Here is a 144,179-nt window from a genome sequence, read left to right as displayed (position 1 = left end):
TGCCTTGGGCCCCCCAGCAAGGACAGGGCCCTGGACAGCTGCCCCGTTTGCCCCGCGTTAAAGACGGCCATGCTTCTGTGGACAGGTATCTTTTATACAGGTAACAAGCTGAGATTAGAAGCACTCCCTTTAAGAGACTGCTCCTAATCTCAGCTCGTTACCTGTACAAAAGAAACCTGGGAGCCAGAAATCTTGCTGGTTGATAGGGGATCAAATACTTATTTCACTCATTGACATGGAAATAATTGTATTACTTTTTTGACATGTGTTTTTCTGGATGTTTTTGTTGTTGTTGTTGTTCTGTCTCTCACTTTTAAAATACACCTACCATTAAAATCATAGACTGATCATTTCTTTGTCAGTGGGCAAACGTTCAAAATCAGCAGGAGATCAAGTACTTTTTCCCCAAACTGTATATGATATATACAGTATATTTATACAGTGGCCTCCACTGAATTTGGCACCCCTGGTCAGGGCCGGCGCTACCTGTTAGGCGGACTAGGCAGCCGCCTAGGGCGCCCCTTGGGAAGGGGCGCCGCCAGGAGCGCCGGCCCCCCTTTCATGCTGCAGCCGCTCGAGCGCTCTGTAGAGAGCCTCAGGCGGCTGCAGCTTTGCCCGAGCTGGTGCGTCCATGAGGGCGCATCGCCCGGGCGCAGCATGAGGAGAGGGGCTGACAGGAGGGAAGCACTCAGTGCTCCCTCCTGTCACTCCCTCACTGTAGCGTGGCCGAGCTCTGTATGGTCCGCGGGTTCAGGGAGCCTCTGTCTCCTGTACCCGGCCGGACTAACAGGAAGTGCACGTTGTACATCTCCATATGGCTAACTCCTTGTGTGCGCTACTAGTGTTTATAGACAAAAACTCTATTATGGTTTTATGAGACCATAGAACCCGATCCCATGTGAAATTGCAGTAGTGTCTGGCAATCTGAAGACACTTGAGTTTGTTTTTGGATGAGAGTAGAGGCAATTTTTCTTGAAACCCTTCTAAACAACTTTAGAAGTCTGAGACTTTCTGACCCCAAGACCAACCTCTGCAATTCTTGTTGAGACAATATAGACACACTTCCTCTTCCAGGTTAAAGGAGCACTTTAGGGTCAGGAACACAAATGTGTATTCCTGACCCTATAGGGTAAAAACCACCATATAGCTACCCTGGTCCCCTCATGCCTCCCTACATATAGTAAAATCTTACTTGTATTCAAGTCTGCAGCAGCTTACTATGTCCCTGTTTCCTTTTGACCTGCCCACTGCCTGCTGACATCAGCAGAAGTGGTAGCCTGATCCAATCACAATGCTTCCCCATAGGATTGGCTGAGACTGACAAAGAGGCAGATCAGGGGCAGAGCCAGCATGATTCAAACACAGCCCTGGCCAATCAGCATCTCCTCATAGAGATGAATTGAATCAATGAATCTCTATGAGGAAAGTTCAGTGTCTGCATGCAGTGGGAGGAGATACTGAATGTTTGGATGCATTTTAGGCAGCCATGACACAGGAAGGATCTCTAAGAGCTACCTGAGGAGTGGCCAGTGAAGTTATCACTAGGCTGTAATTTAAACACTGCATTTTCTCTGAAAATGCAGTGTTTACAGCAAAAAACCTTAATTATTGCCTGATGGTGGAAACTGGCATTTTCAGGATCCAACAGGATTCCCAGTTGGAGATACCACTGTGGGGAGATGTGCCCAGTATATTATTCCATCTTGTGACTTCTCTACCTACCTTCACCTTAACTATATTTTAGTTGTACAGCTGGATTCCTATATATAAAGCCCCAAGAGACAGCTATAGCTATTGTGTCACAACTAATATTGTAAAGCGCTACGGAATCTGTTGGCGCTATATAAATGGCGATAATAATAATAATAACTAAAATAATGCTAAACGTGAGAAAAAGGGGCAAAATTGATTTGAATAGTCAATTTTGAAGGTCGTACAATGTTTTTAACAACAACAACTGCGTGTACAATAATTGAATTTCTGACAATAATTGCAATAAATGTGCTAAGATCACTGCATCTTAAAGGTCAATTTGAAACCGTGCACATATTGTAAAAATGAAACATTACCATCTTTTTTTAAAAACATCAAATATTCACAAATAGAGAACTAAACTAAACAAGACAATTTATTTACGACTATTTATTTTATTGTGTTTCATATTCTTTACCATTCCTTTATGAAATCTAGCTAGCGGTTCTATGCATAAACCCTCTATGGTTTTTACTGCATCAAACGCAACTGCCCTTTTTTTTATCACGTCCTAATATAAAATTCATATCTAAGCACAGAAATGCATCAGCTGTCACTGCGTAAAGAATATGTTTTTTAATTCAGTTTACTTTACGCCTCACCCTAAAAATATTCGTGGAAAGAGAAAAAAAAAACCTTTATCATAAATCAGTTTTTCAATCTTCAACGTGGAGTTTTCCGCTGGTTTTACTGCCCAGCTGTGTGCAGACAATATTATTTTCATTAAATATTGATACCGAGAATTGTTTAACATTACAATGAATGTTACATCTCCTAAGACATTATCTATGGCGGCACGCAATGCGAGAAACATTGTTTCATGCATTATGAATGACTGGATATTGACAAAAGATTAAACTGTGTGTGTGTGTTTAAAGGCGAGGGGGAGGTGGGACAAAGTTGAGAGCGTGTATTAGTTATTGAATAAACTGAGGAGTGTGTCACTAGTTTAAAATATTAAAATAATTTAATAAGAAGTTACTGGGTCATTGTGCATCCTCGAAAATAGTTAATTAGAACACTGCAATATATCTCTTGCACTATTTTAATAAATCTTTTTTTTTTTTATTTAGCCAGAAGCAATATGGAACAAAACTAAACTTTACAAGGCTATCCAGCAGCGTAAGGGCCGAAGGTGTATTAAGCAGAGGGACACATTGGGTTTTTTGATGCTTTGTTTGATGAGAAGTCTTTTATACACTTAATCCTTGCTTCTCTGCGAGAATTCTCATCTTCTGCCTTGTTTGTGGTTTCTACCCTTTAGATCAAGGTCGCCCTTTGAAGCAGCGCCGGGCCCGAGCTAATTACAGCAGCTGGCAACTTGAAGAACTGGAGAAAGCCTTTCAGGCTACACACTATCCGGATATTTTTATGAGAGAGGCATTGTCGCTTCGTTTGGATCTTATAGAAGCAAGAGTGCAGGTAAAGTAGGGCTTAGAGTGGCTTTACTATAGCAGTACCTATCAAGCAAGAGGCATCCTACTCCATGGTTCCAAACCCGGGCAAGACAAACATAGGGGCTAGTGGAGCTGGAGCTCCATGCCAAAACCTTAAACAGGCCACTTACTCCACTGATACAAAATTAAATTAAATTGTATGCGGCAGAAAACCTAAAATACGCATATCTTTCTCAGGGTTTGTTTATGAATTATCAAAATAACACAGAAAAACTGCCCATAAATTGTGTTGTGTATATATATTTAAGGTAAATATATACAGCAACATTGTGTCTGTACCGGTTATAATATATGTTGCAAAGGTTTAATAGTATGCCTAGTGGGAAAAATGGGCTAATTAGATCTCGTGCTTTTTTTAAAATAATTTTATACTAATATAATAATATAATATAATATATAAAGAGAAACTGTCACTGCCAAGGATTTTAATGTGATGTTTACTTATCCCTATGTTATAAAGGTGTGAAAATTAAGTTGATGTAATGTAACTGGCCGTCTCCATCTTGGCTGCCTGTCAATCATTGTTATAAGCTCTGCCCTTTGCACCTGGCAGTCAGCATAGAGAAAGCTTACAGAGAAGAAGAGAAATTAAACAATGTTTCAATTCCTCCTCCTCCTCATTTGCAATGTTTGCCCTGGCTGTGCCTTGTCTGAACTGGATTATAATGTAATTTAATTTACTAAATATTTAATGCAAATATAAATGAGTACAGGGCATCTAATGAAAAATCTGTTAACACAGGTTATAGATAATTCTCTGTGTTTTATTCAATGGAGTAAATGTCAGGGAAGTGACATTTTACTAGGTATCAGTGGATGGAAAATAGCTATTATTCTAGAGGTCAAGATAATCACAGGCAATTTGGGATCATTTAATGGATTACGGTATGTGCTAAAAGTCAGAACATCTATGTGAATTATATATATATAAAAAAAAAAAAAATTGCCAAAATTAAATGGTTTCTATTCTTTTTAATAATTTTGTTGTTGCCTTCAGGTTTGGTTTCAGAACCGCAGAGCAAAACTGAGGAGGCAGATGAAAATGCAGGGTCATTTGGTCAGGTGTCCAGAGGAAAAGATCAGCTCAGAATGTGAGATAGGATCAGAAAGGAACACTTCAGAGAGCCAGTCACAACAGAAACATAGCAAGCAATTGAACAAAGTATCAGTGAGAAGATCGAACAAGGATACACGGAGGTCAAGCAGCATTGCCATACTGCGGGCAAAGGCACGAGAGCACGAGGCAGGAATACATAACTTAGCCGTGCAAAAAGAAAATGTAAAAGACTTGAACGTGGCAAAGCAGCAATCATTTGTTGCAATGAAACCAGATACAAAGCAGTGACAATAAAGACATCTTTCCTGAGCCAGCACCACAACGTCCTTGACTCACTTCCATGTGGATGATTGTCCCATACAGTTAATCTTCAAGTCACAGAGAGGTCTTAATAAAATCTTGTTAAATATAAAAGCTCAAATGTTCTGTGATAGGACTATAAAAATTAAATCAACATTTGTAGACTTATGCAAGAGACCCATCCATTGGCTTGTTATAAATACAAAAATAACAGGGAACCACCAATCAAAAACAAACAAACAAAAAAACATCATAGCGAACCAATTTCTCCTTCCCCCTCCTTTATTTATGGTCTAGCGTGAGATGTTTCTTAAAGTATTGCAAATCAGAAATGGAACCTTGATTTCTTAAAAGATCATCTAGCCTAGGGGTAGGCAACCTCCAGATGTAGTGGACTACATTTACCCTGATGCTTTGCCAACATTATTGCTGTAAGAGCATTATTGGAGATGTAGTTCAAGACATCTGAAGTGCCAAATGTTGCTTACCTCTGCTCTAGCCAATTCTGGTGTTTCTATGATTATCAACTCATGCTTGTTTATACATCACACACAAATCTAAAATGGCATTTCAGAACATTTTAAGACCTTAGGCCTAGATCTGCCAAATAACTATCAGCCTCCTTCACCCCCCGCCCCCCCACCAAATGTTTTTGAAGACCATTATTTGTTATATATAAAATATTTATGCTGGAAGAGTTGGGATTATGTTCGTACAAAAATGAATACCATAAACTATTCACCTTTTGGGTCCCTTGAGAGCTTGGCTCATAAACACTCCATTATTGATCCAATTTCCTGACACAGATGATTCTAAAGGGACCCTCAGAGTTTATTTACTCATGTATGATGAATTATATTTATAATTAATTAAAGTAATAAAACATATTGCATGTTCCTCGTGTCCTCGTGTACTAAGGTTTTGAACCACCTCTTTTTTTTTGTCTCACAGAAAGCAGGAACTATCGCAGATGTTTCATCCAATCCTTTGCCTTTCATAGTTTTCATTAGTATAATTAGTACGTGTGCAGTTGTGCATCACACCCTAACACCCTATGTGCCACTCACTATATCCTCAAAGAGACCACAAGAATTGGCATTTCCAAGAGGGGAATCCTGGCACGAGAGACAACTTATTCCTTGATAATACTGATAAAACCCACTATAACCAGTGAAAGGAAGCCACTGATAGCTTCAATTCCCTTCCACAAGTGGTGTCCATTCATCATTTTCAACAAATGAGTTGCTGCTTGTGGCAATATCTCCTTTCTTTCATGACTTTACCTTGAGGTCCAGTGACCTCTTCTCCTACATTAACCTCCTACCTGCCCTTAACCCAGTCTTACTCTACCTGTTGCCTCTTGCCCCTTTGGAATGAGATGAGATGGAATTAGGAGTTCCCTTAGTGTCTCTTTCATGCAGACCTTTAACAAAACAGGGATGACTTTTTATATGTTACATGTCCCTTGGACATGCATCACTTCACTCCCTTATACGAACAGGCAAGACACGATAAGTGTTGCCCTTCAGTAAGCATTATTCATGTGCAAAAGGAAGGGAATATTTGAATGACTCAAGGAGGGATCTCAAATGATCTGTATGGATCATTAACTATTTTTTTTTATCTTGCAGCAGTTTAATATTTTGTCCCACAGGAAGGAACATTTAATGCACTACCCAACAGCACAACAAACTGACACTTGTCCAAACAATCATTGATGATCTTTCAATATTAGGTACGAAGGTAAGGGGAAAAGGTATAGTGCCCGGAACTTTCTGCATAGATCAACGTTTCTTCCACTTCCGATATCCATTTGTATTGAAAGTGACCGAGCAAGTGGGCCAATAATACACAGTCTATATGTGTGAATTGAAATATATGGCTATTCAGGTACAAATTTGATTGAAAAAAAAGTGTGTGGGTGAGGAAATAGAAACAATATAATTAGGTCATTTTAAATGGCAGAAAGGATATTTTATTAAATGCCACAACCCAGTAACATAATATGTACTAAGATTTGTTCCCTTTAAGCCAACTGTTTATTCAAACAGCTCTTAAAACAGGGAATAAACTAGTTAAAGTTCCCCAAAACCATAAAGGACTGTCAAGAGAATGTTACATTTTACATCAGAAAAGCAAATCAGAAAATATAAGCTGATCTGAAGAATATTTATAGTTTTACCTTATAAATATAAAATGTGCAATTCTTTTATTATTTCTCCAAAATCCCCAATTTAGTATATAATAGACTTGTTGTCGCTATTTGACTGAACTTTGGGTAATCAGCAATTTGTCCAAATTCAACATCTCCTAAATGCCACATGGACACAGCACCAAACAAGCAAAAAAAATAAAAAAAATGGCAATGGGCGAGTCATTTAGTTTGTTTTGTAATTCAGAGTACCATCCATGGTAAAATATTTTTGTTATGTTTTTATTTTATTTTTTTAAGCCTAAGGAAGTCAATATGATGCCCATATTAGTATAATGGAGGATTAATAGCTACCTTATACACCCACCCACCACTCTGTAATAAACACCTAATCTACGACATATCTACTAAACATTGAGCACCATAATGAAAGGCAACAAGGCAACTATCTGTGCAGAATTAAAATACCATGTGGGTGGGACCTGTCACTGCCCCTATTCCCCATGCCCCACCCAATGCTCAAAATATCAATTAAATACTGAGGGGCAGAAAGACAACTGTCTTCCGCTCAAACCCCATCACCAGTGGGTGAGCCTCTGTTAAATAAAAACATGGTGGGGACTAGCTAAAGTCCCTAAACCTACAGGGTGGAGGCTCTTTAAAATATATAGAAGGAGCGGACATGTCTCCAAATTACTATATTAGTAATCACCACTGCAGCCTTATTATTTTACTAGCCCCCACCCGCCGGCCATGAATGTTTTATTATTTTTATTTAGGGTCCCACTTTTTTGAATGTGTAGTTTAAATTTAACTTTATTCGCTATTAATCTAATAAAATCGATTGAGCTATTATTTCTGTGTGCCTCCTAGTGCTTATTTCCCTTCTTCACTTACTTAAAACTAAACTAATAGCAGTTACAATCATCATATGGGATGAGTGGAACTACTGCTCGAAATAAGAGATTTTCCCATAAGCCTCTGCTGCACACCTTTTACTGGTTAAATAGTGTCAGAATTGTGTATACAATGACACATGCCAAGAACAAGGTAATCTCTCAGATAATACAGTTATAAAAAATCTGTAATTTAAAAAATTAATTTCTTTGCTTCCTCACACCTCTAGAGGGCGCACAAACGTTAACAATAAAATAAAATATTTATCCCAACACAGACTATACATATAGGACAGAACAATATGTAAATAGAGACACGTTCATAGAGAAATAACACATATTTGTAAAGATATTTTACCAACCCTACATCTATAAGTCATTCAAAGTAACATTTCTTATTGTTCAAAATTTTGACAACAAAAAAAATCTATTAATATATATTTTTTTCAAAGTATGAGAAATTTGGTTTTTATGCCTAATTGTGCCTAATTGATGTATAACATTAATATTCCTGTGGTTTAATATTAAAAATAAAATAAAAAACGATGCACTGGATTTCACAGTGATTAATTTGTTTGTTTAATTTGTTTGTCTGCAAACTTCAATTCACAAAACTGCTGGAAAATTTATTATAAAGAAAAAAAAAATAGTTCTTCTGTTTGAAGTAACAATGCATTGACTGTGTAACCAAATGATCATTTCATGCTAGGATAGAAGCTACTGTCAGAAAGGTCGCAGGTCATTGGTTGCAGTCATGGTAACAATGTTTCTTATCGCCATCATCATTCCCCCAAAGAGCTGACTCCTGACCTAGCCCTTGTTAATCTATGTCTTTCTATCTGGATGTTATACATGTGGTTGGAACATGCTAACAATTTATATCAGGCATAAAAAATATACTAAATAATTAAAAAATACTGTAACATAAAATATACTATTAAAAAATGTTGAGTTAATTTATCACATAAAAATATGATTTTTAATTCAGGATATTTTAGTAATTGTAGCATTACTAATATTTATATTGCACTTTTACTCTATTAATTTATATATTACTGGTATTTATAAAGCGCCAACAGATTGCGCAGCGCTGTACATGAAGACTTGGCGGCCTTGGTTTAATATTGTTGAATGCGCTTTCCAAATTATTTAACATTTTTGGGTAAATTTTTCTAATTATTTTTTAAAACATATTAAAATATCAAAAAATATATATCATTAAAAAAATGTCAATACATCTATCAATATAAAAATATTACAAAATAATTAAACATTTTTCATATTATAAAATAAATTTAAAAGATTTTTCAAAAGTATGAAATCATTTGGAAAAAATCATCCAACAATATTAAATAATGGCCAAAGTGGCTTAAAGTGTTTAGTGCACACCGCCTAGGAATTAACTGGCAGTTGGTTGATAGAATCTTTTATTGCCCGACTCAATGACATGTTTTAACCTCTGAAGAATATCTGGAAACCTTCTATGTTTTGTAAAGATATGCTAAGCAAGTTTATCTCCATGAATGTGCTAGGTTGTCAGTTTTTTGTAGTAACCAAATATTCCCGCGTAGGAGAAAATGTGGTTCCCTAGAAAGGCAAAGAACAAATAAAAGAGTCATATTTAAAAAAAAAAAAACAACAACATTGTCTCTGTGCTCATCTGGTCTAAGTGATACTTGCTACCCCTGGTAGTTCTTTGTGTCATTGTTCTGGTATAATTTGACTGTTGATCTTTTTTAATCTCTTCCTCCTCATTTCTCCTCCCAGTCGTTGCATTCAGTCTGATGCCTTTCCACCAGCTTGGACAAACTCTGCACGAAGTAGAAGAGTGTGGGGTTTGAATTCAAATATTTGCTGAGAATACCTAAGTTGGTATCAAAGTTCCACGAATTAACATGGCGGGATGTTAATTATGGTGGAAAGGTTAATATAATGGAAACCTGCGGGATGGCGAATTTCAGCTTGTAGTGGTGTACATTGTCGCCTGACATGGCCAAGTTTCACATTTAATTAATTCATGAATATTAATAAGAGTAATAAAATTAGTTAATTGTGATGACTGAAAATAAATTTAGTGCTACCAAGCCTCAGTACCCGTAGAGCCAATAGATGAACAAAAATGGAAAAATGGAGGAGAAAGGTTTACGTAACCAGGACAGATCTAATTTTGGAGGAATACAATAGTGAACCTTTTTCACTAATTTCCATAATTCTTGGGACACAAGGGAAATGTCATCAAAATGAGCCACATACGTTGCAATTAAACATACTTGTGATGGGGGACATTGCTAGGATTTCTCACCAAACCTTTACAGCAGTCTGTGCATGGACACATCTGATTGGCTGACTGAGCTGACACATCCCATACGGTGGCAATCTTGTATCTGCATGTCATTGATAGTGGGGACTGGTGAGGCTTCAAGGCGGTAGGGCACCAGACTTCACTCACAGAATTATCTCTGCCTACTGAACACCTAACGCAATGAGACACCATGTCCAATATCATAAACCTACAGATACATGTCAACTACCACTTTAAAAAGGGTTTGCCTCCATCCCATGATGCTGTTACCCACTCATGAACTTAGAAGACATAATAATATTCAGACGCGTATTTTAGGGCTTATAGGAGTTGTAAGTCCAATGCAAAACCAATGGTTGACATCAGCAATCATGTTAAATCAGTTAAGAATTTCTGAGGGGCCTATAGTTAGAAAATGGGCCATCAATAATGGTAGGACACAGCATATTTTTCCTAAAACACACACATCATTAGTCCTTATCATGCAAATAGATTTGATTATTTTTGCAGCAAAAAGAAATTGGAAGGGAGTATCACTGATCACCCTTGCCCCTGAGGATCAGCCTCATCTCTCATCACCGCATGAATCAATTTATATATATATATTTATTTATTTTTAATACTTAGAATTTAATTAAAAAAAAAAAACAGTCCGTTGAGCTGAAGGCACATGAAGAGTTACATTACAATTTGCTACTCGCTGAGTGTCAGGTATGCAATATCCATTACAAGAGATTTATAACAATGACTAAGATTTCTGGTGTTAGATTCAATTGACTCATCCTCCACCATCTGTTTAAGTAGTTGTTAGTTATTTGGGTATGATTAAGAGATTTTCCTTCTGTTCGGGCCAAACATTTACTCCACAGATGCACAAAACAAAACACGTGTATTCAGCAGACCAAAAAGAAACAAAATCCATCCCACGTACTATACACAATAATCTTTTATATCAATAATTATTGGTGATGTTTTACAAATTGTTTGTCATTTTGTGTCGCGTTTCCTGCGTTTTCCTGGTGTTTCCATTGAATTTCAACAGAAACCAATCCTCATTTCCTGAGAGGTGACCTGCCACCTACACATCGTTGTACATATATCAATTATTTCAGAGATATTTGTTTTATTAGTTAATGACTAATTTCCCTGGAAGGAAGTTTCCTCTGCATAGCTATTAGGCTTCCGGGACTGCATACTATGCTGGTAACACATTATTAAGGGAGGAACGTAGCACCAAAACACATTGTATCACAGGTTCCAGAATGTGGCCAAAGTCATGGCACTGACCGTAGGATCTTGGCATGGCTTTTGAATTGACATCTAGGAAGGTGTCGGTTTAGAAAACATGTGTTACTTGGCACATAGGGGTCCAGAGACTAGTTCAAAGAAAAAAGAGCATTCTTCCTCAGTGCTACCATTTAAGTGCTCTTTAATTGTGTAACACACATTCCTTAACCCCTTAAGGACACATGACATGTGTGACATGTCATGATTCCCTTTTATTCCAGAAGTTTGGTCCTTAAGGGGTTAAAGGACCACTATAGGCACCCAGACCACTTCAGCCCAATGAAGTGGTCTGGGTGCCAGGTCCCTCTAGTGTTAACCCTGCAGCTGAAAACATAGCAGTTTCAATGAAATGGCTATGTTTACACTGAGGGTTAATCCAGCCTCTAGTTGCTGTCTCACTGACAGCCACTAGAGGCCGCTTCCACGATTCTCACTGTAAAAATCACAGTGAGAAGACGCTGACGTCCATAGGAAAGCATTGAGTAATGCTTTCCTATGGGCGGTTTGAGTGCGCGGCTCTTGCCGCGCATGCGCATTTGGCGCTGATGTCGCCAGGAAGAGGAAGCCCGGCGCTGGAGAAAGGTAAGTGGCTGTTGGGGTTTTAAGGGTGGGGGGGACCTAAGGACTACATAGTGCCAGGAAAACGAGTTTGTTTTCCTGGCACTATAGTGGTCCTTTAAACTAAGTGCATGTGGATGTCCCAGTGTTGAAATTGTTCTTAATCTTTTTTATTTATTTTTTATTTTATTTTAATTGAATTTTTCAAGATATGTCACGATATAGAAAACATATAACCATAGATTAGAGTACTTTTAATTCCTGACAGTTCCCATGTTAGTGTATCTCACCCTGTTAATGTAATAAAGCATCATTTAGTACCATGATTCAATAGATGCATGCATGTTGTACATCTCTATAGAACATGTTGGCGCCATATAAAGAAAAAATGGAAATATTAACACCGCCAGCAGCGCACGTATTTAGAATCTTTCTTCTTCGATCATTAATAACATTACACTTTATTGAACCATCACAGTTAAAGCAGGCATTTTAAAGAATTCGAGATTCAAGGTTACATGTTCTCTGTCAGACGTACTCAGAAAAAAAATAAAAAATGACAAATCTGCGGCGGTTGCTTCAAGTCACTGAAGCTGAGAGGGAAGAACTGAATGCTGATAGGTTGCTAACATTTCAATATATACCGCTAACTAATCCCCGTCAATTCTACTTTCATAGGGCACAATCTTTGGGTTGGCAAAGTTACGTTTCACTTCGAGGATTTTAATGAAATCCTTTTGCGTTTTTGCTTGCATCCTTGCTCCCGAGAGATATCTCCCCACTCTTGGAATACAGTAGCTTTATTTTCCCTCTTACCCAATTATTTTTAGAAAATATAATCCAACCCAATTTTTGTAGCACACATCTTTAAATCATGCCCTTTTACCAAAGGCTAATGCTTCAGCTAATGAAACCTGGAGATTATACGAGAGAACGGCTGGAACTCTAAGCAACAATTAAGAATTTAATTAAAATACAATAAGATAGTTATTGCAGGGTAATTAAGATGTAATAATCGATAAGTGCCCTATTAGCATTTAATAATTACAAATATAAGTGATAACATTAAAGTGGGATGTATTTCTTTCTTTTTTTTTTTTTTTATAAAATATTTTTTAGTTACAGTAAAATCACCCAAAACTGAATTGCAAAAGTAATAGATGCCAACGAAGGACTTTGAAAATGCCCTTTAATTGCTTCTTTTGTAGCCTGCATGCTCTAAATATGAAACATTTGTCTTTAAGCTTTAAATTCAGAGCAAGGACAGTCATTGTCGCCTCTCCCTCCGCCCTATTAGCGATATTATACTAACCCTTTTATACTGCCTGCCTCTATTGGGATGTAAAAGATTCATTCCTCAAAGTTAAAGATTTCTGCAGTGCTGAATCCTTCAAGGACACCCTGTTAAGGAACAGAGAGAGGAAAAGTGACTGGTCTGATATCTCCGCTTGACATATAATTACCCAGAATCCTTGTCTGCGACATCACTGCTGTCTGATAAGGAGACTCTAGAAGGGCCACTGACCTGAATAAGACATGTGAATATATTAGTGGATTGTATAGGGTTTTTTATTATTTTTTTATTTTTACTAGATAGGATTGTGGTGAACTGATAAATGAATTTGAAATAACGGACTAAATTAGCCACGTTGTCACTATAGCTAAATTGGAGATTTTTTATTTATTTATTTATTTTTTGGTCCAAATGTTCAAATCTAGTTTTTAAAGGACCACTATAGGCACCCAGACCACTTCAGCTTAATGAAGTGGTCTGGGTGCCAGGTCCCTCTAGGATTAACCCTTTCTGCTGTATGTTTTCCTGGCACTATAGTGATCCTTTAATTCATCACATTTTCCTATTTTCTTTTTCTATATACATTGGTGCTACAAGCCGACACTCCAAGTCTAAAATAACTTGAAGGAGCACTAAAGCATTAGAAGAAAAAAAAGGATTTAAAAAAAAGATTTTACTTAGTTTTTTTCCCCCAATGTTGAGAATCCTTCAGTGCTGCTGCCTGCTCCGCCTTCTGCGACCTCATTGTGAAGGACGTGCATATCCAATCAAATGCTTCTCACAGAAGAGCATTGAATTTGATGCTTTCCTATGAGCTGCATTTGGTCACATGATTGAGGTTCACTCGTTTGTTGCAGAGCAAGCGCCTGTAGTGGCTGTCTGGTATACGTACAACCATTAGAGGTGTGTAAACATTGTAGTTTCTACAAAATGTCAGTTTTACATTGCAGGGTTAAAAATACTACAGGACCACTGTACAAACACAACTTTATTGACATGAAGTGTTTTGGGTGCATTTAGTGGCCCTCTAAAGAAACCGTGATAGCTTAAAAGCAGACAGCAAATTTTAGGATTTAATTTGCTGTCTGAAAAAAACAAAACCATTTCTAAGTTTATTGATAATGTAAAAAAAAATATTAACATTTGTTTATAAAATGCTGGTTTGGATAAAATCAAAGGGTGTACACTAAAGAGCTTAATGTCACATTGAAGGAAAATGGAATATGTATAAAACAGACTTAAAATAAATTAACATAATGGTTATCCTACTGCTGGAATGCAGAGCCAAACATAATCTAGGGTGCGAATATAAATTTCAGTCCAGTAGTAAAATAGTGGCCACAGAAAAATGACCCCCATATATGCTAACTGCAGACAAACACGTCATCTATATTGTATACAGTAACGCACATCAAAGTGTTCTGCTTAGAATGCCCATAAAGTAGCAGTGAAAGAATTCATCAGATAAAATGTAGGGACCATTAAAATGTAATTGCAAATCTAGACCTAAACAGGGGACTGGGAGATCAGTTTTGGTCTTGTATTCCTGTGTAACTGGAATCAAACTTACATAACTGGGATACTGTCACCATCAGCTGTAGGGATTTATATTAATAGGGAGGGAACACTCACTCCGAAATGACATCAGAATGAAATATTGAAAATCACATTTTCTTTCACGTGGTGCTATTTCTGTTTCTCCTCCTCTCTGTGCTGGTCCCACTCACAGAGCATGCAATATATATATTGTGACAGATGGAGGCACAGTATGCAGTGACATTCACAGAGATTTGGGTATACCTTTAACACACAAGCTCTGCTTCCTGTGACTCTATTGTCAGTCACCAACAACAATTGTCTCATCTCACCTTGTGGTGATCTGTCAACATGTCCAGGGACATAATCATACTATATTATAATCACCATACGCTAACAGCCGGGTACTGACCTCAGATACTACAGGCAACTGGGAAATCAGGATGGACATTCCACAGGGCTTTAAGCATGTTATTACTATAGAGTCCAACCTATACCCTTAGTATATATGCAGTCAATAAGGCCAAGCTTGGCTAAGTATTGTCTCCTGTCTAAACCTTGGATCATAGATAGTTGCCCTAAGGGTGATCTGGCTATGCCCAGTGGGCCACCACAAACCTGGAGAACAATGAGATGGTAAGCCTCCAGCCTATACGCAGTCTCATGTAGTGGCAGACTAGCAATGGCCCAGTACAATTCCTGCCTGCTGCCAGATTCCTGTAGGGCTCACTCGAAGGCATCTCTTGCTATTTCCTTCCTCAGACTTATCCTGCGAGACATATCATGTGAAGCTGCAACCACAACCACAACCACTGTATGCTAGTGACCAAACCTGACAGCAGCAATGGCTGCTTTCTACAATACAGACTGACAAAGATCCAAGATGGAGGCACTCTGTTCCAGGATACAGGATACAAAGCGGTGTGGATTTCAGCACTTAATTGTATTCCTCAGACCTCACAGAGACAAATTTGTTAAATATATGGGATAAGTAAACATAACATTGAACATCCTTGGTAGTGACAGTTCCCTTGGGACAAATCCAAGCACTATAACCACTACAGCACACCGTGATTCTGGTGCCAAGAGTTCCCTGGCATCTCCCCCATTGTAAGTAGTCAAAACATTTTAAAACGGTTTCATTTCTTACCTATGGTCTGCTGTTCTCTGTTCCCAAACTCCACTACAGGAGAGCTGGAAGCTCTCGATCAGATCTAAGCATGGTGGTGCAGAGCTTAGTTCATTAGTTGAGAGAGATCAGACCATGCTTTTATGATTTTTCACACCTATAGCGTCAGGAATACACATTCATATTAATGAGACTATAGTGTTCCTTTAAGTAGATCCACTCTTTATAATCCTGCAAATGAAGAATAAACATACGTGGAATCCAGCGCCAGTTGATGCTCCCTGAGCTGGTGTTTATGCCTTCATCTGTCCATGCTGCCCGCTGTGTGGACTTTTCTTTTCTACTGGTGCAGAGTTCTGGACTGCCCAAGTCACGTGTGCTGGAAAAGCAGCTAACCCCCCCGGGCACAAAAGTTCAGATAACTCTGTATGTGCAGTGTCTCAAGCAGAAACGCTTCAAACACAGACTCCTACCACAATGACCACTTCTGAAAGCAGAAGTGGTCATGGTGGTTGGAGTGTTCCTTTAAGGCCCTGTCTGCGGTGCAATCTGAAGGTTTGTATCCTTTAATACTCATGTCGAGCCATATTGTTATTGCATAACAGTTAATTAAATGGACCATCAATAGAATATTTAATCAATTCTAATGCAGTTTGTTTATCCTCCAAAGTTGCTCTTGCATCCCAGTTTATGAAACGTGAGAGATAAATTCTGTCCGTCGACGCAATCATCACCATGAAAACTACACTGAGCATAGGTCGCTAAGTTAGATAAGATAAAGGCTTTATTTACAGTAGTAACCACATGCAAGCCTGCTTTAGTTTCAGGATGAGATAATAGGCTTTATTCCTGAACGGCCAATTGTTGGGAGTCCATTTACATTGTTCTGATTCATTAGTTATGCTGCTCGTGGATAGGGGAACTGTTACTTAGTTTCTTGTAACACACACTGTAACAATATTCCAATGATGAAATGCATACACTCGGCTGCGGCTATCAATATCAGGATACTTGTATACGTTTACATGGGGAGGTGGAAGAGGCTTCTGCCTAAAACACTTGAAATACAATTGGCTTTGAGTTGGATGTGCAGTGGGTTCTGCTTAACCCCTTAAGGACCAAACTTCTGGAATAAAAGGGAATCATGACATGTCACACATGTCATGTGTCCTTAAGGGGTTAAAGGAACACTACACGCGTCACAACCACTACAGCATATGGTGCAACTTTGCTGTGAGTTCACTGCTCTAGAGCTCTGTGACACATTTATTGCTGTGGAGCTCTGTGATAATCTCATGCACACTGCACAATGCTGAGAGGTTTATTGCTGTGGAACTCTGAGATATGTCTCGGATACTGCACATTGTTTTATTGAGTTTTATTGTTTTGGAATTGTGTCATACCATTCTAAACATTGCACACTCTTTTGTCACTGTGAGGCTCTGATATTCACTCATTCACACTTCACCCAATTCACACAGACGTCATAACAATGAGTTTTATTGCTGTGGAACTCCGTCATGTGCACATATATCACATCGTTTTCTACTAGCTAGAATATCTGTGTGAGGTATGAAGTTAGTGTGGCGGAACCAACCTCGCCACTGTGAACTGGAGAAGCCTGGTTGCTAGCCTCCTGCCCTGCGACTATAGCCCTGGGGTGTATTAACCCTGTAAGAAGGGTATTTGGGCACAATGGATGTTTATATGCTGTTCCTGGCCCTTTAAATACTGTGGAGCAGTATTACAACTTTTAAACTGGCACTTCGGATGCAGTCGAAGTGCCGAAGTCGTCGAAGTGCCGAAGTCGTCGAAGTGGCCGCCATTACAGTCGAACACGTGGCGGCGGCCATTTTGATCCAGTCGAACGCGGTGAGCTGTACCTTCCCCTACCCTTCGACACTGCGGCTGGAGACTAAGTCCCGTTCGAAGATTCGAACACACGTTCGAACGGGACTTTGTCATTTCTGGGTGTAAAATAGACCTCTGGTAGACAATATAACACCACGCAAACAACCCCGGTTTCACTTCGACACTTTGACAGAAGTCGAAGTGCGTTCGACGATTCAAACGCCGCCTTCGGATGGGACTTTGTTATTTTCAGGGCAGAAATAGACCGACCGCACAGCCTGAATCTGTGGGACTGTTTTGGGCATGGAAATGTGCCTGCGGTCGGTCACAAAGGACTTCCGACTAACTTTTGAACTAATGGAAGGATTTGCATGTTTTTGAGTATGTTCATATTTCAAGTGTGCTGATTAATAATATGTGGATTTTATTAAGATTGAATGTATAGTTTTAAAGTTATAAAAATGTATAAAAATATATACGTTTTAGCTTGGAGATAATTGAGGAGATACAGTGAGAAACTCAATTATCTCCCAAGCAGAGGGGAGGGAATATGTGGGATGTAACCGATAGTTGATTGGTTAATGCCTAATTGTCTGTGGGCGTCTCCCTTGCAGGGGAGCACTGCATAAAAGCAGAGTACCTGCCATTAAACCTGAGTTCCTGTTTTAACCCTCAAAGTGAAGTGTCGTCTCATTCTTGGGGGAGGATTTATTGTATGCTGTTCCAGTTTGACTGCTAGGAGTGTAAACCTATTCGTATGGTTTCCTTGAGAGGATTTATATGCTTCTTCGGTTCGGTGATTGTGGTGTCTGCCAGAGTGCTTGGAGTCCTCAGGAAACCCTAGGAGCATCCTTGAACGGAGGTACCCAGTCGGGGTGTCAGGCGATCCGTTACAGTTAGGATGGATAGGCCAGTGATATGCATGCATTCTGGGCCAATACTCGAGTTTCCCAACCAATCAACCATGGCTACCATTAACAGAGCACTGTGGAAACACTCTTGTATTGACAGAAAAGTCCTACTGTGATTAACGCCACTCCAACTACAGTTGATATCTACCCTAACATGTTCCGAGTGGCAAACAAAAGACATAAGGACAAGAAGATCATACCATATGTGTGTGTGCATGTATGTATGTAAGTAGTTTAACAGCGTTGACCATAGGGAATGATGGGAACCATTAACCGCTAGTTAGCGATTGGCTTCAAGCAGCTGCAACCAAAAATCTGGGGCTTGAGCCTAAAGGAATGAACCTTTCTATTTTGTGTCTGCTCTTTTCTACCCATGGACATCATGTGCTACAAAAGGAGTATGCGGCAAACTGCTGCTCCTAAGCACCTACGTACCCTGGCGGAGCACCATACGGCTGATATTTCTGTTTATAACAGGTGGTTGCTTTGAGAAGTAGCTGCCTGATTAAAAATTAAAAAGAAAAAAAAGCACCTCCTGTCTCCTATGAACTGCTATGAACTGTAAAGTTCCGGGGCTAAAGAGACCCACATGCAGGCCTTTTGCCCCAAAGCCCCCACCCTAAGCAAGACCTATGCTGGCTGTTAATAAGTAGCAACAACATTGGAAAGAACCCCCGAGATTGTAATAATTACATTTGTTGTTTTAATGCCAATAATTTGCTTTTTAATTACATTGTTTAAACACAGGATAGTGGGACAGGAGGCCCAAAAAACTGTGACTGTCCCACGAAAATTTGAGACAGTTGGTAAGTGTGATATTAAAACATATAAGCCAGCCAGACCTTGACATGATGACAAACAACATCATCCAGTGGACTGGCTGCCTTTGATTGACAACTTTTCCCACTGGCTATTGTAAATGTGCCTTTCCTTTGTTTAATAACTGACTGAATGCATTTCCTAACATAATGTCAGTTTCCTTTTGTCCTCTAGTCAAGTCACAATGTATTGTGTGTCTGCTACACAGGACATTAGCAGTAGCCGATGCAGCCGCTGCTCCTGGGACGCTGTGCTCTCTCAGTACATGTTAGTACAGGTCATCGTTCTAAATGTTTACACATTCTATCAATAGAACACAGAACTCTTTGTTCGTGTACAATCAGAAATCTAATGCATTCCTGACTCTAGCACATCTTTACTGTCTATGGGATACCATATATGTGATCATATGGCAGATAATACAATACAAACAATAGCAAGTGAATAAAATGGCATTGTGAATATATTTAAAGGACCACTATAGGCACCCAGACCACTTCAGCTTAATGAAGTGGTCTGGGTGCCAGGTCCAGCTAGGATTAACCCTTTCTTCTATAAACATAGCAGTTTCAGAGAAACTGCTATGTTTACCTATGGGTTAATCCAGCCTCTAGTGGCTGTCTCATTGACAGCCGCTAAAGGCGCTTCCGTGCTTTTCATTGTGATTTTCACAGTGAGAAGACTCCAGCGTCCATAGGAAAGCATTCCTATGGACTGGCTGAATGCGCGCGCGGCTCGTACCACGCATGCGCATTCAGCTGATGACGATGAGAAGGAGGAGGAGAGCTCCCCGCCCGGCGCTGGAGAAAGAGGTAAATTTAACCCCTTCCACCCCCTAGAGCCCGGCGGAGGGGGGCCCTGAGGGTTTGGGCACCCTCAGGGCTCTATAGTGCCAGGAAAACAAGTATGTTTTCCTGGCACTATAGAGGTCCTTTAACGTAGCAGCAACCGGATTAGTGTAATAATGCAAAACAAGAAATAAATAGTATAAACTAAACCATAAAAGGTTTGCTGTGCCTTTAAATATAGGTGTGACTTTTAAAACCGTAAAAAGTTTATAATAAACTATTTAGTAAAACACTTATGATGATAAAGTGCTTTGTGCTAATGGGATCACCATAATTCTTTGTGTTTAACCCCTTAAGGACCAAACGTCTGGAATAAAAGGGAATCATGACATGTCACACATGTCATGTGTCCTTAAGGGGTTAAAAACCCACGTAAATAGTGGTCACCGTAATATTGCACATGAAACAAGGAAAAAAAAACATATACAGTGTAAAACCATAATACAATATTTCAATGCACTCACAAGTACAGAGCAGGTAAAGACTGCTCAAACGGCAAAAGCTCCAGATATACTACTCCAGGTTGGTGGTGCTCCATACAGTGTACACAGAAGATATCACTTGAAGTAAACTTTATTCATACACTGAACAAAATTATAAACGCAACACTTTTGTTTTTGCCCCCATTTTTCATGAGCTGAACTTAAAGATCTAAGACTTTTTCTATTGTTAACAAATATGTCTAAATCTGTGCCGAGATAATCCATCCACCTCACAGGTGTGGCATATCAAGATGCTGATTAGACAGCATGATTATTGCAAAGGTGTGCCTTAGGCTGGCCACAATAAAAGGCCACTTTAAAATGTGCAGTTTTATCACACAGCAAAATGCCACAGATGTTGCAAGTTTTGAGGGAGCGTGCAATTGGCATGCTGACTGCAGGAATGTCCACCAGAGCTGTTGCCCGTGAATTGAATGTTCATTTCTCTACCATAAGCCGCCTCCAAAGGTATTTTTAGAGAATTTGGCAGTACATCCAACTGGCCTCACAACCGCAGACCACGTGTAACCACACAAGCCCAGGACCTCCACATCCAGCATCTTCACCTCCAAGATCATCTGAGACCAGCCACCCAGACAGCTGCTGCAACAATCGGTTTGCATAACCAAAGATTTTCTACAAAAAGTGTCAGAAACAGTCTCAGGGAAGCTCATCTGCATGCTCGTCATCCTCATCGGGGTCTCGACCTGACTGCAGTTCGTCGTCGTAACCGACTTGAGTGGGCAAATGCTCACATTCAATGGTGTCTGACACTTTGAAAAGGTGTTCTCTTCACGGATGAATCCCCGTTTTCACTGTACAAGGCAGATGACAGACAGCGTGTATGGTGTTGTGTGGGTGAGTGGTTTGCTAATGTCAACGTTGTGGATCGTGTGGCCCATGGTGGAGGTGGGGTTATGGTACGGGCAGGCATGGGGTACGGACAACGAACACAGGTGCATTTTATGGCATTTTGAATGCACAGAGATACCGTCATTAGATCCTGAGGTCCAATGTCATTGCCATTCATTCTTGACCATCAACTCATGTTGCAGCATGATAATGCACAGCCCCATGTTGCAAGGATCTCTATACAATTCCTGGAAGCTGAAAACATCCCAGTTCTTGCATGGCCAGCATACTAACTGGACATGTCACCCATTGAGCATGTTTGGGATGCTTTGGATCGGTGTATAGGACAGCGTGTTCCAGGTCCTGCCAATATCCAGCAACTTGGCACAGCCATTGGAGAGGAGTGGACCAACATCCCACAGGCCACAATCAACAACCTGATCAATTCTATGCGAAGGAGATGTGTTGCACTGCGTGAGGCAAATGGTGGTCACACCAGATACTGACTGGTTTTGGGACCTTCTCAATACAGTAAAACTGCACACCTGTGCAATAATCATGCTGTCTAATCAGCATCTTGATATGCCACACCTGTCAGGTGGATTGATTATCTCGGCAAAGGAGAAGTGCTCACTAACACAGATTTAGACAGATTTGTGAACAATATTTGAGAGAAATAGGCCTTTTGTGTACATAGAAAAAGTCTTAGATCTTTGAGTACAGTTAATTAAAAAAATGGTGTTGGTTCTTGCGAATTTTCTCCAAATTTCAGTCAAATTTTCCATAGATTATTTTACCGAATCGAATGCTGTCTGACCTAATTTTCTCGGAATTTCTTGCTTCCTGGGCTAAGGGGTTGAGGCGTTCTGACGTGACCTTGATGTGAGGAAGCCGCAGTGATGATAAAACAGATCATCACGTAAACACACACATTAGAACCCCTCAACCCCCAACACCCTTCATAACAATATTTTCATAATTTCCCGAGTTGTGTAATGTGCAGGTTAATCTATAATCTGTGTCAATATATATGACTATGGTGTGTGTGTGTAAATATGTGACTGAATATGTACATGCAGTGTGGGTTTGTGTGACACTGCGTATGCATACTGAACGTCTGTGACTGCATGTGTATGTGCGATGAGCTTCATAAACTATGTGTGTTAAGTGAGTGTGTAATATGTATGCTGTATATGTATGTACATGTGTATGTGTTACTGGATATCTGTGTGACAGCATATTGATTTGTAAAATGTGTTCAAAGCTGCATATGTAATTGGTATATTTCATTGCGTGTAAAATATATGAGCATAAGTAATCTGTGTAGAATGTGTTTGTGATTGTTTAATATATGTGTGCAGTTTAATATTGTGTACATGTAACTGTTCAATGTATGTGACTATTTAATGCGTGTGTGATTATTTAATGTGTGTATGTGATTATTGAATGTGTGTATGTGATTGTTTAATATGTGTATGTTGTTTATGTGGTTGTTTAATGTGTTTGTGATTGCTTATTGCGTGTATAAGAATGTGTGCATATGTGAGTTTTCAATGTGACGTTGTTTGTGATTGTTTAATGTGTGTATATGACTATTTAATGTGTATATGTGATTGTTTAATGTGTGTATGTTGTTTATGTGGCTGTTTAATGTGTGTATGTTGTTTATGTGGCTATTTAATGTGTGTTTGTGAATGTTTAATGTGTGTATATGACTGTGTGTGTGTATTACTATTTAATGCATGTATTTGACAGTATAATGTGTGACAAGCTTCTATCCCCATTTCCATCCCTGTGATCATGCCTCTTTTTTCTTTTGGGCCTCTATGGCTCAGAAAGATCCATTTTACCAGCACCCGGACATCGTCTACTGGAATTGTTCACTAAATTCCAATTTGTAGCAAATTAAAAGATTAATGCCAACATGAAGATCAAAACATGCTGTGACTATAGCCAAATAAAATATATATTTTTTAAATTATTATTATTATTTTATTATTTATATAGCGCCATCAGATTCCGTAGCGCTGTACAATTAATCAACTATTATCACATACATTTTGCTGTTCAAATTTTTGTTCAGTATAATTTGGAGTCTAGTGAATAACCATGTGTGTGTGTGTATGTGTATATGGGGCCTAAATATCTTTTATAATACTATTTAGTGAATAAGCCCATATGGTGACCAAATATTCTCAAGTGAAGAGAGACAGTTCTAGAATAGAGATGGCAAAAATGCAATGTCATTTTTATATAACACTACAACTTCAATGGGATATTTTACCAACCTTTGGAAAGTATACTATCAAAAAAGGAGGAGGACAGCTTGACATGCATGTTATCTCGTTGGCCAAGCACGGCTGCCCATGCACAGAGCTTTACTGGCTCATAAATATACACTGGGGAATTCTTGCCTAGTGCAGCAGTACACTTGTATTCCCAAAAGCGGGATGTCAGACAAAATACCTGAGACATTGAGACAAATGTCCCAAATATGGGACTGTTCCTCTAAACTCGGGACTGTTGGCAAGTATGCCGGGGACACTTCCTCTAAAAGGGCATATCAAAATCATTGCTAATCTGCAGAGTGCATATTTTTATTAGCACAGAATACATGGCTAACACAGTTTCCCACACTGGTGACAGTTACTGTATACATTAACATTTACAAACAATGGTTCTTAGCCATGACTGGTGAGAGGCAAGGGTTAAGTAAAGCAGTGTGTTATGGTCACTAAATAGATTTTCAAGCGTTGCGAATTAATTGTAATTATGTCAAAGAGTATATTTTAGAAAATGGGAAAAACACACACCTTTTGCATAGCAAGGGTATGTAAGGGGGACGCTAAATTAATACATTCTGATCATTTATAATATGGATTTAATTTGTTCTGTCCTCAAATGAACAGGGGTGGGTTTGGGGACAAGCTTTATGCAGTTTGTCAATGTATAAAACTTAATAATTAATGAGGTATTTTAAAGGTTCTACCAGGAAAGGAGATTGCCTTTTGCAAATATGTTTGGGGAGAAATTCCGAGGGGATTTCCCCAAAAGTTATATTCAAATGCAAAACAGAACAGGGATTTAAAAAAACCAAACAAAAAAACCTCAACAATACTAAATAAAAGCTGATAGTGTTGCTTTCTTTAGAAGCTAATTACTGTGTACTTTAAAGGAAGATTCTAATCTCCATAGAATGAAACTCAATAGAAACTTTGCGGTTAACTGTGCTGTTTGATTACTTTCACGTAAAGCATCAGTTTAATGTTTTTGGATAATCTTTTCAAATGATTTAATATTTTTGAATTAACTTGTAAAATAATTTTATATTTTTAGAATTAACTTGTAAAATAATTTAATATTTTGAAAACAGTTTTAATATTTGATGATTTTTTTTACATACTAATTTTTTTTTATATACATGGTATATTTTTTATATTTTTGAAAAAGTAATTTTAAAAGTTTATCAAAAAATATTAAATCATTTGAAAAGGCCTAAAGGGCCAAAGCCGTTTTCCTGGCACTATAGATGTCTATGGTCCCCCCTGCCTTTGCACCCCTCTCCACCCTCAGCGCTGAAGGGGTTAAAACCCCTTGAGTCAATTACCTATGTCAGCCGGCGGGGGAGACCTAATGCGCATGCACGGCAATGGCCACGCTCGTATTAGGATTTCCCCAAAGAAAAGCATTCATCAATGTTTCCTAGGGGGAAAAATCTGACGCTGGAGGTCCTCATCCAGAGCGTGAGGCCGTCCAGAATCAGATAACAGAGCAAAGGTCCGTTTCGATTCCGGAAGCCCTCTAGTGGGTGTCTGTTAGACAGCCACAGAGGGCAGACTTAGAGCTGCAATGTAAACATTGCAGCACTAAGTGCAAAAGGGACACAGCACCCAGACCACTTCAATGAGCTGAAGTGGTCTGGGTGCCTGCAGTGTGTCTTTAATAAAAATGTTAAGTTGAGGCCCAAGTCTAAAACATTGGTGGCTTGCTCACATTTCATTGCAAATCGTAACGTTAACAAAAATCTGACAATATGGACGAGTGATGCTCAGACAGTCTTCTGACATGTTTGAGGACTTCATTTCCCAAGATGCTTATTCAGCAGTAATAATTATCCAAGAGCAGGTATTACTACTTTAGATAAGCTACCTATAACCATGATAACATGTTGAAAAATACTCTTATCCTTTGCTGATATTGGACATAGAATCAAGTAAAGGTATCAAGTAACACCTAAGCAGGACACATTTTAATCCCTTTATTTGTGGTTCAGCTGTACTTGTGTATTTTCAGTCTGGTAGTTGCACATTACCACATCTATGTATACAGACGCCTCAAGTACACGCTGTGATCATGTGACACAATCGTTGCAGCCAGTCCTCCAGACTAAGAGTGGCTCTGCCTCTTGGTGCCGGGGGGACTGCCGTAAAGTGTAGCATGAATGCATGCATGTATAAATGCAATCGCCCTCCACTTGTGATAAACCTCAAGGTATTTAGTCACATGCATTAATGCATTAGCTGAACTCAGCACATAGGCCGCCATGCAGGTCAGTCTCGCTGGACATCCTTGCATCCTGGACGGCATGCTACTAGTTGCATGCTTTATGCAAGTCCCACAATTGGGCCAATTTTGGTGGAACTATACCGAGGCTCTCATTCCACTGCTCGAATTTTGTTCCTTGGTGTGCCGGATCTGAAGACACCAGGGAACAGGTCCAAGCTAGCACAGCACATGTGCATCATTACTCACACATGTACAGTGCTGATGGTACTAACATCTTGCAAATAATGCGTCAGCTGTGCTCTCTGCATGGTCTGCACTGAGCATTGTGAACTGGAAGGAAGGCTGTCAGTCAGTCTTTCTTAGTAGGGCCACCCATTTTGGGCCTCATTAATAATACAAGTGACACCATTGGCATTGCCTTATGCCCACCTACCCCATCTGATTTCATATCTCCCAATGTTGAAAGTAATGATTTTTGGGCAGTTCCATCATCAATGCCTCAAAAGACTGTAAAGACACCGCTACTACTCAGGAATTTTCTGAGGATATTGTGAATTGGAGTACAACAACAGTTTGTCAAACTACACATTTACCAAAAATGAATGAAGCAAAATGAATTATTTAAACAAAAAATGATGGCGCTCATATTTACTAGTAGAGGAAAAAGACATATCTCTCAGATGGAGAGATTTTGGAGCCTCAAGAATGTGTAAAAAGACAATATGTATTAAAAACACATTCATTTCATTTCTTTACTAGTATACCATCTTTACTTAAAGAGGCACACAAGGGGTTATATTTGTTGTGATTAAATGATAGCCAAACCCAGTTATTCTTATTCTGGGTGTTATTCTTGTTAATCTCTTGTTTGCTGTGAGCATCCATATTGCTAATTCATGCCTACAGAATTAATTTCAGCACGTGACGAGTTTCAACTGTTCCTTTAACCCCTTAAGGACCAAACATCTGGAATAAAAGGGAATCATGACATGTCACACATGTCGTGTGTCCTTAAGGGGTTAAAGCTATAGACCACAAGGAAATGAGTCAGGATGTCTAAGCTGTTCACGATGACCCAGTGGCGGATCCAGAGCCTGATCTCGGGAGGGGCACTTGTAGATTATTTAAATAAATAATCCTGGCACAGCTTAGTGTAGTAGTTATGTTGCCAGTATGCCAGGATCCCACCCCAGAGTAAGTAGTCATACCGTTTAAGAACAGTTTGACAACTTACCTGGGGTCTGCTGGGATATAGGGCATGGGATAAGTGGTGTGTGTTAGGGGTGAAGTGTGTGTGAAAGGTGCATGTGTGTGTGAGCGGTGAAGTGTGTGTGAGTGTGAGTGCGTAAGGGCAGCAGTGTGTGTGCTAGGGGGCAGTGTGTGTGTGAGGGTGGCAGTGTGTGTATTGGGGGCACTGTATGTCTGTGTGGGGCAGTGTGTGTATGGGGGGGCAGTGTGTGTATGGGGGGGCACTGTATGTATGTGCTGGGCAGTGTGTGTATGGGGGGGCAGCAGTGTGTGTAGGGCACTGTATGTGTCTGTGTGTAGGTTTGCAGTGTGTGTATGGGTGTGCAGTGTGTGCGGGGCAGTATGTGTATGGGGGCAGTGTGTGTATGGGGGCAGTGTTTGTGGGGCAGTGTGTATATGGGTGTGCAGTGTGTGTATGGGGACAGTGTTTGTGGGGCAGTGTGTGTATGGGGGCAGTGTTTGTGGGGCAATGTGTGTATGGGGACAGTGTTTGTGGGGCAGTGTGTGTATGGGGGCAGTGTTTGTGGGGCAGTGTTTATGGGGACAGTGTGTGAGGCAGTGTTTGTGGGGCAGTGTGTGTATGGGGCAGTGTGTATGGGGCAGTGTTTGTGGGGCAGTGTGTGTATGGGGACAGTGTTTGTGGGACAGTGTGTGTCTGGGGCAGTGTTTGTGGGGCAGTGTGTGTACGGGGTCAGTGTGTGTATGGGGGAAGTGTGTGTAGTGTGTGTATGGGGGCAGTGTGTGTATGGGGGCAGTGTTTGTGGGGCAGTGTCTGTATGGGGACAGTGTTTGTGGGGCAGTGTGTGTATGGGGCAGTGTTTGTGGGGCAGTGTATGTATGGGGCAGTGTTTGTGGGGCAGTGTGTGTATGGGGGCAGTGTTTGTATGTGGGGGCAGTGTTTGTATGTGGTGGCAGTGTGTGTGTGGGGGCAGTGTTTGTATGTGGGGGCAGTGTGTGTATGGGGTCAGCGTGTGTATGGGGACAGTGTGTGTATGTGGGGCAGTGTTTGTGGGTCAGTGTGTGTATGGGGACAGTGTTTGTATGTGGGGCAGTGTGTGTATGGGGGGGGGGGGGGGGAGGAGGGAAGGGAGGCTTTTTAATAAAAAATAAATGTATTTAATAAATATGTTCCCCCTCCCTTCTTACCTTTATTGAGGCGGAGGGGGGACATTTCTGGATCCCTAGTGGTCCCAGTGGGGAATCCCTGGTGGTCCAGTGGTTACAGTGAACTCTAGCCCTTTGCTCCAGGGCTAGAGTTCACTCTTGCGAGATTTGGAGCGTTGCCGTGGTAACCGCGTAGATTTCGAAATGCAGGGCAGGTCAACAGACCTACTATTCCTGGGACTGTAACCCATGATGCAGGACTGTCCCGCCAAGTTCGGGACTGTTGGCACCTATGCTTTGGGTGGGAGTGTTCTCAGTTTATCATTGTGAACCAAAGATGGATTGAACAATTCAGAGATCTGCTAGGCAAGAGGCTGTGCTAAAAACACCACAGAAGCCCCAATTTTTGTCAAACAATTAAAAAATGATTTGACACATACTGAGGAGGTCTGCACCATAATCACTACTGTAAGTTAGTTGTTTGCACTGCGTAGAACGTAGCACCCAACTGCGGAATTCCACAAACTGCCCAAAGCGAGCGTTTGTGCCCGGAATGGGGACGGGTCAACTCTAGTTAACCGACACAAATAAATTCCAGACTGCATGGCTATCACTCAGGCTGGCCCACTGAGGGCAAACCCTGCAGTGAGTATGGTTTCAGTGCTCTCTTCATGGTCCTAGTGCCCGTGGTATTTTACGCATTTCATGGACAGTTATGACAAAAGAAGAACATAAGCCAAAAACATAGCAAGAAGCAAGGCTAAAAATAAACAAGAGTCTTTTTTTAATTTATTTTTTAGTGTTCCTACCTATGTTTTGGCCTAGATTCTTCTTTTGTGATATGTTTCGTGAATACCAAGGTGAGCCCCTATCTTAGGTGGAGGCTTTATCAACCATAAAGGTCACTTTTTTGTGACAATATTTTCTACTTTTGTGGACACCAGGGAACAAATCAGGGACGGCAGACAGGGCCCTAAAATTGGGGCAGATGGCCCCTTTAACAAACCTGCATATTTCATGAATAAACTATGTTTTATTCTAAATTAGATTTATTCTACAACTGGATCTCACTATTATCAGTGGGACACATACATACTTTGAAATTGGAAAATTTAGGAACAATTCATGCATTGAGCCTAATTATGTAACGTGGGTAGTCTTTAAAGGGAATTTAAATCCTACACACAACATCATTTTTAGGCAATTTCTGAGCCAGTTATTTTGATATTTGGATAATGTCAAGAGTACTAAGTGATCATTTTGTCCATTTTGGTGTTGTTACAATTTGGGAATATTTTGCTGCATTTGGGAGCCAGCTAAATGTAGTGTATTTCTTTGTCACTTCAAATTTATTCTTTTTAAATAAAGTTTGATTTCAGTACACATGTACTATATCATCAGGAACTATATTTTCAAGTTATAGATGGTATTCTATCACTGAATAATTTTAACTGATCACAGGAATACATGCTAAAGAGATCGCTGCAAGGCTTTCAGTCCGTCAACTCAATTTCTAAGATAAATGCAGAGACATCCAACAAACGTTTATGGGAAAAGTATAACTGAAAATGGTTTATTGATTTTTAAAAAAAATAATTTATAATCTAAATGCAGCCTTACTGCACCTGCTATCATGATGTAATACAAAGTCTGGTTGCAATGCTTTTTTTTTTTTTGTGAATATAATTTTTATTTATTCGTTTTGCTTGTATCAAGGTTCAATGAGACACGCAGGTCTCCACAGCATGGTATGACAAATAATATCGGGTCGGGCTCGCAGGCCCACATCATGGGAGGACTCGCAGGTCCCCATTTTCTGGTGTTATGCATTTCCCCTAATATTAGTTAGTTTACTTTTTATAAACAAGGTGAACTATATGCATGGCAACCGTCTTTAGTCTAGGTTAGTTAGCCTTTTACCAGGTGTCGGTGTTTGTGGAGTGAGCTCCGTTCTCTGTATCGTTTGTATGTGTAGGAACTTTGGTGTATTCGTTGTGTTCCATCTATCGTGTTCGAGTTCCGTCTATGTGTCGGTGTTCCCCTGCTATCTTGTCAGGTCGCACAATGTATTAGGGGTTCGTTCTATGTGTGAGCCTGGGTACGTAGGCCTCTCTTTTGGTTTCTGTCGTAGGGCCTCTCATAGAGTCCTGTGTCTCGAGTCGTGCGGTATTGTCCGTGTTGGATTTGTGTTTTCCCCACTGTTACCATCAGTGTTTCCTGTGTTTAAGAAGGAATATGGTGGTATTGTGGGCAAGAGGTACCCTTTTGCTGGGTGTGTGGTTGCGGCTTCAGTCGTGTCATTGCCGGGCCTGTCTGGGGTCATCACGGTCGTTCGTGTGATATGTCTTTGGGTTGTCATCCCTGACCGGTCTGAGAGTTTGTGCCATTTTGTGTATGTTTTCGTTCAGGGTGGTGTTATCCCTTGTTGCGGTAGGTGCGGTAAGGTTGATCCAGGCAATGGTAATACTCGAGTTATTTAGGGGAAGGGGGGGGGGGGGTGCATCAGGGCGGGAAGAAAGGGGAATGGTTTTGTTCAGATCGTCTGTCAGTCGTCTCGTGTCGTCTGGAGTGTGTGTTCTGCGTTCTATCTGTCTGTGTTGTGGTGTCCGTCGGTGTCAGGTCTAAGTTCTAATTGGAATTCCTCTTTTGCCGTCTCTAGAATCCAGTGCGTCCAAATGCTCATGTAGGTAGTGGGTGTAGTATTGGCCGTCATGGTCAGTTCCTCTATCGTCCTGAGTTCCTCCATTTGGCTAAACCAGGTCGAAAGCGGGGTGTCACTGTTTGTTTCCAGAATCGGGGGAGCACGCGTTTGGCCACATTACGTATTCTAATAGTCATGGACTTTTTGTATCTAGAGCGGGGAACTGTTGTGTGGAGTAGGAGCAGCGCTGCCGGTTCCGGGGGGGTGCATCCGTGAACTTCTCTAGCATTTTGTGTATCCTCTTCCAGTACGGTTGAATCAGCGCGCAATCCCACCAAATGTGTTTCGTGGTGCCTACCTCGTGTTCACATCTCCAGCATAGCCTGGAGTGGTCTGGGTTTACGTGGTGGAGGAGGTGTGGTGTCCTATACCAATGTATTAGAAGTTTGTAAGCCGTTTCCTGTGTTTTGCTGTGAGTGGAAGAGTGGTGTGTAAGGTAGCAGATGGATTCCCAGCAAAATACTGCGAGTTGTTGGTTCGGGATATGGGAGGCGCCCGTTGAAGTGTCCCATGATGGTTCTAATGCGACATTAAAGTCCCCCCCAATATGAGAGTCCCTTCTTTGAACTCCAGGAGTTTGTGAAGTGTTTCTTTGAGGAAGCGATAGTGTTGTGTGTTGGGGGTTGCGAACGTGTACTGACGGTCCGCTATTTTCCCTTTGAGGAATAGGTACCTGCTCTCATCGTCCGATAAGCAGCCCCCCTCCTGCAACGGCACCCTCTTATGGAAAAAGTATTGCTGTCCCCCTAGCCTTTCCCCCATGGTAGTTACTGTATAATCCTTGCGTGTAGTGTTGGTTAGTTAATTTGGGTCTGGCCCCCTTCTTAAAGTGCGTTTCCTGCAACATGACTATTGAGGCCTTTTGTTTATGGAAGTCTCTTAGTGCTCCTGATCTCTTCTCTGGTTTGTTCAGACCTTTGGTGTTGATCGTGATAATATGTAGAGGGGCGGGAGTCAGTGTCATGTCGTCTGGTCAGTTAGCTATTGGTAGGTCCTATATGGGTGTCGTTGTCCAATGTCTCTGCGGTATGCGTGTACTCGGTCTGTCCCGGTCGTCGCGGTCAATGTGAGGTCGGGGTGTCAGAGGTTAAGGTGGGGTAGGGGAAGGGGTAAGGTACCTCGGTAGTTGTGGAGGTTCCCTGTGACCTCCAGTGGTCGTGTTCCGGTCACGTGACCGCTAGGTGTAGACGTCGGGGAGCCTCAATCCAGTGGCACACATGGGCAACTCACCGTCTGGGTGACGTCTCTCCTACTGGGCAGTGGTTGGGTGTCTCAGTGCCGGTGTCTTCGCAATATGTCGGGTCCCATGTCGCCCCTGTATGGCTCCCAGGTGATGCCTCAGTGTGATGTGTTAGTCTTCCCCGCCTCGGGGTGTGTTGGCTCAAGAGCCGGTGTGTGTGTTGCATAACATGTTTAATCAAATTACTGTAGTAAGGCATGAACAGTAACAGTAACATTTAGATTAAATTCACAACAGGTGATAACAAGTAACTGGCATTTCTATCAGTGCGAGGCCGTACATCTACCTCTCCTACCCCCAGCCCCCCCCCCCCCCGCTGGTTTGCTTATCTAGCATGAGTGAACCTCGTCCCTTCGAGTTACCCGTCCTATCACTCTCTAGGTTCGGGGGTACACTTATCCGGGGTCAAGATGAAGGCACTCGTGTCCCATGATCGCCGGATTCGTTTTAGTCAATCTGGGTGTGCCCTCACGAGTGGCCTCTTACTTGTCTGTGCCCCCCTGTCCCGCACCTATAGTGTGTAAGTGCTCTACGGGTGGTTCTGGGCTGTGTGACCCGGTTGCAACTGTCTCTCCCCCCCCCTCTTTTTTCCTTTACCGATGCTCCCACCCCGGGTGTGCCCCGCCGGCGACACCCCCCACCTGCTCCCCGAGGCTCGTCACAGGGCAGGCGGGCGGCGGCTGGGCCCAGCCGGGGGGGGGGGGGGGAGACATAAATATGTGGACCAAATTTTGCTCGACTCTCATTCACCCCTTTCGTTATCATAAGAAGTTCATAATCAGTACAGTAGGCTACAGGGCTCCGCAGGGCCGGGCTCCTGCGCCTTTGGTGCTCCCCCCGGTGCTTCTCTGCTATTGTGACTGGGTGTGTCTCCCGTGGGAGGTATACTTGCGGTTCAGAGGGGTCAGCGCGGTGTGTCCATTGTCTCTGGTACCGATAGTCGGAGAGGGTAGTACGTATCTAGTTCACGGGTGGTTTGAGGCGGGACCCCGGGATGGTAGGTAGGCGGTGCACGGTCCTTTACATGTCGGCGCCCGTAGGGCGCGTGGTCTGTTGTCTTGTTCTTCTTGGTCTGGCAGGCTGCTGCGTCTGGCGGTGTGCTTCGGGTGAAAACTCGTAGAAGGCCAACGGGTCCGGCCATGTCAGCTGTATGTGCGGCGGTAGTTGTAGTTCCCGTACAATGTCTCTCACATCGCTGTCGTTCTTCACTGCGAAGGAGCCAGTGCTTGTGGTAATTTGTATACCAGTGGGGAAACTCCATCGATATCTGATCTTGTTGGTTTGTAGTATGTGTGTGAGAGGGCGCATGGCCCGGCGATATGCCAGTGTCGCTGGAGATAAGTCCGGATATAGTTGTATTTCCGCGCCGTTGTGGAGGATTTGTTTTTTTATCCCTAGCGCTTTTCAGGATGTCTTCCTTCACTTGAAAGTGCAGTAAACTGCACACCACGTCCCTTGGAGGGGACTCCGGTGGGCCTTTGGGTCTAACGAAGTCAATAGGCGTCATGTTCGTCCGCTGCAGGAGGGAATTGAAGATTTCCGTGAGGGAATCTCGTATTGGGGTGGTCTGGTCGAATTCCTCCGGCAGGCCCCGGATTCTGATATTCTGCCGCCTCCCCCTGTTGTCTAGGTCTTCCACATGGAGGGCCATTTGGCGCAATTGCACTTCTTGCCGCTGTATTACGTTTGCGGTGGCGTTTTGTGCCGATGTCACATGGTCACAGTCTGCCTCCAACTGTGCTAGCTTGTGTTGGATCCCCTGCATGTCCTCCCTTAAGGCATGGAGTTCCCCCGCTATGGACTTGTGGAGGGTGGCATTTGCCTCTTTAAGGTCTGCTTTCGTGGGTAGGTTGCTGAGTAGGGATGCCCAGTCTAGCTGGGATGGGGGTAAGTCAGGTGTGGATTGTACCTGCTCGTGGTGCCTGCCGCGTGGTGAGGCCGGGCGGGTCCTCAGAGTCACTGGAGGTCTGGGAAGCGTGGTCCGCCTGTGTCAGGAGGAATTGTCGCATGCCCGATGCTTGAGACCCCCTCGGGGTGTTGGCGGTCGCTGCTGCCTGCTGTGGCTTGTTGTTTTTGCCCATATTGTGCTGTATGGGGCTGGTGAGGCGGGTAATGGTGCAGAGCCTGCATGGAGCTCCTGGTTCACACCGCCATTCCGTCCGGCGTCCAAGCCACACCCCCCCTGCAATGCTTTTTGATTAACTGATCACCCATGTATGAGACTGACGCTCTGGCTCTTTATAGAGGCAAGAATAAATGCTATTTCAGTGTTTATAGGGAATAAAGCAGAAATAAGTAAAAAAAAAAAAGTTATCTTATATGCTTTTCAATATTGCTGGGACTATGCCCTCCCAGATGCCTCGGGTGTGCGAGAAATCCAATTTACAAAATTATATTAATACTCGGAGCACCATAACCACTACAGTCCTTTATAGTGGTTATGGTGCCAGATTTTCCTTTTTGCCTTCGTACAGTAATTTATTACACTGTTTTAGAACATTTTGATATTTTAACTAGTTCCCCCCAACACCCATGCCACATCCCGTCTTCTTCTGCAGAAAAAGCCAAATATCTTGACCAAGTTAGAGCACCCAGCTACACCTTTTGACCAATCAGCGTGGCCCTGCATGGCGCTCTTTGCTCAGAGGAGCTAGCTGCATTATCCTAGAAGAAAAATCCCGAAGCAGGGCTCTGGACGCAGGCGCCTGGCAGGATCTACGAAACGGTTTGACAAAGTATTGTGGGAGGAAACCACGGCTCTACTGACACCATAACCACCACAGCGGGCTGTAGTGGTTATGGTGCTTGAAATATTCCTTTATGACTAAAATAGCCAAGCTGTGTCTATAATTGAGTTAGAGAATTTCTTTACATTTTGTCATTTGGCTTTAAATTGGTTGTAGCTCAAAGTTTACAGCATCATTGAGTCAACGTAGTTTATTAACTAAACACCAATTTGTAGTGAACCAAAAAGAAAATGTAGTCACGCTGTGACTATAGTTTTTCTGGAAAACTACAATTCACAGCATGAAGCAATGTCTGGCACTGTAACTGCTGGGAAAATAAAATTTTTACTATTTTTTCCCCCCAATCACATAATATAAAAGATACCCAATGCTGAAGTATGTCATTATGTTCTTAAAATACATGGTGAGTATAGCTCACTTGTTACTCCAGTAATAAACTTATATACTGACCCCTAGATGGTCTCTGTTTGGGGGGAGTGGGAGTTTTAATAAATGAGCCAGCATTCTGGAAAGAGGTTGTGCAGAAGCTGGAGTTTCCCAGTTTGTTCTCGCCCCGCCTTCATAACAATACTCACCAGCACACCGTTCCATTCCCCCCGCCTCTATACAGCAAGCCCCGCCCCCGTTGTCAGTGTTGCTCCTGCACTGTGTTCTGAGCTCAGACAGCAGGATTGTAAGCTGGTGGTAGCCAGCTAGGGGCCCCTGGGAGCCGGCTTTACACACTGGGGCCTCACCTTGCCAGAAAGACTTCAGAGCCAAGTGAAGCCGAGATCCTGGAGCGTGTATCCTGGTGCTTCACAGTATAAAGGTACATTGCACTGCATGGGGACTGCTGGCTGCTAATCCCATAGTGTGTCAGTGTGTAATAACAGCTCCTGTGTGTAATAATGGGGTATCTGCTCAGAAATATACTGATATATAGGCTTACTGTCCCATTATTTGACAAGCACGTTATATCTGGATGCATATCAAATTATGTGTGTGTGTATATATAGTATGTCTTTTTCTCTCATTATAAAGGAAGTGATTATATATGTGTGTTTGATTCGTATTTTAATATTTGCATGTATATTTATGAACTGCCTTTGTTTATATAGTTGTTAGTGTATGTATATGTGTCTGTAAGTATAAATATATATGTTTGTATATAAATAGAATGTGAGCTCAGAAGGGAAGCTAGGTTTGTGTTATGTTCAGGGAAGAGAGCAAAGTCTGTTTTTATATCAAAGATTATTTGCACTCTGGGAATGTTTCCAGCCTTACAGTTACTTGTTCATTATACTTTTTGTTAATTCTCATTGCTTACTGTAGATACCAGATTGTCACTGTACCTACTAGCCATTTGCCTTTTATTACCCTAGCCATTGCCCATTCTCTAGGTTCCAGCCCTTCTAGCAATATACCACACCTGTAACAATGTAACTTGCTCTCAAAATTCTTGTTGGTCAGCGATTGCTCACCTGGGCTCTGCAGATTGGTGACTACATTTCCCATGATGCTCTGTCAACCACAAAAGCTGGCAGAGCAGCTTGGAGATGTAGTTCACATGCATCTGGTTTGCCAAGTTAGCCATCAGTGTTGTAAGGTAGCCTATCAGTGGGTCCCCTGTTATGTAATAATTTCTGCTTGCTGCAGGTAATCAGAAATATGCCTTGGGAGATACATTTCTTTAACTCTAACACACATTACATCATGTGATCATGTGTTAGTGCATGTCTGTGTAATAAGCAAGTTCTCATTGTCATACGTGATTATGTGTCAGTGCATGTCTGTGAGATATGCAATTTTCCATCGTGAATATATGTCACCTTCCTGTGAAGAAATTCACATGACCTCATGGTGTACCGCTGGTCACAACATGGCTTAATTAACTTCCTTAAAGTCTGGCATTAAGCTTAGTTTATTTATAAGGTGTTGGTGTAACCCAGAGCGCTGTGCAGCAGCCAAACAAACCTGCATGTATTTGCTGACAAAAGGAAATTGGGCACACACAATGACAAAGGAGAGGAGATCTCTGGTCAAGGGAGCTTACAGTCTAAAGATCATTTAATGGCTACTAGAAAGATGAAGTCAATGAAACAAAAATAATGTAAAATGCTCAATTCTATTACAAATGAAACTTGCTTTGTGCAATAACAAAACCCAACACTTAAATTGCAACTGTGTCGTTCAAGTAGACGTCTATAATCTACCTCCTATGATTCTAGGACTTGTAGTCCTGGAGCAGCCGAGGGCACCTTTTGGGCATACCGATACCCGTGTTAAAGTACTTGAGTAGCTCTTGGCTTTAAGTACTTTCAAAATCATAGGAAAACAAATCTGTGAAAAAGGATAGCTCCACAAGAAATATAAATATTTTATTACAAAATAAGCATTAGAATCCTTACCCTTCTAATCTTATTTCTCATATAAAAAAAAAAAAAAAAATATATATATATATATATATATATATATATATATATATATATATATAAAAAATTCTCCTCTTTAAGATCTTGGATAAGATCTCTCGTAAGTCTTTGATGTGTAGTCACAGCCAATAGTTATTTAATGCTCAATACATTTGAGGGGGGGGGGGGGGGGGAGGGAGGGACCCAAATGGATTGGCATTCAAAGTTAACAGACACCTATTTTTTCTTCAGTAACTTTTTATTGCATAATACTGCACACTAGATTTTATAAAATATGGCATAGACCAGTCCCCTTAAGCAGTTCAGCATGCTGGAGTGTTTTAATGGAGAAATTTGCACTTTTGTCAAAGTACTAAGTTTAATTGACAGCTTGGAGGGTTCCCTGCCTCACTCTCTTAGAATGCTTTTTAAAAGTATAGGGAAACCTTAGGAAACTAATAGAGAAGCATTTGATTGTTGGGAAGCTACACATATGACGTAGGTCCCCATTACTGTACAATGAGAAACATCGGATTTGACCGGAGATAAATATGATTAACTCAGAGAGGGCAGTTTGATCTGCGTCGAGGAGACTATGTTGGCAATGGGAAAAAAGTGAGTTTATTTTATTAAGGAAGGGGGGACGGGCCTAAAGTAAAATAAAAAAAGGAGCACCCCAACGTTAGTTACTCCAACATCATAGCCATTTCAGGGATTTGAAGTGGTCATGGTGCCAGTTGTCGTAGTCTGTGCAGCATTTCAGTATTGAATGCGGCACATAGTTTAGCCACTTTGCTACTGACAGCATCATTGAAGACTTGAAGACAAGTTCCAGGTTGGCTAATGTTAATTATGTGCATATTTCTGTATTTAGAGTTTCATTTATTGTTTGAAAGCATTTCGATGATGCTCTCGGCCAATGAATGACGGGCGGGTTCGACATCCGCCTTGTGCAGCTCTGCAGAAGCTGGGTGCCCATCACCGGCCACACAGGACCCTCAGTGCTTAGTGGAGACCCAGGTAAAACCAGATTTTGCAACAGTTTGCACCATTACCGGAAAACCGAGTTAAGGTGCACCTGGCATCAGAACCACTGCAGTGGGCTCTAGTTGTTATGGTACACAGAGAAACCCTTAAATATATTTATTATTTTTGGGATTGATGTAGTGCCAGCATATTAAACCGCGCTTTACAAATGTTAACAGGGAACCATATATTGCCAAAGACCCTGCTTGATAGTATTAGGTACCATGTTCCTAATGCTATAATTATTGAATACAAGGAAGAGTAATTGTGACTTTAAGGGAAAACGGTCACGATTTTTTAATATTAACAAATAAATGTAATTATATGTAATAGTCTCTTCTTTTGTGATGCATAGATTTAAGTTAATACCGTTTTAAAGTGTTTTTTCTAGCTAATTCTTGGCTTTTGCGGGCGGCCATCTTTAAACCCTCTTTCATGGAAAGCACCTTATCTGTAATACCATGCAGTTATCTGAGAGCTAGTGTGCATTTAAGAGTCCAGATGTCATAGCAAGTCCCGGCCAACTCAAGTAGCTGCTGTAAGCCAGTTTAACTTTTTGAGATTTCTCATGGTCCTGGCTAATAAGTGTAACTTATGACGAAAGAGATGTTAAACATGTCTGCTCTCACAGAGCAAGGGTAACCAGGTGATGTACTAAGAAAAGGTATTATTTATATGTAAGCAAGGGGAAATTACAAAATAATGGTCAAAAAAAGACATAATTTATTATTTTCACTGATAACGGTAAAAAAAAACAACAGATATCAATTTCCCTTTAATTTATGCTAAAAAGTAAACGCATATACATTAAATCTGACGGCTCGTCTAGAAAATGTTAAAAATAGTATAAGCTGTTACAACTTCTCAGGTGATTTTATTTTAATGAGTCATAAATAAATAAATGTTCTATTCTGAATGCTACACACCCAATGCAAACTATGGTTCAGTCTCCAACACATTCCCCAACGGTCTGTCTAGAGAACTGTGCCAGTGACGTGGGTATGCATTATTTTACATCCCACAATGCACTGCATGTGGCAACATGTAACGCTTTTTGTAATTCCATCAACTTCGTTGAGAACACATTGGTGCACGCACGTCTCTTTGCAGTAGGGACATAAAGCAATTTCAGGTGCAGATAGAAGGTATTTATTCATTATACTCCCATTGTAGTATGTTTTTATTTATTTTTTGTTTGTTTTTATTTCTCTTGCGTTACTTTACATGTAGTGATGTGCTGTTACCCTCGCTCTATGTGGCACATGGTCCAAAAGTGCATTTAAATCAGCAGTAAGCCTCGGCTAGAATTGCAGTTGGTGTAAAGGGAGGTTTAGCACGTCAAAGCTGACTATTCAGACCCAGCAGTGCAGCATTAGAAGACTCAGAAATGAGCAAGACAGAAAATACCCAGCGGCTCATACAGCTTGTGATTCTTGATCCTCACACCTGCTAGACTAATATTGTGCTGCTGTCATGATATTTCGAGAGAGGGTTTATTGGCAGACCCGCTGCTACTACGTGCGAAACAGTGAGCACACGTGTCTAATACGGTGGAAAAATGGAACGGTGCAGGGACATATAGATAAATATGACACAAAAAAGGGTTAAATTATGGAAAATAATCTCTAATAGAATTCCTACAAGGCTGGCTAGGGTATAATTTACAAGTAGCAGGATTCTATATACAATGTAATAACCATAATATATATTGGTGTGCTTTTTTTTCCTTCTGTGTGTACAGTTTCAAATATAGATCGTTTGCTTCCACTTTTTGTTTTAATGGTTTTTTTTTTCTTCTCCTCCACTTCCCCCCCCCCCTCCCCCCCTCTCTTCAAGGATGGCGGCTATAAAAGCCCTACAGCAGTGGTGCAAGCAGCAGTGCGATGGGTATCGAGATGTGTCGATTACCAATATGACCACTTCGTTTCGAGATGGGTTGGCATTCTGTGCAATCCTTCACAAACACCGACCTGACCTCATGTAAGTAAATCCACTGTGGGCGTTCCTATCTATAAATGTGCTAACGTTCGATCCAGAAACCTGATTTGAGAATTATCTGCAGTTCCAACATTTGAATGGACCTGTCCATGGAATGAGTTCGTAACAATGTTAGCTGCGTGTATGTAATGCATTAAACCTTTAAATGGTAATAATCATTACCACTACAGCCTGCTGTTGTAGTTATGGTGTGAGGAGTACCCTGGCCAGATTCCCTGGTAATGGAGCAAAGTGTTTAGCACGGTTTGCCTCCTTACCTTGGGCCTTTGCCGGACTCCGAGGATTTTGATTGGTCCGGTGACGTGCTCCTGCAGAGTTTCAGAAGCCAGAAGCTGCGGACGTCGCCATTTATTGGCTGAAAACGTCAACTGGGTGCTCTCAGACGGGGATTGACATTACGTGCAGTCAAATTGCCACCGTTAAATGAGTGGGACGTTTAATATTTGATCATGAATGGTTCATCCTGTAGTCATTAAGGAGTTTTAAAAAAAAAAACAAACAAAAAAAACCATAAAACAAATGTATGGGGATTGTGTAAATTACATGACACATGGCTTTTGAGATTATTTTTGACTCAAGTCTGGTTAGTATGCTGTGTTTAGTGGACTCTTAAAGGAAACTATACGGGACAGGGATAAGGAAGCAAGTTATGTGTTTTATTCATTTATTTATTTTTTCTTTCTTCTACATTTGGTAGTCCAGACAAACAAAAATATGATCCTATGATTTTGATTTGAAAAATTAGCAAAATCAGATTTGCTGGTTTGTTTAATTTTAAAACAAATAAAAACATTTTTTTTTTTGTAATAAAGTGCGTCAGAAAATCAAAATTGGTTGGTAGGCAGTAGCTTATCTTTTATTTATTAAGTTTTTCTTGAATTAGCAGCTGAGCGAAAAAAAAAAAAAAGGCATGCTTCTTACCTGTGTCTTGTTAGTGATTCTAGGAGTAAATTAGCGAGGTGTTGGATTTGTGTTTTGATTGATTAGAATAATAAGAGGTATATTTAAAGGGATACATATATACACTTAAGACTTAATCTTGTTCTGCCTCTGTCTCTGTATGGGAGCATTCATGGTAGTTATTAAATTAAATTAAAGTAACATTCTTACCAAACAGTATTTGCTTAATGAGTAATCCTTGCTGGACAGAGCTCACTGTTCCGTGCAGTGTGTGGGCAGCTGTGGAAAAAATGAAAACAGAGTTTCATTGAGTGCACTAAACTCCAAGGAGTCCTCCCTCGTATATTGGAGCTGGCCAGTGTACTCTGATACATTGCCAAATGTTCCTACTTAGACTTGTTGTCAGAATACATGCGAAGTCTGTTTGTCTCTATGTCTCCAGTTTAATAAAGTACAAACAAGTACACACAGCAGTACAGAGCCAGCCTGCAGGTGTAAGGCCACGGCATCGCAGAATATTTTGAAACACATTGGATCATGTTTACTAGTCTTCAGTGAGATGTAATAGATCCTGGCACTGTCAGGATTAAATTGGAACTACAATGCAGAGACTGGATTTGATCAAGAGCTGAATGGCTACTGTAGGGTATGGGAAGGCAAGCGGCGGTTCCTTGGCTGTGGCTGAAATGTAACACCTTTGGTACCTTGCCAGACTTAACTCTAATACAAGGGTGACCCTGGCTGAATAGTTTTGCAATAGCAATTTGTCATAATGCAGAACTCTACATCCAGCATGCAAATAGGTATTTAGTAGTAAACATGAAAGGAACACTATAGGGTCAGGAACACCAACATGTATTCCTAACTCTATAGTGTTAAAATTACCATCTAGCCACCCTCCTCTCCTCCACCCCACCCCCCATTGCCCCCTAAATATAGTAAAACTTTACTTGTATTCAAGTCTGCAGCTGCTGGCTCTGCCCGTGATCTGCCTGCTTGGCTGACATCATCAGAAATCAATGCATCTCTGAGGAAAGTTCAGTGGCTCCATGCAGAGGGTGAAGACACTGAATGGAAGTGCTGCTTACTCTGCAGCACTGCCCCATGAAGCAGCTCTAGCAGCCATCTGAAGAGTGGCAAGTAGAGGCGTCCCTAGGCTGTAATGTAAACACAAAAAGATTGTGTTTGCTTCAAAAGGCTGAAGGGAATGAGTATACGTACAAGAACAAATGCAATAAGCGGTAGTTGTTTCAGTGACTATGATGCTTTGTCATTCTAAAGCAGTATAAAAGCATGCAAAGCATCATGGGAATTGTAGTTCTACAACATTTGGGGATCTACCTTTTGGGCTGTCCTGCTCTAGAAAATGGCACGTTTAGTAATTCCAGGCTTGGGGCAAGTTACATAATGCCTCTGGTCTGCCCCGACTGTATTACAGCTTACAGTCTGCTAGAAAGATGTGTGCATTAATGCAGTATTTCAAAATGTGAAGCTTTAGCTTTATTAATTCATTGACCTGTTTGTTAAATGATCTAGGTTTCATGCAAAGCTTTAATAAAGTTTGATATTTTACGTTCCAGTTACAATTGTATGCTTTGCTTCTGAGAAGAATTCCATTTGAAGACTTTTCGGCTCATCAGATTATAGATAAATCCCAGATGGCATCAATCCTGTAGCATGCGAGTTTTGCTGGGTTAAAGGTGCAGGAATGCTCAGAACTTCTAGCGCAATTGAATTAAAGGCTGTTACACAGAATCTGTCACTTGAGCCGTGCAAGCAAAGAATATATTGCTCTCGATGATTTTAGGAGTACAGTTAGCTGCAGGGAATTGGGCAAAATGCAGACTCTCAGCTGATAGAGGGCCAGGTTTGGACAGTCCTAGATTAGATAGTGTTCCCCCACTAATTTAATTTGCATTTGGAGGCACATCCCCGACGTCAAGTACCAGGCAATAGATGTTTTTTTCATTGGCAGCAGTCTAAAAACGCATAGGGAGGTCATGTTCAATGCTACTTTTAGTGATCATTGCAATGTTGGTTTCAAACTATTATCCTTTGGCTGCGGTGGGACATGCAGGCTGCGGTTGGGTGGTATAGGAACAGATACGTGAACAAAGCCATCGCATCACATGATCTAACGTCTATTCTAGTAGACCAGAACATTTCTCACAACAGGGTCTCCAGTTTGTCATCGGGGTAGACACAGATCTGTTACTAAATCACTGAGAGTATAGAGTCTCGGCAAGTAAAATGATTGCAGACACCCTTAAGAGTAAAAGTTAGTGATGGCAGATTTAGGTGGCAAAAAGGAAGATAAAGTGTATTGGTTATTATTCTTTTAATGTCCCTTTAAATGGAGAACACTTAACATCCACCTGAAATCCACTACCAGTTAATGTATGTGGGGAAAAGTTACAAAATGTGTGAATGTGCACAGTTGGCATTACCAATGGATAGCAGATCTGACATTGTATCCTGTACATAAATATTACGTATTTTTTTTTTCGTTTGTTTGTGTGCTGTTCGAGGTATGTGGTATTTCCTTTAAAAAATAAACTAAAAAAATAATTAGCTGAGCAAAATCTCTGTATAGCAACAGGCTTCCTATCTGTCCTGGGGGATACAGAGACAATGGGTCAGAGGAGTTGGCCTCTTGCATTCCCAAGAGTGTGTGTAATGTTTGTGCTGTATTCGCCTCCCCCTGTTCTAAACCATAAGTTGTGGGGAGTCCATAAAAACACCCAACATTTTGTCTAATTTATCATTCGTGGAGGAAAAAAAAAAAAAAAAAGGTGCAAATAAAAACTGATTTGAAAAATTTGTCCTAAATTTATCAAATAGGTTTCAGTATTTAGTGGATAAACCTCTTAATCTAGACTGTACTCCAATTGAGCGCTGGTGTTTGTTTTGTAGGTGTTCTTATTAAAGCTTGAATTTATTGCACATATGTGGTTAACACCCAACCTGTAGGTAACAGAGCGAGGTACATCTATAATCCCCTCTTGGCTATAAAACCTCTTCCTTGTGAGCTGTATGTGTTTGTGGCAGCGTAACACTGACAAATGCTAATTTGGTTTTATTTATTGGTTAATATGATAATTTTTCCCTTATTGAGTTTTAATTGACATAAATAGATTTTTTTTTTTATTGATTTTTTTGTGTGTGGAGTTGTCCATCAAGTGTCTTCAACAGCAGCCTTCAAACATTGGCAGGACTGCAACTCCCATTATGCTTAGCCCACCTAAGACAAGTCATCCAGCGAATTGCTTGGGCTCTCAGCTCCAATCCTGTGAAATTTATACCCCAAATCACCTAGAGTCCTGGCTGTTTCCAGGAACTAATGTTTTGCGTACTTACGTACTTGAGCCATCTCTCGTAGGGGAATGAAAGTATATTAAGCGTGCGTATGTCATTCATCATGTGCTCTGCCTCAGTAAAAGCAGTGTCTGAAGAATCCTCCATAGCTGCCATTCTGGTCCTGAACTTATTACACCAGTGCATTGGCCTTTTAGAGCTTGCTGGATATGTTTACAATAGCCAGATATTTTGCCATGAAGTTGATACCATAGGGCAAACATGAAAGGGAAAAAAAGAATTCTAGATCTGAAATCCTCTCTGGAAAGAGAGAGGTCTGACTCTCCAGAGTCAGGAGGATCCAAAGGAGATGGGAATTTGGTCAGATCCGATAGGTAGGTCAGGGCAAGGAGTGAAGATTTCATAATCGGTTGAACTAGCCAGTGTAATGTATCCAGTAAATCGTTACATTAGGATAGGCAGAAACTGAGAACATTAGATAAGACGTCCAACTGGAAAACCTTCAGACAGTCTGGGCATTCAACAGGGACACTAGAACCTTGTGGAGCATGCCATAGGACTTTATGTGGTTGACTTGAGTTTATGATAAAGAAAAAGGTTGCATTATCAAGAGGATGTGGAGGCAGTTAACAAGATAACATTGCTAGATGCCTGAATAATGTGTGTACGGACATGGGATTGAAACTTGATCCATGGTTCCAGTGTGGTGGCAAAGTTGTTAGACACATGGCAAGGCTTCTGTTGACTTCTGTGTACGACCTGGAGTAAACCCCCAGAGATACAAGTTATTGATCCTGCAACAGAAAACCCCATGCCAACCTTGATGCTAAATAGTTACCCATATTTAAATCGGCTTTTTCGGAACCATTTCTTTTTGTCCATACCAGTCTAAGAAAACAATGACGCATGAAACCATACCTGCTACGCTGTGTTTCTCCTTTAATTTAGTATTCCATGCGTATAATCCTGACAAGGTCAATCGAATGGTTGCCATTGAGTTGGGTAATATAACCATAACCCCAATACATGCTTAATTCAAATCATTATTTATTTGCCTCTTGTAAAATGAAACTACAAAGAATTAGAGAACTTTGTGGACCTTTAATCTGCTATTGTTATCCCAGTGTATTTTCTTTATCACATTCACACTGTTAAGAATTCTTTGTTCTGTTCCTCTGTTTTATTTCATGTTCGTTAGGAGGTCTTGTTTTCCAGGAAGCTACAGGAAGAACGACCAAGGGTTCCTAATGAGTTCTATTTTGAGGCTGAAAGGGCCACAAGTCAACAGGCTTTTCCTCCCACCATATATTTCTTTTTTTTTTTTTTCCTGTCCTGTGTCAGAGAAATATTCAGTAAAACAGACTTGTTGGAGTTGCTGCTGATAACACACAGCTGTGTGTGCCCTTAAAGATAACGCAACTTCGGGTTTTCAGACGTAAACAAGAAAAAAAAAAATGTTGATAAATACGCTTAAGTAAAAGGGACAAAGTCACCAAAACATCCATATGTTTATATATGTCATGTTTCCTCCCAACATAGGGCAATACCACTGAAAATGTAAACGTAACTTTCATATATTACAGAGCTGCGCAATATGTTGGCACTTTATAAATAATATGAATCTATTAATTTCCTGTGTGTGTGTATTTGAAACAGTGTTTGCTTTACAACAACAAACTGTCTATGATCATTAGGTAGATTCCCTATAAAGCTAAACATTCCATGATGCTTCGCAAAACATGAGACTTGTAGTTCTATAAAAGTTTTGGACCTCCGTGTGGTCAACCAAGTATTGATATTGTAGGCTCTGTGGACATTCCGAGACAGACAGACAAGGTGTATGTCACCTGATCCACAGGAACACATTTAAAAGCACTGTTCTATATTTTTGCATTCTATAATAGAAATAACTTTTCTACCAGAAATTAAAATGGTTAATAAAACAAGTTGTTTAAACACTTTTGTAGACTCAGAACTTCAAAACTACCATTTTTCCCTTGCGACAGCTTGCCTTGTCACTGTCTGTTTAACCATTTTGTACAAAATATAAATGTAGCTTGTTACATTAATAAAATTGAATACAGACCGGTGATTAATGGAATATTTTGTGAAGCGCTGATGTCAGCTGTTTTTCACAGATTTTCTCATAAATTCTCAAATGTTGGTCACTGCATCAGTTGCATAAAAAAATTCTACTGGTTTTCTATAAATATAGCTATTTTTTTTTTTTTTTTAAACGTATACACATATGACAAAGCATTTATTTTGTTTTATTAGAACATGTAAACAATTTGGAATTTATAAGAAAAAATTCCAGGGTAACATGTGGCTAGTGTTTAGTAAAGAATTCAGTTTGTTTTTAAACTATACAATAAAATCGGATCTGGTCCGGCTCCTTTTACGCAAGCACTGGTCTCTGACTTGACTTGCAGTGTTTTTCTGTGTGTGTGTGTTTTTTTTTTTTTTTCATGAATGAAACTACTGCAGACTTTTGAACTCTGATCTTTTAAACCTTTGGTTGACGTAGGTTGATGAGATATGTTCAGTTCTCTCACAGAGAATATTGTGACCAGGATCCGATGAGGATTGTCAGTCACTTCCAGGTCCCTGGGAAAATCTGCAAAAAAATTTAATAAATATATATATATATATATATATAAAAAAAAAAATTATTTTAGCTTGCTAAATTTGTACAGCACCTATCCGTCCACTTACTACAAGTTTATATGAGTCAGAGAAAAGACATTGACATATTGAAGGAGATCTGTAAAAACGTCACAAATAGTAAAGTTGAGCAATTTCCATGGAAAAGTTGAGCAATGTCCATGGAAATGTGGGACATTCAAGCAGATTCCATTGGTTTCCATGGTGACCTCTACACATCTAGCACTTTGCCATCTGTTGGTGGCACTATAGTAATGAAAAAAGGACATGCTGTACTATGATCTAACCAATCCGTAATAATTATAATAAAAAAATACTGTTTCACCCAAGCAAAACACTAAGTGAGCAAAAGACTGCCAAGGGGTTGGCAGTTGCAGATGGTAGCTGATATGGCTACTGAAGATGTGATGTTGGCACCATGAATAGTAAACCGTTTTATGCTTTCTTGGGAAATCTTGTGTTTCCCCTTCACAACGTTCTTCACTGGATTTCTCAAGAATTATTTGCAGATGTGCAGAGTTCTCTCTCTCTCTCTCTCTCTCTCTCTCTTTCCTCGGCAGATTACATTAGTCCCATGCAGAAAGTGGTCAGAACGCCAGCGTGTACAGCGTATGTGTGTTGGTGGGGGGTGGTGGAGAGGAGGTTAATGACTTAGACACGTGGTTTTGTGTTTTCTGCCAGCAGTGATGTGGCAGTGGCTGGTCCAAACTACGTCTGAGCATTTAAAATAAAATGCTGAGAGTTGATTTATGTGTATTAAAGTAACCCTTACCAATTAAGATTCCTATAAACTAGAAAACACTGAGGGGTGTCCAAAGATTAGATGGTTATGTATAGATCTGTAACTTACAAGGTGGTCCAATCAGGGCCATTACTCACTGCTTCGACCAGCGAGAAGCCCTCCTATTTGTATACAACCATAGTCCGAACAGTAATGAGGTCTCTTATCTAGATTGGGTTCAGAAAAATTGCACTAGAACAAAAAACTGCATATATGTGCAATAATGTCTTTTCATTTTGGCAAATCTTTATTTCACTTTGATTAAAACCGTATCTCTCTCTTTTTTTTTCTTTTCTTCTTTTTCTTCCTCATTCTTCTATAAAGGCAAAACAGGGTCAAAGTGTTTGAAGCTATTGTTGTGGAACATGTGACAATTTTTTGCGAATTGCTCCAATTATGTCACTTATTGATTTTGATCAAGTTTCCATTTTTTTCCCCCCCAGTGTTCACAACACTAAGTGCTTTTACCATGGTACATTGTTTGCATGTCCTGTCTAATTAGCCTAGCGATCTTTATCAGTCTGGGTTTGTCCTAAGTGACACTCAACTGGCCCTGTCACTGCTACACCATGAATGTGGATTGTTTTACAGGAAGCACCTGAACTGGTGGTGAAGATAATAAGAATCAAGCCATGCAAATTTAATTCAGGATGTGACTTTATTCTCAGCTGGATGTCTGGCTTCAAAACCTCCGGGTGATTGAACAGATTTAGGAAAACAACTATTCATGTATAGAAATGTCGCTTCACCTGGATTGAGTTCAGCCAATTAGAAACAAGTGATTATTAAATAAGTATTTATTTATTTATTTGCTAAAGTAGAAAAGAACTACAAGACAGGATAGGTTTCAAATAGCTAAATAAAGTTCTAGGGAATCACTCTAAATCAGCCATATGTCATAAATAGACAGAAATTAACTGGGAATGTTATGGAGGATAAAGTATGATAAATGGTAAATAAGAATACTTTAACATTGTTGTATTTTTTATTTTTTTTTACTTTTGTCAATAGGATTTTAACTGCTGGCACCAGAACCACTACAGCTTAGCGTAGTGGTTCTGGGGCATAGAGCCTGTCCCTGCAGACTTGGCAGAAAAGGCAGTGTTTGAATTGATGCCCAACGCTACCTCTAGGCCAGCGGTGCCCAATAGGTAGATCCCCAGATGTTTTAAAACGGCAGCTTCAATGATGCTTTGTCATTCTAAAGGCATGCAAAGCATCATGGGAGTTGTGGTTCTACAACATCTGGGTATCTACCTTTTTGGTTATCCCTGCTCTAGGCTGTCACTCAGTCAATAGAGGGGCTTCTTGGATGCAGTCCTGGAACGTTTGCAGGACTGACGTTCACCGTCTCTACGCTCTGCATGGAGGTGGTCAATGGAATCATAGATACTTTTAATCAATCCATGTCTGTGAGGAGATGCTGATTTGTGCAGAGTGGCGGTTGCCGTGCATGTCAGCTAGGCCCCCCATGCTTAGATATTGGATTGGCAGTATTGATGATCTCGGAAAGAGGAGGAGTGGGCACGCGGTGAGACATGAGGTAAAGTTAATGCTTTATTTTATAATTTCTGGGGAGGAGTGACGGAGTCTAACTAGCTAGTATAACACAAACATATACTCCTCACCTCCTCCTAATTGCCTTAATAATAACGTTTAGCAAATATCTGTCATTGCTGTGGCAATCCCCTTCCTTTCCATGTTACATCTAGTAAAAGAGAGTCTGGAAGACTATATTCGCATGATCTTAATAAAGTATGTCAGGCAATATTCAGATTTTTATTGAAGTCATTTGTGCTATCTGGAATCCTTTCAAAGGAATCTGTCACTTCTCTGTAATTTGCACTATTAAAGGAACACTATGATCGTGTGAAGATAATCGTTTTACTCCATTATTTCACAGAAGAGGCTTCAATGGCTGTCGGTGTGACGGCCACTAGAGTTGGTTAACCCTGCAATGAAAACATTGCCGATCATTGAGAGGAAGTGGTCTGGAGGCCTATAATGTTAATTTTTTTAAAATAAACTTATTTTTCTTTTTTTTTTTTTTATAAGCTGTTTTGACGTTTTGTTTTCTTATACATTTTTATTAAAAAGTTGGCAAATGTCGTCATATTCCAATTAAAAGAAGGACACGGCAAGACAAACACTACAAACACGTGAAATAGAAACATTGTTTCATTTCTCCTCTTCTCTTTATGCATTCTCACACTATCAGGTGCAAAAGATAGAAATCGTAGCACCGTCTGATCGGGAGCTAAGATGGAGGGCGCCCATTTGCATCCAGAGATGTGTATTTCTTTCATTTTATTTCATTGTATTTTTTTTTTTTAAACTTCAGAAATATTAATGTAACTATAGGGTTGAGTAAAACTAATATTGAAAATCCTGGGAAGTCACATTCCCTTTAACAGCTGGTGCGTAATGGGGTTCTCTGACTCTCTACTTGATATGTATGTTCTGTAATTACCTTTTCAATTTCCTTATTTCACTCTTTCTAGCCCCACAGTAGGCCCTAATAATTGTGTTTGAATATGACAGCTAGTATTGTATCGTGTGGTTTCTATTCTTGGAACATTTTATGGTTGTTTAACAACTTTAACTTCCTGGATGCTATAGACATGGGCTGCAGTTGAGTGAATGGATGGAGCCAAGTACAATCAGGAATTGGAGGGATTAATACTGGTTGGATTAACAATGAAACTGTATTTTGAAGGGACATCACTGTCCTGGGAGTGAGCTCAGCTATGCAGGAAGTGTCTGCGCTAAGTGACCATTCTAATGGACAATTGACCCTCTACCACAGGACAATCGACCCTCTACCACAGAGGCATGATGTGAAACCTGACTTGCAAATATATGTATTTTACAGGATGTCTTATTTCAGCAAGTGTGTCTTAACCTTGTCTGGACAAATGTTGGTCTAAGAGGCTATTGCTATCCGTTTTCAAACATCCTATTCCAAAAATGTAATGACCCACACATTTAATTATTGCTGGCTGTATAGACTAACCAACGCGTAATAAGTGGAACATTCCACTTTAGCGAGGATGCATAGGGACAAGATTGTGGTGACTTCATTGTGTTAAAAATGGGTTACTAAGGGGTGCTAATATATGGTCTTTGGTCTTTATAGGGCAATGGTGTATATGGATGGAGTAAGCTTTGCTGGCGCACGTGGGCATGTGTATTTAAGGTGGAGTCCCACTCTGTGGCCAAGTTCTTCCTGTAGACCAATCTTCCTCTAGTGATGTTGCTACCTATCATAGGGGGAGGAGGAAAAGGCTGAGGAGAGGAAGTGGACGTCACGGTGCCATTGGTTGTTTGTTGCCTACATGCTATTCATGCGGGTGCCAGTCACCTTATATGCACAAATTTAACAGCCAATCTAGAACTGTCATTTTGGGCTGGCTAATGAGGCTGTTAGAGGTAGAGTTAAACCTCCTGAGTTTAAACTAAAACGCTTCACATACAAACTCAAAGCACCACGACCACTTCAAAACACTAAAGGGATCATGGTGCTTGGAGTGACTATTTTTTCAGTAGCAAAGATTCTTTTTCTTTTCTTTTCTTTAATTATAGTCTAGTTGTATTGACATAAATTGGCAGAACTCTCAACTCTCTAACAAACCGTTTTCTTTTATCTTGAGGTAGTCTTGTTTTTAGCTGTAATTCTTTTATTATATATCATATTCTGGTGATTTTTCTCACAAATGCCAATATTTCTTTTTTCTTCTTCTTATTTTACAGAAATTTTAATTCTCTCAGCAAGGAAAACGTTTATGAAAATAACCACTTGGTAAGTGTGTACCTGCGTTTTATAGTTTCCATTTAAAATGTTATTACTTACATATTGTTGTCTTGTTTATTGTGTTGCTACATTTATTACATATATTATCTATTTCTATAAAGGAGACTTTACTTAAAGGGAAACTATCAATTTCCAGCGTTTTAATATCAACTTTACGTATTCCTTATATTTTAACACATATGTGTTTTGTGAAGTGTAAAATATAAAAGTAAATATAGAAACCTACACTTTTATACTGGAAAGGAGAGCCTCCATCTTGGCTTCCTGTTAGTCCTTGTTAAAAGCTCAGCCATTTGTACTTCCTGGTCACCATAGAGAGAGGAGAAATATTGATACTGGTTTTGTCTCTCCTTCTTCAAAGCAATGTGTGCCCTGGCTGTGCCAGGACAAAGCTGGATTATGATGTCAGTTACTAAATCTGAATCTTTAAAGCACATATATAAGTATAATTCACAAGTGTAATTTTTACATTAGTGACAGTTTGTCTTTTTTAAAGTAGATACCTCTAAAGCAACAGAAAATGTGTTTATATATACATAATATATATTTTTTTTATATATATATTTTTTTTAAAATCATTTATAGCAAATGTAGAGGATACTAAAATCTGTGTAGAGTTTATTTTTCTCCTTAAAGGGTTGCTCTAAGCACCACGACCATTTCAGTGGTTTGAATGGTCATGGTGCTTGGAGTCTGTATGTGCAGCAATTTGCTATGAAACACTGCACTAATAGAGTTTCGTTTCTCTACTGCCAGAGGTGTAACTCTGCACCTGACAGCATCATGGGTGCGTCATTAGAGGTCCCGGTCGCTATATGCATTGTGTACATATTGGATGTCTGATGTCAGCAAGCTGGCCACAGGTGTCCAGAGGCGGCCCTCCTAGACGTCCGTCTCCATTCAGCAAAGGGTGTGATGTCCGCACAGGAGGAGTGGGCTGCAGGGAGAAGATTTAGCTTTCTTTCTTTTATCTATCTATTTTTATTATTTTTTGTGGAGGAGTGTGAGGGACCAGCACATCAATGTGTACTTAAACCAAGAGAGTTGTGTATTTTTTTTTTGCGTAACCCTTGGAATAGTTCAGTTTTTAATATATTTTAGGGATATATATCAACTTTTTCCCCTTCTTGTCATTTTGAAACGCTCCCTTAAAAAAGTTAAAACAAAAAAAACGTTCTAACCCTAAATTGAACTCTCAAAGTGCCTTATCTAACAAATGCATTTCTTGTTAGTCTAGTATACACCCTTTATGTTGTGTAAAAAAAATTTTTTTTATTGTAGTACAGCATGACTCACAACAGTTTCTGATTCAGCGAGATCGTTTTGATTTGGGGCCTTTATCCCCTGTTTTTTCTCCGGTGTTCAGCTTAAGAGAAAATGAAAGACAAGTCCTCAGACAAGCCCTGTGCGTGTTCCTCATTAGACGGGCTCAGGCTATGTAGACTCAACTCGGGATATTCAGTCTATTCAAAAGTGCTTCAAAAGCACTTTGCACGTAGCATGGCCTGAGTGGACTTTTTTATTTTTTTAGATGGGATTTGCTCCTTTTATAAAGATGTCATCGGGTCACCCCTACTTGTCCTTTCTACACTTATCAGTTCTTCATACTTCTCCGTTTTGGGGGTTATAGAACCGGTTCTGCTGGTCTCCTGAAATGTCCAATATCTTTTAGATGATGTGGCTGAGTGCCATAGCTAATTAGGCTTCATTTCATGTTCTGGGATAAACACATTGAGCAATAAATCCATTAAGCATCCTACTTTCGGTTTCATTTTCTTGCTAACCTTCATTTAAAAAAACAAATCTGGAATGACTTCTATTTAGTAGACTGCTTTTTTAGTGAACAGTATTTGTTGTAGGCAGCACAAAATAACAGGTACTTGAGGCTAACTCAAAAATCTGCATTCCGTTCACCCCTTCCGGTCTCACCTATTTAGTAAACCTCTAAGTCAGTGACGACTAACCCTGGTACCACCATATATTTATTTCTTTTTTTTTTTTTATATTACCTTTCCCATCACTTTCAGCCAACTGTCTGAACATCATGAATATATGTATCAATTATTTGATTACTAAGTTAGCCGTCAGTGCTGTAACTAATCCATTGTGACCTGCAAACAATAATAGACTTACACATGTGTTTGGATTTCTTGGCCAATTCTATTTAGCCAGTGTAGTGTGATATATATAAAAAAGTCCAATTTTTTTAAAACAATATAAAAAAAATATGCTTTTATTTCGGACGTGGCTTAGTAATTTTACTCTGCTTCTCAAAGTAAGTATGTATTTGAATTGAACAAAAATTCTCAAACAGATTACTGCATTTAAAAAATATAGCTTTTTTTTTTTTTTTTAAACCAACTGTTTATGTGCGCTAACTGGGCTTTTTTAAATTTTTTTTTGTGCCCTCATTCACCTGATCCCTTTGTCATTGCTACAGGCATTCCATGTTGCCGAAGAGAAGCTTGGCATTCCTGCTCTGCTCGATGCAGAGGACATGGTCAGTCTTCGCGTCCCAGATAGGCTGAGTATCCTGACCTATGTATCACAATACTACAATTACTTCCATGGCAGATCTCCCAGTAAGTATGCTCGCTCTGTTCAGCCCAGTCATCTCTTGTTTGGATTAGATATTCCCATTGTCTCAGGGGATACATTCATCTCAGAACAGACAATGGGATACTGTGTGAAGGGCATTCAGAGCTTCCTTGCACCCTGCAGGAGATTACTATATATGCAACTCCTTTAAAGGAACAGGTTACAGTGTTACCCTCTATAACCATTAACATTTCTTGGCTTTTGATGTAAATAGAAAAACATAGTTTGTAACGCAAAATCCTCTGCCAAGCACTCAAATAATCACATGGAAACCCACAGCTTAGAAAATCACCCAATGTTTTAAAAGCCCACTGATGAAGGATACTATGTAAATATCGTAAAATAAAAAAGTACCTTGCTAAAATATTGTCACGCAGCCAGAATAGGATTGAATTTGGGCGAGTCTGAAAATGAGTTTGTGAAAATATACATTGTAATAGATTATTATTATTTATAGAGCGCCACCAAATTCCGTAGCGCTGTACAATGAGTGGACAAATAGACACATAATAGATTTATATTTTTATTAATACAATTATTATATTTGTGTTTTATGGAGCTGGCATAGTGTATACAATTTGACATGTGCTGGTTTATCACACTTTAAATTTATTTTTTATTTTTTTACAAATTCTTTGTTTGGTTTTATTTAACGCTGATCAGTGTATAATTTGCTTGCTGCCTCGACTGTTCTTTAGAGGCCCCCATCCCCCTTCTGTGGGAAATCCCCTTTCAAGGGGATTCAGAAACTTTCCCGTTACCCTGGAGCTGTGTTTCAAATGTTTTCAATTGTACTAATTAGCCACAGCGTAAAGCTTTCTCCGAAACCACAGTGGTGAACGGAATGTCCCATCTACTGACAAATGACCTCCCATTCTGGCCTCTTGTCCTGCTTTTGATTTGCTACATTACAAAAAAAAAAAATCAAAAAAAAAAATCAATTGCTAACCAAGATCTTCTAAGTTTCTAAGTTTCTAAGCAGAGCCATTTTGAACCTTATGTTAGATTAAGGGTTAGCAGTAGAAGGGGGTACCCTTGTTTACTCCCCGGCTCATAAAATAGTCTATATCACTATATCTGTAACTGCGTGATCGATTCGAAATTTTGTGCTTTGAAAATTCTGTGCTTTTGTACACAAACAAAAGTTGTTATGACGATATTCAACATAAAGTCAACATATTTTTTTTAAAAGGGAAAGTAGGATCATCGCTGCATCAGACCACACACCAAAACATCTTTAACTAAAATAGATGTGTTTAAAAACTAGTCTGTGTAGAGAAAATATTTTAGTCTTGTTTTCCATGACTTACTGTTACACTAATAGCTATTTCTCGGTCACAAAATGACCCACAAATTCCCAATTACGCCCACCCCGTAATCACTACCCTTAGGCCAAGAGTTTGCGTCTTTTGCCGTTTGGCATGTTGAGTGTGTGTGGGGGATGTAAGACTTGCATCTGATGTGCCTGTAGCCACATAACTTGGACTGCAGACATATCTAGATTTTAGTCTCAAACCTATTTATGAAACCCTGCTAAACTATCTCTTCTTATATTCGAATCAAAGACACCTTCACCAGGCAAGTTCATCCTGCTATAACGCAATTGTAAACACAGAACAAAAAGATTACAGCTTAGAAGATTTCTCTTCAAGCAATTTGTAGCTCTGAAACATTTATAGTATTAAAAATCTTGTCGCAGTTCGTAAACTCAAATGTTACCATTAAATAAACTCTCTTTATTTGACTGCTAACTTATATTGTAGCGCAGTACGATACAGGGTTGGGTATGAGGCATAATCAAAAATTTACATTCAGCCGGTGATGAATTGCTTATTTTTTGCTTGTTTAGTTTTTAATTTAATGCTAAGCATTATCTCTATGAACCAGTTACCACTTTGTGAAGCGGAAAATAACTCTCCAGTTTAATTTCACCTTTTAACATGAAACAATTTAAAAGCCTAGGAGTTTTGGTTTCCACTAATTTTAACGTTTGCAATCCAAATATCTTGGATCATTAGTACAGGATCTAATAGTGATATGAAGCCCATTGTACAGTGCTACAGAACTTGCTGGCGCTATATAAATAATAAAAATAAATGGTTCTGCACAACGATTCTTATCAATGGATATTCGACATCTGTTGGTAAAGTGTTAAATTTCAGAACGAAGGCAAAAATACAATTTAGTTACCCAAAGCCGCAGACTGGGACAGCACTTGCCCCCTGTAACATAACATATGGCTTTCAAAGGCAGTAAAAGCATATTATTTATTTATTGCGTTCTTGGCTTCCTGCATGTATTTTCTGCTAAATGCTACAGAGGAATTCAACCGTGTCTCCCAGCCCCTAGCATCCCACAGTAGGGGATTGTAGGCAGAGGAATGACACATTGTTTTGTGTCCAGAGCAGTCGCACGCACCGTTTATTTCCCAGAATCCTCTATATCTGTCTTACTGGAAATGAATATGTTTCCCGGCTTACGCCACTGTTTGATGGAGAGAATAGTTCTTTCAATCTACCCAACAGAATGCCAATACAGATGGATGTTTTTAACCTGTTAAAGAACAATGGCTGATACAAAGTGTCTGTTATTGACTGCGGTGCTCTATAATTCTACTGGTGCAAAATTAGCAAGATATTCAACACTAGCATTGTGTATACATAGAACCAACTGTATCTTTAAAATAACTCTCTATACACCAAAACCACTACAGCAAGCAAGGGTTTAAACTTCTGCTCTAACAAAAATCAGTGTTTGTAACCCATCATTTCCGAAAGTTGATGTTTTGGACATGTGTGAGTGAAGCTCTTTGGCTGAAAAGAGAATGGTGGAGAACCGTCAATATAGTCTACCTGATAAACCCTGTAATCGTATTCGTGAACTTTTCATTTCTTCCTTTCATATAGGTGTCAAAACTTTTAGTTACTGAGTTAAGTAGCAAATCCGCCAATTCATAGTCATTGGAAAAAAAATCCTGAATTCAAGCCCGGTTTTAGTTGGAACTCGGTACAAGTTCGGTAACTTAAAATGATAAACCCATGTGGTGGCTTAGAGCTCGCTGTAGACCTCATTTTGGAAACCCTGCAAGCTTTGGTTAAATGTAAACAAACAAGTGTCAATTTCACCATTAGGTGTGTTTTAATAAAACTAGAGGTAGATACATTTCCTTATCAAATCACTGCTTACAGACCTTTTGTAAATAAGGTAATGGGGTCTGAAATAGGCCATGACGTTCTTGTGGCTTTGTTGTTCTGTGGAAGCTGAACTAGGCTGTCTTGTTGTTGTTCCGTATTCCTCTAATTTGTTGCTTGGATCAAGGTGTGCATTTCTCGGAAATCAAATATTTCCTCAATAAATATCAGTGGTGTTTGTAGAGAATTTGGCTGGGATTCCATCGTAAACTTGCCACGCTGGAAATTGGCACAAGTTTGTTCTCATTGTGGAAGCTCGTGGAGGAAAAACTCTACATATAATACCTTGTTTCAGATTTATCAAGAGCGAGGGCACAAAACCATACACAGCCGATCAAACTGACAAATGATAAAAGTGAATAATTGTGTAATAATCATGGGTGCTTTAATTATCCTCGTTAATGGTTCACTGAAGAGGAATGGAATAATAATCACAGTGACAGTGTTTTCGAGGTCAGCTCCAGTGTTGTAAACATTAAGACGGGTGTGTTATATAGGAGAACTGGAGATTCCCTGGCAAATCACTTTCAGGGCTGGATTAACGAGAAGGTGAACATTGCGCAATAGACATTTTCGGGAAAATCTATGTCGTTTTCCTATCATTCGCCCCCAATTAAATTTAAAATCCTGTTTGTATTGATAATGTTGAATGTGAAGCTCCTTGTGTTTAATGGTTATACTGAAACTGTCTTCTATGTATATGTAATTGAACATTCCAAACAATTGTACTAATACAAAATCTCCAAATCACTTCCAAATGTACAGATTAAATTCTATTCTTAATGTAAGGAAGTGTTTTGAAGTGGTTATGGTGCATGGAATATGTATGGGCAGCTATATGAAAGCCTGCGCAGACAGAGTTGAACCCCTCCGCAGTTTAAGGTGTAACCTCCACCTCCTGCTGTGTCGTTAGAGCCTTATTAGCCCGGAAACAAGAGTTTTAGGCTGGCTAATGTGATTTCTGTGTCTATTGGATGTCTGTCGTCCGCATGCACAGCATGCTGCCGGCAAGTGTCCAGTGATGGCGCTCCCTTTTTGGTGCTGCCGTGTCCTTTCCTCAATCCGTCCCCCTCTCCTGCAATGGAGAGTGACGTCAGCTGGAAAGGGCCAAACTGCCGCGAGAACTTGGCCACTGGGATGAAGGTAAGTTTATGCTTTATATTTTTTAAGTTTGTGGGTGGGAAAAGGTTAATCTAATCAAAACCAGTTGTTTTTTTTACCTTAATATACTGTTTTATGATTGAAGTAAGCGCAGACTTAAGAACCTTAACCACAACAGTCAATGTGCGTGCCCTCTTGAAATTCTATCTATTAAATACTTAAGTGATATTGCTGTGTCCGTTTTCTATACATATTTTGCACCTCTTATCTTTCCCAGTTGGTGGTTTGGGGGCTATTAAGCGTCCTCCCCCGGATACTATTGAGGAGCATGCTAGCAAGAAAGTTACCAATCACACTCCAGCTTTGCAACCGCAGCCAGCCCCGAGGACAAACCCCTCGATACTGAAGGAGAACTCAGTCGTGGAAAACCCCCCTGTGAGAGCGGTAAGTCCAATCTAAGGGGCTGTAGTGCTTACTTGGTCATCTCTGTTGGAAAAGTACTCGAGTCCATGAAGTTCAACCTTTTTAAACACATCCTTTTTATGCTGTCGATCCAAAAGAAGGCAACAAAACAAAACCATTTTGAAGGGATTGCCTACTTTTCCACAAAAAGGGAAAATAAATTCCTTCTTGACTCCATAAAGGCAAGATGATTTCTCCTTCGATCAACAACCTGTTCACACACATTAATTATATCCTTAATTATATCTGCTTATGTTGCCAAGAGTGTCCTATGGCCCTCCACCGGTTTAATGCCAAACTATTTAAGGTTTGGCAAGGTTAGCCCTGCGCTCTCAGCCAATCACGGATGTCAATCCCTGCCAAGATACAATAATTTCCTTTGTGGCACATTTTGCCCAAATTATGTTTTCACCTGGCCAGGTTCACTCCAGTTTTTAGTGTTGCTCTAAAGGAGCTTGGAAAGGGGGGGGGAAATCTTTGTTGCCATGACAGCACGTAAAGCTTTATCAAACTCTTGCTTACAAGTATTGAAAAGGCAGATTTTAATTGCGTAAGCGTTCCTGCCTTTCGCCAATATTTTATTCTGAGTATAGCATCCATTTTAACATGTCTCTTCCTGTAAGTTTGAAACTTGATACAATCATTTTAAGATAGGCGGAGCTTTTGATGTACTGATTTGCATACACCTTTTCCCATAATTCTTTGCTGCCGCAGTAAAAGTTTTGATGTATATGCATTTGGGTTCTGTCTGGCCACACCTTCTAATGTTATTCTTTGTTATAAAGGGTATGAAGGAAATCAACAGCAATGGTATGATCAGCAGCAACTGCACAATCTGCGGAAACCATGTCCATTTGGTCCAGAGACATATGGCGGATGGAAAACTTTATCACAGGAACTGCTTTAAGTGAGTATTTAATTAGTATTTTTCCTGGTTTGATGTGGAACATGTATTTATTTTAAACAGTGAACGTATGTCCTAGGTCCGCAAAACATTGCATTGTTGCAATAGGATACAATATTACAAAAATACAATATACAAACTATACACACACACATTTAATACATAATGGGTAGTAAATATATTCAACCATGACAGGTGCATTCTGTGCTGAGGTATATTGCCATAGATCTCCTAAAAGATTTTAGATTGAATGAAGATTTGACTGTGTCCCTGAGGTTATTCCATAATTGCGGTGCTCTGTAGGAAAAGGAGGATCGAGTCACTTTATTTTTGTATTGCGGTATGCTAAATATCGTGCTAGTACTGAATCGGAGGTTATAGGAGGTGGGAACAGCTGGGGGGAGCATTCTACTCAGGTAGGGTGGGAGCTTCCCAGAAATGCTCTTATGCACAAGGCTGGAAAGATGAAGAGTGCGTCGGGATTCCAGCAACAGCCAGTTTAGCTCTTTTGGTGGGTAAAGTAATTATATTATAGTACAAAGCGGCAGAATGAATTCTATACCGTTTTAAGTTTATTAAGGTGGGTTTGCAGTCCGGGTGCATATACTACATCCCCATAATCAATGACCGGCATTAGCATTTGTTGTACTATCCTTACTGTAGGGCTTAGGCAGGATTTATTTCTGTACAGGGCAACTAGTTTTGGGTAAAGTTTTGAAGAGTTTTTTTTTCAATGTGAAGGCCAAAGGATAGATTGGGGTCTAGCAACATTCCTAGATATTTATCATTTATCGTCAATTAATTGTTCACAACTGCTTGACCAATTTTTCTATACACCAGCAAAGTCAGAATATATTCACTCCACTATAGCAGAGAAGTGAACGTCATAATATATCTAGAGATTGAGCTGGTGATCACGTGTCTTTTGTAGGAAGTATATTGTGTGACTTTATTCCAAGTACTGAGTGTTAATATTTATTTTGACTTTGTTAATTCAAACTGATATAATTTAATCTTTCAGATGCAAGCAGTGTTCTCGCACCTTACAGCCAGGGAATTATAAAATTGGAGATGACCCTGGGACCTTCATCTGTATCAACCATCATCCCAGCACAACCTCACCAGTTACCTCCAACACAAGCCCCTCTGGGCCATACAAACCTGTAACTGGCCAAAACGGTCCACGCTTTACAAGTCCTGCAGTGCAGGAACAGACTAACAAGACTCCTACCCCAAAATTTTCAGGTATAACAAACTCTGTTCAAAACGAGACACCTAATAGGACTGCAATGGGATTTGGAGGGAGCAATAAAAGCAGTCCAAATATTGGTATGTCTACAGGGCAGTCTGATAAAGTTACACACAACTATCAAATGCCAACCAACAAAGAAAGTCCAAGTGTGGCAAGCACAAATACTCCAGAGATGACAAATAGGACAGCGGTGGGTTTTTATAAGACTCACAAAGAGACGCCAAGTGCCGTCAAAGCAACAGGACCTGAGAACACACAGAAAGCTGCTCCTAGTAATGTAACTAATCGCGCGCCACTAAACGTTCCCGCACAAGCTTATTTACAAAGCCTCAAAGAAAAAAACAATACAAACTCTTCATTGCACCAGCACACTCCTGCACAGAAGGAATCTAAAAAAGAGCCAGAGACATTTGGCCAACAAACAAAGCCATCCAATTCCAGTAGTAGCCGCATCACTGTGTCCTCCAGTTTTAGTGGAAAGTGGTCACCTTCTCCTGTAGTGAAAAATGAACCGAAAGATGACTTCTCTTCCCCAAAACCCTCATCATCTACTGCAAAAATCAAGGAAGCTCGTGATAAGTTTTTCCAGTCAACTCCTGCAGTTATAGAACCTAAAAATAATCAACCACCTGCTGGTAAAGAATCTCCAAAAATCACTGTTTCCAATGGACCAGGGAGGTCTCCAGCAATCACTTCAATAACAAAAAAACCTGAAGAAAATACTGATAAAGACAAGGCACGAAACTTAATCCTCAAAGCTATACCTAAATCACAGAGTAGAGCAGATGAGTCCAAAAGTGGATTCTTTCCACAAAGGTACCTTGCTATTCCTTGTTTCAGTAATGGTGTTTGTCTCTCTTTCTTTCTCTTGTGGCCTTTCTAGAATATAGAATGATTGATTGTTTCTATGGTGTTTCCAGTAGAGCGAAATTTGATTAAAATATAAGCCAAAACGATTTCTCAGCTTTTACGAAGCTGTATTGAGATATTTGGTATTTTGTATTTACTAATGAAATAGACCATTATTAGTAAATTTAAAGGGACACTATAGTCACCTGAACAACTTTAGCTTAATGAAGCAGTTTTGGTCTATAGAACATGCCCCTGCAGCCTCACTGCTCAATCCTCTGCCATTTAGGAGTTAAATCCCTTTGTTTATGAACCCTAGTCACACCTCCCTGCATGTGACTTGCACAGCCTTCCATAAACACTTCCTGTAAAGAGAGCCCTATTTAGGCTTTCTTTATTGCAAGTTCTGTTTAATTAAGATTTTCTTATCCCCTGCTATGTTAATAGCTTGCTAGACCCTGCAAGAGCCTCCTGTATGTGATTAAAGTTCAATTTACAGAGAAAGAGATACAATTGTTACATCTGTTTGAAAGTGAAACCAGTTTTTTTTCATGCAGGCTCTGTCAATCATAGCCAGGGGAGGTGTTGCTAGGGCTGCATAAACAGAAACAAAGTAATTTAACTCCTAAATGACAGTGAATTGAGCAGTGAAATTGCAGTGGAATGATCTATACACTAAAACTGCTTTATTTAGCTAAAGTAATTTAGGTGACTATAGTGTTCCTTTAATTTGCAAATTAGAACCATTTTAGCAGGACTTACCACATGGTAATGTTCACCAAAACAACTTTAGCTTAAGGTAAATTGTCACACCTTACCTGGTCCTCCGCTCCCCTGCCACGATCTCAGTAAAGAGGTGGGTGTACACCACCTCCAAACGTGTTGGCGTCTAAACGCAGTGACTTCACGTCCCTCCATTCCTATACTCCCTAGCTAGCACTAGCAAAATCTGCTAGGTAGTTGACATACCAACCACTGTGCATGTGCAGTAGTTGCTATGGGTGAAGAGAAGAGGGACCTCGTGTGGACCTGTTCTGCTCTCCCTGTATCTTAATTCCTCTGCATAGAGTGTCTCTAGAGGACTTGACAGTCCGATTGGAGCAAAACTTATTTTAAAGGGTAACTTTTATAAGTTATTATATCCTCTGTTCATTGAACTACAATCACACACCGAAGGCTCCAGCAGGCAGTTAACAGAGCAGAGATAAGAGATTCTACGTTAAACACACCATGCAATAAAGGAAGTTTAAAAATTAGATCTCTCTCTACAGGAAGTGTGTAGAGAGGCTGTGTAAGTCACAACCAGTGGAAGTGTGGCTAGGGCTGCATAAACCAAGTCATGTAACTCCTAAATGGCAGATAATTGAGCAGTGAGGCTGCAGGGGCATGTTCTATACACCAAAACTGCTTCATTAAGCTAAAGTTGTTTTGGTGACTATAGTGTCCCCTTTTTCAGTTAAGTGGAACTTGAAATATTATCATTAAAAAAAAATGAAGATTTGAGTTAATGAAGTAAGTGTTAATAACTGTACGAAGCCAATTATAACACGTAACACGACTTTCTCTTTTTATACATTTACCTAAGCATTCACAAATTTTGTGTACAGTGGAAATGTTTTCTGTTGAACTTTGAGGTGTGTGGCTATATACTTTCAAGCCTACATTATAAAAAATGTTGTGTGATTGTTTTCAGGTGTGCCTGGTCTTTCTAGCATATTTCAAAGTGAAAGTATCGCTAAGAATGATATACATTATTCTGGGTCTCACTGAGGTTTTAATATTTTAGTTTGTTTGCTTTTCTAATTGTGTTTTTTTTTATTATTTTATTGACAGGTTTTTTTTTATTTACTTTTTTTTTTATTTACTTTTTTTTTTTTTTTAAATAGATGTAAACTCCTGGTTTAAAAAGAAACAAAACAAACAACCTAAATGTAGGAAGGCATTTAGTCTGTTACTTTGCCATATTCCCCCTTTTAATTAATGTTACCCCCTCGTAGGATTCAATTTTCACTGTTTAATTCATAAATATATAGTTATACAACAGGAGTTGAGCCCCAGGTGTGTTGGTTTGCAACCTAGTGTTTTGCACTTTTATTGAACATCCTGAACAAGAATAGGTTTTGTGCTTGTATACTAAAGCAATAACTTGGGCAGTTGAGTCACAAGTTTGGATACAACATATGGAGATTTAAGAGGTCATAAGGCAGAATTGGTTAAGTAATCCGTTGGATCTGATCACAGCCCAGTGGCGGATCCAGAGCCTGATCTCTGGAGGGGAACTTGTAGATTATTTAAAGAAATAATCCAGACACAATAACCACTACAGCTCAGTGTAGTGGTTATGGTGTCAATAGTGCTGGGACCCCCTCCCAGAGTAAGTAGTCAAACCGTTTAAGAACAGTTTGACAACTTACCTGAGGTCTGCTGGGAAATGGGGCTGTAGTAGGGCATAGGAGCATTGGTGTGTGTGTGAGTGGTGCAATGTGTAAGGGGTGCAGTGTGTGGGGGTGAGGGGGGGCAGTGTGTGAGCAGTGTGTGTGTGAAGGTTGTAGTGTGCGAGTCAGGGATGCAGTGTATGTGTGGGACAGTATGTGTGTGTGAGTATTGCAGTGTGTGTGTATGAGGGTAGTGTATGTGTGTAGAGTGTGTGTGTGTGTATGGGGGAGCAGTGTGTGTGTGTGTGTATGGGGGGGCAATGTGTGTGTAATGGGGGCAGTATGGGGGTAGTGTGTGTGTATGGGGGGCAATGTGTGTGTATTGGGGGGTAGTGTGGGGGCAATGTTTGTGTATTGGGGCAGTGTGTGGGTATGGGGGGTCAATGTGTGTGTGGGGGGCAGTGTGTGGGTATGGGGGTCAATGTGTGGGTATGGGGGGGCAGTGTGTGGGTATGGGGGGCAGTGTGTGTGTATGGGGGGGGGCAGTGTATGTGTGTAGAGTGTGTGTGTGTGTAATAACGGTAGGGTTTTTATTTTATTTTATAATATATATATATATATATATATATATATATATAAATATATATATGTATATATATATTTTTTTATTTATTTAATTAAAATAAATATTAATTATGTCCCCCCTCCCTTCTTGCCTTTACTAGGAGGAGGGGGGGGACATTTCCCTGGTGGTCCGGTGGGGGATTCATTGGTGGCCCAGTGGGGAGAGTGAACTCTAGCCCTCGCTCCAGGGCTAGAGTTCACTCTCGCGAGATTTGGAGTGTTGCCGTGGTAACCGCGGCAACGCTCCGTGCTCGCGAGAGGAGGACCCGGAGGAGCTACAGGCAGAGCTCCCGGGTCCTCTCTCCTCCCTGTCCCTCCCTGCCGGCTGCCAGCATAGTGCCTGCGGACCGGGAAGGGAGATCTCTGATTTCCCTCCCCGGTCCGCAGGCACATTGCAGGGCTAGCGCCTGCATGTGCGGGCAGGGGAGATGGAGACCGTCGGTTTCCCCCCCACCCCCCCGGATCCGCCACTGTCACAGCCATATACAGTGATCTGGAAGACTGCCAGGGTTTATAAAAGGCTGGTTGAATAGTTTTACAACATCCAATAAAACTTTTGGCAAAACCTGTAAAAATGTCTTAATATATAAATCCTTGCTCGTCTTTTTTATTATATGTTTTTATACAACAATGTCTTGATCTGCTGAGCTAATTTTGACTTAAATCTGTTCTCCCCTTGTAGGAATATGGATACTCCTCAAAGTGTATCGAAACCGCCTGGTCTGAAAGAGGAACCCAAGAGACCAGTACCGAAAGAACGCAAGAGTAAGATGCCTGCAACTGTATCCAATCCGGAGCCTCCCAAAAGCACTCCAACCGTCACCGTTACCAAAGGAGCAGCCACCCCGACTCCAGAAAAGAATTCTATTCCTAACACTAGTGGTTTGTCCAGCACTGTGAAGGTCCAGAAAGGAGATGATCCACCCCCGAAAGGCGAGTATCCTTTTTCTATTCGCCATCATGTCAGGATTAAGCTTACTGCATACCCTAGGGAAATAAAATGAGCATAGCCAATGCTGAATTTTCCATTAACGCAAGTCTTTGGACGCCATCAGAGAGTTGCCTTTCCTCCTCTCTCTATGTGAAAGCTTTGAAGTGTGTCTTAGTGTTAAATTTAATTCTCTTTGTTATTTTAATGAGATTGATTTCACATTACAGCTCAAATGCCCAGCTCCAAAGTATCAAAGGCTGAAGCCCCAGAAGACTGGAGATCTATGTTGAAGTCAGTCAATACAAGACCCTCCATTGAGGGGTAGGTACACAATTGTCCTCTCCCGGATATTTTTTTTCCTTCTTCTTAATCAATGTATTCTAACTATTTATTGGTAGAAGGGAGTAAATAAAACATGTTTCAGGCACAGAAATGGATTTAGTGTCACAACAGTAAAAGGCTACCAAATCTGTGACATGGCGAGTAATCTATTTGCCAGTTTCTCACCTGGCATAGCCACCAAGCTAATGGTACACTCCAAGGTTTATACAAAAAGCACCCAACTCTACGGAGTGAAAAGCAAATTTCTGAATTTAGGAAAAAGTGCTGATTTGGAAAAATTCGGAACAAGTTTACGTGCACATTTCAACTGATACATTCCTCAACTCAAATCCTAAAATATTTTAGTGAAATAACTTTAAAATGAAACCATTAGATTGCATGATTTTTTTTTTTTTATATATTTTTAATTCACTACATAGCTGCAAGATATGGGCAGTTAAAGGAGAAAAGGATTGGCAATGCTTTTTCTTATTGCAATACAATCTCTCCAACTTAATACTTTTCAAAAAAATCTGTCCTTCTTGAAGTCCTCTTTATGGGGTAGGGCAGTGGGGTAAAATGTGTGTTTTCTTTATCCTTCTGTGACTGTCCTGTAAGTGTTCATTTTATAATTTCATTTTGTTCAGTCCCTGTTGCTAACCAGACTGACATTTTGGCATCGGGCCAGTTCTTCTGCTTGAATTTCCATAAATAGGATTGTCTGTGTGAACTATTGTATGATTAACTCCAGATCTCCACTATTCACTCCCCCTTTCCTCATTGTGCTTAAATTCCACATGTCAGATGGAGTGAGTTTTATATGGGTTGTGACAGATGTATTTACACACATGTCTGGGGAAAGTCCCAGGCAGGGCCGGATTAACATAGGGGCTGATGGAGCTGCAGCTCCAGGCCCAGGCCCATGGAATAGGCCCATTGATTTAAAAAAAAAAAAAAAAAAAAAATATTTTTTTTTAAATTTTTTTTTTTCACACACACACACACACACTACTCTTAGGGATTCCACCTTTCTTTTATTTTATTGGAACAGCCAGTATTTGAGGCTGCCTGGCTGGTGCCAATATTGCAGTGATACTGGCAATACAAATGCTGGTATTTTTCTCAGTATAAACAAGAGAATACTATGCAATACCAGCACTGGCCAGTAGGGGTCACTGTGTGTGGAGACAGGCAGGGATAGGAAGTTCCAGCATATCCCTCCCTGCCTATCTATACTCACTGATCTGCAGGGGTGCGGCTACAGAGAGTGCAGACAGCAACAGGAAGTAAGGGATGGGGGAAAGGCTGCAAGGAGACATACACTGAGACACTAAGGGACAGTGGGAGACATTATGGCAGACACTGAGTCACTAAGGGACATTGGGAGACATTATGACACAGACACATGGGGACACAGTGTCCCTAGTCTCCCAGTGACCCCTAGTCTCCCAGTGTATAGAATCCATCTATAAAGCAGAATCAAACTAAGTAGTTTTTTGGTGACTTTACAGCATTTTCTCTTATGTCACTCCTTGTGATTATCATCTTGTGATGTCACCCATACATATTTAATTATGCAAATTAGCAAGGCCAGTATGTTTTTCCAAGAAAGGTGGCAACCCTAACTACTTTTCACATACTCTTACTTAAGTATGGAAACTTAAGAGGGATGTATGGGAACAAAACTTGTGTGGACTGGCTGACAGTATAGTTGAAGGGACACTATAGTCACCAGAACAACTACAGCTTATTGAATTTGTTCTGGTGAGTAGAATCACCCCCTTCAGGCTTTTTGCTGTAAACACTGTCTTTTCAGAGAAAATGCAGTGTTTACATTACAGCCTAGTGATAACTTCACTGGCCACTCCTTAGATGGCTGTTAGAGATCCTTCCTGGGTCATTGCTGCCTAAAATGCATCTAAACATTCAGTGTCTCCTCCCTCTGCATGCAGACACTGAACTTTCCTCATAGAGTATCATTAATTCAATTCATCTCTCTAAGGAGATGCTGATTGGCAAGGGCTGTGTTTGAATCATGCTGGCTCTGACCTGACTCTTTGTCAGTCTCAGCCAATCCTATGGGGAAGCACTGTGACTGGATCAGGCCACCACTTCTAATGATGTCAGCAGACTGCTTTTTTCTGAGGCAAACAGCATGCAGAGTTACAGCTTCAGGATTGAATATAGTAAGATTTTGCTATATTTATGGAGGCATGATGGGCCCAGGGGGGCTAGATGGTGGTGTTAACACTATAGGGTCATGAATTCATGTTTGTGTTCCTGACCCTATAGTGATCCTTTAAGGTAATGCTGACTTTGGTCTCTCTAACACTGTGGCATGTTCCCTTTCTTCTACACTCACTACATACACCTTTTCTCTGTCCCAGACTATATACCAGGAGCTTCTGCCTGCTAGTAAGAAGGTAAGGAGACAAGTGGACCAGCGAGTGCTAGGGGACAGTCCTTAGAAAGCGTTGAGCAAGCGCATCATTAGATGCATTTATGCCAAGCTCAGGTCTGCATAGTATGCCCTTAGTTGGCCAGCTGCATGATTGGCAGGCAGCCTGACATGCATTCATGCCAGGCTGGCCTTCTAATTGTTCGGGCAGACATGTCCTCCTTTTCGGCATTTTCGCCCCTTTTGGCAGGTTACGTGATTTGCGTCAGTGGCACACCCTTTTAGCCTGCCCATTGACTTCCTGCTTGACTGGACACTGTTGTTAGGGGTTATGGATTTACTTGAAAGATGAAAACATAAATTAGAGAGATTAGCCTAGGGCATGTGTTTTCTTATAGCTGCTTGTTTCTTTCTCTCCAGCACCATCTCCATCAGATACATGACGCTTGGGAGTGTTTTACTGTTTTTGGCGATATGATTCTGTAATTAGGCCCGTCATAATTGTCAGCACCAGGCCCACTGGGCTCTTAATCTGGCCCTGGTCCCAGGACCTCTGGATTAGTAACCCCTATGGTACCCCTGGAAATATTCCCTGCGTGTTGAGCGGCTGTTTGTCATCTTCCAGTGGTGGAACAAATACAGCCAATCAAAGACCTTTGGATAAATGTTCCAGAAGTAGGAGAAGGAAATAAAAAAAAGAAATACATTTATTAATGTATAGACCTCCATATTAAGTTAAAAAAAAATGTAAAAAAAAATAAAATACTTTTTTTATAGATAGCACTGTTATATTTATTAATAAAAAAATTATAATTCTAGTAATGGGTTCTTTACTGCTTTAGTAGATCAGGTACCGGTAATCGCGGTAGAAGTGTCCTCAATAAGAATTCTTCTTCAGATACCCACCAGACTTGTATACATGACCAAAGGTTTCTTGTTTAGTGCCTGTACAGAGTGCATTTGGAACGAACATTTCCTCTGATGAATGTGTAGAAACAAAATTGTATCCATGAGGCAGAATATAAAATGTTTATTTTATATGATTACTTATTTTCCAAATTATGAGGTTAGGCAGATGCTGTGTTTAAGCTGCTTTTATTTTTATTATCCCCAGTGTGAGAGTTGGGCATTGAAGACAGGGAGTCCTGGGCAAGTACCAATCAGATGTGCTTCCTTGTTGATGTCTGTGTCACTGGACATTAAAACGAATCTGCTACTTTGGCAGACCATAGAAGCGTTTATATAAGGTGCATCCAAGTCACCTGTCACCAGGTGTGCAGTTAAAGAACAAAGAAAGAGGTTTATACACTAAATAGGGAATTGTTGTAGATTGAAAACTAGCACGTTAGGCTAAAATATCCAATTTGTGATGGTCGCCGAGTTGGAGAATTTTTAAGATCTGCTATTTTGTACTGTATTTTTTTTTGCAATTTGTTTTGTGTTTCGAAATTCTATGTTCAGGAGTGAGAGATGAATCTTAACCTGAGGTTTCTCCCCTTCCCCACAGGGCACAACTTGAAAAGGAAAAATCGCATCTCCGCGTTGAAGACAAAACATCGCAAAAGAAGCCAGTTTCAATCAATTCAACAGTCACTGTGACCATCAACACAAACTCACCTGGGAAAGAGAACAAACCTTCTCAGCTCATTGCAACACCTACATCAACAAGCCAGGTGGCCAAAGGTGTTGAGAAAGGTAATTAATCTATAGTACAAATGCCTGTAGTTATTTATTAAAATGCTCGGAATTCTAAGTTAATTTCAGAGTTGTGGAGCAACTTTGCTCATTTAGAGATTTTTTTTTTCCAAATTGGCTGTATTTGTAAATCTGTAAAGATCGCATTTTTACTTTCTGGTCAGACACAAAAAGAAGGTATATTTTCATTTCCCTGTACAGGCAATCCCAGTAAACCCTTCAATATCATTTACTACTGTAGATAAAAATGGAACGGTTGTGCACAAGGAAAGGTGCCAGCTGCTGTTTATAACTAACTTTAAACAAAAATTCGGTAAGAGACTTTAGTAAATGACTGTGTTAAAGATTTACTTCCTGAACAGATTTTCTTTGTAATGCTAAGAAAATAATATTTAAAATCCAGTCCAAGATAGCCTGGAACACACTGGGCATTTCTAGATTGCAGTTGGAACAATGTTTATTGGTACACAAAAATAAATGTTAAAAAAAAAGGGGTTCTCGTATATGTTCTTAAAGGAACCCTATAGAGTCAGGAACACAAACATGTATTCCTGACTTATAGTGCTAAACCCACTATTTAGGTGGCTTGCCCCCCACCTTATACCCCTTAAAAGGAATTAAAACTCACCTTCTATTCAGCGCTGCGCCGGTCTGCCGGCACTAACCCCGCCCCCTTGGTGACATCAGAATTGTCGATTTTTTTTTTTTTTGCCAATCCAATGCTTTACCTTGGGGAAAGAATTGGATTGGCTAATATTGGCAAGGGTGTGGGGCAAAACACAATTTTAACCAATCCGCACCTCCTCGTAGCGATGCATTGAATGAGGAAAATTACGTGTCCCCATGCAGAGCGTGGAGACGCTGAACGACAGTGCTGCCTACTGTGCAGCACTGCCCCAGGAAGCACCTCCAGTGACCATCGGAGGAGTGGCCACTTGGAGGTGTCCCTAGGGGCAATGTAAATACTGCCTTTTCTCTGAAGGCAATGTTTGCATGAAAATGCCTGCATATAATGATTATACTCACCAGAAAAACTGCATTAAGCTGCAGTTGTTCTGGTTACCATAGTGTCCCTTTAAGGAATAAAAGTATTGAATGAATAAAACCTGGAATGTTGTTGGATTTTTGGGACTTGATTTAGAGAAATATTGACGAGGATCTCCACCTGGTCCAGTAATGCGCAGTGTGTTCGTATTGACAGTTGGGAATTAAAGTGTTGTATGTTTTTAGCTCCTACAGTTATTGTGACCATCACTCCAAACCTACCGGCATCCGGAAAAGACCACAAGTCTAATCAACGACCTGCTTCTCCTGCTGAATCACATCAAGAAGACAAAAAGGAAGAGAAAGGTAACTGTATATGTATTTTTTTGATTGATATAAAAGGTTCTGCACTTCTTAAGTATATCTTTTTATTCAGAACAGGTTGATCTAAATCGTTTGCTCGTTTAGTAATTTGCAGTTATTCAACTCTAGAACTTTTGCATAATCTGTCCTTAAGGCACAAACTGGTTTTCAGGGCAGTGATTGACACTTTGATTTGTGAAGCCACTTGTAAATAGATTAAATAAATACAGTTTATTGGATGATTTATGGAAACTAAAGGTGAGTCCCCTACAGAAACTCAAGTCTAGTTAAGTATCTGGTAGGGTAATGGAACTTCTGTGGACACTGGTGTGATAGGTCCAAACCGTATAGCAGAGTTCACACAGCCACCAAATACTGAAAGTATACCTACACCCAGCACCTGCAGTTCTAATTTTAATAACGCTGTTAAACAAGTATTACAGCAGGTTTATCTGCATACTACTTGGGGTTTTTCTTTCACTTTAAAACAATATATTTTATGTCGGATGGTTAAAGGGACACTCCATGCACACTCAAGACACAAACGTGTACAGAAAAAAGTTTAGCAGATTTTTCCGGTGAACCCCCCTCCCTCCTCCCTAGTGTAGACAACTCTTTTCACAAAGCCGCTTCATTATTAGACATACTCTGAGTACAATACATGCTCATCCAGTGAGTGGTCAGAGTTAGCGGAGTTGCTGACACGACCTGAACCTTACTGTCAATCCACGATCTCTTACGATCAGCCCATGTCATGGGCTTAAAGGGACACTCCACTGCCCAGTTTCATATCTGCCTCTATACATCTGGTTTCAACTATCAAGCTTGATGGAAACAAATATTTAGCATTTGGATTCCTTTCCGATTTTTGCTCCTCCTGACATATTCCAAACGTCTGCTTTTAGTGTTCTTTGTCCAAGGTGAATATTTCTTTTCGGTGTCGTTTAGCTTCTTTGCAGCGGATCTTTGATTTGCTGTTTTCAAAAATCTCCTGTGAACAGTTAGTGTTGGAGTACCAGTGTCTAGTAGCATTTAGCTGAGTTGGTTTATCAGGGGCCGTTAATCACCAGTTTTGCAGGTTCGTATGAACCAATGGTTACCAGCTGTACGGTGTTTTACCAGACCACCTTACAATTGAGGTGCCCACAGCTTCCCCCTATGCCAGTGAGAAGGTTAGGGAGCTGCAAATGGCCCATTGGCCAGTAGTTTGAGACCCCTGCTTTAGGGTGTTTTTCTTAAGTGAGCGATTGGGGGGTGTGGAGCGTTAAAACTATTTGTGTAAATTTTAGGATGGGAAAGTCCACCTGAAAAACCTGACCTGTATATATTTGTGTTCTTCTCCTTTTTGCCTTTTATTTTAGAAATCTGTTGTCCACTCACGGACACTCATTTTCCGTATAATACTTCATTTTGGGTGTTACATGCCTAGCTAGCATTTAGTCTTCAATCTAGTATATGTATTTGTTTTTTTTTGTGTTTTTTTTTTTTTTGTGTCTTGCAAGGAAATATTTGCTTAGACACATATTGTTCTTTATGTAAATTTATTATATATGTGTTTTTCTTAATATCTTCTCAAACCCGGTCCTAAAAGAGGACACTGGAAATTCATAAGCACTTTGGACTATACATCCGTCTCTCTAAGGCGCTTGTGGTGAGAGTTTTTGTTTCGCTTGGGACGTTTAAAGTTATATAGTTTCTGTTTGTGGATGTGTGATTTTGCATGTTCCATCCCAGTGTCGTGTGCACCTGTGCATTGTGTTACTGCATGGGTGTGTACCTTGACATCACAATATGTATACTGGTAAGATCCATACACAGTAAAAAAAATCTTAAACCCACACCAAACGCCAGCTTTTAAAGTCAAAATTTTCTAAAAGTTTTCATTTACCAGTTGATACATGCCGAACATCCAGTGATGACTATCTTCTAGGAGATACGTGTGCCAACATGTAAAGTGTTGTAAAAAAAAAAACTGTTTCACTTCACGTACATGTTTTGTGTCTATCTTCCTGTCTGCCTCCTATCTCCCTGTCTTGGCAGTCCTTCAGTCTATTTGCTTATTTATGGTTTTATCTTTCCTTTTATTGAAATTAAAAGTAGTAGAATTCCAAATGTGATTAACCTTTTCCTAGTTTAACCATAAAAACATTGGAGAGGAAATGTAAGATAGTGGAAATATATTGCAATAATGACTTGTTTTAGTACATCGTGAATGAACATCTCTGAATGAACCACAGCATGTATTTTTCTTAAACAGTGTGTGCATTTATATATGCAACTTCTTAAAGCTACAGCGCTCTCAATTTTGATTGGTTCAGATTTTATTACTGACTTCTTGAAAACTTTAAGTTGGATTATTCCAGTAAATCAGGGACAGTTGGGAAATTGAAAAAGGAACTGCAAATTGTAGGCCAATTAAGTCTGTGAATTCTGTTTTCATTTTGACACAAGTCACAGCTTATAGGATAAGCCCTACAGATTTTGCGTCAAACTTGCCATTGCACTTTGACGCCTGCCTGTCTACCTTTTTGCATGATCTCATCCTTGCTATATAGTGACTGGATTTTTGTTTTCTGCATGATATCATGACAGGTCTTCATTTTTATGTACAAGTTTCATCGTAAAGCTATAAGGACTTGTAAAATGTGAATTAATTTGCATTATTTTTAACTGTTCTATTCTCTATTTCTTAACCCTCTCATCCGCTCAATCAGCAGCGTCCACCACAACGCCTTCAAGAAAAAAACTTCTCCCTGCTAAAGTGGATTTGATTAGTGACTGGCCCCAACCTAAGCTGAAATGGCAGGATGAAGGTCCGTCCAGTGACACCGAGCCACCCAAATGGCGCCCTCACCTGAGCAACAGCACCGATACATCTTCTACAAACAATACTAAACTACCACCTTTGGTCACCAATGGCGACAGTAATAGTAAGTGCACATGTTTCTTAAACACATTAAAGGGCCACTATAGTGCTAGGAAAACATACTTGTTTTCCTGGCTCTATAGGGTCCTTGGGTCCCCCTCACCCTCTGGCCCCCCACCGGTCGGGCTCTAGGGTGAGGAAGGGGTTAATCCCTTACCTTTTTTTCCAGAGTCGGGCTCCCTCGGTGCTGGGGACTCTCCTCCTCCTTTCCCCGACATCGGCTGAATGCGCATGTGCGGCATGAGCCGCGCGCATTCAGCCAGTCCATAGAAAAGCAGTCTCAATGCTTTCCAATGGACGCTGGTGTCGTCACAGTGAGAAGCGCGGAAGCGCCTCTAGCGGCTGTCAATGAGACAGCCACTAGAGGCTGGATTAACCCATTTGTAAACATAGCAGTTTCTTTGAAACTGCTATGTTTACAGCAGAAAGGGTTAATCCTAGATGAACCTGGCACTCAGACCACTTCATTGAGCTGAAGTGGTCTGGGCGCCTATAGTCGTCCTTTAAAAATCGTGGATAATGGTTTCCATTCCCTTCCCCCTATTTTTGTGTGGCACATTTTTATTTTATATGTAAAGTATTTTTGGGGATATTTTAATATTTTGAATAAAATATTTTAAAAGTTTATTCAACAATTACTAAATAATTTTAAAAAGTTATCCAACAATATAAAATTGATGAGCCATGACTGCTATAGACCATTTTATACATTCTCTAATTCACACTAAATTTTAAGCATTCAGTGGTTTCTATATTAAATATATGAAGTCCGACTGATCTATATACCAATCCGTTCATTATTCTTACAGCTACTTGATGATTTGTTTCCCACACCTCGTGGGTGAAAACAAATTCCTCCCATTACTTTTGGCAACATTAGTACCGTGCTTCTGTTTTAAATATCCACCTGTATTATTTATAGCTCGTTTCGTCCGCGGTCAGGTGACTGAGCCAGGTCACTGTATGCTTTCAATAATCTCAGTGTTGCACAATACCTTTCTCTAGAACACGAAAAAAAACTTCCTCCGCCTCACCCTTCTGAGTCATGTGAGCGGGAAGGTAAACTGGAAATCCCATCACATGTCAGGTCATATTCTGTGTAATGTTTGCTGCATAATGCGAAGTTAGCAACGTAATTACCAGTGTGTCCCAATATATCCTAATTGGATTACAGAATGAATTACGTGTTTGAGTGGCCACAATCGCATAAGACATAAATAATTAAAACCGTAATGTATTCACCTACGTAAATAAATAGAATTTGTTCATAAGGGCATTCGTTTTTGTTTTTGTTTGGTTTGTTTTTTTTTTTTGGTTGTGTGCAAAAATGTTTAAATATGTATTAAGATTGTGTTTATTGGCCTTCTGCCTTTTTCATATTTGTAATATATATATTGTTTTCCTACTAATTATAATTTTTTTTTTTTTTCAGTTAAAACTTCCAACTATAAGCCCCCAAATTTCATGGATAATAAAAAAGGAACATCACAAAACAAGGTTTGTACAGACCTGTGGTTTATTATGTTTTTGTTTGTATTCAAAGCCGTTCCTGTGATTAATGTATTCCTATAAAGACACTAAATACCAAGTTTAAAGTTCATGTAAAGCACAATGACAACTACAGCTCATTGTGCAAAGAGACCATTTTATCCAAAAAACTGGGGTCTATCGGGACCTAAATCGAGGCCACTTGGATACTATGGAAGTTAAATTGTCATATTTTCCACCCTTATCAGCACTGGGAAGCTGATAAGCTGCGAATATCTTGCAGTGCCCTTACAAACCATTTCCCAAACTGATATCTATTATTAGAATATTTTTTTAGATTTTCAGTAAAAAAAAAAAAAAAAAAAAAAAGTGCACATTTTCTCAAATGCAGAACTCCAAAATAATTTGTTTAATTTCTATTTGTTTAACACAACATCTCTAACAGTAAATTGTTACATTAGATCATTTGTAAAGTTTTATATTTTCAATACTCTAAAATTAAAGCAGCTAACGGAGCACATACATTGTTTACTGACTTTATGGCCATACTTCAATTTTGCTCCATTCATTAGAGAACAAATCTCTACAGCATCTGTCATGACAGCATGCGTTTTTACAGTGTGCGGTATAGAAAAATACTCTCTGTAGTAGCTCTTTGTCCTTAAAACACAGGGGTACAACTGGGTACCCCTAATAACCATGGCTTAAAGGACCTCTATAGGCACCCAGGCCACTTCGGCTCAATGAAGTGGTCTGGGTGCCAGGTCCCTCTAGTTTTAACCCTGCAGCTGAAAACCTAGCAGTTTTAGAGAGTTTTAGGGTTAATCCAACCTCTAGTGGCTGTCTCACTGACAGCCGCTAGAGGTGCTTTCGCGATTCTCACTGTGAAAATCACAGTGAGAAGGCGCTGGATGTCCATAGGAAAGCATTGAGAAATGCTTTCCTATGGGCGGTTTGAATGCGCGCGTGGATCTGACGTCTGCAGATGGAGGAGAGTTCCCCAGCACAGAGGGAGCCCAGCGCTGGAAAAAGGTAAGTGGCTGAAGGGGTTTTAACCCCTTCAGCCCAGTGGGAGGGGGGCCCTGAGGGTGGGACCTACGAGTTTGTTTTCCTGGCACTATAGTGGTCCTTTAATGTGAACACTTGCGGTGCTGGTGACCATAACTCACTTTGCTTAGCTGAGAGTGATGGCAGTTGGTTACTTCTAACGATCTTTGATAGACCCCCCCTGACCCTAAATGTGGATTTTCAGGTTTCTAAACAAGTGCTGTTGAGTCTGGTGAAACCGTCATTATCAATGGGTGAACTTGGCATTATCAGCAAGGACAGGCATGGTCCCCAACATTCTCTCTATGCTGAGAAGACCCTTGCTTTAACTGAAACTAATATAACATTGTTTGATCATAAACTGACAATTGATGCTAAAGACTCCAGGCAGTACAACAACTACAGCAATATAAATAGATGAATCCGCTGTTACTTTGTATAAAGAGTTGTCAATCCCCGATACATAGATTGATGTAGATCTCGCGCTGTCACGGTCTGCATTTTACGAGCATTATAACGATGAAGGTTCTTCAAAAAAAATAATAATGCTGGATCGTGCAAGCTGTCTTATATTTGTATCTTTTATGGAGATCACAGGGTATAATCGTAACCGACTATATAAAAGGGAATCAATAAGGTCATTTTGATCTCATTACAGCTTAATTCAGAATACATTCCAGAGGAATACATCCAACAGGAGCTCCAGATTATCGAGCAGGAACTGGACTATTTGGAGTTGCGTGGAGTGGACCTGGAGAAGCAGCTTCGCAGCAGCGATGGAGGTGAGAGCGGGTGGGAATAGATTAGAAATCGGGTGATGAGAATTTATAGAACATGAGTCGTTCTAGAACTGAGCCGTTTTATTTATCTTGTAGTATAGAACTTCATAAAGGTGTGCGTTTTTGTTCTGTTGGCTACAGCCAATCACAGAGCTGTGACTTACACCGCTAGTTTTCAAGTGCACCTTGCTTCTGGCTGACAATGATTGGGTATGGAGTCTTAGCCTAGTGATTTATGCTTTCTGGTACCATTCACTTAAAATCCAACATGAAACCTATGCCTATTTAATTGAACCAGGCTGATAAATTATAATCTTAAAGGAGCATGACAATCACCGAAAGTGCTTCCTCTCCAGAATTACGACAAATCTCATCTTGCTTTTGTTTGTTTTTTTCCTTCTAAAATGATAGATGCACTTTATATTTATTTATTAAAACAAAAAACAAAAAAAACATGCACGGTAACTACACCAATATCTCTCACTGCTAAGAAGACTTGGTTAGACTAGTAGACAAAATGTTCATCAATACTTTTTCTTTCAACCCTCGCGCAACATTTTCTCATTCCAGTGAGTGAGGATCAAACACAGTCCAGCTGTAAGCACCATTTAGTTGAGGGGGAAAATGTTTTTACATTGTTGCATGTGCAAGTAATTTACACAGGGGTTCAACCCAACACGGTATCTGAACTGCACCATAGTCCTTCTAAGCAATGTACGTGTTGGTTAAGTAGAAGAGGCTCCTTCTCATTTTACATTCTTGAACGATCAAATGAGTGGTAATGTTTTGCTCAAATTGGGTTTTATAAAAAAGCTAAATGTTACTACTCTTAATTGTACCATATACACCACACACACACACAATCTATTTGAAGTGGTGCTGTTTGTATTTAAGTTACTTTCAGACGGTTTTGTGGGAAGTTGACACATTTCATAACCTTAGGATTGCAGAAGGCCTATCACAGATCAGCTATTATTTAGTGCTTTGAACTTTTTTTCTTTTCTGTATATTGCATTAAGAAATAAAAAATAATGGTTGAAAGTCTTTGTCACATTTGCTAAAATTTTCCTGTCCTTTACAGATGACTCGGAGGATGCACTCATGGTAGACTGGTTCAAGCTTATTCATGAGAAACAGCTGCTGCTGAGACGCGAGTCTGAGCTAAACTACATGTATGTATAGATTCATGCCTGTGCATGTAGGCACATAAATGATAATGCCTGTGTATGTTGTTACATAAATGATCATGCAAACAAACAAAATATGTGAACACAACTCCAGTGAAAATAGTGATTAGTATACAAAAAATGGAGCTTCCCTGTATAAGGTGAAGTATCCAGAAAAGGTCCCCAAAGACTTCCTCTTGTCTTCAGCATACATACAAAATAGAGTAGGGGAATATCTGCTAAACACAGATCAAATGGAAAAACATAGCGTGTGAGAGTAAATGAGGATATATAGTTAACAATTAACTGGGCGTCCCAGTGGTGATATGCTTATTGTTTTTAACAGATATGTAAGTTATTAAATCTCTTTTTTACTTTACTCTGGAATTGCACCTTGTTTTTCCATATATATTTTCTCTTTTGAGCAAATATTCCTAAACTACTGATGGGAGTGTGAGGATGAACATAGAAAACTTTGAAGAAAAAGATTACACTCAAGGCTTTTTTACATCTGAAAATTTGTGAGTGGCCAATTGTTAACTATATATCCTCATTTACTCTCACACAGTTAAACGCTATGTTTTTCCATTTGATCTGTGTTTAGCAGATAATCCCCTACTCTATTTTGTACATAAATGATCATGCCTGTGTATGTAGGTACATAAATGATCATGCCTGTGTATGTTGGTACATAAATGATCATGCCTGTGTATGTTGGTACATAAATGATCATGCCTGTGTATGTAGGTACATAAATGATCATGCCTGTGTATGTTGGTACATAAATGATCATGCCTGTGTATGTAGGTACATAAATGATCATGCCTGTGTATGTAGGTACATAAATGATCATGCCTGTGTATGTAGGTACATAAATGATCATGCCTGTGTATGTTGGTTGACACATTTCTTGCTCCTTACAGTGGACCTAACCGTATCTCAAAGTGATCTCATGGACAAAGCTTTTAAAGCAACACTAGGTCACAATAACACCACTGTAGACTTTAATTGTTCTAACATGTTGGCCCACAACAGCTTACTATATATATACATACATATATATCTATCTATCTATCTATCCAGCCACACAGTGCTTTGGTGGTGCTAATTCAAGACATTCAATTCCGTTCTAGATTCTTTAAAAGTGAAATTTAATATTCTTTCTACTTATACCCAATGTTTATTAAATATTTAGTATGGAGGTTTTAAAGAAAAAAAATATTACTTTTAAATGTACACTCTGCTTTAGTTATCTCTATGCTAGAAGTGGATGCTTCCATCTTGGCTCTCTGTCAATCATCCTTAGCAATATGGCCCTTTTTTCATCGTTGAACATCGTTTTTGGAAGAGAAGAAACAGAAACCGTGTTAATGATTTCCTCCTCATTTGCATAATGGGCCATGACTGTGCCTGGACTGATCTGGATTGTGATGTCACTTGCTAAATCTCTCATCACATTTTAACCCCTTAAGGACACAAATTCAGAAATAAAAGTGAATCATGGCGGAATATTTCACATGTCTTTAAGGGGTTAAAGAAACCAGGGCATCATGTAAACAAATCGTTAGCAAGAATTACAGGTGAATTTCAATAGTTTATTCAGTGCTGTAATTTCCACCGACGTGACTGTTCCTCTTTTGATTCTATAATTGAGATCTTCCTTTGAAAAAAAATCTTGAGCCGTAAGGAATGAACATATGTTGATACATGCATTTTTCACAATCTACCAGTAATGAATTTGTGATTGCTATATTAATCGGGAATTGGGAACTGGCTGGGTTGGGTCTGTGCATATTTTGGCATTTTATTTTCTTGTGTAAACATCCACTCTTTTTATCAAAATCTTATGGAGCTACTTGTTCTTAAAGAGCCCTGGCCGCACGTTTTATTCTCGAATTTATTTTTCTCTGTTGTTGTGTCTTGTGCCTGCAGTTCTAGGACACAGGTGTTGGAGAGCCAGCAACTTGACGTTGAAACCGAGCTCAGGAATTTAATGAACAAGCCAGGTGAGCAGCAGCGATCAGTAAACACAACCTAATCTTGGTGAGAGGGTGGTTTATATTGCTGAACACATGTCTTTCTCCCCGGCTTTGCAATCCCTCTGTTAAAATGTCTAGAAAACTGAAGGGAGCCCCGGGGCCAAGTAGAGAGATCAACCACACCAGTGAATGGAATTACAAGCATAGGTGTGGCATATAGAATAGAAGCTCTATCTTTTCTGTATGTGCTAAAGCAAAGACTGTGATCAGTTGGTTGACAACGCGTCGGTTACAGGAATTCTGAAGACGGAACTTTAGAAAACTCGCAACACTTATCTTTTATTAGATAATCATTTTAAACTGGAAAAATAGGCAAAAAAATTGAGAGAGAAAGGAAAAACATGTTAATAGAAATATTATATCTAAATATATAGACGCTACTTTTTTTTTTTTTTTTTTTTTTTTTTTTTTTTTAAGACATCAATGACCCTAAAATCTAGCCTTGTGCGCACTGTATCTGTTATGTATAATGCTTATTAAAATTGACCTGGGAATTGGATGGAAGGGGCTTTATAGGGAAATATAAAGTGGGGATGGGCTTAGGTGCAGATGTGAGTAAAAACCACTCCACATCATTTATAAAACAGAGTTTTTCTAAAAAATAATTTCTAGAGATCAGAATATAAAGTTTTTTTTGAATTTATTTATTTATTTTTTTTGTAGAGTACCGACATATGCTACAGAGCTGAGCTGTGCAAAGTACAAAAAAAAAAAAAATCTAATAAAATGTAAAGGTAAAAAAATAAAAAAATAAATGAGGGTGGGCTTAGTTAAAGTTGTTTCCATAAGGAGAAGATTCCAGTAATCAACTCCCTGTGCGCTAATCAGTAAAGAGGTAAATAGATCTATAATTTGTAAATGCATGAGTGCTTTATACAGAGATTTTGCCCGCCGTAGGTAATATTTTTGCTGCATGGGAAGCGGCTGGGAGATATATTTGCCAGTCTTCCTCTTGGTGGCAACACCTAACTCTTTTCAGCTCCTGGTAGATGATGTTGCCAGGAGCCGCATCCTTCTTGTACCCTCATGCTTTTGTATTGGTATAAGATGGGTGCCTTTAACCACGGGATTTGCCACTGATCTTCTTGTGAATGAAGATTCCTGTGCCACCTCTTGTGAATTGTGCAAGATCATGGCTTTTCCCATCGGCCCTTCTCAGTGACCATGTGTGTAATGCAGTACATGTGAATGTTTATATAAATGTAATTAAAAGTTTAAAGTGACAGCGCTGTTTTAAACATTTAACCTGGATTGCGATCACCATTTTATTAAAAAAAAATATATATATTTATATTTTTCTTTCCTCCAGAGAGTCTGAAGACTGCAAAGGAAACTGAAAGAGAAAAGGAACTGCTTGAAAAGTACCTGTTGATAGTCAATGACCGGAGTGAGATCATAGAGTGTTTGGATGAAGACAGAATCCGGTGAGACATGGCTCTCTTTACTGCTTTTTTTTATTCCACCCCAGGACTGTCCAAATGTGGCCCTCCAGGTGTTTGGAACTTAATGTCTAATAATATTCTGACAGCTAATTGCCGGCCAACAGTTATGGGAATTGTAGTCTCACAACAGCTGAAGGGCCTAGGATTTTATAACCGGTCCTGCACACATACCCCTGGATTTTTTTTTTTTTTTGGAGGCATGGTGGGGGGGGGGGGGGGGGGGGAGGGGGAGTTAAAATAAATAAATAAATTCAAACTTTAGTAAGCGACACTGATTTTGCAGTCGTCAAACTTGTGAAAAATGGCTAATGATTTAAAACACACACTGCAGAACTCATTCAAACCTTAGAGTCACAGGTTGTATTCCCTGCAGGACATATTCAGGAGGGAGAACACCATTGAACGTTTTTAGCACTTTACAATGAAAGGGATATGTTGTAATATTTTTTTATGGCTAAATGAAATTTCTGATTATTCTTGTTAGCATTATCTATGCTCTTGTAGCAAATTAATTCCTGATGTACAATTAAATATAATAAAAAAATAAATAAATGGATAATCAAATAATAAAATGTTGCCAAATGCTGCTTGCTACTGTGCGCTACGCCCCCTAGTGGTTTCTCTGTGTTTCACTGTTGTGTTATGTCAAAAGGAACATTGAATTGCTAGACTATTTTACCACTAGGACCTTCATGGCAGACAGTTCAAAAAAAGCTAAAAAATAATGTAAAACACTTCCAAAGTGTGTAAAAATGTTTAGTTTTGCTATTTTGCCCTAAAATTCCATTCACTTTTAAGTGAATTTCTCTGCACGTGTTCAGGAGGTAAAATAATTTAGTTTTTCTTCGGGAAGGGATTTTAATTAAATATTGCTAAATAGAGTTACGTGTTGTTTTCTCTGCAGAGAAAAAGAGGAAGATGAAGTAATGAAAGCAATGATTGAAAAACATTCAGGTAAAACTTTACTCTACTGCTCCTAAAATTCAAAGCAAGTTTTTTTTATTTTATTTTTTTTTTATTAATTTTTTTTTAACTCCTTGAAATGCTTAATATCAGTGAGAAGCTTAAATAACCTGCTATTGGCTCTATGCCTGAAAAAAGTTGTTTTCTGATGATAGTCAGACTGAATATGACGTAGGGTTAAACCTTTAACGATTACCTATTTACGAACAATTATAATAATAATTTAAATAGTACCTTGAACACTTTTAAAACATTTTATACATCAAGCAAATTGTAATACTTTCTATATAAATGCACTTTGACACCAATGTAGATTATTTGCGTTATGTGCAGGAAAACACGTGTTTTATTGCAGCACTGTTAATGAGTCACCAATGTTGAATGTGCAGAATGTTGAATGTGTTTTAGGACAAGTCACTTGAAAGGGTTCAGTAAATTGGAAAACCCCTCAGGTGACAGATCTAGTTTAATTTCAGGCCTTATATAAAATAAAACTCAAATTCGGGTGGGGGGGAGGTGGATAATGGAGAGAAGTACGGTAGTTGAAAATGGATGCATAGTGATAATTCTCTATAAAATGATGATATAGTATATTAAAGACTTGTCTTTACCCGTGTGTCTTATTTCCTCAATTCCAACTCTTTCCTTGACCCCCTTCAATCTGGCTTCCGCCCTCTCCACTCTACAGAGACTGCCCTTATCAAAGTTACTAACGACCTAATCGCAGCTAAATCCAAAGGCCACTACTCCATACTAATTCTTCTTGACCTCTCAGCGGCCTTTGACACCGTTGATCATGCTCTCCTTCTTCAAACTCTTCAATCGCTTGGTCTCTGTGACTCTGTCCTCTCGTGGTTTTCCTCTTATCTCGCCCAACGCTCATTCAGTGTCTCTTTTTCTAATGATACCTCCTCCCCTCGTCCTGTCTCGGTTGGAGTCCCCCAAGGCTCCGTCCTTGGTCCCCTTCTATTTTCTCTTTATACTGCCTCTCTTGGAAAACTTATTACCTCTTTTGGATTCCACTACCACCTGTACGCTGATGACACCCAGCTATATCTCTCCTCCCCGGATCTCTCCCCTGCCGTCCTGCAACATGTCACTGCTTGCCTTTCTTCCATCTCTGACTGGATGTTCTCCCGCTTTCTGAAACTCAATCTCTCAATAACTGAGCTCCTTGTCTTTCCTCCTCCTAATACTGATCCTCCTCTTTCGCTCTCCCTTCAAGTTTCTGGTACTAACATCAGTCCATCCTTGCAAGCGCGCTGTCTTGGCGTCATACTTGACTCTGGTCTCACCTTTGAGCCTCACATCCAGCATGTTGCCAAATCCTGTAGATTCCATCTTAAAAACATAGCCCACATCCGCCCCTTTCTTGCACCAGATACTACCAGGGAGCTTGTCCATGCTCTAGTAATTTCCCGCATGGATTATTGTAACCCTCTCCTGATTGGTCTTCCCAAAAGCCGTACTGCACCCCTACAGTCCGCAATGAACGCTGCTGCTAGACTGATTTTCCTCTCTACTCGTTTCTCTCACACCTCACCCCTCTGCCAGTCCTTACATTGGCTTCCTGTATGCTATAGGAGTCAATTCAAGGTACTAACTCACACCTATAAAGCACTGAACAACTCTAGCCCCTCTTATATCTCCTCACAGATCCATAGGTATGTCCCTTCTCGGTTTCTCCGCTCTGCCCGTGACCACCTCCTGTCCGTTGTCCGCACCCGTACGGCCAACTCGCGCTTGCAGGACTTCTCACGGGCGGCTCCCTTCCTATGGAATAGCCTGCCTACCGCCATCAGACTCTCCCCTAGTCTTGCATCTTTTAAGAAGTGCCTTAAAACCAATCTCTTTAGGAAAGCTTATGGCCTCCAAGACTAACCCCTACCTCACATACCTGTCTGTTGCCCTCTCCTAAAGGGCAGCCCACCTTATTTGATTGCAAATTCCTGTCCTAATGTGTTTTACACCCCACCTCCTATAGAATATAAGCTCGATTGAGCAGGGTCCTCTTCAACCTATTATTCCTGTAAGTTTATTTGTAATTGTCCTATTTTATAGTATAATCCCCTCTCATAATATTGTAAAGCGCTACGGAATCTGTTGGCGCTATATAAATGGCAATAATAATAATAATAATAAAGATGTCATTTGAATTTCGACACCGGTTTACTTGGATGCTTTAGCCGTAGCCATGTTTAAAGTCCAGTGCATTTTAGCTTTGGTGGTCGGACAGTAATACACATAAGCGCAACGTCCACTCCAACAGAATGCGCAGGGTCAGGAATCTAGCCTGTAATGTGCCTGATCGAGGCACAGGATATCGGAGTAAAAGGAATGCTCACCTGGTCAGGAAATGGCATTGAACGATATACAGGCTCGGAGTTTTACAGAGCAGTTTCTGGCATAGGCAATAGAAGCCCATAACCTAGAGAAACCACAATAATTCTGGATTCTGATCAAAGTTACACGCTAGGGCAGGGAACACAGCAGAATGACAGAATCCTTCTATAGGGACCTGGAATCGTATCTGTCGCGATGAGCACAAAAGAAACAGTGCCCCACAGCTCATTGACATGTTAGACCCTCGATGTGTGAACCTGACAGCAAGGAGATCCATACTGGAGGCAACAGGACACTCAGCAGTGTGGGTCTGCCCAGTAAAAATACAAAGAATGCATGACCCCAAATAATAAAGAGTCTTCCGAAGGGGGAAACCTATGCCTTTAATGTCAGATGTTATTCAATAAACAAAGAACTACACCAAAACAAAAGCAATAGTGCCTTTTTAAATATTATCTGCATTGTTACAGCAACTTGTAAGTAATATCGCTCACAAAATACATTTCAGTTCTGTCTGCCAGCACATTATTATTATTACTACTTAATATTAATAGTGAACTTTACTAAGAGTTTATTTACTTTTCATTCACACTAGATGGGTGACTAATAAATTCATTTAAACCGTATATAGTATAAGTTATAACCATTCTATTAGAATTCAAGATTGTCTGCAGTTATCTGCTCGGCAGGACCTTGTGTTTCCTTAAACTAAAAGACCAGTAAATAAATAGCTAGATATTTTCATCAATATAGTTGAGCTCTTAAATCGATGCATAGCACAAGTTGGTTTTCTTCCTGTTTCTGATGATGGCCAGAATCTTAGAACATTAGCATCCTCTATAAATTCTATTAATCCCTCTTTTACTCCATGTTGCCCAAATAAAATGTAAGTCCTATTATTTTCTCTTTTAGCAGATCCCCAACAGAAGGAGAGTCCAGAGCCCAATCTCAAGAGAAGATCCAGGTTCAGCTTTTCAGGCCTGTTTAAGGGAAAAGACAAGAACAAAACATAAACCTGCGTCGATGTGGCAGAGAGTTCAAGAAGCCAACGCGTATATTGTGCACTACCTTTATATGAAGACACTGGAACACAGCAGAGTTCTATACAGAAAAGACTACGCCAATGCTGGCAAGCATTTAAATGGGGCTGCCCTACTTGTAGCTTTAAGACTCTCCCATTGGAGGGCCAGGCCCATTTATCCGACCATAATGCAGTAGAACCTTTGTATTTTCAGGCACACTAGGACCTGTGCACCTGAGCCTCCAAACGTCAGTGGATCCTTCATGTTTACAGCCCTAACTACACCGTGTCCTGTAACATAGCATTCCGAATTATTTGTGAGCAGTTATACTTAAGCAAACACTCCTGTAAGCTTGTAACATACTGTTAGTGATAGAATTTGATTTGTACAGATACATTCTGAAAACAGAAGAAATATTTAATTTCTGGGTCTCGTTCGGCGCCATATTCTATATCTGTAGTGAACCAGATCTGGCTGTCTCTCTAAACAAAGCAGAGAGATTCAGCATTATCTGCTTCTTACAGATACAGGATACCCATTTCTGGTAAATTAATGAGTGATGAAATAACCTTTTGGCCTCTGTGTTCAGTACTCCTGAGCAAATACACATACTCCAGGTTAGTGGGATAATAGTTTATAGACAATCTAGTGTTACCCCCTAGTGGACGATACATGCATAACTTTTTTTTTTTTATTTCCCCCCCCTATTCATTTGTTTCTTGTTGAATGAGATTGTTTGCTCTATTGACAAAACACTGCAGTGCTGGTCTTTTGTAAACCGATGCCTCTCTTTTTTTCATTATCTTGTTAAATCCAAAGATGAAAATTTGCTTTGTTTTTTTTTTAATGTGCCTTTCATTTATCTCTTAATAAGTTGTCAGCAAACCCATTGCTGTACTTTTACCCTTATCGTGGTTTAAAGACCCTAAAGAGGTTGGATTTTAAACTAAGAGTTGACTTTGTTTTTTTTTGTTGTTGTTGTTATATAAGTAGGTAGGTACATCTCAGGGCAACTAAAGCCAAAATGATAATGCTCTGCTTATCAGGATCTCGGGAGAACTTCAGAATTGAGTCATAATTTCAGTTACTGTTTGTATCTTGTCCAAGGGTGAGTGCTTTCAAGAACCATGTGGCTTTTTAAACGTTGGAGGAATGCAACATTCCGTACCTTTTATCCTGGTCATTAAACACAGCAGGCTGGCACAGAATACACAAATTAGATGGCACCTGCAGCTACATCGAACCTTGCTGATGCTAAAACACTGTTCCATATTGGAATTAACTATAAGGACCAAATTGCTAAAAAGGCATTACATCAAGCAGGGATGGCCAAAAAGTAGAAGTACAACTCCATATGTAGTTATATGAAGAGTCTGACTTTTGGGTTAAATATTTCCTATTGATAAGTGTCCAGTTCCCATGGTGAAAGGGGCCGATTTCACCAAAATTCAGACTAAAGAGTATCCTTGTACTTTTTTGAGTGTTTCCAGAATATGACTCCTTGTCCTTCGAGGTCTGTGCCATCATGTATATATCAGGAAGTACCACCTGGATTTTGTGCACTTGGAGGAGTATTCGTTGTTTGTTAATGCAGTTTGTATGGTAAAGATATAAATTGCTAATCTGCTTAATAAAATTGTTTAATATGTTTGAGTACTCTTTTATTATGATCTAGTTTGTTATAGACTCTGCGTTCAGTGTTTTGTGTGTCCAAGCCGTGCATTTTACATTGCCATAGCACTGTCTTCTCAAGTTCTTGATAGAAAAAAAATAATTTTGTTTTTAAATCTAGCCCCGAATCCCATTTCAAGGATACATAATGTTTGTTCTATTCCATCTGAGCCCAACCCCCTCCTCAGACACTTTCACTTTTCTTTGTTTTCCTTTTAGCTTATTCCTTTTCCTTTTCTCAGTTCTTTGTATCATGTTCTCTCTTTTACTCCGGCTCTTGTTTTTAGAATGTGTTTCTTTTTTTTCACTCTATCACACTTTTCCCCCCAAAGAAACTTCTCACATTTAGTAATGAGAACACATGTTGCAGATGAAAACCAACTTAAAGGACCACTATAGTGCCAGGAAAACAAACTTGTTTTCCTGGCACTATAGGGTTATTAGGTCCATCCCACCCTTATGGCTCCTCTCCGCTGGCCTGAAGGATTTAAAACCCCTTTAGCCACTTACCTTCTCCAGCGCCGAGCTCCCTTGACTCTGGTGACCTTTCCGCCTCCTGCAGACGTCAGCGCTAAATGCGCATGCGTGGCAAGAGCCACGCGCATTCAAACCGCCCATAGTAATGCTTTCCTATGGACGTCCAGCGGAAGCGGCCTCTAGTGGCTGTCAGGGCAGCCACTAGAGGCTCGATTAACCCTCAGTGTAAACATAGCAATTTCTCTAAAACTGCTATGTTTTCAGCTGAAGGGTTAAAACTAGGGAGACCTGGCACCCAGACCACTTCATTGAGCTGAAGTGGTCTGGGGGCCTATAGTGGTCCTTTAAGTGAACTATTCTTGGGTTTGTCTTATTTAAAGGGTTACTCCAGCCTCCATTATCATTTCTGCTTTTAGAAGTGGTTGTGGAGCAAGGAATCTGTTTGTGCAATGCAATCAGATGAAATGGTTATAGTGGCTTTATTGTCCCTTTTTATCTTTTGGTCTAATTTTGGAGAAAAGATCCAAATGAGTCAAATTTAGAATGTTTTGGGAGTTCCCACGGAAGCTAGCTTGGGGCAAATTCAGGTAGAAGCATGTAAGTGTGGTCTGGTGATTATCAAAATAATGAGTTTTGAAAAATATTCCAAGATATTCACTGGAAATTTCTGCTCCCCTTCCTCCACATTATGCTCTACCCCCTCCAATATATGTTGATAACAACATAATTAAAGTGAAGTGCATGATGTTTTTGGATCTCCTATTGTCATATCAGGTGAAGTAAAATCATGGTCTACAAGTCCAACGACCATCTAATAGTGACACCAAGGACCTCAAGGTCTTATATTGTTTTATGTTGACTTAAACAAATGACTGAAATAGAAACAGCATTTATAACACCTTGATAGTGTTGTCGCGAACCCGAAATTTTCGGTTCGCGAACGGCGAACGCGAACTTCCGCAAATGTTCGCGAACCGGCGAACCGCCATTGACTTCAATGGGCAGGCGAATTTTAAAACCAACAGGGACTCTTTCTGGCCACAAAAGTGATGGAAAAGTTGTTTCAAGGGGACTAACACCTGGACTGTGGCATGCCGGAGGGGGATCCATGGCAAAACTCCCATGGAAAATTGCACAGTTGATGCAGAGTCTGCTTTTAATCCATAAAGAGCAGAAATCACCTAACATTGACACCTGTCCTCAAAGCCCTGCCCTGATACACACTGACACAGAGCAGAATAGAGACTGTTCCCCGTCCTCAGAGACCATGATACACACTGACACAGAGCAGAATAGAGACTGTTACCCCTACATAGGGTCACTTGGCAGATATGGCGGGGTCGTGGGAGGGGGAGGATGACTTTCACCTCTTCCCCTGTTACATTCCCGTTGTGCTGTGACATCACCCTACTTTCCTCCCCCCCCCCCCGGCCCCCATCCCTGCGCGGTGGGTGGGGGGCATAAATCACAATGGGACGGACCTACTGATAGGAGTGGAGTATTGTTCATATCAGTTTAATACCTTCCGCGTCTCCTATCAGTGGACGTGTATATGGCAGCCATTTTAGGAACCGCACACCTGGGACCCGAGCAAGGTCACCTCGTTCAAGCTGCTCTGGTTCCTTGATGAGCCAGCTGCCCGTGAGTTAACATGTCCCGTGGAGAAGCACTCTGTCCTGTAAAGCCTCACCACAAAAAAATTAAATAAATAACAGCACTCGGAGTGGTGAGTTTAGTAAATGTTCATATCAGTTTAATACCTTCTGCGTCTCCTATCAGTGGACGTGTATATGGCAGCCATTTTAGGAACCGCACACCTGGGACCCGAGCAAGGTCACCTCTTTCAACAGGCAACATGATTTGGCCCTGTAAAACTATCCTGGATATTCTCTACAATTTCTATGGATATGGCATTGATTTATGTAACAGGGAGATGGAAGAAGATGCATGGCCGGTCCTCTTACTTGAAATTTGGGGCACTGCGCGGGCAAGCTAATGTGCCACCAGATAGGAGTGGTGAGTTTAGTATTGTTCATATCAGTTTAATACCTTCCGCGTCTCCTATCAGTGGACGTGTAAATGGCAGAGATTTTTAATTGTTGAATCACCTCCCCTTTTTAGGCCAAGGTGGGAAGATGCTTAGACCACTGGTATATTGGTGCCATCTTGGAGGATTTTTTTTTGGTTTGGTTTTTGAAGCCACAGTGCTGCACCAGTGGGCCTAAAAATTAGGCATGTACACATGCCTGAAAAATTTGGTATTGTTGCAGCCGCTGCTGTAGCAGCAGCCAGAAAAATTGATGTTTGTTTCACAGGCAGAAAGTGCCCTAAAACATGGCGGCTTGAACCCTAGTTGGTGGCGGATAAGTCACGCAAGTCAAACGTCATTCAGAGCTAAAATACAGCAGCGTGTGGACCATTTTTAGCCCAAGGCAGCTCATCTCATCAGGCCTTTTTTAATCGAATGTATCGCCCAGTGTCAGTCCCTTCGGGATCCATCCCTCATTCATCTTAATAAAGGTGAGGTAATCTAGACTTTTTTGACCTAGGCGACTTCTCTTCTCAGTGACAATACCTCCTGCTGCACTGAAGGTCCTTTCTGACAGGACACTTGAAGCGGGGCAGGCCAGAAGTTCTATCGCAAATTGGGATAGCTCAGGCCACAGGTCAAGCCTGCACACCCAGTAGTCAAGGGGTTCATCGCTCCTCAGAGTGTCGATATCTGCAGTTAAGGCGAGGTAGTCTGCTACCTGTCGGTCGAGTCGCTCTCTGAGGGTGGATCCCGAAGGGCTGTGGCGATGCATAGGACTTAAAAAGGTCCGCATGTCCTCCATCAACAACACGTCTTTAAAGCGTCCTGTCCTTGCCGGCGTGGTCGTGGGAGGAGGAGGAGGAGGATGACTTCCACCTCTCCCCCTGTTAGATTCCCATTGTGCTGTGACATCACCCTTATACGCTGTGTAAAGCATACTTTTTAATTTATTTTGCAAATGCTGCATCCTTTCCGACTTGTTGTAATTCGGTAACATTTCCGCCACTTTCTGCTTATACCGGGGGTCTAGTAGCGTGGACACCCAGTACAGGTCGTTCTCCTTCAGCCTTTTTATACGAGGGTCCCTCAACAGGCAGGACAGCATGAAAGACCCCATTTGCACAAGGTTGGATGCCGAGCTACTCATTTCCCGTTCCTCCTCCTCACTGATGTCATTGAAGGTATGTTCTTCCCCCCAGCCACGTACAACACCACGGGTACCAGATAGGTGACAACGAGCACCCTGGGATGCCTGTTGTGTTTGGTCTTGCTCCTCCTCCTCCTCCTCAAAGCTACAATCCTCCTCTGACTCCTCTTCCTCACAATCCTCTTCCAGCGTTGCCGCAGGTCCAGCAAGCGATGCTGATAAGGCTGTTTCTGGTGGTGATGGTGACCACAACTCTTCCTCTTCCTCTTCACGCTCATCTACAGCCTGATCCAGCACTCTTCGCAGGGCACGCTCCAGGAAGAAAACAAATGGTATGATGTCGCTGATGGTGCCTTCGTTGCGACTGACTAGGTTTGTCACCTCCTCAAAAGGACGCATGAGCCTACAGGCATTGCGCATGAGCGTCCAGTAACGTGGCAAAACAATTCCCAGCTCCCCAGAGGCTGCCTTAGCACCCCGGTCATACAAATATTCATTAACAGCTTTTTCTTGTTGGAGCAGGCGGTCGAACATTAGGAGTGTTGAATTCCAACGTGTAGGGCTGTCGCAAATCAAGCGCCTCACTGGCATGTTGTTTCGCCGCTGGCTATCGGCAAAGTGAGCCATGGCCGTGTAGGAACGCCTGAAATGGCCACACACCTTCCTGGCCTGCTTCAGGACGTCCTGTAAGCCTGTGTACTTATGCACAAAGCGTTGTACGATCAGATTACACACATGTGCCATGCACGGCACATGTGTCAACTTGCCCAACTTCAATGCCGCTATCAAATTTTTTCCGTTGTCACACACCACTTTGCCGATATCCAGTTGCTGCGGAGTCAGCCACTTTTCCACCTGTGCGTTCAGGGCGGACAGGAGTGCATGTCCGGTGTGACTCTCAAACCCAAGACGGCGTGACACTGCCGTATCCGGGATGTGGAATAGTACCTGGGGAGCTGGGGGGGTGCCGTTGATGTGGAGCAAGACGCAGCAGCACAAGAGGACTCAGCCGAGGAGGTTATGGAAGAGGATGGAGTAGGAGGAGTAGAGGAGGTGGCAGCAGGACTGCCTGCAATTCGTGGCGGTGTCACCAACTCCTCTGCAATGCCACGCATTCCTTGCTTGTCAGCCGTCAGCAGGTTTACCCAATGTGCAGTGTAGGTGATATACCTGCCCTGACCATGCTTTGCAGACCAGGTATCAGTGGTCAGATGGACCCTTGCCCCAACACTGTGTGCCAGACATGCCATGACTTCCTTTTGCACAATCGAGTACAAGTTGGGGATTGCCTTTTGTGAAAAGAAATTCCGGCCGGGTACCTTCCACTGCGGTGTCCCAATAGCTACAAATTTTTTGAACGCCTCAGACTCAACCAGATTGTATGGTAAAAGCTGGCGGGCTAATAGTTCGGACAAGCCAGCTGTCAGACGCTGGGCAAGGGGGTGACTTGGTGACATTGGCTTCTTACGCTCAAACATGTCCTTGACAGACACATGACTGTGGGCAGATGAGCGGGAACTGCTCAAGGCGGGAGACGGAGTGGCGGATGGTTGAGAGGGGGCAAGAAGGACAGCAGTGGTTGACGTGGCTGAAGATGCTAGACCAGGAGGAGGATGGCGACTTAGAGTAGGCGTGCTGCTTGTACTCATGTGTTGATCCCATAGGCGTTTGTGATGTGAGATCATGTGCCTACGCAAATCAGTTGTACCTAGGTGGGTGTTGGACCTCCCACGACTCAGTTTCCTTTGGCACAGGTTGCAAATGGCATCGCTGTTGTCCGAGGCAGACACACAAAAAAAATGCCACACTGCTGAGCTCTGCAATGACGGCATTCTGGTGGTGGACACAGCATGCGTTGATTGCCGTGCTGTCGGGCTGACCCTGGGTGCCAATGCATGCTGTCTGACTGTGCCACTAGCTCCTTGCGACGACCCCCCCCTGCTTCCAACTCGTCTCCTCCTCCTCTCTGTCTCCCCATCTGAACTTTCGCCCTGTTCTTCTTCTTGCCGAGCGGGCACCCACGTGACATCCATGGACGCATCGTCATCATCAACCGCTTCGCTTGTATCTGACAACTCAGAAAAGGAAGCAGCAGCGGGTACAACATCATCATCACACCGTACCTCCATGTGTTTAATGCTGCCTGCCTGAGACATATCCCTGTTATCTACATCCTCTAGCAATAATGGTTGCGCATCACTCATTTCTTCAAATGGGTGTGTGAATAACTCCTCTGACATACCAAGTAAAGCGGCTGTGGTGCTAGTTTTGGTGGTGGCGGCAGGCGGGTGAGTGGTATCTTGAGAGGTGCCTGAAGCTAAGCTGGAGGAGGATGGTGCGTCAAGGTTCCGAGCGGAGGCTGTACAAGATTGGGTGTCCTGTGTTAGCCAGTCAACTATGTCCTCAGAACTTTTCAAGTTCAGAGTACGTGGCTTCTGAAAACTGGGCATTATTCTAGGGCAAAAGAGAATCACAGCACCACGACCACGACGGCCCCTGCGGGGTGGCCTGCCTCTGCCTGTCATTTTTTTTGGGATTAGTGGTACTATGCGTGCAAGCTACTGTGAGACCAGATATGATTGGCAATGTGAACTGCAACAGTTCTGCATAGCACACACTGTAGGCCTGACACACCCGCTTGAAGACAAGTAACTGCTATTCAATCTATAACAGTGAAAAACAAATTTTCTTTGTAAAAGCACGCTATAGAGACACCAGATATGATTGACAATGAGCACTTGAACAGTTCTGCAGAGCACACACTGTAGGCCTGACACACCCGCTTGAAGACAAGTAACTGCTATTCAATCTATAACAGTGAAAAACAAATTTTCTTTGTAAAAGCACGCTATAGAGACACCAGATATGATTGGCAATGTGCACTTGAACAGTTCTGCAGAGCACACACTGTAGGCCTGACACACCCGCTTGAAGACAAGTAACTGCTATTCAATCTATAACAGTGAAAAAAAAATGTTGGTTTTAAAAGCATGCTATAGAGACACCAGATATGAGTGGCAACTGTCAAAGTACGCTGGCAGGGTTGTGCAGGGCACACGCTGAAGGAAGGCCTGACAGAGCCGCTTGAAGGACACTGACTGGCTGCTTTTAGCTTACACTAGAAACCTTTTTTCTTTGTAAAAGCACGCTATAGAGACACCAGATATGATTGGCAACTGTCAAAGCACGCTGGCACAGGTCTGCAGAGCACACGCTGAAGGAAGGACTGACAGAGCCGCTTGAAGGACACTGACTGGCTGCTATTAGCTTACACTAGAAACCTTTTTTCTTTGTAAAAGCACGCTATAGAGACACCAGATATGATTGGCAATGTGCACTTGAACAGTTCTGCAGAGCACACACTGTAGGCCTGACACACCCGCTTGAAGACAAGTAACTGCTATTCAATCTATAACAGTGAAAAAAAAATTTGGTTTTAAAAGCACGCTATAGAGACACCAGATATGATTGGCAATGTGCACTGGAACAGTTCTGGAGAGCACACGCTGAAGGAAGGACTGACAGAGCCGCTTGAAGGACACTGACTGGCTGCTATTAGCTTACACTAGAAACCTTTTTTCTTTGTAAAAGCACGCTATAGAGACACTAGATATGATTGACAACTGTCAAAGCACGCTGGCACAGGTCTGCAGAGCACACGCTGAAGGAAGGACTGACAGCCGCTTGAAGGACACTGACTGGCTGCTATTAGCTTACACTAGAAACCTTTTTTCTTTGTAAAAGCACGCTATAGAGACACCAGATATGATTGGCAATGTGCACTTGAACAGTTCTGCAGAGCACACACTGTAGGCCTGACACACCCGCTTGAAGACAAGTAACTGCTATTCAATCTATAACAGTGAAAAAAAAAAATTTTGGGTTTTAAAAGCACGCTATAGAGACACCAGATATGATTGGCAATGTGCACTGGAACAGTTCTGGAGAGCACACGCTGAAGGAAGGACTGACAGAGCCGCTTGAAGGACACTGACTGGCTGCTATTAGCTTACACTAGAAACCTTTTTTTCTTTGTAAAAGAACGCTATAGAGACACCAGATATGATTGGCAACTGTCAAAGCACGCTGGCACAGGTCTGCAGAGCACACGCTGAAGGAAGGACTGACAGAGCCGCTTGAAGGATACTGACTGGCTGCTATTAGCTTACACTAGAAACCTTTTTTCTTTGTAAAAGCACGCTATAGAGACACCAGATATGATTGGCAACTGTCAAAGCACGCTGGCACAGGTCTGCAGAGCACACGCTGAAGGAAGGACTGACAGAGCCGCTTGAAGGACACTGACTGTCTGCTATTAGCTTACACTAGAAACCTTTTTTCTTTGTAAAAGCACGCTATAGAGACACCAGATATGATTGGCAACTGTCAAAGCACGCTGGCACAGGTCTGCAGAGCACACGCTGAAGGAAGGCCTGACAGAGCCGCTTGAAGGACACTGACTGGCTGCTATTAGCTTACACTGGAAACTTTTTTTCTTTGTAAAAACACGCTATAGAGACACCAGATATGAGTGCCAACTGTCTAAGTACGCTGGCAGGGTTGTGCAGGGCACACGCTGAAGGAAGGCCTGACAGAGCCGCTTGAAGGACACTGACTGGCTGCTATTAGCTTACACTGGAAACCTTTTTTCTTTGTAAAAGCACGCTAAAGAGACACCAGATATGATTGGCAACTGTCAAAGCACGCTGGCACAGGTCTGCAGAGCACACGCTGAAGTAGGCCTGACACCTAGACGCTTGCAGACAACTAACTGCTCTTCTATTACAGTGAAAAAAAATTATTTCTTTTAAATGTAAAGCTTAAAGGACCACTCTAGGCACCCAGACCACTTCAGCTTAATGAAGTGGTCTGGGTGCCAGGTCCAGCTAGGGTTAACTAATTTTTTTATAAACATAGCAGTTTCAGAGAAACTGCTATGTTTATCAATTAGTTAAGCCTTCCCCTATTTCCTCTAGTGGCTGTCTCACTGACAGCCACTAGAGGCGCTTGCGTGATTCTCACTGTGAAAATCACAGTGAGAGCACGCAAGCGTCCATAGGAAAGCATTATGAATGCTTTCCTATGTGACCGGCTGAATGCGCGCGCAGCTCTTGCCGCGCGTGCGCATTCAGCCGACGGGGAGGAGAAGAGGAGGATCGGAGGAGGAGAGCAGGTGGAGATCTCTCCGCCCAGCGCTGGAAAAAGGTAAGATTTAACCCCTTTCCCCTTTCCAGAGCCGGGCGGGAGGGGGTCCCTGAGGGTGGGGGCACCCTCAGGGCACTCTAGTGCCAGGAAAACGAGTATGCTTTCCTGGCACTAGAGTGGTCCTTTAACCTATTGTAAAAACAGATATGAGTGGTGGCACTGACTGTGCAAATGGGCAAGGCATCCAACCTGACACAGAAGCTGGCAGGCAGGCAACTGCTCTTCTATTACAGTGAAAAAAAATTATTTATTTTAAATGTAAAGCTTAACCTATTGTTAAAACAGATATGAGTGGTGGCACTGACTGTGCAAATGGGCAAGGCATCCAACCTCACACAGAAGCTGGCAGGCAGGCAACTGCTCCTCTATTACAGTGAAAAAAAAATATTTCTTTTAAATGTAAAGCTTAACCTATTGTAAAAACAGATATGAGTGGTGGCACTGGGCAAGTAGGCACAGTATCCAATGTGAACCTCACACAGAAGCTGACAGGCAGGCACCTGCAATTACATTACACAGGAAAAAAAAAAAAAGAAAAAAAAGCAGCCTGATGTTATAGCCCTAAAAAGGGCTTTTTGGGGTGCTGTCCTTACAGCAGAGATCAGATGAGTCCTTCAGGATTGTAGTGGACACTGAATACCCTAGCCTAGCTATCAATTTCCCTATCTAATCAGCAGCAGCTAAACTTTCCCTCCTCTCACTAAGCATGCAGCTTCAGAATGAATCGAAAATGGATGCTGGGAGGGAGGTTGGAGGGTGTGGAAGGGAGGGAGTGCTGCTGATTGGCTGGAATGTGTCTGCTGACCGAGAGGCACAGGGTCAAAGTTTGCCCAATGATGACAAATAGGGGGCGGATCGAACTGCGCATGTGTCCGCCCGCCGTGGCGAACGCGAACACGCTAAGTTCGCCGGGAACTGTTCGCCGGCGGACAGTTCGGTACATCACTACACCTTGACAAATGAAACCCCTGACTATCTTATTGTACAGCGCTACGGAATTTGTTGCCGCTATATAAATAATAAAATAATAATAATAATATAGTCTCTAGATGTATTCTATGAAGATGATAAAGAGGAAGTCCTAGTAAGAGTTCATTGTGGTCTTTCATAGAGCCACATAGTAGCATTGCCCAGAATGATTACGTTCAACTAGCAACTCACATACAACTAAAATATTTTGAACAAAGCTTCACCTGTTACTTCCACACGCTCATCTCTACCATTACCACCAGTAGTCACCTGTCTAGAACACCAAGTGATATTGTAGATTTCTGTACCTCTAAATATGCCAGACAACATAGGCATAACCAAACCATGAAAGCATATTACCATATCATCTTTATATTTAATGAACTTGAGCAGGGACTGACATGAGTCCCTCTTCTACACTACACTTGGTGATGGTCGTACACTGCCTTTCCCAAGTATTCTAGCTGCTGTCCACCACAATGCTAACTCCATATTTGATGATGGCTGTCCTGGGATCTAGCTGGCGGTAGTATAGTGGTTTATTGCTAGCTACAGACTTCAAAGGACACTATGGGCTCCAAAACAACTTTAGCACAATGAAGCTGTCTTGGCGATTAGATCATGCTTCTGAAGTCTCATAAATGCCAGAGAATTGAGAAGGGAGACTGCAGGGTCATGATCTATACATAACCTCTCCAGGAATTATCTTAATTTAAACCTCCTTATCACACAACTGGATTTACCAAAATTGAGCGGATGGCATTACTAAACTGAGATGCACAACGGATTGAAATCTACTTCCACTGGACCATCTTACTACCAGGAACAGATACTTTCAGCGGAACACCACAAACAAGCTACATTTAAACTAAAAACCGACTCACCTCCATGTCTAAGTTGAGTTTTGGATTTGATCTTCCATTCAGTAATGCTCAGATTTCATTTCTAAACACGAAGAAAACTAATTGATAAAAACTATTTCACTAAAACACATTGGTTTTAAACTCCTGTAATCTGACCTGCATGCATGTTCTCTTATCTGTTATCTACAATGCAGCCTGAAGAGCAAAATCTCACACCTCACTCTGGCCTAAATCCTATAGAGCAGGGCAATGTAACCAGCCCCCCATTGCCAACATCCCTACAAAAACTAGAAGCAATTTTAATGCCTTCACCGCTGGGAGAATGATCACCTATACTCTCTCATATCTGTATTTCCTAAGACCCCAAAAATCAGTCGCTGCACTCAATTCTTCGCTAGTGGTTACCCTAAAATCACTTGGCATCTTCAAAAAGTGACTGACAGGGGCTGTCGTGGAGGAAAATCAAAACTTAAAGTTCAATCTGACACTATCACAGCTGCTCCACCATCCTGTCTACCTGCAAGCTGATATATATTAACTAGACATATATGGTCTTAAGTGTAATTTTAAGCATTAAGCATTTCCTGAGTCCAAGTTAGCCAATTTTAATATAGGATATCTAATATGACACCTATAAGCTTGAACCTTGGAATCAAAGTAAATTGTTCACAAAGCCCAATTGAAGTGATCCAACCTAGAGGCCGCAAAAACCGCACTATCAAACCAAGGAAACCTCTTTGTGTGATCCCCATTAGAAGACACGCCATTTCCAAAGTACAGAGCAAAAACTCAGAATCCCAAGACTGTCCTATCAGATCAATCCTGTGCAATGCCAGATCAATAAGGAACTAAGCAGCTATTATTGCCGACCTTATTGAAACTTGTAAATTAGCGTGCATTACAGAATCATAGATAGATGAAAATGCGGGGCCTATTCTAGAGGCAGCTATTCCAGGCAATTACACGGTGTTCCACCGCCCAAGACTCCACATCCCTTGCGATCTTATGATCTGTGCGTAATCATCCTTAAACCTCAGACCAATATCAGTCCACAAACCCCAATCTTTTGAATGCGTAGCTGCCAGCCTCTCAATAGATAGAGGATACTGTTAATATACAGACCCCCAGGAGATGGTAAGACATTTATTCAGGAACTCTCAGACCTTTTGGCTGGCTTAATCCTTGAACACCCAAGATGGCTTATATTGGGAGACTTCAACACTTGGATTGATGACACCCTCTCCCTGCTTGGGCAGGATCTCCTCAGCTTGATGAGTGCACTCGGCTTCACACAAATCGTCGCCACTTCCACCCACAGAAAAGGTCATACACTTGATCTAGTGTTCCAGTCTGGACTAGAAGTGTCACTGTAAATCCAGTTGTTTGGTCAGACCACCACTCCATTCACTTCTCCATTGTATTACAATCAGCCAGACCCCAGCCTCAGAACCTGGTCAAACACTGCTCATTAAAGGGGGTGACGCCATTGGATGTAACAACACAAGGATCTAAGTGAACTAATGGGCACCTGGGAAGACCCCAGCTCCTTAGTCTGACTCTACAACAACACCATGAAAGACACCCTAGAAAGCATTGCACCAACAAGCATTCGCACTGTCAAAACCCACAACAATGCATCGTGGTTTGATAGCACCATCCGAAAAATGAAGAGTACAGGCCGTAAACTCGAGAGAAAGTGGCGCAGGACACATGATCCAGAGGATAAAGCTTTTACCAACCATCTAAACGAATATCAATTCAAGATAACTCAGAAAGAATCTTCAATTTTATCAGGCAAAATTGCACTCTCCCACAAAAGATCCAGGCAACTGTTTTGCACAGTAGAAAGGCTCTGCAAACCAGCATGCATGCATATCCCCACCAAATTTTCTTAGGATAAGTGTGAAGCATTTGCAATCTTCTTCAGAGACAAGATGTCCTCAATCCGAGCCTCTATCACAGCAGGCCAAACAGTTACACACGAGAACCACTACAATGGAATGCCAGATTGCCCCAGTTTATGGTCCACTTTTACAAATGTGCATATAGAGGGAGTTAAAAGAACCATGCAAAAGTTACACCCTACTAGATGTGACTTAGGCCCTGCTCCAACTCCGCTTATATACGCGTGCATTGAAACACTCGCCCCAGCCCTCACAAAAATAGTGCCGTGTTCACTAAAAACTGGAGACTTCCCAAATCCTCTAAAAGAAGCTGTGGTAAAACCACTCTTAAAGAAACCTTTATTAGACCCATACTGCATGGCTAATTGCAGACCAGTATCCAACCTTCCATTTCTCGGGAAAATACTTGAAAAAGTAGTGGCAACTCAACTGGAGGCTGATCTATCAAGCTTGAACATCTTGGATACTTTCCAGTCAGGTTTCAGGTGCCGCCACAGCACGGAAACAGCACGAGTCCGAGTGCTAAATTATCTCCTTATGGCGAGGTAGGTAACCTTATGTATCAGTCAGGAACATGTCACAGGCTGGCATCTCATTGCAGGGTACTGGGGACACTCCTACTAACTTTCAGCTTGTCCCTAGTGATTCTCACGCCAGCCACGATAAACCCACCTCCTTTTATGACGCGGCTAATGAGTGCCGACATCATGACGCTAAGAACGGCCCGCCAATGTGTTCGAGCGAGAACATTTTGGGGGCGTGGTTACCAACTAAGTGAACACGGTATTTAAAGAGAAACCAGGGAGAGACTCATTGCCCTGTTGTGGTATTCTTGTATTTCGACTTTGCTACGTTTGACTATTCCTCCTTCTGTGTTCCTTTGACCTCAGCTTTTGCATTACTGGTACCCCTGACATCAACACGCTATTTGACTATTCTTTGTGTGTAGTGTTAGTCCGGCCATCCTAAGGTCAGTATACATTACTAGAATTTGCATTCTGCTTGTAGGATCCCCAAACATTCCTGACACCAGGTATATGTTATATAATATGGACACTATAGTCACCAGAACAACTACAGCTTAATGTAGTTGTTCTTGTGAGTATAGTGTGTCCCTGCAGGCATATCAATGTACCGCTGCCTTTTCAGAGAAAACAGTGTTTACATTGCTGACTAGTAACACCTCTAGTGGCAGACACTCAGACAGCTACTAGAGGTGCTTCATGTGTTATTGCTTCACAGTGGGCAGCACTGGAGTTCAGAGTCTCCACGCCCGGCATGGAGGCACTGAACGTTCCCCTTCAAGATGCATTGATTCAATGCATCTTTAGGAGGAGATGTTGATTGGCATAGTGTGGCACTTTGCCCCACCTGGGCATAAGCCTCCCAGTGCTTTCCTTTGGGAAAGCTTTGGATTGGCTGAGATGATCAGAACTGATGATCTCACCCACTGATGCAGAGCCAGCCGTAGCGAGACAGGCACAACATGACTGAAAAGGTGAGTAAATTCACACCTAAACAGCCACACCAGCCAACATCAGCACTATAATGTCAGGAATAAATGTTTGTATTCCTGACACTATAGTATTCCTTTAATTTTTGTGGTGAAAGTCTGGTGTGTGACATTTTGCTGGGCTGTTCTGAAAATGTTACGGAACTAAACTATTATTTAAAAGAACAAAGTATTCTATTTACACAGACTGTTTTTTAAATACATTATTGCAGGTTAAAGAGACATTACTGTGAGTATTATTGCTGTGGAGCTCTGTTATACACTCAGACACTCCAACAATATGGAGCTCCTACAGCTGAGAGACATTAGGATAGAAAATAGGAACAGTGGAATTTGGGTCGAAAATAGGGACTATCCCTCTTAAATAGGGACAATTGGAAGGTATGAAGTAATTAATATGTAGACACCCTCTTGTCCATTTCAAGAGTAGCTCGTCTTATATGAGGTATATATTTTATACACACGCACACACTCTCTTTTCTTCAGTAAGAATGAGAATTAGCCCAGAAAGTAGAAATAAAAAAACAAAAACACAGGTTGAAAAAAATAGCAAAGATAGGGTGGGAACAGCACGCTCTATTAATTTATTGCCAGCAACCAGTACAGGTTAAAGCATCACATGTTCTATTCTGAGACAGTGAAACTGTGACACAGGCAGCCAAAACAAGAGAATGACCCGGGTAATTATTATTATTATTATTATTTTATTATTTATATAGCGCCAACAAATTCCGTAGCGCTGTACAATGTAATGTGTGACAACTGGCAGTTATATGATGACAAGGCTACGCTCTTGCCAACAGAATTAACTTATGCTTCTGGATGAGGAAACTGTTACCATAGTGAGAAATGTGTTGTTTTATTATATAACAAAACACGGTGGAATCCGGAATATTGCTTTTTAAACAAAATGATAAATTATAATAAATTGCTAATTATTTTCCAACATTGGTGTATTACCGGTATTTAGCCAGCAGGTGGTAGTGTAATCCCCTTATATTTGTGAAAATTGAATAGGTTTCGTGAGTGAGCAGATTTCCATTAAGCATGGAGAAAGGAGTGAGCCACTCTACAAAGGACAAAATAAATATAAATAATAAAAAAAAAAAAAAAAAAAGGTTTGCATGCTTTACTTGGCTGCCTCGAGAAAGCCAGTTGCTTCTCAGTGGTAAAATTCTTCTTGGAAAACAGACTTTTATATTATATTATATTTATATTTTATATTAACTTTTATATTAACTAATGACTGACACAGTTAAAACTCCAAGACTGTATATACATAAACGATTTAATTTTGTGGGCTTCAAGCTAAAACTATTTGAATGTTAACCATTTCAGGGTTGTAAGTACTAACAATTTTATCCTTAAAAGGGAACCGTCACGTCTGGCACCATTGAATAAAACTGATCACTTTTATTTTGTATTAACCTTTTTTTCCCACATAATCCTCCATCTTCTTCTAATTGTAAAATGTACTAAAGATTTAGCCAATAATATCACAACCTGTTTGAGTCCAGGCACAGACAGGGCACACGTGACAAACGGGGAGAAGATCCATAAACATTGCTTGTAGTCTTTATGAAACAGATTTTATTATAAAAAACTGTAATATTTGTTTTTTTAAGGGGTTAAAAATCTTGAGCCTCATTAACCACATACTAATACCTTAATAACTTTTAAATTGCCTAAGGCAATGTAAAGTTTAGATGTTACTTATTACCAGAGGTTTTTGTTACAAGGTAATTCATAAAAAAAAAAAAAAACACCCCAAGAACACGCAAACTAATTTGTAAATAACTTACTACACTTTCGTACCTTCTCAGCTGTCTTATGGTATCTGTACATTGGTGGCTAATGCACAACCGCTACGCAATTATTCTACCATAATATTCACAATTTCTCATTAATAGGGCTACTTACCAAAGTGAGAATTCAATGTGAATTTCAAATTTAAGGTCGGAATAGCCACTTTGAAATCTCACGTGACTAAATAACCCTGAGAGTTCACCCATACAGATTGTGGAATTTTTAAGATCATTTGTTTTGTAAGAATTTTTTTTAAAGCACATGCTACACATGAACGCAAAAAAAAAAAAGAAAAGTCAATTCTATTATTTAAGAAGATACATAAAAACTACCATACTGTACCGTAACAATATACCACATCAGTTGTCTACTATTTTTGTCTACTATTGAAAAAATGGTGGAGGTATTGTTTGACGATGCACAAAATTATAGCAGAACCACTGTAGCAGCAACTCGGTAATAAAAGTATTCTCAATGTGAAGTTAACCAAACAGTTAATATTAGCAGTGTGAACCTAACCAAAAACAATGTAGTCGAAGAAAAAGAAAAACAAAATGTAGTGCCCTATCCTCCTTACTTGTTAAAGCCACTTGTGCTACAAGAATAAAATTGAATTGAAATGTGATCTGTCTAGTGTCTACATTGTATTTTCTAATGGTCTAGCGAGGCTTTCTTTTGATATGTACAAATAGATTGGGGACACATAGCAGTAGAAAAAGCCAGAAAACAAGCCTCAGCACAGATAAGTAGAGAAAGACATACATATCTATTCTTATTATCAGTAGCAGAAAACTGTCAACGTCAGGGGAAACAAAGAGGATAGAATGTCCGTCTAATGTGTTTCACACCTTGGTGCTCTTCATCAGAGTCTTGATGTTTAGGGTACTCATCCGAAATGCATACAATTTAAATTTGTGCATGGCGAGAATATGTGGCTTGGCAAATTTTTCAGAAAATACAAAGTTTTTGGAACACCCAAATTTGGGACGAAAGTCGACTGGACATAATTTCCATACCAAGATTTCCATTCGGAATCTGAATCAGAAGAACAACAAAAAATGGGGAAAAAAATGGGGCAATCAATGTCCAGCCAAATATAAAGATAATATAATATTATGTGTATATTTGCAGTACACTGATAGGGGCATTTAACTGTCATTTAGTTCACAAATCAAGTGAGAAGCAACCAATAGAGGGGGAAAAAAAATCTATATTTATATGTTTAATATTATATATTTATTACGATATAATATATAATTTTTTTTAAAAATTTACTGCTCCTCATTTATTCCCTCACTTCCTCCTTGATATATGAATAAAACCAATATTTAATGACTATCTAGGGTCATCAATCACTGTTTTTTCCAATCAATTACAATTATGTATATGCCGCCAATATATCCCGCAGCGCTGTACCATATGTAAACAAAACAAACACTATATTCTAGCAAAACATGATTGACATATTATCTCTTTTTTGGATCCACAAACAGAATTCAGAATTACGACCCCTGAACCGAATATGTTCGGCATTAAGCGGTTTGGTTGGTCCGTTATCTGGCTTAATTTCAGCTCGTAGTTTGGAAATACAAATTTACAGTCAATTTTCATGTTCTTTATATTTAGCCAAATCAAGAGCTAATTAATACACAGTGCAGGCAGGAACCTAAATTGGGGACAAGGATGACAAATTGGTCCCGAATTAAGGTGTACTTGGGCACATTGGTCACACCCCTCGTATACACCTATGTACTTGATGGATCCTACAACAATAAAAAACAGAAATTGACTTATGCTTTGTCCTGTAAGTCTACTAATATTCACATGTATATCTGGTTTATAGGAAGTTATAGGGTCAAATTATAGATAATCCCTAATCACATTAAAGTGGCACTCTAAGTATCATACCCACTTTAGTACACTGTAGCAGTTAGGATACCAGGATCCCCTGTCACCATCCCAGGGCAAGTAGCCAAATTGATTTAGAAAGATTGACACTTACCTGGGTTCCTCCCGGCAACTGACTCCTTTTCAGATATAAATCAAATGCTTCTACATTAATAAAATTAATTTTGTGTGTCTCTGGATGTAATTAATTGGCTGAGAATGTTACCCAATGATCTCAGCCAATGAAAGTCCTCCAAAAAAGGGTTAAATTTGATACAGTTTATCAAAAGAGGAAGTAGGACCTTATACTTTAGAGGCTGGACCAGAGGTGCCTGGGGGCCTTGGTTTGTGACAAACCATTTTAAAATTGGATACTGATACAATAGGGAACTCTTGGAACCATATTCACTATAGCATGTAGTAGTTTGTATGATGTCTAAAAGGCATGTTGTAGTTTTGATGGTGTTTATAAAGCCTATATAGTTATAATAGATATTGATGACTCTGCTCATTTTTTCATGAGGGGAACAATCAAGAGTTCTCACTGGCTAAATGAGGTGTTGCCAATCCCCAATATATTTATATTCTTAAAGGTCTGATATTGCATGCAGTTTAGGTGGACTCCCAACAACATGTGGTATATAATTGTAGGATGATGGACTGAGGACTTTAAAGTGACACTATGTGAAACTTAGAGATAATTTATTCATTGGTACACCTATTTTAGGGACAGCCAGAGGTATTGTGGTCAAACTGACCATTCAAGGTCAACTTGAGATAAGATCCCTGGTGGTATTTGTAAAACACTGATAAGGTTTCATCCTCACATAGCATTGATACATTGGTTGTAGAAAATCTTATAACGGTTAGGACATTATAGTCTTATATGACAAGAACTGATTTTCTAACTAAATTCTGTCACAGCTAATAATAATGAAGATGTTTGTGATGTTTTAAGCAGATCAATCAATGGGATAATGGGATCTGTTTCAGGGTTATTTACTGAATAATTTTTCTGTATTCTGTAAAGACTAAACACTGGTATCACTTGCAGAGTACATAGACTGAGCAGCAGCAATTAACAAAATCTTCTTTCTTTAGATACAAACTGAGTGGGCCCACCTGCTCTTTATGGCCTTCTGGGTCAAATAGCACGTTCCTGTGTATTAATTCCAGCATCGCAGGATATTATCTCTGATCTAAAGCTAATTTGACATCTAGAGAAACCATGAACATACAATTCACTTCCAGCCAACATGGATATGCACAGAAACACAGAAAGCTTCTTCAGAAACTACAGAATTCATCATCTCTGAATTGTCACCAAGGGAGGATCATTTAATGTTGATTTCACCTCTACAATGCAGATACCACCTCTCACAATTAATGTTGCTGTACCCACGTCTTTAAACTGTGCGCTCGGTTAAAGGTTTAGTCCCACGTAGGACCAAATTGAGCGACTCGATGTTGTTTTTCATAGGTTAAAGCCAGGTGATCCCTGTGTTATTTTTAATTCAATCAGACAAGTGTAATTGTTTTTTTTTTTTTTTTTATATAATCCTAGATACATCTAATTATTTTCATATTGAATGCAGACAGAAGAGGAGGAGGGAATCGTTAGTCATGTTTGCCTAGTTTTAGTGAGGCTGAGAATGTATTGAGATTTATACACATATTAATATAATGGACTAGAAAGTCAAGGGGGCACAATATACGATAATACAAAGGATTAGAATTGACGCATCTGAGTTACGAAAGAAAATACACATTTTGATAAAATGTTTACCATTAATAAAATGGCAGTATTGACATTTTTCCAAGCCTTGTCAATGAAAAGATTGAAAAACAAACAAAAAAAATAAAAATAAATAAAAAACACTTTTGTTAGTTTTATTGTCTTTAGGAGATCATTTGCCAGTGACCATAGGTATCACTATCAAATCGTAACACAATACATAACTGAAATGTGCTATGGGGTACTGGATTAAATGGCCTAGATTATTTCTCTATAATGAATTATTAGCATTTTCAGTCCTATCTGTGACTGATTAATCCTTAAAATTTCGTAAAAAGCAATGCAACCTTCGAATATTGCAAAGTACAATAAAACAACAATCTACGCATTGGACAATGATATTTGTGTTATTTGTCTGCACTTTGTCTGTGTCTTTTTTCCGGTACTTGTTTTCACCTACAAAAATTAAAACTATCAAATTATTCTAACACACTTAAATTCCGAATAATGAAAGTCCCTTTCCCACCTTTTTATCTCTTCTGGAAATGTAATGGGGACTCTCTACCAAGAGAAGATGTGTATTGTGCATAGAAGATTGCATACTCCACTGCTACTGCTAGGTGACCGTTCAGCTCGTTAAGTTCTTTGACAGACATTCAAGTATGCTGAGGACAGCTGGCCCGAGAGTTCAGGAGATGTTCCCATCGAGCCCAGCAAAATCATATAGTATCTAACTGGATGACTCTGGGTTATATTACCAGTCATCCACATATTCCTTCGCTATTGCTGCTAATGTGGGAACTTCATAGAGCAGTTACCACCAAGAAGTTTAACTTTCACATTTTGTGTAGACTGCAACATAGTATGTCTTGTTGTTACCCTACCAGTAAAGGCACACTTGCACTTAACCTAGCACTAACAAGGCCTACAAATATAGCTAAAATAAAAGATAATGTGGCATTGAGACCTTCTTTGTCATGGTTCATTATAAGGTCTTCATAACACGCAATACATTGCTATGTATTCTCTCTTTCCAATATATATGTATATCTATACACATACACACACACACACACACACACACACACACACACACACACACACACACACACACAAACCACAAACACACACAACATACATTTATGTATTATAGTGCAAAAACATAGATACACTTTAGAGTTTTCTTTATGTTCTTTTTCACTCTGGGAATATATATCTATATTTGCAGGCAGCAGAAAATATAGAATTTATCCAACACCATCATGCATAGCATTGCTCCTTAAAAACATTGTCTGTCTTATTTCACCTACCGACCTCGGAAAATAGTGACCTCATCACATGTTCAGAGTCTGTGAAATGGGAACATGTCCCTATAAAAGCAGGTTTTTATCCAGTGATTTCAAAATAATAATAAAAAAAAAAAACCCTTCCCATTGATGTGAAGCGGTTATAAAGTGAGAATCTAAACAGACTGCAAGGTTCATTACACCTGACACTCACTGGATCTCTTGCCAATGTTTGGGTTTGCAAAGCAGACCTGCCAACATTTGACAATTTTTTTTTAGCAGTCTAACTTTTCCGTGAATCTCCCGTATATGTTGCAGATATTCCTGGCCAGACTAAAGGGATAATCATTTTTTTTTTTTTTTTTAGAACTAGTGTTGCATTCAGCTTATCACATCTTATTCTTGAACAGTGATTGCCAATCGAGTGTTTAAAGCCACAAGACTGTGAGTCTAGAATTCAAGCATTTCCCAATTTTATTTCAGTGTGGATACTGACAGAATACAGACCATCATGTGTCTTAAGGCCTGGGCCGGGAACCACTGCTCTAAAAAACATATTTAATTAATAAAAGAAAACCAAGTTTTTAAGATTATCTAAATGCATTAGATTGTTCTTGAATTATTGGCCGGATTAAAAAAAAAAAAAAAAAAAACACATGGGGAGGCTGAAGGTCTCAGGTTGTGTACCTTAGCGACATTTTTTTTTTCTAGCACTGTTTTTTTTTTTAAATGTATTTCTTGAATGCAAGTTTATTTCTCACAATTGGGAAAAGAAAACAATAGTTCTTGTCAGTGGGAGATGATGATGATGGTGATGTACAGTTGTCTTACACAGAGCAGAAAAGAAAAATACGCTGACGTTTACAGAATTAAGTCTCGAACAACTTCTTTTGATACAGACTAAAGTTGTGTCTACCTAAAAGAGGTAATATCCAGAAAGGGAGTAGAGTTATTGTGTCTTGAGCCTGAGTGGAATTTGCATAACTTTCTGATTAACCAAGTTTGCTTAGATTAAGTCAAATGTACTCATTTCAAACTTGAGGAGGGGGAGGAGGGGGTCTGGTGGCTTTCCATATTTGAGTTATTGTCACACTTTCAAACCCTTTAGTAATTTACAACAAAAATCATCCTTGGTGTTTTGGATGAATCAAATTCTACATACTTAATGTAGCGAATTTATGTAGGAGTTCAGATCCCTGAAACACTGTCAGAATCCAAAGGTATTACTATCAATTACTCTGTTGATTTGTGCATGGTGAGAAAATTTGGCTTGCTCAAACCATTTCCCTCCTCCCCCCCAAAAAAGTATTTTTAGGATGACTGAATTTTAGCGTAATGTCATTTTTTTTTGGTGTCATGGCGGAATTCAGAATCAAATCACGAACCATAATGGACATGCACGGCCATTGCGTGTTTCAGTTGGTTCATGATTTGGGGATCAGCCGATGTGTCCAAATTCGGACGAGTCGTAGGACAAAACTAATCTCCAAGTCTAGTACTCCATAGCATGTTTTAATTTGGGAAAGGGGCTGTCAGAAAAGGGAGTTACCCGTTACCTGTTTTCACATTTTAGGACAGTCCTCACCCATCCAGGAGTTGTGTTTATCAAAGATGGTGACAGATTCCTAATTGTATTGAAGCAACTAAAAGGTGCAGAGGTATATGTTGGAGACATCTTCAAAATATCTATCTCAGTATTGATCCATTTACCACATAGACCCACCTCCTACAGTTTGTGGAATAAGGGTGACAATTGAAAAAGTCTCCCAATAAATAATGATGCAATTTTTTTTAAAAAAAGTTAACTTTATACAATTATTATAAAGGAGAACACAATATCCAGGTCTGCTAACCAGCATGAGTTTCCCTCTCTACTTTATGTGTATCTTTTTCCAAAAATATGTTTTATTATATTTTTTTAAATGAACTATTCCTCTCAAATAGAGTAATGTTTGAATGTAATGAAACAAAAACACAAGCCTTTCAGCTGTGAAATATAGATAGGTCTGAAGGAAGAGTGTACGGCAAGCACAAGAGTCTCCCAGAATCCTCTTCTCTGCTGTCCCATGAGTAAAGGCAACTTAATGACATCCCTAGTGGTAATTTCTAAAGGATCATTAAAGGTTCAAAATAAACAAGGGCTATGCTTCAATTCATAATATGCCATAAGCATTGAGAAACACTGGATGATGAAAGGCATTTTCTTTTATTAGACAATCTCATGTAAAAGACCTACATGTAGACCTCAATTCAAACCTATAGTTCCCCTCTGTTTTTACACCGATCCAAATAACTTCAGAATCAGAATCTCTATCATCTCGATCTCTTAGGTAGAAATAACTCTATTTTGAATTCTAAAAAGTTGGCAAAGACTTAATTCTCTAAACACTAAAGCATTTTTCTATTCTGTTTTTTTGTAACCCAACTGTAGACCATCATCTCTCGTGAGGAAGAACCATTGATCCCTCTTGTCCCAGCTGTAAGAAACCAAAAATACATTAAACAATAAATAAAAAAGGCTTTGATACTCTGGAAAAGTTACTAATAAGGTAGAAAATGTTATTAAACTAGGTTACACTGAAAATCAATATTTTTTCCACTTCTGTTACATTATTTTTAAGAAGCTGGAAGATGTGAATCTCTACAAGTTTAATGGGGTTACAGGGGATCCCTAATCATATTGAATGGGATTGATCGTAGCTCCTCTGTGGTTTCAGGGACTCCAGAAACCGTTCAATAGTTCATTCTTGAGCTGTTTAGCTTCAGGATGGCTGCCATTCTAGTACCTTTCGATGGTGTCTTGTGGGTTTTTTCTATTAATTTTGTTTATTTTTCAATTCAGTTGTTAGTGAAGTTCATTGAAACCATACTATACTTTGTGACCAGGGTCACTCTCTTTTGATCCTCATTCAATGGAACAATAAGATCTCTCAGCAATGAATGGTTGAAGGGAAAATGTAAATTTCAAGGTATGCAAAGCTGGACCACAGACTGTCAGGTTCCAAACTGGAAATTTTCTGCTTAATATGGAACATTTTGCATATATAAAATGCACAATGTGAATATGTCCCTTCCTATATTGCATTGACCTTAAGCGTACAGTTGTCCATAATGTGGAATCTTGGGGACATTCCACAGAGTTTTATTTACTCTCATTACAGAGTGAAATAAAAGTATAAGAGAAAAGGCAGTGTTTACATTGCTGCCTGGTAACACCTATAGTGGCTGTCACTCAGGCAGTCACTAGAAGTGCTTCCTAGTCCAGTGCTGCACAGTGCACAGCACCTACATACATGCTCTGCACTGAGACGCTGCACGCTCCCTATAGATATTGATTAAATGCATCTCTATATGGTGTATTATCCTATGACAAGTGGTGTATTCGATTTTTACCAAGCCTTTTTTAACAGCTTAAGAACATTTCATATTTATCAAGATGATTCCAGGTGTTACACTAGGGCAAAGTGCTAAACTAGGAGCAATCACCGATGAAGCCTATGCATTTTCTCTCAATGTATAGCACTTTTTCCCAGAAAGACACTTGTTTGAGTTAGTACAAAATATAGTAAAATCGCACAAGTCATTTACATCCATTTAGAGCATAAATATAATATAATATAATATGGGAATCTAGATAAGTCATTGAGAAATTATTATTATCTGGTTTGTAACTGTGTTGAGATTCTTTTATCGTTTTTTAAAAAGCATCATACTTTGCTAATGACAAACAATAAATTTTTCTCTTGACACAAATGTCTTGCTTGCTCAGCCCTCCTGTGTGTTACAGTGTATCTCGAGGGTGTAACAGTCGAGGTCATACAGTGGGGTGATGAAACTTTTCACCGAGATTACTCACTGAAACATAATGAGGATTCAATACCGACAAGCAGAATTTAATTGTATGGATTTATCTTGAGCAAACTTTACATTGATCGAACAATCATGGAATATTATCTGTATGTTATGTTTATGCATTATCGCTATAATCTATTAAAAAATACAAAACATAAAATACATTCTAAAGATAATGGAATAGAAAAATGTCCATATCTGTGACAGCAATAATATGTGTATTAAAATGAGCCGTATTTTTTTTTTTTTTTTTTTTTTACTAAAAGTAGTAATTATGCTTTACACATGACTAAACATTACCTCCCAGAACTCAGCAAAGGAAATAAACAAATTGGAAGATAACAGCAATTGAGGAGAACCTAAATGAACGTTCCTTTCCAAAAATCCCCCAAATTAAATGAATCCCACAAATGAAGATACCAGGAAGTCACCCTTCTTCTTCTGATTTGTTTGCGTGGACATAAACAATAAGAAAAAAAAAATACTGACATGTAGTTGGAGAGTTAAAAATGGAGGACATGATATTTATAGGCCTTTCCTGACAATGTGAAGCTTTGTCTTGCACTGTGATTGGCTAGCATTATACCTGACTGATCACAATACACACCTGCTCTACTCTTACTGATTCCAGCCAATCACAATGTACAATCAGCCAGTCACAATCAGGGATGGACTGTGATTGGCTGACTAGATCCAGGCATCCCGAAAGCAGTAGAAGATTGCCTAAAACCAACAGGACCATTTAAATGCACCTATCCTTCATTTATAACTTTGATTTTTTGACTCTTCAACAACTGGGTTGGAGGGTTTTGATAGTTTACCGGAGGATAATTTACATTTCACCTTTCTGTAAGTGTAGTATTTTTTCTGGTGCCCCTACTTCTCTCCTGACATATCTGGTTTGTTGTTGCTTGAAAAATATATGTAAAAGGGAAAAAATGCACAATTGTAGTCGAGGTGGGCAACCCTAGTAGACCTGCATCTAATGGCAAACCTGACCCTGGACTACCCTTAATTCTCTAATTGGCAACAATGGTTAAAGCTCAGCTCAGTTAACCAGCCAAATATTAAAAAGAAAAAAACAGAAAAGCTGGTCTTTAGTAGGCCTGAAACGCAATTGTAACACACCTTGAGAAGGTAAATCAGATTTAGCCGATCTGTTCTATCCATTATGAAGTCACCTGCTGCTGTAGGAGCTATAACACATCTTATAAATAATAATTAAAACATTTGGCCGAGTTTTCATTTTCCATGTTTTTTTCTAAAGCTACTGAGACGTTCTGGGTAGTGGAACTTTTTATTTTATTTGAAAAGGTTTATAAGAAAATACTCACTGTAGGAATATACCAAGTGTTGGAAAGGATCAAAACATTGTTCCTGCTTTAGAAGAGCTCAGAAAGTTTTACTTCCCCAATGCAAATCGCTGGACTCCTTGCCAGCGGATTACCCTCCTTTCAAAAAACGATACGTTGGAACACTTTGGGAAGGTAGCACATCCAGGCTGTATTGTTACATGATTCTTTTATTCCAGACCAATGCACAAGCCACATCTGCTTGTCCCTGTCTGATGATTGCATTCCATGCATTGTAACAATGTCACTATATCTCATAACATCTACCCACTATTCAGATTTATTCAGCATGTTTTGATTTGTCAAGGTGTCACGCTAATGCCATTATATGCTTGATAATACTGCATCTCGCAGGAGTACTGTGTGGAAGAATTGATTCACAAGAGTCCTGTTAACTCCTAATCTGCCACACGCTCTGGAGCTTGGGATACATGAGTGACACCGAAAAAGAGAGGAACAATTATTGCTGTGCAGTTGGGAAGGCGACTATACTGAGCGAATGTCAGCTGAAGTTATGGGACCCACTACGTTATGATAGCATAAAAAAAATTGCATCCTTTTAAAAAGTGACTGAATGTTCTGAAGTCGTACATTAAGAAAAAAAATGACAAACTACAGAACTGCAACGGATTGAAAATGTACAAAATTTTGGCTAAAAACTGTTTTGGAAAAATTCTGTAACTTAGTTATAGTCATGACACAGCTATTTCTTTCCTACATTTTTTCAACTGGGTTTTCAATAGTGGTTGGATGTGATTGGCATCTCGGGTTACATAATGTTGGGATTATTCACCAATCTGTGAATATACCTCTGAACAAACTTCTGCGAAGATCTCTAAATTTGACCGAAATTGCAATTCACTGAAAACATTAGAAAACAGAAAAGAAAACTGAATGTGTAAATCTGATTTCATGCAATTTGATGTCTGCTAAAAAATAAGATCTCTCAAAACTGGGATCACTTTACTGTTTGTGAGTAAAAAGCAGCCAGTAACCACTCTTAATTCCAACAGTCAGTAGAAGTCTATAGTTTCGTAATATTGACAGGATTCCGTGGTCTTCACCTGTCTAGAATGGCTGCACAAGGCTCACCTCTACCTCCACTAATACCAACTACCAGTTGGTGTTTACCATTTAACAAATTAGAAAAGACATGTTGACCAATCAATTGTCATAGCAACCCCACCAAGACATAATAAGAGGTTCACTCAGTGTGTTCCCATTCTATCCTGGGAGAATGTTGTTCTTGAAGGATAACTCCAACCGAAATTTTTTTCATAAAATATTGATCTTGGCTACAGTAACCTTTTTTGAGGTGGTCCATGCCCACAAAATAAAAAACAATATAAAAGATAAAACTTACCTCCATTCCATTGCTAAGGCCAGGTTCTCTCTGCAGCTTGATGCTCCTGGGCTTATGTCACTCCTCCACACCGGATGGATAGTATAGATTGACAGGCTTTCCAGTGCAGGGTGGAAACTCAAGTCTATTTTATTATAGTCAAAAAGACAAAATAAAGAGACGATATTTTCGGCCGTGAGGCCTTAATCATGCATGATTTTATCTCATTGAATTATCTCATAGAATTATAGTGGCTGTAGTCTACTGATGCTTTCCCTCCATTCAACGTTAAACAGATTTTTGAGCAGCTTAACACTAAATAAGGGTCCATGACCACCAACAGCCCAGCCCCTCCTAGTGGTATGGCTAAGGCAGGGATTATATGTTTCTTCTATAAATACCGATTCGTACCAACAGTGGCTGCTGTGATAGGCTGACGCTATCAGCCAATCATAGCTCACCATTGCTGCTCAGGCCAGCACTTCCCCATTAGCCCAAGCAGCACAGAGGGGATAGACTGCATTGGACTCTCATTTAGCATTAACACATTAAAAATGGTTTAATACTGAATGGAAGGACAGCGTCAGGGGACTCCAGACACTATAACCACTACAATAAAAGGAAGTAGTGCAGCGTCCCTTTACGGCTTTATTCACTAAACAGGGAATTATAGTGAGTTAAAAAACAAATTGCAAAGTTTAGGCAAAGAAAGTACTAACCTGGGGAACAAATCTCCAAAGATAGGTTTTACTTTAACATATTTGGATAAGCTTTTAAAATAATTTAATATTTCTGGATTAACATATAAAGTAAATTTAAAAAATAATTGAATATCAACAAATATATCACATTTAAAAAAAAATCAATATATCAAAGATAAAAGTATTACATGATTTGAAAAGCTTATACAAAAATATGAAGTCGAGGACATAGTCACAGTTTTACTATTTTATATTTTACATTTTATTTTTACGTTGCTGTAGTTCACTGTTTAGTGAATAAACCCCTTTGCGTTTTCACACACCTAACCCATATCACAGGTATATATTGAAAATTCCATACACTATTCTTATAGATAGTCTTTAGTATTTACATTTACATAAATATACAAATACAGGTATTTATTTCCCGTAGAATAAGATGGGAGATACGGAAATTTTGGTCACATAGTGACCAGTGGTAAGTTTCGTATCATGGAAACAGCCATGAGCGACTAATGTAACTGTCCTATTGACTGGTTGTTAATTGGTTGTGACGTGTGTAAGTACAAGCCCTTTGGGAGGGATGAATATGAGACAAGGGGAAGGATGACTACACCGGTACTTGCAGGTTTGTCACTGTTGAAGTGAGGAGGGTTGGCCCCTCTCGATGAAGGAGAAATGTCAGCCTAGCAGTTGCACTAGTCCGACCCACTGAAGTGCTCTTGTATGATCTCAATGCCATGAATTTAACTCAATGAAAGTGGTTATGGTGCCTTGTCTACCAATCAGTTCACCTAAGCTAAGCTGTGCAGTTCATTGGTTGAAAATGGTAAGCTGACTCTGCTTAGCTCAGGGGAGCAAACTGGAGTTCTTGCTTATAAACTTCCAGCTCTCTGGTGTTAGCGAGCTGCAGTGCTTATGGTGCTTGCAGTGCTAATTATATGGATATCAGTGTGTCGGTAAAGTGTGAAAGCATTTTCCCTTCCCTTTCCCTTTTTCCCTTTCCCTTTCTTTCCTTTTCTCTCCTTCCTTTCTTTCCACGATCTGAAATGAGAGAGATGGAGAGGAGACAACATTTCTACGAACGAATGGGTTAAGCTGATTTAGAGACATCAATCCAGAAGGTATAAATGAATTAGTATGTAAATGAAGACACTTACCATACACAGTTTAATACCGCCTGCAGCGCTAAATAATTCCAGGGATGGGAGCGGAGGAGAGATGCAAACAACTTCATTTCTGTACGTTGGCTTCTGTCATTCTCACGCAGACAATATTTATGGCAAAACAAAACAGTAGGGAATAGGTTGCGCTACAAAGGAAATAATTAATAAAAAGTAATATACTCACATACAATGAGAAAATAAAAGAATATACAGATAATAGTCCTAATACTTAGTAGACTTCTTTTGGATTCCAGTAGGCTTGTAGAGACTTTAGTATGCGGTATGTCCAATAGGGAACTTGATCCTCTAGTGTTGGGGAAGTCTTGACTCGGTTGTGGATATACAGGTAAGAAAACAAAAATACTCCAATAGTGCAGACTGTATGCTGACAGATAGGAATTAAATATTTTAACAGGGAGGTAATTCACTCACCTATTTAAGAGCATAAACTAGCTCAAGTATAGCTGGCATTCAGTGGCATCTATCCCCCACTGGTAGGATGTAGGTGTTGATAATTTGAGGAGCTCCTCGGTATGTAGAGAGATAAGAGCCAAATATAGTGCTCACTGTATATATGTTAAAATAAATCAAAAGTGAAGGAATAAAAATACTCACATTTGTATGAGCAGGATGTACTGCTCAATATAATCACCTCCCGCTCATGTGTATTAGACAGCCCAGAACTCCAGGCTGCCTAATGTCAATTCTGTGCATATTTTTCTCCTGTCGACAGCTCGCACAGCGCACTGGCAACAGATGTTAGGAGATTCTACCTTGCAGAACTCCTTCAAGGGGAACTGTGCACTTCCTCTGCCTCCCTCATGCCTCCTTTCATTGCTGCCGGATACTTTTTTCTTTTTTTAATAGCCCCCACCTTCTTTTCAAGCTCAGAGCACATGCATATGCTCTTAGATAGGCGAAGTGGTCTGATCAAAGGCTTCTTCTTGAATGGACCACGGCCCTTGGTGACATCAGAATACGCATGGAAGGCAACATCGGGAGCTTTGCCTGGCGCTGGATTACAGATACGTTTAACATGTCTTAAAAATGGTTAAAGTAACACTTTAAAAATGTATTTCAAATTTAGGCCAAAATTAGGACGTAAGTGAAACAGCAAAGTAATCAAGATGAGGAGAAGGTTAACAAAAATGGATTCGGGCCTTTTCACTTCTGTTTTTTTTTTTTATTTCGGCAAAAGATTTGGCATTCAGGCACAAAAACATTCGCTATCACTGAATTGGGGTTTAGAATTATCATCGGGATTTGGTAATATCTTTAGGGCCCTAAATATGCTATGTCACAATCACCTTAATTCAAATACCAAAAACGAACGCTGTTCCCGATTTGACTCTAACCTAAAACCTCAACTCATAATCATAAACCAAAAAAATCACTAAACCTACATATCACTTTAACGAAAAGTTTTGACTGACCAAATGCCAAATGATAAAAATTACTGTTTAGTAGATATACCTCCATGAAAACATGGGTACATTTAATTGTGCATTTTTTACATTGAGGATATAAATAAAAACAGTTTGCAAAAGCTGCAAATCTCTTGTTTGAAACGAGTCAAGCCCTCCCGTTCTAACCCCGCCCAGACATTCTGTGGCTGTCCAATCACAGACTTCCCAATGCAGCTCAATTAGAAATATTGGCAAGGCAGGTGCTCTGGGCAATCACTGCCTCATGAGTTTAGCTCCACTGAGCTAAACAACCAAGTAATTGGATTAATCTGATTGACAGGCAGGGAGGTGTAAAAATATTAATAGTCACCAAAACAACTTTGGCTTAATGAAGCAGTTTTGCTGTATAGATCATACACCTCCAGCCTCACTGCTCAATTCTCTGTCACTTAGGAGCAAAATCTCTTTGTTTATACAGCCGTAGTCACACCTCCCTGCAAGTGACTTACAAAGACTTCCTAAACACTTCCTGTAATGTGTTATCTAATGTTTACACTTCCTTTAATTTAGAATTTCTTAACTCCTGCACTGTTAATAGTTTGCTAGACCCCACATGAGCCTCCTGTATGTGATTAAAGTTCAATTTACAGAGCAGGTGATAAAAACTTTTAAGGTAAGTTACATCTGATTGAAAATAAAACAATTTTGTTTTCACGCAGGCTGTGTCAGACACAGCCAGGGGAGGTGTGACAAGGGCTGCATAAACAGAAACAATAGTGATTTGACTCCTAAATAGCAGAGAATTGAGAAGTGAAACTTCAGGGGCATGATCCATACACCAAAATTGCTTCATTAAGCTAAAGTTGTTTAGGTGACTTTAGTGTCCCCAGGGATACCATCAGAAATGTTTTGTCCTCTGACTAAGCTCAAGGTCTGGGCCCCCCTGTGGCCTGCCCAAGAGTGATGTGTATATTGGATGTGCATTAGAATGAGTGTAATTGATGCAGAGTGCATGTGTAATGGATGTAGTGTTTGTGTGTATTAGATACAGTGTGTGCAGCGGATGCAGAGTGTGTGTTTGTGTAGTGGATGCTGTGTGTATAGTGAATACATATTGTGTGTCAGTGTAGTGAATGCAGAGTGTGTTAGTGTAGTGAATGCAGAGTGTGTGTCAGTGTAGTGAATGCAGAGTGTGTATCATTGTAGTGAATGCAGAGTGTGTGTTAGTGTAGTGAATGCAGAGTGTGTGTTAGTGTAATGAATGCAGTGTGTATCATTGTAGTGAATGCAGAGTGTGTGTCAGTGTAGTGAATGCAGAGTGTGTGTTAGTGTAATGAATGCAGAGTGTGTATCATTGTAATGAACACAGAGTGTGTATCATTGTAGTGAATGCAGAGTGTGTGTTAGTGTAATGAATACAGTGTGTATCATTGCAGTGAATGCAGAGTGTGTGTCAGTGTAGTGAATGCAGAGTGTGTGTCAGTGTAGTGAATGCAGAGTGTGTGTTAGTGTAATGAATGCAGAGTGTGTATCATTGTAGTGAATGCAGAGTGTGTGTCAGTGTAGTGAAAGCAGAGTGTGTATCAGTGTAATGAAAGCAGAGTGTGTGTTAGTATAATGAATGCAGAGTGTGTATCAGTGTAGTGAATGCAGAGTGTGTGTTAGTGTAGTGAATGCAGAGTGTGTGTTAGTATAATGAATGCAGAGTGTGTATCAGTGTAGTGAATGCAGAGTGTGTGTCAGTGTAATGAATGCAGAGTGTGTGTTAGTATAATGAATGCAGAGTGTGTATCAGCGTAGTGAATGCAGAGTGTGTGTTAGTATAATGAATGCAGAGTGTGTATCAGTGTAGTGAATGCAGAGTGTGTGTTAGTGTAGTGAATGCAGAGTGTGTGTTAGTATAATGAATGCAGAGTGTGTATCAGTGTAGTGAATGCAGAGTGTGTGTCAGTGTAATGAATGCAGAGTGTGTGTTAGTATAATGAATGCAGAGTGTGTATCAGCGTAGTGAATGCAGAGTGTGTGTTAGTATAATGAATGCAGAGTGTGTATCAGTGTAGTGAATGCAGAGTGTGTGTCAGTGTAGTGAAAGCAGAGTGTGTATCAGTGTAATGAATGCAGAGCAGGGGCAGACTGACCGGTCGGGCACTTCGGACATGGTCCGAGGGCCCGGCCGGGAGGGGGGCCCGCCATCAGGGGGCCCGGCCGCCCCTTTAAATGCTGCAGCCGCCTGAGCGCTCTCTTAAGAGCGCTCAGGCGGCTGCAGCTTCTCACCTCCCCTCCCCTGTAGCGTGACCGAGCTGCACTCCGGTCCGCGGTGCCCAGCCGGAGTGATAGGAAGGTGCACACTGAGTGTGCACCTTCCTGTCAGTCCGGCCGGGTACAGGGGGGGTAAGAACAAAGAGGGAGGGAGGGGGGGGTAAGAACAAAGGGGGGGTAAGAACAAAGAGGAATGGGGGGTAAGAACAAAGAGGGATGGGGGTAAAGGGGGTAAGAACAAAGAGGGGAGGGGGTAAGAACAAAGAGGGAGGGAGGGGGTGGTAAGAACAAGGAGGGAGGGGGGTGGTAAGAACAAAGAGGGAGGGGGGGTGGTTAGAACAAGGAGGGAGGGGGGTGGTAAGAACAAAGAGGGAGGGGGTAAGAACAAAGAGAGAGGGAGGGAGGGGGTAAGAACAAAGGGGGGGGTAAGAACAAAGAGGGATGGGGTAAGAACAAAGAGGGGAGGGGGGTAAGAACAAAGAGGGAGGGGGCGGTAAGAACAAAGAGGGAGGGAGGGGGTAAGAACAAAGGGGGGGTAAGAACAAAGAGGCATGGGGGGTAAAGGGGGTAAGAACAAAGAGGGGAGGGGGGTAAGAACAAAGAGGGAGGGAGGGGGGGGTGGTAAGAACAAGGAGGGAGGGGGGTGGTAAGAACAAAGAGGGAGGGGGGTAAGAACAAAGAGAGAGGGAGGGAGGGGGGTAAGAACAAAGGGGGGTAAGAACAAAGAGGGGGGAAAGAACAAAGAGGGATGGGGGGTAAGAACAAAGAGGGGAGGGGAGGTAAGAACAAAGAGGGAGGGGGCGGTAAGAAGAAAGAGGGGGGTAAGAAGAGAAAGGGGGGTAAGAAGAGAAAGGGAGGGGGGGTAAGAAGAGAAAGGGAGGGGGGTAAGAAGAGAGAGGGAGGGGGGTTAGCCCTCAATTGTAGTCTCTACTGGGGCCTGGAGGCGACTGTTTCCAGCAGGGACACTGAGATGGCCTCTGTTAGAAAGACCCCCTTACAAGCATATTAGACTCCATTGTAGTCTCTAATAGGGCCTGGAGGGGATTCTTTCTAACACACTCTCTAAAGGACACTGAGATAGCCTCTGCTAGAAAGACCCCCCCTCCATGGCCCATTAGCCCTCAATTGTAGTCTCTACTGGGGCCTTGAAGGGATTATTGCACTTTTGTTCCTTGTGTCTAAAGATTGTGTAGGGTGTGGCTGGAGGCGGTGCATGGAGGTGGGACATGGGTGGCGCTTGCTGCGGAGTATGGGTGGGGTCTGTAAGGGGGCCCTTGATTTATTTTGCCCGGGGGCCCTGAGGGTTCTCAGTCCGCCCCTGATGCAGAGTGTGTGTTAGTATAATGAATGCAGAGTGTGTATCAGTGTAGTGAATGCAGAGTGTGTGTTAGTATAATGAATGCAGAGTGTGTATCAGTGTAGTGAATGCAGAGTGTGTGTTAGTATAATGAATGCAGAGTGTGTATCAGTGTAGTGAATGCAGAGTGTGTGTTAGTATAATGAATGCAGAGTGTGTATCAGTGTAGTGAATGCAGAGTGTGTGTTAGTGTAGTAATGAATGCAGAGTGTGTGTTGTACTAGTGTATGCAGTTTTTGTAAATGTCGTGCAAAAGGAGCATTTTTTTCACATTAATTGTAACAAATGTTATTCCCCCCTTCCTGCTCTACCTGTGTCCAGGGAGGGGGGAGATTCCATTCCCTGGAGGTCTGGTGGCATGGTGGGGCCCGCGGCTCCCTCAACTGCATGGGGGGCCCAGCACACTGCATTTGTACATTACAGCTCCTCGCTCTCATTCAGTCTCGCGAGCGTGTGCCGCTTGGAGCGTTGCCATGGTAAACCGCTCTGACGGGCGTGCGTGTTCCGAGAGTAAGTGAGCGCAAGGAGCTGTATTGTACAGATGCAGTGTGCTGTTCAGCCCTACAGTTACAGGGCTCCGGGTGCCTGCAGATGCACACATATATATATATAGCGATAATCGCTATATTTATGTGCACATAGGGAATGTGGGGCCTGGGACTACCAAAGCAGTCCAGGCCCCCCAGGAACACTGGGCCTGTGATAATCGTCATGGTTGTCACCCCCTGACGGTGGCCCTGAATGTCCCTTTAAATCAGAACTTCACTTTGAATTTGTGACAATTCTTATTTTATTGAATAACCCCATAAGGGCCACAACACACAATCAATAAAAATCTGATATCTATAGAGAGCAAGAAAAAATTTCGAAGACACAAAATGTTTTCTAACCTTTCCTGTGTGTCCTACGGCGCTGATGGAAAATAAAAACTGTGCAGAATAATGTAAACAAAATAAATTATGCTAATAACTCGTAATCCAGGGAATTATGCAGAGAATTTATATCTCTCTTAATATATGTTTGTTTGGTGAAAAAAATAAAAAAATGCTAATACCAGACGCACGTCGAAAGAGAGACTTGCTAGATATCATTGGGAAGTTGTTCATTTTTTTTATATTTTATATTTTCCTACATGAAAAACATTTAACAAGAGACTAACGGTTAAATAATATTAATAAAAAAAAAATCTAAAACCTACAATATATATTTTCCTGTAATTAATTGTAAAGTAGAAAGGTATCAAAGCCTCATTACTGATGTTGAAAAAAACTATAGTCTTAACTAATGATCTGATACTATACTCAAAGTAAATTAATTTGCTAGCAATTAGTCACTGGTACCATACTAAAATGTTTAAAGGGGATGTTCCATCAGCATTTGCCATAATCATATTTACTTTTGAACACAACCTTAATAAGTATAGCATAGTCTCCTCTTTTACGAAGATGCCAAGATGCTTAAATTGCATTTTCTAACCATTCTCAAAATCACACTCATTCTGGATCAGAATCTGTAATTATTTATTTTGCAGGCTCTCCTTATCCTGTTCCTCTTAGCCTAATTCATTAAAATAAAAATATATGAATGCCATTTATTTGAAACATGCGATTCACGGGTAGCTCATACAACTAAGATACAAATTAAAATTTTGATTGCAATTCAGGGATAACTAAAATTAAATTAGAAAAAAAAAATTACATTGTTTTAATATTTATTTAGCAAAGAATCAAAATAAAACAGTTTTATACTACATGTGATAAAGTAAAAAAAAATGGTCAAAAAATGCTTTTGGATATTTGTATGAAATCTGTTCTTTGGAGGGGAATTCAGATTCCTCTAATGCCAGCATAATGTAAATGTATGATTGTTTGGGGGCATAATGATTGTAGTTATTATTATTCTTATAGTAACTATGTTTGTGTGGTTAAAACTAGGCACATGTTTTTTTAAGGGTATCTCCATGAATTTAGTTTTTCGACTACCCCGACTTCTTCCATCCCTGACTTTGGCTTGTACCTGTTTATTATATTTAATGTGCATCTATCCAGGTGTCTATGTTTTTCGTTACCTCCAACCACTCTGAGGTTGGCAATACATCTATCACTTGCCTATATCTGCAATTATGGATCGACCGTGTCGGTCTGAGCCTGACCTAGTGGATGGGTTAATTGAGAATGCAATGGGGATTGAGATACATTGTTCTATTTTCACTCTTTAAAAGGACATTAGAGATTGTAAACTTTATATTTTTATATGTTTAGCCACTCATCGAGTGCAAGTCATGAGATAAACTCAGAAAAATGATTTGATTCTTTACTCCAGCTAACATAAAACTTAGGGAAGTTGGGGACACTAGAAAAATAAAATTAATAAAATAAAATTAATTAAAAAAACAACAACATATATTTAATAGGCAGCCCTGTATTAAATAAAAATAATAACACAAGTAATAGCTAGTTTTATATGCAGGATTCATACCCTCTTATCTCAAAGGTGACAGACCCTGTTCAGGAGTTAAACATGTTTTATTGTTCCGTGGGGTCCTAGGGATTTCTTTTTTCCGACAAAGAATGGTGGAGATGCAGATAAGTCAGGATTTACCAATCTACTCCACCCCTTCCATTGAATATCCACGATACGACTTTGTAGCAGCAGCTGCCTGTGGGGACTGTTCCCAGGAAGTTGGGAGTTGAATATTTGTGCAGAATCTTGATAGTTCTAATGAGTGCGCTATTCTGATACATCTCCCTTAACAGAGATTTGCTCTTTGAAACTCCCTAGAGCCTGTTTATTGTCTGCTAATATCTTTGCTAATTTGAGAATCAAATGTAGGAGTTATTACACTTTCCCGATACCCCTGGTTTGTGTTTTTGTGTTGTCTTAGATTGAATGGAACTTCATAACCGAGATATATCATTCTTAGAGATAAGACAAATAGTTACTCTTATTATCATAGACAAAATATAAAAGATAAAACAGTGCAAGCAACAAATATAATTTCCACCTTTCTCCATGATTATGGTAGTCCATCCATATTATTATTATTGCCATTTATATAGCGCCAACAAATTCCGTAGCGCTTTACAATATTTTGAGAGGGGGGATGCAACAATAAATAGGACAATTACAAGAAAACTTACAGGAACAATAGGTTGAAGAGGACCCTGCTCAAATGAGTTTACAGACTATACGAGGTGGGGTATTAGAAACATTAGGACAGGAAATATCAAGTAGGAGTGAAGCAGAGCTGGAGGAGAGAGCAAAGCACTGTCCCATAGGAGAGAGCAAGAGACAGGTATGTAAGGGAGAGATTACTCTGGGAGGCCATAAGCTTTCCTGAAGAGATGGGTTTTAAGGCCCTTCTTAAATTATTGAAGACTAGGGGAGAGTCTTATTGGAGTAGGCAGGCTATTCCATAGGAGAGGCGCCGCCCGCGAGAGGTCCTGCAAGCGCGAGTTGGCCGTACGGATGCGAGCAGCGGTCAGGAGGTGGTCACGGGCAGAGCGGAGGGTACGAGGAGGGGCATACCTATGGATCAGTGAAGAGATATAAGAGGGGCTGGAATTGTTCAGTGCTTTAAATGTATGGGTTAGCACTTTGAATTGACTCCTATAGGATACAGGGAGCCAATGTAAGGACTGGCAGAGTGGCGAGGTGTGAGAGGATATAAATCGTATATGCTTTTATAATATCATGTACAGCGCGTACACAGAAGCTTGTTTTTTGTTTTTTTTGTTTAGTTTTTTTTAAACGCAGAATTGTTCTCAGTTCTTTAAGAGCATTAACAGTGCTACATGGGTAAGTAACAAATATACTCTATGCTGTACAAGCACAAGTGAATGTTTTGTCCTTCTACTGGTTGTTTTTTTTTACTTTATCTTTCAACCAAATGACGCAAAAAATGCACCTATCCGTGTACTGCAAAATATATACACATCGAATTGTTTGTATGAACTAAATTAGTCTAAGCCAAAATGGCTTATGAATGGATTTAAAACCACCCGAATGCGTTGTTTGTGACGAATTGATTCGTCACGTTTTTTCTTGCTGCGCACAAGTCTACATTCAATATCTCCATTCAATAGAATGTATATATAACCCTGTGGAATTCCCAGTAACAGTTCACCCTAGAAAAAATAGTATTTCATAAAATACCGTCAGTAGTGATGTCCTGAACGGTTTGCTGGCGAATAGTTCCTGGCGAACATAGCTTGTTCGTGTTCGCCACGGATGGCGAACATATGCGATGTTCGGTCCGCCCCTATTCGTCATCATTGAGTAAACTTTGACCCTGTACCTCACAGTCAGCAGACACATTCCAGCCAATCAGCAGCAGACCCTCTCTCCCAGACCCTCGCACCTCCTAGACAGCATACAATTTAGATTAATTCTGAAGCTGCATTCATTTTATTTTTTTGTATTATAATTTTTGTGTGTTTGTGTTTATTATACACTATCCTCCATAGCCAGTAACCTGTGTTTATTATACATTATCCTCCCCATAGCCAGTAACCTGTGTTTATTATACATTATCCCCCCCATAGCCAGTAACCCGTGTTTATTATACATTATCCTCCCTGATAATGCAACACTTACAACAATCAAGTAACATACATTCATATAAAATGTAAGTTACTGAGCGGTGGGTGGGGGCCCTAAATACAAATTGGGGGGGGCTAATGTCCTCCCCCCTGGCCCCCACCCCTGAGCGGTGGGTGGGGGCCCTAAACAAGAATAAGGGGGGATGACCTTATGTCCTCCCCCCTGGCCCCCACCCCTGAGCGGTCAGTGGGGGCCCTAAATAAAAATTGGGGGGGACCTAATGTCCTCCCCCCTGGCCCCCACCCCTGAGCGGTGGGTGGGGGCCCTAAACAAAAATAATGGGGGGACCTAATGTCCTCCCCCTTGGCCCCCACCCCTGAGCGGTGGGTGGGGGCCCTAAATACAAATTGGGGGGGACCTAATGTCCTCTCCCCCTGGCCCCCACTCCTTCGCGGTGGTTGGGGGCCCTAAACAAAAATAAGGGGGGTGGGGACCTAATGTCCTCCCCCTGGCTCCCACCCCTGAGCGGTGCGTGGAGCCCTAAATACAAATTGGGGGGGGAACCTAATGTCCTCCCCCCCTGGCCCCCACCCCTGAGCGGCCGGTGGGGGCCCTAAATACATATTTAACCCCCCTCCCCCTGGTGACTAGGGGTCCAAAACTGACGCAATAAAAAAAAAAACGAGCGCAAAAAAAAATAATCCATCTTCACCCGGCGAGGGCTCCGCGCAGACTGAGCTCTTCAGGGCGGGAGAAGGCTTATAAAGCCTTGCCACGCCCTGCAATTAGGCTCAGAGCACTCTGATTGGTGGGTTTAAGCCATCCAATCAGAATGCTCTGACAGGTAAATGAAGAGACTGACAGGCAAGTCTCTACATTTACCTGTCACAGCACTCTGATTGGTTGGTTTGAAATCCACCAATCAATCAGAGTGCTTTGTGTCATTTTACACAGCGTGGGAAAGTTCTTTGGAATTTTCCCACGCTGTGTAATTTGACTCATAACTCTCTGATTGGTTACTTAATCCACCAATCAGAGAGTTATGAGTTAAATTACACAGTGTGGGAAAATTCCAAAGAACTTTCCCATGCTGTGTAAAATGACACAGAGCACTCTGATTGGTGGATTTCAAACCAACCAATCAGAGTGCTGTGACAGGTAAATGGAGAGACTTACCTGTCAGTCTCTTCATTTACCTGTCAGAGCACTCTGAATGGATGGCTTAAACCCACCAATCAGAGTGCTTTGAGCCTAATTGCAGGGCGGGGGAAGGCTTTATAAGCCTTCCCCCGCCCTGCAGAGCTCAGACTGCGCGGAGCCCTCGCCGGGTGAAGATGGATTTTTTTTTTTTGGCGCTCGTTTTTTTTTTAATTGCGTCGGTTATTATGGATATTTATTTGGCCTTTTTTGAGGCTGAAAAAAGAAGATTTTAGAAGAAAGAAAACATTGAATGGAAAGTTTATTTTTATTTATTTTTACAGGTATTTAGTTAACGGTCCCCCCTCATTATTTGTAGGGTGAGGGGGTAGGTAGGAGTTTATTTTTTTGGTGAGGGGGTGACTAGGGGTTTGGGGACCCCTAGTCACATGGGGGAGGGGGGTTAAATTTTCATTTCGGGCCCCCACCCACCGCTCAGGGGTGGGGGCCAGGGGGGAAGACAATAGGTCCCCCCATTTGTATTTAGGGCCCCCTCCCACCGCTCAGGGGTGGGGGCAAGGGGGAGGACATTAGGTCCCCCCCTTATTCTTGTTTAGGGCCTCCACCCACCGCTCAGGGGTGGGGGTCAGGGGGGAGGACATTAGGCCCCCCCTTATTCTTGTTAAGGGCCCCCACCCACCGCTCAGGGATGGGGGCCAGGGGGGAGGACATTAGGTCCTCCCCCCTTTTTTACTTTAGGGCCCCCACCCGCTCAGGGAGGGGGGACCCTTTTTCATTTTTTTTATCACTATTGTGGCCAGAAAGAGTCCCTGTGGGTTTTAAAATTCACCTGCCCATTAAAGTCTATGGCGGTTCGCCCGTTCGCGAACATTTGCGGAAATTCGCGCTCGCCGTTCGCGAACGGAAAATTTTATGTTCGCGACATCACTAACCGTCAGGTGTTTTGCGGATTCTGTAAAGTCCCCAGACGCTGACAGTCCCAATTTAATCCATTTTATGTGTGTGCTGCTCTAAATCAGTTAAAATGACAAATCTCTTTGAAAAAAACAAAACATTATTTAATGTAATTCCGCTACATGAGCATCTCTGACCGGTGCCTGGGCTCCCTCTCTGTTGTGAGCCCATTGGGCTTGCCACCACTGACAGTGATTTTTATTTTTAAATATTATTTTTCCCACCTTGGAGGACTGATAGGGAGGTGCAAGAAACTCCCTGTGATATTTAGAAAACTAAAGGCCACCAGGATACATAGTGATGTCATATCACGGCGGCCAATACTCTTGGACATGGAGGACTGGCTGGGGGGATGTAGGATAAGTATCAGCCGATGTTTCCTGGCACAGAAAATCTGATTGCACAATTACAATCACCACACTCATACACAACACACAGTCATTCCCTACACATAGGCACCCCTTCCAGTGTAACGTTTAGAACAATTTGACAATTTTAATAGGTCTCTCAGGTACCTGTGCTGCACCCTGTCTTCTCCTGCAGAAAACTCTGCATGACTTAATAGAATTAAATCACAGCCTGCCAGGAGAAACCGGATGCAGGGGCTGTTGGTGTAGGCAACAAGTGGAACCCAGTAAAAGGGACACCAGAGGCACCAAAAAAACAACTTTACCTTAATGAATCATATTTAGGTTATAGATCATGCCCCATGCAGTCTCACTGTTCAATTAAACTGTTAGCAGGTTTTCATCCCCCACCCTCCATGACTCCTCTCCTGCAACTGTCAAAAATTACCTACTAAGCCCTCAATTAATACTTTTCTAACAACCTACTTTGTACCCCTACTTTTACCCTTTTTGTCACTACACCCCACTCCCTCTAGAATGTAAGCTCATGGAGCAGGGCCCTCCACCCTTCTGTTCTAGTTGTCTGGTTACAATTACATGTCTGTTAGTCCACCCATTGTCCAGTGCTACAGAGTCTGATGGTGCTATATGAATAATAAAATAATAATAATAATTCTCTGCCATTTAGTTATACAGCCCTAGTCACACCTCCCTTCATGTGACTTACACAGCCTTTCTTAACACTTCCTCTAAAGTGAGATCTAGCGTTTACACTTCCTTTATTGCACAGTCTGTATAATTCAGAATTTCTTATCTTCTGATAAGAAAAAAATAGATAAAAACTTTTAAAGTGATGTTTTCTGATTTGATTTTTGTTTTCATGCAGGCTGTGTCAGTCATGTTGTTTTGGTGATTACAGTGTTTCCCTTTAAGTTGTTAAACTGTTCTTAAACACATTGCAATGGGAGAACGCCAGGGCAGTCCAGGCACCATAACCACTGTAGCAGGGCATGTTCATGGTGTTTGAATGTTCGTTTCATACAAATTCACCTTGTATAAAATTACAAAATAACATAGAGAGAGAATTCCTAGGTGCACACTCTAATGAAATGTCTGTGCATGCCTATGACGTGAATCCATGATCCTCTCAATAAGGGACCGTAATTAAATCATTACTCAAGTCACTTATAGCATCATTCAACTCTAATTAGCTTACTCTTCAACAACAAGAATTCGAAAGGACAGCAGAAGCAATATGTGGTGACTTCCAAGCTTTTGTGGGCCCTCTTATTGGGATTTTAAATTATATTTTCCTTAGAAACATTTAACACCACTAGTCAATTTTTTTTTAAATTTACATTTTTTTACACTATCTAAAATAACCACCTTTTACTGAAAAAAACTATTGTCCATTAAACTGATAACACGGTATATTTATATTATCTCCAAATGTAATTTTTTTTTTTTTAACCAATCTGAATTCCGTAGCCTCTAGAAAAGTGTCCTGGAAAGTTATTTATCAATGGTTTCACCAAAATAAATGGCTTGGAAAACAACAGGGAGTTAATCAAATAATAAATAAAAAACTGTTAAAGCCAAACCTCTATGATAAATTAAACATGAAGACCCCCTTGCCCCATATTCTACCATGAATCAAGTCAGAACTGAATTGTCTGTTTTCCATGCTCTGTGAAAAGCAGAGAGCCAGATAAGTTATTATTCTTATCAAATCTTTGTTAACGTATTTGACACTGATAAATCTCCGAGTTCCTTCTTCCTGCAGGTCAGAGTTTTAAGTTCTGCATTAACTGAGTCTCCCAGTTGGGCGTCTTCACTGATGAAAACAGATTGAGTGAACACCAGTCCGTTAAATTGTTAATAAAGAAAATTACACATATACCTTAATCTGTAGCTTGCTTGACACTTTGTAAAGTACATTAGAATGTAATCCAATTGCATCCACAATATCTGGAACATCTTATCTCAACCACAAATTGAAATTATATCATATTCCTCATTTCTTAAATTAAAAAGCTAAAACCTTTTAGTTTGCTCTCATATGCTTGTGTAAAACTTAATCAGCCGCTGTAACAGCATTATTTTTCAATATGGGCCATTTTTTCCCTTCATTTATTTACCAGAGAGAACTTCCTGGTATCTTGCATGATTCAATTTGCAAGAGGATACATCAAGCACTTAAGGATTTTGCAAGGATTGATTGATTATTTATCATGTTATATTGCCTGAAGTGCTCTAAATCGCGGCTGTGCATGTACTCTTGTTTGGGCTGTGGATCAGTCTCCCTACTGTTAAAATGATGCAATGCTGATGGGGAAAATGTGAAGCTTAATGGAATAAATTGCTTTTGAGAAATCAGATGCCATTTTTCTAAAAATTATTTATTTATTTAATTTGACTAAATATGCCGTATTTTATGCTGTTTAGAGTCTCTCCGGCAAGCAAACTGTCTTGCGTGCCACATTGAACGCTGTATTTTAGCCGAGCAGGTTTGGTCAGATTGAAAATGGAGAATTGTTTGTTTGTTCGTTTCTACAGCATTTACTGCTTCAGCTATCTGATTGGCTGTCTAATAGCTAACTGGAAGATCGTTGTACATGTTCAAATATACATTGTACTTGGGAACATTAACTACAATATAACAAGAATGCCTTGCTTTTGGCTACCTAGTACCGGGTTTTCATTCCAGGAATGAACTTCCTGCAAGAATTGTATGCATTTATCCCATTGAAGGTTCTGAAGATTTTCCTTCATTACATTAATTAGAGACTTCTTTTGGAAGTGACTCCAATTATGCAGACAGACATAAAAATCAAAGAACACTTAGAATGTTTTGTTACTTGCTTTCTCCTGGGAAGTAGTGTCTACACCGAGGCGCATTAAGATTGCCCAGGGCCCTAGGCAGGGTGCCAGATTGTGACTCCCTCCTAAAGCCATGGGCTCTGTTTCTGCCAATATTGTGTGTGGTGGATGAGTGTTGTGTGTTGTGTGAAGGAGGCCGAGAGCTGCATGTGGATTGTGGTGACTGAGCGTGCCTGTGTGTGTGGTGTTTGAGTGTTGTGTGTGTGCATAGAGGAGCTTCAGTGAGGCAAAGTGTCCCACCCCCTCCTGCATACCTTTGTTGGCACTCCAGTGGAAGATGAACTGGATTCCTGGTGGTCCAGTAGGGTTCCAACACTCAGTTAATGACTCAGGGTGCTGGGTGAAAGCGAGAAAACTCTTGCAGTGGTTGGCCCCGTATACTAGTGCACACCACAAGACTTTCTCAACAATTTGAGGGGGTACAGGGCCGACCAGGGAGATCTATTGATCTCACTACCAGCTCAAGGAGGACCCAGTCACAGGCAGAGCTGGAGCACCAGATACGAACATGGCCCTGCCGGGTCGCTTTCTGAGCCTACCTAAGCCCCCTAGTGGGCAATACATCTCTGTGTTAATATGTATGCAAATGCATTACAAGATGGTCTACCACAGTCAAACATCCTTAAAAGCAGGCATCTAAATTTCCGCTTGCCCCTAGCCATTTGCAAGTGAAAATTTAGCCCTGACGAGTAGACATTCGCCCCAGATGCGATTGCCACGTCCCGCAGTGTGAGTAATTTTAAGGTCAGGATAGCAGCATGACTGTTCACAAGTTGACTTAGTTTAGATTTTATTTGTCAGTCTTCACATCACAGATTGATCCAAATTATTAATATCTGTGAATAAGTCTTTCTAAACATAAAATATATAGTAAGTAATGTATTTCTCACTCAATGTATATTATAGTTATAAGCTCCCCTAGTTAATCCTAGAAAAAAAAAATGGCCACTCCTACGCTTGTTTCATTTTTGAGACTCTCTACAGCAGGGATAGGCAACCTTCGGCACTCCAGGTGTTGTGGACTACATCCCCCATAATGCTCTTACACCCATAATGCTGGTAAATCATCATGGGAGGTGTAGTCCAAAACATCTGGAGTACTGAAGGTTACCTATGCCTGCTCTACAGTAAGATGACATATGCCAAAAGAATAATTGGAGCCACAATACCATTTTTCCTCATGGATTTTTGTTCAGAATTTACCTACAGTATTGTGTGATTTGGGGGGAAGCTAGGGAAATAGCCAGATGTTCAGATGTTTTAGTATTAACAGAGAGCTTCAGTGGCCAGAATGCAGGAACTCTGGTGGCAGTGGAGAATAGGTTTGACATCTGTCTGATTAATGACTTTTTAAACAATTTCTGACATCTAAGTGTCAACACTATGCTTAATGACAGTCACAAAACATCCCCGAGTGCACCTTCCACCTTCACATGACTTTACTTCATTCAATATAGAACACAAATGTAATATTAATAATAATAATTATTATTAATAAAATCCCAGCATATTCATCAAGGCAGTAGGATGAGCAGGCAAACAATCAAGTAATTGGTTGGACATAAAAATAAGTAAGATCCCTGCTCAAAGGAGCTTACAATCTAAAATACAATGGTGTAATTATACCTTTGTGTGCAAAAATTGTATGGAAGGTACATTTGCAATATTGTAAAATAAATGAACATTATATGACACACTTTAAGGAAAAATTAAGGGAAGAGAAGTTATTAACAACTTAGTTGATGCCTTTTTAATCCCTTGGTGATGACACAGTGTGCCATAATGATGGCTGATATGTTGGCCATTTAAAGCTATCTTGACCCGCTTATCTTGCTGATATTGGTGACCCACTGATTTTTCTGAATCGTCACAAGGGAGGGTGTCCAGCACTAGTCTCGCTGGTACCAAGCCAGGCATCTGATTGCTGTGTATCATATGCCTTTTATTAGGGTTAGACTAAGTGTTAAGGCAAGAATTAGGGTTATAAAAAGGGTTTGTTAGTGTTAGAGAGGCAGTTAATTGTATACAAATATCCTTTGCATTTTCCATACTAGTAGATATAGTGCATGGTGTGTCCCCTTAACATTTAACAGTAAAACACTAATTGCAAACTTTTTGTATGTGCTCATGAAATAACAAAACAACAACCAAAACAAAACAATACAATTGCTTCATGAACTGCCAGTAACAATGTAGATTGTATGGAAAATGTTAACAAGTTTAAAATTTATGGTCCTCTGATAAAAAATGTTTGCGTGTTGCTTTAACATCTGTCAGTATGTTTGCCGAAGCACTGTCAAACAATGGTTTACTTATATAAAGGTAGGTTTGTAGAGCTCTCCTAACCCTAGCATGTATCCATTAGTTAATGACAAACGTATTCAATAAAGAAGGATGGAACTACTTAGAACAGCTCGTCTTAAAAATATGTGACCTGTATATAATGCCACTGTCAATACTATATAGAACCCTCTCAGACTTTCTTACATGCTGAAATTAAATTAGTTGTGTTTAGGAAAGTTAATTAATCTATTAAATAACTCTGCAGAAAGGTTTTCTCCCAGGTCATATAAATGATACAACAACACTTTCTAAGGGAAAGAAGTAAATCAACGCCGTTGCAAATAATTAGCACAGAGCACGACGCCTTATACAAAGTTACTGTAACATTTCATTTTGTACTTTGTGTTAAGACACCAAATACTGGCCTAAGATGACACTGCTAGTTATCTCTTTAGAAGGAACTGTTTTGCTTGGCACGTTTCCAAGACAGGCTCCAGTAGAGCAGTCCGTCCCTAAAAAACGATTTTGAATGGTTTCCATGTTCCCACCACTGACACCACCACCATACCCAAAAGCTTTGAGACGCCACAGTCAGGTGACCTGTCACCTGATATAGCAGAATGACTCAGCCAGCAGCTGTCGGCTTCCTAAAATAATGACAAAAACAATTAGCAATCTAAGCAGTAGCCTCTCCTTAATTATCTCCTCCGAGTTTAATTAACTAGCTAAATTATCAGCAGTAATGTAGGCATTAATTATGTCAAATTACAGTGTAAAAATCACAGAGTGTGGAAAATGTCAATTCAGCTGTGTTCACCTGCCGAGAAATGCCACTGAGTGTGTCTGTATGACAGACACAGTAGAGGAATGAAGCATTTATGAGATAATGGAAATTGCATCTTTTGCCGTGGTACCACAGACAAACAGAAGAGAGAGGGGCTTTCATTGAACGGTTAAGAGGGGGGCGGGGAGGGGGGGGGATTGCCACGTCTTTTGATTTAAAGTCACATGGGATAAGCTTCATCTGAGTAGTAATGGAGGGGGATGCATTTTTTGGCACAGATAATGCACACGATAGGTACAGTGATCCCTAAACCAGATGGCGTGAATGCTGAATTATTAAATTATGAATATTAATACAAATCATACACAGAAGAGGTAATAATTTTGCTGCCCTGCAGAAATAATTAACATAATTTTGATAAATTACGTGATCACAGGATCTCAAAATTAAAGTAGATTGATCTTAATTAATATCTTGGACTGGATTTGCAAGGTAAGATGTTGCAATTGGGATTGGGAAGAATATTACAGTTTTAGAGTTTTTATTTATAGGTATACGTTTTCAAACAATACGTTGTCCAGTCTCACATTTAAACCTTGTATCCCTTGGCGCTGCTGAAAAATATCAAACACTGATCTGCAAAGCAGACGATCACAGCTATTTAATTTGGATTAGTGTCAGGGCAGGTAATTATGTTAACCCGAAGGACAACAGAATAAAATATATCCCCATACGCTAATACAACAGAAATGAGTAGTTACTGCATTGACACCCTTTTCACAAACCCTATTTTGTTTTATTTACCAAACTGCCAGCATTATTCACTGAGTATGAATTAACCAAGAATTGAAAGTTAATTTACACTTTATGCCAAAACAGCAACATTTGAAAGATTTTCTGGGATAGATATATTTTTTTGTTTGGCTTTATCATTTTAAAATGTGAAATTCACTTTGAACTCCTAAAAATGTATTCTTTAGTAGATAACTCTGGCAGGGCCGTTATCAGAGTACAGCTGATACGTCTGTAAGAGGTCCGGGCTACCAGGGGGGCTCTATGGGCCTGGGCTACCAGGGGGGCTCTATGGGCCCTGGCTACCAGGGGGGCTCTATGGGCCCAGGTTACCAGGGGGGCTCTATGGGCCCGGGCTACCAGGGGGGCTCTATGGGCCCGGGCTACCAGGGGGGCTCTATGGGCCCGGGCAACCAGGGGGGCTCTATGGGCCCGGGCAACCAGGGGGGCTCTATGGGCCCGGGCAACCAGGGGGGCTCTATGGGCCTGGGCTACCAGGGGGCTCTATGGGCCCAGGTTACCAGGAGGGCTCTATTGTCCCAGGTTACCAGGGGGGCTCTATGGGCCCGGGCTACCAGGGGGGCTCTATGGGCCCGGGCTACCAGGGGGGCTCTATGGGCCCGGGCTACCAGGGGGGCTCTATGGGCCCGGGCTACCAGGGGGGCTCTATTGTCCCAGGTTACCAGGGGGGCTCTATGGGCCCGGGCTACCAGGGGGGCTCTATGGGCCCGGGCTACCAGGGGGGCTCTATGGGCCCAGGTTACCAGTGGGGCTCTATGGGCCCAGGTTACCAGGGGGCCTCTATGGGCCTGGGCTACCAGAGGGGCTCTATGGGCCCAGATTACCAGGAGGGCTCTATTGTCCCAGGTTACCAGGGGGGCTCTATGGGCCCGGGCTACCAGGGAGGCTCTATGGGCCCAGGTTACCAGGAGGGCTCTATTGTCACAGGTTATCAGGGGGGCTCTATGGGCCCGGGATACCAGGGGGGCTCTATGAGCCCGGGCTACCAGGGGGGCTCTATGGGCCCGGGATACCAGGGGGGCTCTATGGGCCCAGGTTACCAGGGGGCCTCTATGGGCCCAGGTTATCAGTGGGGCTCTATGGGCCTGGGCTACCAGAGGGGCTCTATGGGCCCAGGTTACCAGGAGGGCTCTATTGTCCCAGGTTACCAGGGGGGCTCTATGAGCCCGGGCTACCAGGGGGGCTCTATGGGCCCAGGATACCAGGGGGGCTCTATGGGCCCAGGTTACCAGGGGGCCTCTATGGGCCCAGGTTACCAGTGGGGCTCTATGGGCCTGGGCTACCAGAGGGGCTCTATGGGCCCAGGTTACCAGGAGGGCTCTATTGTCCCAGGTTACCAGGGGGGCTCTATGGGCCCGGGCTACCAGGGGGGGCTCTATGGGCCCAGGTTACCAGGAGGGCTCTATTGTCCCAGGTTACCAGGGGGGCTCTATGGGCCCGGGCTACCAGGGGGGCTCTATGGGCCCGGGCTACCAGGGGGGCTCTATGGGCCCAGGTTACCAGGGGGCCTCTATGGGCCCAGGTTACCAGGGTGGCTCTATGGGCCCAGGTTACCAGGGGAGCTATATGGGCCCAGGCTACTAAGGAGGCTCTATGGGCCCAGGCCCCATATTCCCAATATGCACATATATAGCGATTATCAATACATACATACATACATATATATATATATATATATATATATATCAGCAGCTGAAGTCCAGTGGCATCTGGCTGGGTCACATGGGAGTTACGTCCGGACTCCTTCCTCTCTGGTACTTTTCTCTGTTCTTGCATGGCTCATTGGTGATGCTGGAATGAGGTGCCTTGTACTTACTACCTCCCAGCTCTGTGGATTCAGACAAACCAGCTGTCAAAAGGCAGCAATGCCTGATCAGGCTCCATGATCAAAGATGGCCATCGTATGGCCCTAAGTGCAGGGGCCACCCAATGGGCCCCTGAGCTTGTGCTCCCCAGCTGCAACAGCGGTAGTTCCACCACTGATATATATATTTATTTGAACTACATCACCCATAATGCTGGTAAAGACGTAGTGCAGAAGGTTCCGACTCCTGTCCTATGGATTTGGCTTTATCATTTTGCCATCCCTGATTCAAAGCAACCAAAGTAATGGTCACGGGTGACTAGGGTTATCAAATCTGCAACTATACAGAAATCAGTGCTGTATTTTATCTAATGCAGTGCTGAAGTAACCATTTATTGCAGCTATCCCAAATCCCTAGGCACATTTAAATAACAGGAGATTTTTTATATCACTCCCATGGCCATAAAAGAGTAAACTCACCTGTCACATCAAGGCCAAACCTCTTAGGTCAGTCTTACACTAACAATTCATCTCTAATAAGACAGAAAGGGGCGTTTTCCTAAACCCCTACACACTTATTAACACTTAAAGGGACACTATAGGCACCCAGACCACGTCAGCTCATTGAAGTGGACTGTGTGCATATACCCAGGTCCCTTTAACCCTGCAATGGTAAGTAATGCAGTTTTTTTTAAAAACTGCAATAATTACCTTTGTAAGTTAACTTCACGTCTAGTGCCTATCAGACACTAGAGGGATTTTTTGGTCATTAGGCGTCACCCCAAACCCCCCAGGAAAGCAATGTATAATGCTTTCTTATGGGGGGGGAGTCCTAATGTGAGCCCGGCCATTGTTGCACATGCGGATTAGGTCACCCACACTGGCTAATGTCGGCTAACTGGCGAGGAAGGGAGGCGGAGCCCGAGCCAGTGCCAAGGGACATCAGAACTAGACTCAGACAAGGGAGAGAAGGGATTTTTGAGGGGGGCACTATAGGGTGCTATAGTGCCAGGAAAACAACTTTGTTTTCCTGGAACTATAGTTTCCATTTAATAGGGAGCACATGTGATTGTTAATTTAGATGACTTTGTTATAGTGAGTACAGTGTTTCTTTAAATGCATTTTGAATTTTTTTTTTTTTTTAAACAATGGGGAAAACGAAAAAATATACCAAAAACACATATGACTTTTTTACTGTTAGTGTGTTCCTTTAATGATAATATGATCTAGTAACCCTAAGCACAATGTAAGTTAGATATACTTAAATAAACAATGCTCAAAGAGCGTTTATAAAATAAGTTCACTTACATCAATTCAAAGCCTTTGATTGGACCATTTTACCGGCTCAGGGCATATGTGAGTGCTCTGAGCCAGCGAAGGGAGAGAGGTACGAGGAGGGAGCGCAGGGGCTTTTAAAAAATTGCGGATGGGATTGGGAGGTGGGAGGGCCCTGCCTGCAAGGGAGAAGCAGTTATGTTTTTCGGCAGTGCGTACTGATGACAGACGTATTTTTATGCACAGAATTGACATTAAGCACTCCAGAACATAGTTTCAGGCTGCCTAAGTCACGTGTGCTGGTGGTGCAGCTTGCCCTCAGCACACAATTTTACATCACTCTGGATGTGCAGTGTTTCAAGCTGCTGCCACCATGACCACTTCAAAAAGCAAAGTGGTCGGTTGGAGTAATCCTTTAATAATATTTTGGGGGTATGCTTTTCAAATGAATTAATAGTTTGAAAAATGTTTCAATATTTTGATATTTTTTTATATATTGATAATTGTTTTTTTATTTAGTTCTAAAAATATATATTTGAATATTTAAAAAAATAATGTGAAGGGTTTATCTAAAAATAATTAAGACATCTCTAATAATTTGGTACATTGTATCACTGTGTGTGTCAAACCTATCAATAAGAGTATACCAAACCCAAAGCCCATGCACAGTGAATGCACATCCATGTTACTCTGTTTTATACTGTTATTCTGTAAGCGATTGGGAAGGCATTGGATGGTAGGGCTTGGAAGCCCCAGCTGTTTGTATTGGTTTATTGCAATATTAACTATTATGTATGAGCATCTACACTCTAATAGAGACACAGATTTTTTAAATCTAGTTTTAAAAGGAGCTATTAATTAATGAACTCCAAACAACCTGGTTTATGATTTTTTACAATATATGACTAGGAAAAATTAACATAAATATACTAATTAACACCCAATACCTTAGCAAATAAAACTAACAAATTAGGAATGATTACTGTACAAAACTATGTTAAACAGCATCACATTAAAAGTTTACACATTTAAGTGTGTGTTTTGGCTCATGGCATGTGCAAATAACAAGGCTGATCACCAACGTGGAAAACAAAATACACCTGTCACGTAGCTAACATAACACAATGTGACACAGCTTACATTAAGTGCATTTCTCTCTGTCTCCTGCTTAGTATGTATTTAATGTAAAAACTGTGCTGCCAGAGATGTATTTAAAAAATAAATAAAATTAAATATAGTTATGAAATATGTTATTTGCAATTGTTAACCCCTTAGTGACCAGACTGTTTTTTTATTTTCTTACCGTTAAGGACCAGGGCTGTTTTTACATTTCTGCGGTGTTTGTGTTTAGCTGTAATTTTCCTCTTACTCATTTACTGTACTCACACATATTATATACCGTTTTTCTCACTACTAAATGGTATTTCTAAAGATACCATTATTTTCATCATATCATATAATTTACTATAATTTGTTTTATAAAATATGATGAAAGTTTTTGAAAAACACACTTTTTCTAACTTTGACCCCCAAAATCTATTATGCATCTACAACCGCCCAAAACACCCATGCTAAATAGTTTCAAAATTTTGTCCTCAGTTTAGAAATACCCAATGTTAACATGTTCTTAGCTTTTTTTTTGTTGCAAGTTATAGGGCTATCAGTACAAGTAGGACATTGCTGTTTCAAAATATATATTTTTAAAATGTGTCAATAGTGACATTGTAACACTGTTATCTGTCATAAATCTCTGAATCACACCTCACATGTACATATTTTTTTAAAGTAGACAACCCAGGGTATTCAATATGGGGTATGTCCAGTCTTTTTTAGTAGCCACTTAGTCACAAACACTGGCCAAAGTTAGCATTTATATTTGTTTGTGTGTTAAAAATGCTAAAAGCTATTTGGCCAGTGTTTGTGACTAAGTGGATACTAAAAAAGACTGAACATAACCCATTTGTAATACGTTGGGTTGTCTTATTTTGCAAATGGTATGCCATCATGGGGGTAATTCTCATTCCTGGGCTACCATACACTCTCAAAGGCAACATAACCAATTACCATACTAATACTAATAGTCCTAATAACTGATAACCAATTAGTCACGAACGCTGGCCAAAGTTAGTGTTTTTATTTTTTGCATATTTTTAAAACAAAAACTGCATTTTTACTGGTGATATCATCGTCGTGATAAGTCGTCGTCATCATCGTGATTTTACTGTTTTGAAAAAAATACCGACCATTTTTTGTCGGACATACCTAGGAGGGAGAACTTGGCCTCAGTGAGGGAAAAGAGATATGTGGACCAAGAGAGAAGATGTTACTATAACCAAAACCACTGTTTTATTAAAGCTATACCCTATACATATGGTTAATATACAATTACTGAATCCCTATGGTATAGGCTGAGGGACATTTGGCCGAAACGTTCTATGGTATTCTTCCATCTGCCTCTGTAAGGGAGGTGCAGGCAATTCTGGTTCTGTTGCAACATACATAGCGCAAAGAATGCAACCAAATTCCAGTGTGGAGTGTAAACGTAATTTGCTGACACTGAAAAAAACATTTGTGCTCCTTTCGCTACCTGTTCCAAATTAGCACCTCCTGGAATTATATATAATGTGCTGTCTTTCACTGGATTAACAAATGGGACATCTGGGAAAGACAGATTTTGATGAAGATGTGTTTATTTCAAGTGCCACTTATTACATAACTATTAGTATATTGGCCAAAAATTCTCTAATTTAAAAAAAAAAAAAAAAAAAAAAAAAGAAAACATACAAACAATATGGATTTTATGGAAATTTTTAGTAAATATTATATATGACATAGATTTGAATATGCAAAGCTGAACTGACATATGCAATTTATATTTTTTGTCCATTTTAACCTTTTGCACATAAACACAAAAAAAAGGCCGTCTGCCTGTATATACACACCATATACACTGATTAGCCACAACATTCAAACCACCTGCCTAATATTGTGTAGGTCCCCCTCATGCTGCCAAAACAGCTCTGATGTGTTGATGCATGGACTCCACCTCTGAATGTGTTCTTTGGTATCTGGCACCAAGACATTAGCAGCAGATCCTTTAAGTCCGGCAAGTTGCGAGGCGGTGGTCTCCATGGATTGGATTAGTTTTTCCAGCACATTTTACAGATGCTAATTCAGATTGAGATCTGGGAAATATAGAGGCCAAGGCAACAACTTGAACTCTGTTCCTGAACATTTCTTGCAGGGTGCATTATCCTTCTAAAAGAGGCCAATGCCATCAGGGAACACCATTACCATGAAGGGGTGTACATGATCTGCAACAATCTCTGGGTAGGTGGTACATGTCAAAGTAACATCCACATGAATGCCGGGACTCAAGGTTTCCGGCAGGTCATTGCCAAGAGCATCTATGTCCTCTTTCATTATCATTGGTAAGGGCAAGAGTAGGCCACCTCCAGATGTTGTGGACTAAATCTCCCATCATATTCTTACAGCTGTAATGCTGGCAAAGCATCATGGGGTATGTAGTCCAGAACGTTTTTGTGATGATGAAGGCTTCCAACAGATGGGTTAGGTTCATCACAAAATGTATTCAATATATAGGGGTTTAAATAGCCACGGTGAGTGTATAGCTTTGTTTGAGAAGTTTTCCAAATCAGTAGTTTTGGGCTATAGTTTGCCATTCAGATTTAAATTCCCTATAATTTTGGTGTTTAGTGAATAAATGCCATTGTTACTTCTGATCAGCCCCACAAAAAGAGTTGGAGAAATTCTCTAACTCAGTTTAATTTTCCAGAACATATAAAGTATATTGTAAACTCAACAACTCACTGCACAGTTACTAAAGAATCCCATATTTTCAGTTTGGGCCAGGTTAACATCCTATAAAGAGGCCTACTACTAATACTACATGTTATAATACACATTGTCCTGTCACAGAAAGTACCTCCTACATACACATAGATATTCAGTGCAGTTTAAACAAACATGACACTTAATCACTGTGGAATATAACACAATTTTATGACCAGAAGTATATTTCTCCGGGACTGTGCATTATTAGAAGTCTGCTGAACTTCCTTTATTTTTTGACTGTTTGCCATTAAGACAGGTAAACGTAGTGATGTAGAATGTGTGAACATTGTTGATTATAAGTCCAAATCAGTTAATATGGCTTAGTTCCAGTCTAAATCAGCTATAGCAGCCCAAGCTTTCTTTTAATTTTTATTGTT

The 144,179-nt window shown here is 40.5% G+C and overlaps 1 protein-coding gene across 3 annotated transcripts; it reads left to right on the top strand.

The window, feature by feature from the left end:
• Positions 1 to 35,681: 35,681 nt before the first annotated feature.
• MICALL2 (MICAL like 2) lies at positions 35,682 to 88,808 on the top strand. Of its 3 annotated transcripts, none has more exons than XM_063430424.1 (19): positions 35,682 to 35,837; positions 40,282 to 40,425; positions 51,854 to 51,902; positions 54,355 to 54,496; positions 59,082 to 59,248; positions 60,052 to 60,173; positions 61,192 to 62,238; positions 65,953 to 66,203; positions 66,429 to 66,522; positions 70,428 to 70,615; positions 71,846 to 71,965; positions 74,680 to 74,892; positions 76,321 to 76,385; positions 78,082 to 78,205; positions 79,284 to 79,374; positions 81,301 to 81,374; positions 82,717 to 82,831; positions 83,754 to 83,803; positions 87,068 to 88,808. In XM_063430424.1, exons 2-19 carry the CDS (start codon positions 40,283 to 40,285, stop codon positions 87,166 to 87,168), a joined length of 3,156 nt encoding a protein of 1,051 aa, XP_063286494.1. In that variant the 5' UTR covers positions 35,682 to 35,837; position 40,282; the 3' UTR covers positions 87,169 to 88,808. The 3 variants fall into 3 exon arrangements, with proteins under 3 accessions (XP_063286494.1, XP_063286493.1, XP_063286491.1); XM_063430423.1 differs by having other exon boundaries at positions 74,677 to 74,892; positions 87,071 to 88,808; XM_063430421.1 differs by having other exon boundaries at positions 74,677 to 74,892.
• The last annotated feature ends 55,371 nt before the right edge of the window (positions 88,809 to 144,179 follow it).

This window comes from Pelobates fuscus, chromosome 8 (assembly GCF_036172605.1).
Source record: "Pelobates fuscus isolate aPelFus1 chromosome 8, aPelFus1.pri, whole genome shotgun sequence".
NCBI lineage: Eukaryota > Metazoa > Chordata > Amphibia > Anura > Pelobatidae > Pelobates > Pelobates fuscus.
The sequence above is the reverse complement of the archived record's forward strand: the minus strand, read 5'-3'. Positions and strand labels throughout refer to the sequence as shown.

Bases quoted from the DNA above. Each gene is read 5' to 3' on its own strand.
- MICALL2 (XM_063430421.1), top strand. From the start codon at position 40,283: ATGGCGGCTATAAAAGCCCTACAGCAGTGGTGCAAGCAGCAGTGCGAT. The intron at 66,204-66,428 runs GCGAGTATCCTT...TTCACATTACAG, and splicing joins AGATGATCCACCCCCGAAAG to CTCAAATGCCCAGCTCCAAA. The intron at 71,966-74,676 runs GTAACTGTATAT...CCGCTCAATCAG, and splicing joins AGACAAAAAGGAAGAGAAAG to CAGCGTCCACCACAACGCCT.